This window comes from Moschus berezovskii, chromosome 14 (genome assembly GCF_049115385.1).
Source record: "Moschus berezovskii isolate FMDL1 chromosome 14, NW_MosBer_1.0, whole genome shotgun sequence".
NCBI lineage: Eukaryota > Metazoa > Chordata > Mammalia > Artiodactyla > Moschidae > Moschus > Moschus berezovskii.
This window is the reverse complement of record NC_142473.1, coordinates 21,140,337-21,284,515: the sequence shown is the minus strand read 5'-3', so window position 1 is coordinate 21,284,515 and position 144,179 is coordinate 21,140,337. Positions and strand designations below refer to the sequence as shown.

Here is a 144,179-nt window from a genome sequence, read left to right as displayed (position 1 = left end):
TTTTCATTATAGGGGACTGGAGTGCAAAAGTAGGAAGTCAAGAGATAACTGGAGTAATAGGCAGATTTGGCCAAGGAGTACAAAATGAAGCAGGGAAAAAGCTAATAGAGTTTTGCCAAAAGAACCCACTGGTCATAGCAAACACCCTCTTCCAACAACATGAGGAGAATCTACACATCGAGATCACCAGATGCTCAATACTGTAATCAGATTGATTATATTCTTTGCAGCCAAAGATGGAGAAGCTCTATACAGTCAGCAAAAACAAGGCCGGAAGCCAACTGAGGCTCAGATCATGACCCCTTACTGCAAAATTCAGACTTAAGTTGAAGACAGTAGGGAAAACCCCTAGACCATTCAGACATGACCTAAATCGAATCCTGTATGATTATACAGTAGAAATGACAAATAAATTCAAAGGATTAGATCCGATAGACAAAGTGCCTGGAGAACTATGGACAGAGGTTCGGAGGTTTGTGACATTGTACAGGAGGCAGTGATCAAAATCCATCCCCAAGAAAAACAAATGCAAAAAGGCAAAATGGTTGTCTGAGGAGGCCTTACAAATAGCTGAGAAAAGAAGAGAAGCTAAAGGCAAAGGAGAAAAGGAAAGAAAGCCTTCCTCAGTGATCAATGCAAAGAAATAGAGGAAAAGAATAGAATGGAAAAGACTAGAGATCTCTTTAAAAAGATTAGGGATACCAAGGGAATATTTCAAGGGAAAATGGGCTCAATAAAGGACAGAAATGGTATGGACCTAACAGAAGCAGAAGATATTAAGAAGAGGTGGCAACAATACACAGAAGAACTACACAAAAAAGATCTTCATGATCCAGATAATCGCGATGGTGTTTTCACTCACCTAGAGCCAGACATCCTGGAATGTGATGTCAACAGGGCCTTAGGAAGCATCACTATGAATAAAGCTGGTGGAGGTGATGGAATTCCAGTTGAGCTATTTAAAATCCTAAAAGATGATGCTGTGAAAGTGCTGCACTCAATATGCCAGCAAATTTGGAAAACTCAGCAGTGGCCCCAGGACTGGAAAATGTCAGTTTTCATTCCAATCCCAAAGAAAGGCAATGCCAAAGAATGCTCAAACTACCGCACAACTGCACTCATCTCACATGCTAGCAAAGTAATGCTCAAAATTCTCCAAGTCAGGCTTCATCAGTACGTGAACACTGAACTTCCAGATGTTTAAGCAGGATTTAGAAAAAGCAGAGGAACCAGATATCAAATTGCTGATCATTGAAAAAGCAAGAGAGTTCCAGAAAAACATCTGCTTTATTGACTATGCCAAAGTCTTTGAATTTGTGGATCACAATAAACTGTGGAAAATTCTTAAAGAGATGGGAATGCCACACCACCTTACTTGTATCCTGAGAAATCTGTATGCAGGTCAAGAAGCAACAGTTAGAACTGGACATGGAACAACAGACTGGTTTCACATCGGGAAAGGGTTAAGTTAAGGCTGTATATTGTCACCCTGCTTATTTAACTTATATGCAGAGTACATCATGTGAAATGCCAGGCTGGATGAAGCACAAGCTGGAATCAGGATTGCCAGGAGAAATATCAATGACCTCAGATATGCAGATGACACTACCCTTATGACAGAAAGCAAAGAAGAACTAAAGAGCCTGTTGATGAAAGTGAAAGAGGAGAGTTAAAAAGTTGGCTTAAAACTCAACATTCAGAAATCTAAGATCATGGCATCTGGTCCCATCAATTCATGGCAAATAGATGAGGAAATAGTGACAGACTTTATTTTGGGGACTCCAAAATCACTGTAGATGGTGACTGCAGTCATGAAATTAAAAGACGCTTGCTCCTTGAAAGAAAAGTTATGATCAACCTAGACAGCGTATTAAAAAGCAGAGACATTACTTTGCCAGGAAAGGTCCATCTAGTTAAATATATGATTTTTCCAGTAGTCATGTATGAATGTGAGAGTTGGACTATAAAGAAAGCTGAGTGCCAAAGAATTGATGCTTTTGAACTGTGGTGTTGGAGAAGACTCTTGAGAGTTCCTTGGACTGCAAAGAGATCAAATCAGTCCCTCCTAAAGGAAATCATTCTAAATATTCATTGGAAGGATTAATGCTGAAGCTGAAACTCCAATACTTGGCCATCTGATGTGAAGAGCTGACTCATTGAAAAAGACCCTGAAGTTTGGAAAGATAGTAGGCAGGAGGAGAAGGGGACAACGGAAGATGAGATGTTTGAATGGCATCACTGACTTGATGGACATGAGTTTGAGTAAGCTTCGGGTGTTGGTGATAGACTGGGAAGCCTGGCGTGCTGCAGTCCACGGGGTGTCAAGTAGTCAGACACGACTGAGTGACTCAACTGAACTGGCTTATGATAGAAAATACATACTTCGGTCACTTTTGGATTTTCCTTCACTTCCTATTTTTTTCCTATTTCTTTATATTTGCTTTTGCATTTGTTATACTATATGTGGCTCCTGAAATGCCACGGTTTATTTCAGCACCATGTATTTTGCATGGATGAGTATTAGATTAGGTTGTGAGTGATATAAAAAAGAAAAACAATAAAATAACATTGCCTTAAATATAGTAGAAATTTATTTATCTTTTTGTAAAAGAAATATGTAGTTGGATTCTCCAGAACTATTAGAGCAGTTTTACAAAGGTAAGGACTAAGACTCTGCCTCTACTGCTGTACTGCCGTCCTCTACGTTTGGCTTTCACCTTCAAAACGGCTGCTTAAGTACCAGCCATCAAATCTAAGCTGTAGCAAGCCATAAGAGGGAGGATTGAAATGGCATCCTCCAAGTGACTTTCAGTGAGTCCCAGGACTTTATTGAAAGCTATTAATAAAGAGAGTCTCTGTTTCAGTTAGATGTGGATTTTTGAAGCTAATTACTGCAGACTTCTTGCCATCAAGAGGAGAGATCCTGCCTGAGAGTAGAACCAATCTTGCGGAAACAGAGCCTCTTAAACTCAGAAAAGAAACAGCTCTTTTGTCAATCTGATCCGCAACATCAAGCTACATCTAAAGCAAGATGTACCATTGGGTTTTTAAATGATATGAGTGATTATAAATCTAGGGGCTTCCCTAGTGGCTCAGCTGTTAAAGAATCTGCCTGCAATGTAGGAGACCCCAGTTTGATTAATGGGTTGGGAAGAAGGGATAGGGAAGGGATGGGCTACCTGTTCCAGTATTCTTGGACTTCCCTGGTGGCTCAGACAGTAAAGAAACTGCCTGCAGTGCAAAGACCTGTGTTCAATCCCTGGGTTGGGAAGATTCCTCCGGAGAAAGGCATGGCAACCCACTCCAGTATTAGTGGGCTTCCCTTGTGGCTTAGGAAGTAAAGAATCTACCTGCAGTTTGGGAGGCCTGGGTTCACTCCGTGGATTGGGAATATCCCCTGGAGAAGGAAATGGCAACTCACTCCAGTATTCCTGCCTGGGAAATTCCAAAGACAGAGAAGCTTGGTGGGCTACAGTGCATGGGGTCGCAAAGAGTTGGAGTGACTAACACTATAAATTTAGGCCATGGTGATTCATGGGGTCACGGAGAGTCGGACACGACTGAGTGACTGAACTGAACTGAACTGAACTGAACCTAAGATGGATAAGGAAGAAAGTGAAGATTAGAAAACCTTGATAGATTGAAAGCTGTGGTGGTGGTGGTGGTGTCAATGGATAGATGCTCTTAATGAGATGAAGAGTGTGGCAGTGTGCTACTTGAGAAAAAGAGCTGGGTGCACAGCAAAGGGATTGAGATACTTGATTTATGAATTTGGAAGCAATACAGTTTCTTCTGTGATGACACCTAGGATGTAACTTTGGAAACTGGGTATCGCAGTTGATTGTGTAGATGAGAAATGTCAATGGAGATGAGAAGGTCAATGAACTGAAAGGCCATTGAGTTTAATTATTTTATATAAATATCTCTTAGAGTAGGATTATGACATCATGTCAGAGCTTAATTCAGCAAGAACAGATAATAAGAGGCTGAGATCTAGCTCTCTTCTGATTTGATCTTTCCTAAGGATAGACCTTAGTATAAACTAGAGGAGTAGAGCATTCAATCTTCCATTTATATTATTTGTCTCACTTTGAACAAGTATTGTGAATTCAGTGTTGTTCTCAATACCTTTAGAATGTGTGAAGTTAGAGTCATAAATATTAATAGTCAGCTGGGCTGGAAATAAGATTGATAACCTCCTTTGAAGGCAGAAAAACCTTAAAAGGCATGGAGGTAAACCAGGGGAATATTCTTGGAGCCTAGATTCTCCACAGGAAGCAGTTTTGAATTCACTCTAGCACATAGATGAAAGAGTCTTCAAGGCCACAAAGTTCAGTAATAAAGAATGACTTTAGGAAATTAACCTGAAAAAATTTTTAATCGGGTGAAACTAAATCTCTCTCTCAACCATTCAAAGTGAATATACATGGAGGCAATTCAATGAGCTAACTTGTATAAATTTACAATTGATAAGCAAGATAAACACTGATATCTGTCTTTTAAGGGTAAGAATATATATTTAGAACGGCTGACTTTTTAGAAACATTTCTTGTCTGAAAATAGAAAATAAAAGAGTTACAGCAGAAATAGCTAAAAGTGATTCACGTTTAAGGTGAAGGTTAACTTTTTGTTTTGTTTTATGGCTGGGGCCTGTAATCTACTCATCTAAGTGCAATATATCATTAAAATACAAATTAAAAAAAGAGAGGGACAAGAACATAGTTTGTCTACTCTATTGGAAATTGTTATCTATTTTATCAAAAGACCAGTTCTACTAATGAATGGATACCTTAAAAATGAATTAATTAGCTGTTAAGCACTGAAAAAAAAAAAATGCCCTACCTCACTTGTAATCAAAGAGATGCAAATTAAATCAATGATATGTAATTTTTACCTTCATATTAACAATTTTACTGAGAGTGACTAACTTGATGATCAATCACTCTGGTTTTTCCTTACCTCACTTTCCCCATCACTGGAAATTAAATGACCCAAAGGTCAAAAAATTTCAAAATCATTAAGGAGAGTGATTTTTGTTGGAATTTTTGAACTGTGAAAATAGAAATATATTTTGCTTTAATCCCAAACCTGAAACATTTAGAAAATTTTGCTTTACAGTGCTCAGAAATCAATATTATTGAGGGAGAAGAAGGAGAAAGAATTGGCTCTCTTCCAAGTCTAAGTTGGAAGTCTACCAAACAGTGTTCAGGACCTATTCACCTCATCAGAGCTAAATGCTTGGGGAAAATGATTTAGCTTTTGCTAAATTTTCTATCAAGCAGCATTTCATTTTAGGAATAGGCAACCTGAATGTAGCCTACATTCTTCAATAATACATTCATAGAATTACTGAAAAGGATTGCTCGTTTAGTTTTATTAAAAGCAGAGAACTGGTATATTATTTAAAAGTCACTATTATAATCCTCTCTAGAGTAAAATATATTGAACAGTATTTTCCTAACATCCTATAGATCTCAAAATGGAGAAGAAAGATTTCTCTTTTTCTAAACCATCCAGACCGATGCTAAAGCTGAAACTCAATACTTTGGCTACCGCATGAGACGAGTTGACTCACTGGAAAAGACTCTGATGCTGGGAGGGATTGGGGGCGGGAGGAGAAGGGGACGACAGAGAATGAGATGGCTGGATGGCATCACTGACACGATGGACATGAGTTTGAGTGAACTCCTGGAGTTGGTGATGGACAGGGAGGCCTGGCGTGCTGTGACTCATGGGGTCGCAAAGAGTCGGTCACGACTGAGTGACTGAACTGAAACCATCTTCTTCAGGTCCCTTTAAATGATGGTGTCTGTGGCTGATTCATGTCAAAGTATGGCAAAAACCACTACAATATTGTAAAGTAATTAGCCTCCAAATAAAATTAATTAATTTTAAAAAGTGATAGCCAGTAGTTCTTTCATCTTCTGTTCTTATGTGCTCATCCTTTCAGCCCCGTCCTCCAAGCCTTTCAGGGAGAGTCAGCAGGAAATACTGTTGCTATACCCATCCCTCACCACATCACCCCACAACATTTCCTCCTCTTCACAATGCCACTGTCATTAGCATTTCCCTCTCCTCTTCAAATATGCCTCTCACCATCCACACACAGTTTTCAGAGCTGAAAGAGACCTTAAGAATTATCTAGTCTATGGAGAAGGAAATGGCAACCCACTCCAGTACTCTTGCCTGGAAAGTTCCATGGATGGAGGAGACTGGTAGGCTACAGTCCATGGAGTTGCAAAGAGTTGGACACAACTGAGAGACTTCACTTTCTTTTGCTTTCAGTAGTATTTTATTTGTAATACTATGTGTTGCTTATTGGTCAAGTTTTGCCTATTAAAATGAAGAAAGCCTACTATAAAAAAAAAAAAAAGAATTACCTAGTCTAGTAAAAAACCAGGCTTCCCTATCCATTGCGAACTCCCAGAGTTTACTCAAACTCATGTCCATTGAGTCAGTGATGCCATCCAAACATCTCATCCTCTGTTGTCCCCTTCTCCTCCCACCTTCAATCTTTCCCAGCATCAGGGTCTTTTCCAATGAGTCAGTTCTTCACATCAGGTGGCCAAAGTATTGGAGTTTCAGCTTCAGCACCAGTCCTTCCAATGAATATTCAGAACTGATTTCCTTTAGGATGGACTGGTTGGATCTTCTTGCAGTCCAAGGGACACTCAACAGTCTTCTCCAACACCACAGTTCAAAAACATCAATTCTTCCATGCTCAGCTTTCTTTATAGTCCAACTCTCACATCCATACATGACTACTGCTAAAGCCATAGCCTTGACTAGACGGACCTTTGTTGGCAAAGTAATGTCTCTGCTTTTTAATATGCTGTCTAGGTTGGTCATAACTTTTCTTCCAAGGAGCAAGCATCTTTTAATTTCATGGCTGCAGTCACCATCTGCAGTGATTTTGGAGCTCCCCAAAATGAAGTCAGCCACTGTTTCTACTGTTGCCCCATCTATTTGCCATGAAGTGATGGGACCAGATGCCATGATCTTAGTTTTCTGAATGTTGAGTTCCAAGCCAGCTTTTTCACTCTCCTTTCATTTTCATCGAGAGGCTCTTTACTTCTTCACTTTCTGTCATAAGGGTGGTGTCATCTGCATAGCTGAAGTTATTGATATTTCTCCAGGCAATCTTGATTCCAGCTTGTGCTTCTTCCAGCCCAGCATTTCGCATGATGTACTCTGCATATAAGTTAATTAAGCAGGGTGACAATATACAGCCTTGACTTACTCCTTTCCCTATTTGGAACCAGTCTGCTGTTCCATGTCCAGTTCTAACTGTTGCTTCCTGATCTGCCTACAGATTTCTCAAGAGGCAGGTCAGGTGATCTGGTATTCCCATCTCTTTGAGAATTTTCCAGAGTTTGTTGTGCTCCACACAGTCAAAGCTTTTGGCATAGTCAATAAAGCAGAAGTAGATTTTTTCTAGAACTCTCTTGCTTTTTCTATGATCCAATGGATGTTGACAATTTGATCTCTGGTTCGTTTGCCTTTTATAAATCCTGCTTGAACATCTGGAAGTTCTTGGTTCATGAACTGTTGAAGCCTGGCTTGGAGAATTTTGAGAATGACTTTATTAGCATGTGAAATGAGTGCAATTGTGCGGTAGTTTGAGCATTTTTGGCATTGCCTTTCTTTGGGATTGAAGTGAAAATGTGTGTAGTCATGACAAGGGATTTACAAGTGATAGTTGTCTAGTAATATGGGATTTCTGAAGAGCCGACAAAATCTTCCAAAGTGACAGGAAGAAAAGAATTGGTTTAAGACTTTCTCTGAGATGAAAGAGCATGACACAACATCACCTTGACAGTAGGGTATGAGTTTTTCTGTTTCCCATTCCTCTTCCCTGTTCTCAGACCCTGGTTTGACAAGATAAGGGAGGAAAAGGAGATGGACTAGGTAGGGGAAAGGGCAGAAGCTACCTTTCTTTCTTTCCCAATTGCAGGCTCCTCACTGCAACAGGCTAGAGTTGGGGGTTGGGGAGAAACTGCAACTCTGAATCATTGGCCAGGAGATTTTTATTATTGAATTGAATGTGTGTTAAGTGAATTGAAGTAACTAAAACAACTCATTATCTAAGAATGGCCTGAAAAGTCCAAGCACCGGACTGAGTTTTACCTAGAGTTAGGGGGTGAAATTAGTGCCACACAGTGGATTTAAAGGGACCCAGGGAAGCACAAGGGCTTTCCCTGTGGTTTAGCTGGTAAAGAATCTGCCTGCAATGCGGGAGACCTGGGTTTGATTCCCTAGGTTGTTAAGATCCCCTGGAGAAGGGAAAGGCTACCCACTCCAGTATTCTGGCCTGTAGAATTCCATGGACTGTATAGTACATGGGCTCTCAAAGAGTCAGACACAACTGAGCGACTTTCACTTTTACTTTTCAGGGAAGCAAAAAAGAACCTGAACTTCTCAGTTCTTATATATTTTATACAAATCACACTGTGCTACAGCTTTTGCTACTCGTTTCACCAAAGATGTGCCTATGAGAGGCACTTCATTTTAGTTCACACAGGTGTTCATTTAAGTAACATGCCATTGACTGGATTCTTAGTATCCCATCTTCTAATTGTAACACATCCTCACTCTTTTCAAATAAATGGCAGCTCACATGACCCCAGAATCTTATCCTTGAACATTCCCTACAATATTTTTGGGTACAGGTAGACAACAGAAATCACTCCAGCTATTTTAAGCAGAAAATTATTGAATGTAGGGATTCAGTGGTGAAAAAAATCACCTAAAGGGATGGAGGAGCAGGCTTTAGGTGGGGCCTCCATGTGGTGACTCACAGAACAAGAATGGCTACTGGTGAATCAGAAAGCCAGGTTACATCTATGGTCTCCAGGAGCATACCGTCTTAGCTTTGACACAGGAATCCCGATGCTGCTACTGCAGCTGTTGGCTCCACAATCATGTCACTTGCTCTACCCATATCAGCAAAAACAGTTGCTAGGCATTATACACTCATTCTCCACTCAATTCTGAATTCAGCTCTTCTGTGCATTCTTCTGATGAACAAAGCTGAAGCCATAGCTTTAAGAGAATTGGGTAAATGTAGTTTTTAGCTTCCAACATCTATATTAGCAGAGAAACACATTAGGAAGTGGTTATAAAAGTTATTTATGAGCAAGTCCACTGTGTCAGTCACACCATATCTCTTTCTTTCTCAATAAACTTTTTTATTTGGTAGATCACGTTCTCCCAGCCTTCCAAAAAAGGAGGCAAAGCAAGAAAAAGTTTTGAGAACTTTCAAGTCTAAAAATGCTTTTATTTTACTCTCATATTTACTTAATAATTTCCCTGGATATCGTATTTTATGGCTGGAAATAATTTTCCATCAGGATTTTGGAAACATTTTTGCATCATCTCCTAGATTCCAGAGTCATGGTTGAGAAGTCTAAAGCCATTTTCATTCCTAAATGTTTGTCTTGAAACTACTTGCTTTTTTCCTGTCTGAATGCTTTTCAGATCCTTTTTTTAATATCTGGTTTCATAAAACTTTATAATGATGTGAATATTTTTCTCACTGTGGGCTCTGTCATTATGAATACTCACTTTTCAATGGTAGGATTTTTTGTAATTTTTTTCTTTGCGGATTTCATTTTTTCCATTTCTTTGCTTTCTTCCTGAAATGCATTAAGATTGGATGAGAGTTCTTTTAGATACTTTCTGAATTTCCTATTATTTATCTCCCACTTTATGTATGTGTGCCTGCTAAGTCGCTTCAGTTGTGTCCCTTGGCAACCCCATGGACTATAACCTGCAAGGCTCCTCTCTGTCCATGGGATTCTCCAGGCAAGAATACTAGAGTGGGTTGCCGTGCCCTCCTTCAAGGGATTTTCCCAGCCCAGGGATAAAACCTATATCGCTTCTGTCTCCTGCATTGGCAGGTGGGTTCTTCCCAGGTGCCACCTGGGAAGCCCCTCCCATTTTATATCTCTTTATATGTTGGTTTTACATCTTAGTACATTTCCTCTATTTTATATTTCAATGTTTCTATTGAATTAAAAAATTTTGCTATCATGCTTTTATTTCCAAGAGGTTTTTGCTGTTTTTTTTTCCTTTCATGGTATATTGTTCTTGTTCTATGAATATATTATTGTGTTATCTTTATGATGACATTATTATTGTTGACATCATTATTTTTAGTTTTCTTTTGGTCTCTGCTTAGTCTTTTTCCTTTGGTTTTGTTTTCTCTAGTGATTTATTTTGATCTCTGACTTTCCACATTGAGGTTGCAGCTTCCTCAATTCTGTTAATTCAGTCACCACTTTTTGAAATAGTTTTATCTTGCAAAATTTGGTTGGCAGCTTATCTGCTGTTGTCTTTTCTTCTGTCCTCTTTGTCCTTGTGGGTTTAAGACTTTTTGTTGCTGTTGCTAATGTCTACTATATCATTTGCTGATATTTTGAAGAGGAATAAGAATAGACATATATGTTCCGTATACTATCTTTTAAAATGACTTTAATTTGACAAGAGCTAAAAGCAGAGGAGAGAATAGCTTAACCCAAAAACCAAACACAAGTTTGTCTTCATGTTATTACCAGTTTCTACTTTCCTATTCCTTTCCTCTTGCCTCTAGAAGTTATAACTATCTGATATTCTTCTTATGTATTATTAACAAATTTATTTATTTAGTTTCATCCCCACCCCATCTTCCATGCTGTTTCCACTCAATAACCAGGAAGTGTCTGACAAAGAGTAAACACTCAGTCTTTAATTATTAAATACATTAATAAAAAGGTAGGTGACCTGTTTCCTAGACTTCTCCTTATTTAGAATTATACCTTTGGGGAAGATAAACTCTTGTCTAAGTTGATGGTTGATAAGAGGTGTTCAGATATTTTTGACTTGGGGTCTCCATAAGCCCTCTGTGAGCTAGCCACACCTTGCATGTTTATAGTTCGTATTCTTATTTTCACTTGTAATGTTCTCCCTATCTCCTTGTTTGCCTACCAAACTTTTTTTTTAAAAGTTACATATGTCACTTTCTTAGTAATAATATCATTCTCGATCCCTTTTTACTCTATTAGTGCTGTCTCTTGCCTTTCTGTATCAAGAATTTTCTTTCTGCTTCCATAATATACCTTCCATTCAAGTCTATATTGAGACTATATACATTTACCCTTCAGAGCCCAAACTCTGGAGTCAGCTAATCTGGGTTTGAGTATATCACTTGTTAACTGTGTGATACTGGGCAATTTACATACCTCTGTAGGCCTCAGTTTCTGACACATGGTAATCACTTAATAATAATAATAATACTAAGGGTTTCCCTGGTGGCTCAGTAGTAAAAAATCCTCCTGCCAATGCAGGAGACTTGAATTCTTTCCCTGGCCTGGGAAGGTCCCACAGGCCATGAAGCAACTAAGCCTGTGTGCTGCAAATATTGAGGCTGTGCTCTAGAGCCCAGGAACTGCAACTACTGAGCCCAGGCACCACATATATTGAAGCCCTCCTCTAGAGTCTTGATCCACAAGAGAAGCCCATGCACCACAACTCGAGAATAGACCCCACTTGCTGCAACTATAGGAAGACCCAAGCAGCAAGGAAGACCCAGCACAGCCAAAGATAAATAAATGAAATTATTAAAATAAAATAAAGTCAGAAAAAAAAATCATAAATTAGTACTGCTGTTGCAGAGAAGAAGTTAATACTGACCTGGTATGGGAAACTGTTTCTTTGACTTGCTTCTTGTTGTTTTTGTTATTACAATCATAAATAATGGCCTGACTCAGAGGACTCTGCCCCTCTGCCTGACTGTAAATTAAAGTACAATTATTCAGATCAGGCTTCCCTGATAGGTTGGTTGGTAAAGAATCTGCTGCAATGCAGGAAACCCCGGTTCGATTCCTGGGTTGGGAAGGTCCCCTGAAGAAGGGATAGTCTACCCACTCCAGTATTCTTGGGCTTCCCTTGTGGCTCAGCTGGCAAAGAATCCACCTGCAATTTGGGAGACCTGGGTTTGATCCCTAGGTTGAGAAGATCCCCTGGAGAAGGGAAAGGCTACCCACTCCAGTATTCTGACCTGGAGAATTCCATGGACTGTATAGTCCATGGGGTCGCAAAGAGCTGGACACAATTGAGCGACTTTCACTTTCACTTTATTCAGATCATAGAGAAATAATCTGATACTTCCCACCTGTGAACAGAAGATTAACACACTTCTTTCAAAGGCTAACCCTTCCCAAAGATATTTTGTGAGATAGAAGGCCCTTTCACTTTACTACCCCAGTCCCTTTCCTTCTCTATTCTGACTTTTGATTTCAGTTGCTCATTGCTTCATTCTCTCTAACTCTAGAAATGAATCTGATCCAGTCCCCAGCCAGATGGTTCAGTTCAGTCACTCAGTCATGTCTGAATCTTTGCAACCCCATGGACTGCAGCACACCAGGCCTCCATGTCCTTCACCAAATCCCAAAACTTGCTCGAACTCATGTCTATTGAGTCAGTAATGGCATCCAACCATCTCATCCTATGTCGTCCCCTTCTCCTCCTGCCGGCAATCTTTCCCAGCATCAGGCTCTTTTCCAATGAGTTTGTTCTTCACATCAGGTGGAGAAAATATTGGAGCTTCAGCTTCAGCATCAGTTCTTCCAATGAATATTCAGGATTGATTTCCTTTAGGATTGACTGTTAGATCTCCTTGCAGTCCCAGGAACTCCCAAGAGTCTTCTTCAACACCACAGTTCAAAAGCATCAATTCTTCCGTGTTCAGCTTTCTTTATGGTCCAACTCTCACATCCATATATGAGTACTGGAAAAACCATAGCTTTGACTAGAAGGACCTTTGTCAGCAAAGTAATGTCTCTGCTTTTTAATATGCTGTCCAGGTTGGTCACAGCTTTTCTTCCAAGGAGCAAATGTCTTTTAATTTCATGGCTGCTGTCATGATCTGCAGTGATTTTGGAGCCGAAGAAAATAGTCTCTCACTGTTTCTGTTGTTTCTCCATCTATTTGCCATGAAGTGAGAGGACCAGATGCCATGATCTTCATTTTTTGAATGTTGAGTTTTAAGCCAGACTTTTCACTCTCCTCTTTCACTTTGATCAAAAGACTCCTCAGTTCCTCTTTGCTTTCTATCATAAGGGAGGTGTCATCTGCATATCTGAGGTTATTGATATTTCTCCCAGCAATCTTGATTCCAGCTTGTGCTTCATCCAGCCCAGCATGTCGTGTGATGTATTCTGCATATATGTTAAATCAGCAGGGTGACAATATGCAGCCTTGGAATAGTCCTTTACCAATTTGAAACCAGTCCATTGTTCCATGTCTGGTTCTAACTGTTGCTTCTTGACTTGCATACAGATTTTTCAGGAGGCAGGTCAGGTGGTCTGGTATTCCCATCTTGAAGAATTTTTCCACAGTTTGTTGTGATCCACACAGTCAAAGGCTTTGGTGTAGTGAATAAAACAGAAGTAGATGTTTTTCTAGAACTCTCTTGCTTTTTCTATGATCCAATGGATGTTGGCAATTTGATCTCTGGTTTCTTTGCCTTTTCTAAATTCTGTTTGAACATCTGGAAGTTCTTGGTTCAGGTACAGTTGAAGCCTAGTTTGGAGAATTTTGAGCATTATTTTGCTAGCATGTGAGATGAGTGCAACTGTGTGGTGGTTTGAACATTCTTTGGCATTGCCTTTCTTTGAGATTGGAATGAAACTGATCTTTTCCTGTCCAGTGGCCACTGCTGAGTTTTCCAAATTTGCCAGCATTTTGAATGCAGCACTTTCACAGCATCATTTTTTTGGATTTGAAATAGCTCAACTGGAATTCCATCACCTTCACTAGCTTTGTTTGTAGTGATGCTTTCTAAGGCCTAATTGAATTCACATTCCAGGATGTCTGGTTCTAGGTGAATGATCACACCATCATAGTTATCTGAGTCATTAATATTTTTTGTATAGTTCTTCTGTGTATTCTTGCCACCTTTTTTTTTTTTTAATATCTTCTGCTTCTGTTAGGTCCACACCATTTCTGTCCTTTATTGTTCCCATCTTTACATGAAATGTTCCCTTGGTATCTTTAATTTTCTTGACAAGATCTCTAGTCTCTCCCATTCTATTGTTTCCCTCTATTTCTTTGCATTGATCACTGAGGAAGGGTTTCTTATCTCTCCTTGCTATTCTTTGGAACTCTGCATTCAGATGGGTATATCTTTCATTTTCTCCTTTGCCTTTAGCTTCTCTTCCTCTCTCAGCTATTTGTAAGGCCTCCTCAGACAACCATTTTGCCATTTCTTTTCCTTGGGGGTGGTTTTGATCACTGCCTCCTGTACAGTGCCATGAACCTCCATCCATAGTTCTTCAGGCAGTCTGTCTATCAGATCTAATCCCTTGAATCTATTTGTCACTTCCACTGTATAATCATAAGGAATTTGATTTATGTCATACCTGAATGGTCTAATGGTTTTCCTTACTTTCTTAAATTTAAGTCTGAATGTAGGCTTCCCTGGTAGCTCAGACGGTAAAGCATCTGCCTGTAATGCGGAAAACCTGGTTTCGATCCCTGGGTCAGGAAGATCCCCTGGAGAAGGAAATGGCAACCCACTCCAGTACTGTTGCCTGGAAAATTCGATGGATGGAAGAGCCTGGTTCGCTACAGTCCATGGGATTGCAAAGAGTTGGACACAACTGAGCAACTTCACCGGCACTGGTGGCAACAGGAGTTCATGATCTGAGCCACAGTCAGCTCCTGGTCTTGTTTTTGAGGACTGTTAGAGCTTCTCCATCTTCTGCTGCAAATAATATAATCAATCTGATTTCGGTATTGATCATCTGGTTATGTCCATGTTTAGGGTTCTCTCTTGTGTTGTTGGAAAAAGGTGTTTGCTATGACCAGTGTGTTCTCTTGGCAAAACTCTGCTAGCCTTTGCGATTCTTCGTTTTGTACTTCATGGCCAAACTTGCCTGTTATTCCAGGTATCTCTTGACTTCTTACTTTTGCATTCCAGTCCTCTATAATGAAAAGGACATCTTTTTGGGTTGTTAGTTCTAGAAGGTCTTGTAGATCATCATAGAGCCATTCAACTTCAGCTTCTTCAGAATTAGTGGTTGAGGCATAGAGTTGGATTACTGTGATATTGCATGGTTTGCCTTGGAAACAAACAGAGATCATTCCATCCTTTAGAAACTGCACCCAAGACCAATATATATGGATAGTACATCTGTCTGCCCCTGATTAATAAGGATAAGAGATAATTTATGGTAAGTATTAGTAAAATAGATATCCTAGAAACTATATGGAGTTCTTAAATTCTGATATGTTTGGGTAAAATGTTATCAGTCATAAATCTAGTTATTATCTCAAAATGTTGTCATAGCACTAACCAAGTTTCACAAAAACGCTTCCTCTTCAAGAAGCTTTATAGAAAGGACTTTTGGATAAACACAGTATAAGAATGCGCCACGGCAAGACAGAAAGAGCGCCAGAAGGGTGATCAAGAGGCTTTATTGGGCAATCGCTCTCGGGCAGAGCTCCCAGGCACGAGCAGGCGGGAGTCTGCAACTTGCGGGAAGGGAGGCGAAACTTTTATACCCCGGCGACTGAGGACGTGGCAGACCTTTGCCATATAGGGCAAGGATCGGAGCCTGAGGCGCTGGTTGGTCTCTATGGCCTCGTGTAGGTTTCTAATTGGCCGGCATCTTGGCGCCTCTGTGTCCATCAGTCTGCCTGGTAACGGGCAGTTGGTTGGTGGATGGCTGTCTCCCAGACTTTCCTCGGGACTTTCCGTCGGGGGTTTTTGCTGACGTTTCCGTCCGGCACTTTCAGCCTGCGGTTGGCGTGACCTTTCAACTAGTTTCTGAACTGGGTAAGGATTTTAATGGGAAACCTGATGAATTCACAAAGTTTAACAAAAGGACTGAATGAATTGGCAGATATGCTTATAAATTTTATGGTTTCTATTTGAAAAATTACTGATTTGAATCTGTGTTTTCCAGGTGTAAGAAAAAAACCTTGCCCTCAAACTAATTATGACAGTAATTTGGTAAAATTATATTTTATAAACAAATTGAAACATTTATCTTTTCTATCTGTGAACCCTCCAGAGATTGGAAACTTAGTTTCCAGTAACTTAATCAGATTAGTTAAGAAAGTTATCTCACTAGCAGGTACAGAAATCTCAAGGTATTTTGAGAAGGGAGGAATTCACTTAGATCTGTTAGGTAAAATCTGTGATAAGACTTTGACATGACTTTCCTAGCCCTCAGTCTGTGACTCTAAAAGTTTCAGCAAGGCAAAAAAGTCTGTGATCAATTCAGTTCAGTTCAGTTGCTCAGTCGTGTCTGACTCTTTGTGACCCCATGAATCTCAGCACGCCAGACCTCCCTGTCCATCACCAGCTCCTGGAGTTCACCCAAACTCATGTCCATCGAGTCGGTGATGCCATCCAGCCATCTCATCCTCTGTCATCCCCTTCTCCCTCTGCCCCCAATCCCTCCCAGCATCAGGATCTTTTCCAATGAGTCAACTCTTCGCATGAGGTGGCCAAAGTATTGGAGTTTCAGCTTCAGCATCAGTCCTTCCAATGAACACCCAGGACTGATCTCCTTTAGGATGGATTGGTTGGATCTCCTTGCAGTCCAAGAGACTCTCAAGAGTCTTATCCAACACCACAGTTCAAAAGCATCAATTCTTTGGTACTCAGCTTTCTTCACAGTCCAACTCTCACATTCCATACAAGACTACTGGAAAAACCATAGCCTTGACTAGATGGACCTTTGTTGGCAAAGTAATGTGTCTGCTTTTTAATATGCTATCTAGGTTGGTCATAACTTTTCTTCCAAGGAGTCTATGATCAATCATGGTTATATAAATCATCAGGCCAAGTTTATTGAGACCAGACCTGTAAAAATGATGGTAATCTTAGAGAGAAAAGGATGTTTGAATGAATGTTAAACCCCTAGTTTGTTAATGGAGGTCTGCATCTGCTAAGAATCTTTTCCTAGATAGTTCTTTGCTGTTAGGATATATTAATGTAGAATTTAATTGTATTATTAAAGGACAGTCTAGATTTGTTTCTGAAGGTTATCTCAGTAATTGATCTTTGGATGAAGATCAGATGCCTCACGCACAACCTGCAGCTAAGACTGGAAAAAGACATAATTTAAAAAACTGTCTCCAACCTGGGTGGGAGGACCTTTCCATCAGGTACTCGTAACTGACTAATGCACAGTGAAACTGAAGGGAAATTGACTCTTGAATTAACCCCCACTTCCAAAGGCCCCTAAGCTGGACTGGTCTATAAAGAGGGCTGCTGACCTCAAACCCACCTTAAAATGAGCCTCAAAGAGGAAGTTGCACTACACTATGATGAGACGACAACAACACCAGAAGTAGACAACTTGCTCAGATGCTGATCTGATTCGTACGATCATTTATGTTTTCTTGATTCCTTGGACCTGTGCCTATCAATCAAATGTTTTCTATCATGGACACGATTCTATGTTAGTTTAAAACTCAATCCAATTGTTGGGTTGTGGCCAGTTACCTGTGTCTAGTACTTCTGGGTTACCTTAGTGGATTTCTGTCCTCCTGGGCTCTGACTGGATACCCCCTAGGAAATTTATTTTAGATAAGAGTTCAGTCCTGGTCTGTCTATTCATGATATTACTAGATGGGATCCTGTCACCTGGCCAATTAATAATATGTGCTATTGCCTAGAAAATCCCATGGATGGAGGAGCCTGGTAGGCTGCAGTCCGTGGGGTCACTGGGGGTCGGACACGACTGAGCGACTTCACTTTCACTTTTCACTTTCACACATTGGAGAAGGAAATGGCAATCCACTCCAGTGTTCTTGCCTGGAGAATCCCAGGGATGGGGAAGCCTGGTGGGCTTCCGTCTATGGGGTCACACAGAGTCGGACACGACTGAAGTGACTTAGCAGTAGCAGCAGCAGCAGCAGCTCTGATGCTGGCCATAGATTAAGTTTTCTCTGCAGTTCAATTCAGTTGCTCAGTCATGTCTCACTTTTTACAACACCATGGACTGCAGCACACCAGGCTTCCCTGTCCATAATCAACTCTTGGAGTCTACTCAAACTCAAGTCCATTGAGTCGGTGATGCCATCCAACCATCTCATCCTCTGTTGTCTCCTTCTCCTCCTGCCTTCAATCTTGCCCAGCATCAGCGTCTTTCCAAATGAGTCAATTCTTCTCATCACGTGGCCAAAGTATTGAAGTTTCAGCTTCAGCATCAGTCCTTCCAATGAATATTCAGGACTGATTTCCTTTAGGACAGACTGGTTTGATCTCCTTGCAGAGTTTCCTCTTAGAGTCATTCAAACTCAATCAGCGTGACGAGCTAAGTCTCAATCAAGAAACTAACCTCTCATCTATTAAAAGGAAAACTCCCACAATTATGGGATGGACCTATGTGGTTAACATGAGGAGGCTATGTTCATTTAAGTTTAAAAACTCCTCTATGTTGGGAACAATTAAATCATACTAAAAATGATCAACCCGATAATATTATGAGACTAGGCTGGGTGCTTTATGAACTATGCCTATTATTACCCTTAGAGAGAATGGTTCGTATGGAACTCAGTGAATTTGTGGCACTAATTTATAGCCTTGACATCTATATTCATGTGCTGTGAATATCATTAGTGTGTGCACAGGGCAGCCCCACAAGAGGGCTCAGTGGCTAAGCTCTGAAGTTTGGGCAAACAGGCCCTGGGCAGGAGAACTCAGCAGTTAATTTTCCAGTGAGAGTGCCTCCACCCTACGCACTTTGCACCATAGCTTACGTTAGATCTGGAGCGGATAAATCCTGGGAGAAGTCTGCCACAGAGGCAGCCCAGATTTGGGGGCAACACAACCACCTCAATTTCTGCAGTCATAATGCCCTGACCCCCAACCATAGCCTTGTACTATATCTGAGATGAACACAAGAGGAAAAGAAATGCAAACTTGGGCTGCTTCTGAGTGGACTCATAGGTGTGTACATAGGAGGCAGATGTGTCCTCTGTGATAACATGGACTTCATATCCTTTGTGGCAGGTCTTGCACTGAAATGCAATGGAGGCTGATAGAATCTGTGCCTCAGGGGGCAAAAACTCCAAAAGCTGGGGGCAAACCTTGCCACAATAGGTTGCAATAACAACAGATCAGAGAGGAAGCCCTGCCTCATTCCTGCACAGGATTTAAAGCCTCTAATACAAACCATACACCCTATCAAGGAGATAACAACCAGCATACTCTGCACAGCATCCATATCAAAACCAGCACTCACACCAAAAATACTGGACACACCTTTGTTGCAAACTTGTATATAGCCTGATTTTCCCTCTGGCCTCCTTGGAGCAGTTTTCTCAGAGCCACTGAGATGCTGTTTCCTGGGCTCGGAGTCCTAAACATTCTCACCAAATAAAATAACTCTCTACTTTCAGGTTGTGACTATATTTTTTGGCTGACACCTGTCAATAGATTGACTATCACTTTAATGAACCAGAAAATAGATTAAAAAGCAATTAAAAAATTTTTTTAAGTGATTTTTAACTATAATTACTAGTAAAAAGATAAGCACAAAGTTTTAAAGTAGGATATCAAAATCATAAAATATAGGAGAAGGGAGTATAAAGATGTAAATCATTTAGACTATATATATATATATATTTTAAATTAATTTAGAGTATATTTTAACTTGAATGACTATCCGTTTAAAAAAGTAATACAGTTATGGGTCAACATACTGCAGCTCCATGGTAAGCACAAATTAAAAACATACAATAGATTCCAAAAAAAGCAAAAAGGAAGGAACTCAAGCATACTGCAAAGAAAATTATCAAAACACAAAAGGAAAAATAATAACAATAAGAGATGAGCAAAGGAGAAGTACAAAGACATTTAGAAAATAAAGATTTAAATGGCAATAAGTACATACCTATTAATAATTGCTTTAAAGGTCAATGGACTAAATTCTCCAAAAAAAGACTTAGAGTGACAGATTATATAATAAAACAAGAGTCTATGATATGCTGCTCTCAAGGAAAGTAGTAGTCCTGTTCAGGAAGTAGTCTTCTTCAGGCTTCAGAAGCAGGAGAGCAGGCCTTTCAGCTGCTTCTGATCTGCCTGAACACTGCCCAGACCATGTGCCTAAGTACAAAACACACCAATTGTTACTAGCAAATGAAGTGTCACTTTAGATGAAATTGTATAACTTTTTGAGCCCCTGGAGTTCTAGTTAGGCTCCTGAGGTCTAAGAAGTCTTATGACTCACAAGGTGAAACAAATAACATTCTTAAAGTTAAAAAAACAAAATAAGACAAAAACGGAGTTGCATTTTTGCATGAAATCTGATGATAATATCAGTTTGCAGCCTGGGCTTATAAGCAGGTGCTCCCAAAGCTGAGATTTGAAGTATAACTCATGGAATGGACACACTTCCCAGGACCCTTTCCCAACTGGGACTCCAGATTGCTGCCATTCAGGACTTTCTAGCACTGTTCAGTTCTGGATGTAGGTTGTTGGACCAATTTGGTAATGTATATACTGTTAACTTCTATTGTTTCTTTTAATGGCTGTATATTGAAATTAAGTCGAATAATCCCCTATTAAACATTGAAAGTTTTAATTTGTGTGTAATTAGTGGTTTCTTTTGTTAACAATTCCTTCAAAGCTAAAATGAAAGCAAAATTTTCAGCAAAACAGCTGCCTGTAAGAGATTCACATCAGTGTGAGAGCCAAACTGAAAGCGGGGGGATGGAAAAAGATATTTCATGCAAATAGAAATGACAAGAGAGTGGCTGTAGCAAATACTCACATCAGACAAAATAGACTTTAAAACAAAGGCCTTAAAAAAAAAGACAAAGAAGGGCATTATCTAATGATAAAGGGGTCAATACAAGAAGGGGATATTACACTCATTAACATATATGCATCCAATTTAGAAGTACATAACTATATAAAACAAATACTAACAGGCATAAAGGAAGAAATTGATCATAATACAATAATAGTAAATTTTAACACCTTACTTGACACCAATGGAGAGATCATCATAAGGCAACAGAGATCTAATGACCAGTTGGACTGAATTTGTATCTATGTGATACTATATCCAAAAAACCAGAATACAGACTCTTTTCAAGTATGCAAGGAACATTCTCTAGGGTGGAGCACATACTAGTTCAAAAAGCAAATTTAAAAGGATAGAAATTAGTTCAAGCATCTTTTTTTTCTGACTGTATTGGTATTAAGCTAGAAATTAAACACAGAAAGAAAAATGGGATAAGAACAAAACCATGGAGAGTAAACATCAGTGTTGAAATCAAAGAAGAAATCAGAAAATCCCTCAAGGAAATGGAAATGAAACCACAACCTTACAAAATCTACGGGAGACAGCTAAAGCAATTCTAAGAAGGAAGTTCATAGTGACAAGCCTTCCTGAAGACACAAGAAAAATCTCAAATAAACAAATAACTTACCACCTAAAAGAATTAGAAAAAGAATGAACAAAACCCAGTCAGCAGAAGGAGGGAGATAATAAAGATGAGAGAGAAAATAAATAACACAGAAATGAAAAAACAATAGAAAAGATCAATAAAAACAAGAACTGGTTATTGAAAAGATAAATAAAATCAACAAACCTCTAGCCAGGTTCACCAAGAATAAAAAAGAGAGGACCCCCTCCAAAGAAGAAACAACAAAAAAAGAAATGAAAGAGGAAAAAAAAACAACTGATGCCACAGTAATACGCAGAAGAATGAGACAATTCTATGAATAGTTAGTTATATGTCAACAGATAGGATTACCTAGAAAAAATGGAAAAAATTCACAAAACTTGCAGGCTGCCAAATTGAGTCAAGAAGAAATATTAATAGATAATTTGAACAGACTGATCACTAGCCGTGAAATAGAATCTGTAATTTATTAATAAAAACTCCCTGCAAACAAAAGTCCAAGACTTCACAGCTTCAATGTGGAACTGTATCAGATTGAAAAAGATAAACTTATATAAAAAGGTGAAGAGTAGAAACACTTCACACACCATTCAGTGAAACCACTATTGCCCTGATATCAAAACTGGACAAAAACACTACAAAAACCAAAAATTACAGGGTAATATCCTTGATTAATAGAGATGCAAAAATCCTCAACAAAATATTAGCAAATCAAATCCAACAATATGTAAAAAGCTCACATACCATGATCAATTTGGATTCATTTCAGAGACACAAGAATGGTTTGGTATAAGCAAATCTATCAATGTGCTATACCATATTAACAAAAGGCAAGATATAAACCACAAGGTTATTTCAAAGGTTGCAAAAAAAAATTGGACAAAATTCAACATCCATTCATGATAAAAACTCTCACTAAAGTGTGGATATGGAGGGAATATATCTCAATTCAATAAAAGCCATTTATGGCAAACCCATAGCCAACATAAAACTCAACAGTGAAAAGCTGTAAGCCTTCCTGCTAAATTTAGGAACAAGACAAGGATGCCCACTTAATCATCTCTATTCATCATAGTATTGAAAGTCTTAGCCAAAGCAGTTAGATAAGAAAAAGAAATAGGAGGTATACAAATTGCAAGGGAAGAGGTAAAAATGTCACTGTTTAAAGACGACATGGTACTTCATATCAGTTCAGTTCAGTTCAGTTCAGTCGCTCAGTCGTGTCCGACTCTCCGCGACCCCATGAATCACAGCACGCCAGGCCTCCCTGTCCATCACCAACTCCCGGAGTACACTCAAACTCATGCCCACAGAGTCGGTGATGCCATCCAGCCATCTCATTCTCCGTCGTCCCCTTCTCCTCCCGCCCCCAACCTTTCCCAGCATCAGAGTCTTTTCCAGTGAGTCAACTCGTCTCATGAGGTGGCCAAAGTATTGGAGTTTCAGCTTTAGCATCAGTCCCTCCAATGAACATCCAGGATTGATCTCCTTTAGAATGGACTGGTTGGATCTCCTTGCAGTATAAGGGACTCTCAAGAGTCTTCTCCAACACCACAGTTCAAAAGCATCGATTCTTCGGCGATCAGCTTTCTTCACAGTCCAACTCTCACATCCATACATGACCACGGGAAAAACCATTGCCTTGACTAGAGGGACCTTGGTCGGCAAAGTAATGTCTCTGCTTTTTAATATACTATCAAGGTACTTCATATAGAGAACCCTAAAGTCTCCACACAATAAGTATTAGAACTAATAAATATATTCAGCAAGATAGCAGTTACTTGATTAATATACCGAAGTCTCTGTTGCATTGTTTACACTGATAAAATATCATAAAGAAAAAGTAAAAAAAAAAATCCTGCTTAACATTATACCCAGAAAGCAAAACAAAATGAAAAAAAAAAAAACCTAGGAATAAACTTAACCAAAAAGGTGAAAGACCTACACAGTGAAAACTATAAAACATTGATAATGGTAATTGAAGATAATTCAAAGGAATGGGAAGATATCCCATGCACTTGGATTGGAAGAATTAATATTATTAAAATGGCCATACTGCCCAAAGCAATCTGCATATTTAATGCAATCCCTATCAAAATACCTCGGATATTTCTCACAGAGAGAGAACAAATAATCCTGAAATTTATATAGGGTCACAAAAGGACCAGAATTGTCAAAGCATCCCTGAGGAAAAAGAACAGAATTGGAGGCATAACAGGTCCAGACTTTAGACTATAATGCAAAGCTCCATGAATCAAAACAGCATGATACTACACACACACAAAATAGACATATAGATCAATGGAACAAAACATAGAGACAGAAATAAACCCATGCACTCATTGTCAATTAATCTATGACAAAGGAGGCAAAAATACACAATGGAAAAAAATCTCTTCCATAGTGTTGTTGAGAAAACTGGACAACTACATATAAATCAATGAAATCAAAACTTTCCTTTATTACATATACAAAAATAAGCCCCAAATAGTTTAAAGCCCTAAATATAAGATGTTACCCCATAAAACTTCTAGAAGAGAACATAGGCAAAACATTATCTAACATAATTCTAGCAATATTTTCTTAGATCAGCTCCCAAAGGAAAACAAATTAAAGCAAAAATAAATGGGACCTAATCATGCTCAAAATTCTCCAAGCCAGGCTTCAGCAATACGTGAACCATGAACTTCCAGATGTTCAAGCTGGTTTTAGAAAAGGCAGAGGAACCAGAGATCAAATTGCAAACATCCGCTGGATCATGGAAAAAGCATGAGAGTTCCAGAAAAATATCTATTTCTGCTTCATTGACTATTCCAAAGCCTTTGACTGTATGGATCACAATAAACTGTGGAAAATTCTGAAAGAGATGGGAATACCAGATCACCTGACCTGTCTCTTGAGAAACCTATATGCAGGTCAGGAAGCAACAGTTAGAACTAGACATGGAACAACAGACTGGTTCCACATCGGGAAAGGGTTAAGTCAAAGCTGTATATTGTCACCCTGCTTATTTAACTTATATGCAGAGTACATCATGAGGAACGCTGGGCTGGAAGAAGCACAGGCTGGAATCAAGATTTCTGGGAGAAATATCAATAACCTCAGATATGCAGATGACACCACCCTTATGGCAGAAAGTGAAGAGGAACTAAAAAAGCCTCTTGATGAAAGTGAAAGAGGAGAGTGAAAAAGTTGGCTTAAAGCTCAACATTCAGAAAACTAAGATCATGGCATCTGGTCCCATCACTTCATGGGAAATAGATGGGGAAACAGTGGAAACGGTGTCAGACTTTATTTTTCTGGGCTCCAAAATCACTGCAGATTGTGATTGCAGCCATGAAATTAAAAGATGCTTACTCCTTGGAAGGAAAGTTATGACCAACCTAGATAGCATATTAAAAAGTAGAGACATTACTTTGCCAACCAAGGTCTGTCTAGTCAAGGCTATGGTTTTTCCAGTGGTCATGTATGGATGTGAGAGTTGGACTGTGAAGAACACTGAGCACCAAAGAATTGATGCTTTTGAACTGTGGTGTTGGAGAAGACTCTTGAGAGTCCCTTGTACTGCAAGGAGATCCAACCAGTCCATCCTAAAGAAGATCAGTCCTGGGTGTTCATCGGACTGATGCTGAAGCTGAAACTCCAATACTTTGGCCACCTCATGTGAAGAGTTGACTCACTGGAAAAGACTCTGATGCTGGGAAGGATTGGGGGCAGGAGGAGAAGGGGACGACAGAGAATGAGATGGCTGGATGGCATCACTGACTCGATGGACATGAGTTTGAGTGAACTCTGGGAGTTGGTTTTGGACAGGGAGGCCTGGCGTGCTGTGATTCATGGGGTCACAAAGAGTCAGACGCGACTGAGCGACTGAACTGAACTGAATTGAACTGAATCATAAACTTTTTCATAGCAAAAGAAATCAACAAAAGAAACATAACCTACAGAATGGGAGGAAATATTTGCAAATTTTATGAATGACCAGAAATTAATATAAAAAATACAAACAGCTCATAATCAATACAAAAAAAGAAAAAGAAACAAAACAGCGACCAAACAACCCAATTTAAAAGTGAGCAAGAGGCCTAAGTAGAAAAATTTCCAAAGACATACAGATAGCCAACAGACACATGAAACGATGCTCAATGTCAGTAGTTATTAGAGAAATACAATCAAAATCACAACGAGATATCGCCTCACATGGGTTAGAATGCCTATCATCAATAAGTCCACAAAAATAAATGCTGGAGAAGATGTGGAGAAAAGAATATCTTCCCACACTGTTGAGGGAACATAAAGGGTGCAGGCACTATGGAAAACAATATGGAGGTTTTATACATAAAATAGATAAGCATCAGGGATTTATTGTGTAGCACAGGGAATGATATTCAATACCTTGTTATAACCTATAATTGAATATAATCTGAAAAACAACTGAATCACTTAGCTGTACACCTGAAACTAACAGAATGCAGTAAATACACTGCACTTCAATTTTTTTAGAAATGACTCACTTCTGTTCTGTTCAGTTGCTCAGCTTGTCTGACTCTTTGCAGCCCCATGGACTGCAGCACACCAGGCCTCCCTGCCCATCACCAACTCCCAACTTTGATCAAACTCATGTCCATCGAGTCAGTGATGCCATACAATCATCTCATCTTCTGTTGTCACCTTCTTCTCCCGCCTTCAATCTTGCCCATCATCAGGATCTTTTCCAGTGAGTCAGTTCTTTGCATCAGGTAGCCAAAGTACCAGAGCTTCAGTTTCAGCATCAGTCCTTCCAATGAATATTCAGGATTGATTTCCTTTAGACAGACTGGTTGGATCTCCTTTCAGTCCTAGGAACTCTCAAGAGTGTTTTCCAGCACCACAGTTTAAAAGCATCAATTCTTCGGTGCTCAGCTTTCTTTATGGTCCAGCTCTCACATCCATACATGACCACTGGAAAAACCATAGCTTTGACTAGATGGACCTTTGTTGGCAAAGTAATATCTCTGCTTTTTAATATGCTGTCTAGGTTGGTCATAGCTTTTCTTCCAAGGAGCAAGCATCTTTTAATTTCATGGCTGCAATCAGCATCTGCAGTGATTTTGGAGCCTAAGAAAATAAAGTTTCTCACTGTTTCCCCATCTATTTGCCATGAATTGATGGGACCAGGTGCCATGATCTTGGTTTTTTGAATGTAGAGTTTTAAGCCAGATTTTTTCACTCTCCTCTTTCACTTTCATCAAGAGACTCCTCAGTTCCTCTTTGCTTTCTGCTGTAAGGGTGGTGTCATCTGCATATCTGAGGTTATTGATATTTCTCCCAGAAATCTCGATTCTGGCTTGTGCTTCATCCAGCCCAGCGTTCCTCATGATGTACTCTGCATATAAGTTAAATAAGCACGGTGACAATATACAACCTTGATGTACTCCTTTCCCAATTTGGAACCAGTCCATGTTTGGTTCTAACTGTTGCTTCTTGACCTGCATTCAGATTTCTCAGGAGGCAGGGCAGGTGGTCTGGTATTCCCATCTCTTGAAGAATTTTCCACAATTTGGTGTGATTCACATAGTCAAAAGTTTAGCATAGTCAATGAAGAAGTAGTAGATGTTTTTCTGGAGCTCTCTTGCTTTTTCTATGATCCAACGTATGTTGGCAATTTGATCTCTGGTTCCTCTGCCTTTTCTAAATCCGGCTTGAACATCTGGAAGTTCTTGGTTCACATACTGTTGAAGCCTAGCTTGGAGAATTTTGAGCATTACTTTGCCAGCATGTGAGATGAGTGCAATTTTGCAGTAGTTTGAACATTCTTTTACTTTGTCTTTCTTTGGAACAGTAATGAAAATTGAAACTTTCAAGTCCTGTGATCACTGTTGAGTTTTCCAAATTTGCTGGCATATTGAGTGCAGCACTTTCATAGCATCATCTTTTAGGATTTGAAATAGCTCAGCTGGAATTCCATCATCTCCACTAGCTGTGTTCCTAGTGATGCTTCCCACTTGACTTCAGACTCCGGGAAGTCTGGTTCTAGGTGAGTGATCACACCATCGGGGTTATCTGGGTCATTATGATCTTTTTTGTATAGTTTTTCCTTGAAATCTTGCCACCTTTTCTTAATATCTTCTGCTTCTGTTAGGTCCATACCATTTCTGTCCTTTATTGTGCCCATCTTTACATGAAATATTCCCTTGGTATCTCTAATTTTGTTGAAGAGATCTCTAGTCTTTCCCATTCTATTCCTTTCCTCTGTTTCTTTGGTTTGATCACTTAGGAAGGCTTTCTTATCTCTCATTGCTATTCTTTGGAACTCTGCATTCAGATGGGTGTGTCTTTCCTTTTCTCCTTTGCCTTTAGCGTCTCTTCTTTTCTCAGCTATTTGTAAGGCCTCCTCGGACAACCATTTTGCCTTTCTTTTTCTTGGGGATGGTCTTGATCACTGCCTCCTGTACAATGTCATGAACCTCTGTCCATAATTCTTCAGGTAGTCTGTCTATCAGATCTAATCCTTTGAATCTATTTGTCACTTCCAGTGTATAATCGAAAGGGATTTGATTTAGGCCATACCTGAATGGTCTAGTGGTTTTCCCTACTTTCTCAAATTAAAGTTTGAATTTGGCAATAAGGAGTTCTTGATCTGAGCCACAGTCAGCTGTGGTCTTGTTTTTGAGGACTGTGTAGAGCTTCTCCATCTTTGACTGCAAAGAATATATAATCAATCTGATTTTGCTATTGACCATCTGGTGACTTCCATATAGAGTCTTCTCTTGTGTTGTTGGAAGAGGGGTTTGCTATGATCAGTTTACTCTTGGCAAAACTCTGTTAGCCTTTGTCCTGCTTCATTTTGTACTCGAAGGACAAATTTGCCTGTTACTCCAGGTATCTCTTGACCTCCTCTTTTTGCATTCCAGTTCCCTATGATGAAAAGGACACCTTTTTTTTGGTATAGTTCTAAAAGGTCTTGTAGGTCATCATAGAACCATTTAACTAGAAAGGTTAGAAATGACTAGTTTATCTTAAATACTTGTTCCAGTTTATGTGAGTCTTAAATGTTGATATCTGCTTTAGAATTTTACTTCTTCTTGATACTTGTCAATAAAAAATTTGCAGCTTATTACTATTATGGTATTTTTAATATTAAAAAATGCCTCAGAAAAGAACATTTCATAAAATCATAGACACTTAGAACTACAATCTTGTGTTTTTTATTGATTTCAATCATAATATGACACAAATATTCATAATGGTTTTTGTTATACAATATGTTGTATTTGCTGAAATTTAAAAGTATGTTTATTTACACTTATTTTTATAAACAGGGGAGAAAAGGTAGTGGGAAAGAGGCTCAGCATACTTGTCAGTTAAATCACAGAGGCCGCCTGGTAAGTTAGTCAATTTTTATTCTGAAAATCTTGGGCAGGTTACTTAATTTTTCTGAGCTTTGAGTTACTCACCTCAAAAAACAGTGCTAATAAGCTAATCAGTGTAAATAAGGAAAGCATTTGGAAATGCTTTTGGAATTTGTATAATTATAAAACTATATTTTCCAAATATATCTGCAACAATAGCTCCTATTCCATACACTCACTTTTATGTGACTTTGACACATCTCCTATAAAGAGGTGTGATAAGGTAAGACTTCCCTGATGGTCTAGTGGTTTAGACTCTGAAGTTCCAATACGGTGGGCACAGGTTTAATCCCTGGGTGAGGAATAAAGTCCCACATGCCATGCGATGTGGCCAGAAGATTAGAAAAAAAAAGCTGGGGATTTTCTTATTTGAGCTGCCTCAAAAAATTCCATATATTGAATGCCTTAAATGATAGACATTTATTTCTTAGAGTTCTGGAAGCTGCAAGTCCAAGACCTGGATGCCAGCATGGTTGGCTTCTGGTGAGAGCCCTCTTCTTGGTTGCAGACTGCTAACTGCAGCTGCTAACTTCTCACTGTGTCCTCACATAGAAGAAAAAAAGCAAGCTAGCTCTCTGGTTTTCAGTCTTACTACCTAATTACCTACCTCTCAAAGGCCTCACTTTCAAATATGATAACACTGAGAATTAAATTTCAACATATGAATTTTGGAGAAACACAAACCATTCAGGTTGTAACATGGTCTATATTCACTCCCCTTGTATCTAGAGGGGTTTGTAATTATGGTGAGGGTGATGCTATGTGACTTCCAAGTTTAGGTCTTGAAAGAAGATGCTGAGAAAGAAAATCAGCAGTTTTTAACATTTGGAAGCTGGCCTGGCACTTATTGCTAGGTCATATTTTTCTCTTATTGAACATAAACAATCTCAGAGTACCGCTCTAAGACAGGACTACTCCGAGCCCATGATAAAATGAGACAAAACAAGGCTACTTCATAATTTTATCGAAACAAACAAAAAAGGTCTCTCACTGTGACACCCCCAAAATACCAACTCTCTCCCTTTAGTCAAAATGAGTGACTGCTATTTCACTGTCAATTGTGGTTTTATCCTCTCCCTAGTCTAGTTTATTGAGATACCAATCAGAATTGCATCCAATCTCACAGCATTCAATCCAGGGCAAATCCATCCCTGCTTCCTCAGACCTCTCTCGAACCACTCATACATGCAGGCATGCTAAGCTGCTCAGTCATGTCCACCTCTTTGCAACCCTGTGGACTGTAGCCTGCCAGACTCCTCTGTCCATGAGATTTTCTAGGCAAGAATACTGGAGTGGATTGCCATGCCCTCTTCCAGGGGATCTTCCCTTCCCCAGAGTCTATTACATCGCCTGCATTGGCAGGTGGGTTCTTTCCCACTAGCGCCACCTGGGAAGCCCAAATCCTAACAGGTCCTTTCTAACATCCTCTTACCAAGCTATCTAATAATTCTCCCATTGGTTTGCTCTCTCTCACTTCAAGGAGTAGTAAATTCAACTTGCTTAATTACATGTATATTCATGGAGAAGGCAATGGCACCCCACTCCAGTACTTTTGCCTGGAAAATCCCATGGATGGAGGAGCCTTGTAGGCTGCAGTTCATGGGGTCGCTAAGAGTCGGACACGACTGAGCCACTTCACTTTCACTTTTTACTTTCACACATTGGAGAAGGAAATGGCAACCCACTCCAGTGCTCTTGCCTGGAGAATCCCAGGGACGGGGGAGCCTGGTGGGCTGCCGTCTATGGGGTCGCACAGAGTCGGTCACGACTGAAGTGACTTAGCAGCAGCGGCAGCATGGTAGTCTTTGGTTGGATCACATAAACAATACTTCGGCTTTTTATCTTTAGACACTTGTTCAGAGGGCAGTCCAGCTGCTGTGTAAACAGACCAATTACTCTAAAGTCATCAGGTTGTGAGGAAGCCCAAATTAGCTCACAATAAGAGACCACAGAGCTCGGATGGTAAAGAATCCACCTGCAATAAGGAAGACCTGGGTTCCATCCTTGGGTCACGAAGATCCCCTGGAGGATAGCATGGCAACCCACTCCAGTATTTTTGCCTGGAGAATCCCCACGGACAGAGGAGCTTGGTGGGCTACAGTCCATGGGGTTGCAAAGAAATCGGACATGACTGAGCAACTAAGCATAGCAGCAAGAGACCTCATGGAACTAAATGGAGAGAGATGCTTGTCAGCCCCTGGATGCTGTCACCATAACACTCCCACAGTCTCACCCCCTTGGCTTCCAGCTTCAGCTACCTTCTGACTGCAACTGCAAGAAAAATTTTGAGCCAGAACTGCCTGGCCCAGACCTTCTTAAATTTCTGATCCACAGAAACCACAAGATACAATAAAACGGTTGCTATTTGAAACCAGTAAGATTTGGGATGATTTGGTACATAACAACAGATAACTGAAATAGGATTGAAAATTACATTAAGTATCTGGCACACAGTAGGTGTTCAATAAGTGGTAGCTCTTTTTTGGTGCTTCTGAGAAGTAAGATCGAAAAGTGAAAGTGAAAGTTCCTCACTCAGTCGTGTCTGACTCTTTGCCACCCCACCAGGCTACTCTATCCATGGAATTCTCCAGGCAAAAATATTGGATTGGGTAGCCATTCCTTTCTCCAGGGGATCTCCCTGACCCAGGGATCAAACCCAGGTCTCCTGCATTGCAGCTAGAGTCTTTATTATCTGAGCCACTAGGGAAGCCCCAGAAGTAAGGTTATTATGTGAAAAATTTCCAACGCCTGAACACATTTTAAAAATATTTATTTTACGATTTGTATTGATTTGTTTGGTTGTGGCAGGTCTTAGTTGTGGCATGCAACCCTTTAGCTGTGGCATGTGGGATCTTGTTCCCTGACAGGAATGGAATCTGGGCCCCATGCATAGGGAGCGAGGAGTCTTAACACACAGGACCACCAGAGAAGTCTCCCTAAACAAAATATTTCAGTAAATCTCCTTTGACAAAAATCTGTGAATTAGTGTCCACAGATCCACTCAATGTATTTTAATCCTGATGTCAAAATAATGTAGACTGATTAATATTCCTCAGTAAGAGGTTGCGCTCGTTTTGGTGCAAAGCTGGGGCATGAGGAGAAGGGGACGACAGAGAATGAGATGGCTCGATGGCATCACCGACTCGATGGAGGTGAGTTTGGGTGAACTCCAGGAGTTGGTGATGGACAGGAAGGCCTGGCGTGCTGTGATTCATGGGGTTGCAAAGAGTCGGACACAACTGAGCGACTTAACTGAACTGAACTGACTAAGAGCAATACTACTAATGTTACCAAAAGGAGTGTGTGAGGGGTCCGGCTGCTCACTGCTCAAAAGGCCGGATTGGTGTAAAGGCAAGTTTGCTTTATTTCAGTTGCCGGCAACTGTGTGAGGAGGGTGGCAGACATCTGTTCAAAGGCCGACTTCCCCCCTGACAAGCCGTGGGTGACAGCATTTATAGACAGAGTGGGGTGCGGGGGGATGTCTAAGGCAGAAACAGCACAGTCATCTCTAACAGTCATCTTCAAATTGGCCATCAGTGGTCTGACTGGCATCATCTTGGTGGTTTTAGGTACAGTTAATCCTCAGTTCTGGAGGGCACTTGTTTGCACTTCTTTGCAGTCAGTTCTCAGAATTATGGCAGCTCATGTCCTGGGTAGAGTCTGGTCATCATGTCGTTAACTTTTCCACCTGGGGTTTTAGTATCTATAAGACAGTTCACAGGATATGGTTCAGAATATTACCTACAGACCTTGAGAAAGAGCTAAACGTCCTTGACTATGCTTAATGATTACATTATTATTATTTAGTCTCCTTAGACTGTTTTCCTTTGTCTCAGCATTTCTCAATTCTCTGATTAAACTTATTCTTTGATTAAAGTTTCCCACAGGCAAAAGGCAGGCAGAGGACATCGTCGGGGGGCAAGGACCATATGGTCCTGCTCCATTTCACTAGTGTTACTTTCTGAGGAAGATTTTATGTTTAGAAAATACGTATAACTTTATCTATAAATTTGGAATCTACATCAGTGGTTGACTATATTTCCTGGTCCCCATTTTCCTGTGGGGTTAAAATGTTGAGCCAAACATTACAGACCTTTGTTGGGAAAGTAATGTCTCTGCTTTTTAATATGCTGTCTAGGTTGGTCATAACTTTTCTTCCAAGGAGGAAGCATCTTTTAATTTCATGGCTACAGTCACCATCTGCAGTGATTTTGGAGCCCAAGTCTTTCACAAAACTATTCTCTTTTAGTTCTGAAGGTTAAGTCTGAAGTCAGTTTTTCAGTTTTACTGAATAGTTAAGGCTTAAATTAACAGAGTTACTTCCTTCTCATGGCTCTAAACTTCTGGTGGCTGCCTTTACTCCTTGGCTTGGAGATTCCTCAATCTTCAAAGTTATTACTCCAAACTGTGCTTGTGAAACAGAGAAGGGTCATGTGGGACTCCCAGGCATAGAGAACTTTCTGTCCCCCATTTCTTGTAAGAAAGACTGCAGCCATTTTGACCTTTCCTGAATTCCAAACGGTGGAATGGAACAGTTGCTAGTTAAGGGAGAAGCAGCCAAGAAAGCACCTGAGGCAAGATTAAAGGGACCAGAGCAGCTCATCAGGATTGCTAAGTCACTTCAGTCGTGTCCGACTCTGTGTGACCCCATAGACGGAAGCCCACCAGGCTCCCCCGTCCCTGGGATTCTCCAGGCAAGAACACTGGAGTGGGTTGCCATTTCCTTCTCCAATGTGTGAAAGTGAAAAGTGAAAGTAAAGTCGCTCAGTCGTGTCCGACCCTTAGCGACCCCACGGACTGCAGCCTACCAGGCTGCTCCATCCACGGGATTTTCTAGGCAAGAGTACTGGAGTGGCTTGCCATTGCCAACAACCTGAAATCCCTCACACACCAGTCTTGTCAGAGACCCTCACCTTTGACTCCCTGTTATAAAAAACCTCATCAAATTTCTTGGGGTTGAGACACACAGTTTTTTGAGACAGGAGCCCGATGTGTTTCCCTTTGCCTGGCAAAGCAATAAAGTTTTCCTTTTCTACTACAAAGAGTCCCTCAATGAAAGTGAAAGAGGAGAGTGAAAAAGGTGACTTAAAACTCAACATTCGAAAAACTAAGATCATGGCATATTGTCCCATTAATTCATGGCAAATAGATGGGGAAACAATGGAAACAGTGAGAGACTTGATTTTCTTGAGCTCCAAAATCACTGCAGATGGTGACTACAGATATGAAATTAAAAGACACGTGCTCCTTGGAAGAAAAGCTGTGACAAACCTGGACAGCATATTAAAAAGCATATACATTACTTTGCCAATAAAGGTCTGTCTAGTCAAAGCTATAGTTTTTCCAGTAGTCATGTATGGATGTGAAAGTTGGATCATAAAGAAGACTGAGCACTGAAGAATCGATGCTTTTGAACTGTGGTGTTGGAGAACACTTGTGAGAGTCTCTTAGACTGTAAGGAGATCAAACCAGCTAATCCTAAAGGAAATTAATCCTGAATATTCATTGGAAGGCCTGATGATGAAGCTGAACCTCCAATACTTTGGCCACCTGATGCAAAGAACTGATTTATTGGAAAAGATCCTGATGCTAGGAAAGATTGAAGGCAGGAGGAGAAGGGGATGACAGAGGATGAGATGGTTGGATGGTATCACTGACTCGATGGACATGAGTTTAAGCAGACGCTAGGAGTTGGTGATGGACAGGGAAGCCTGGCGTGCTGCAGTCCATAGGGTTGTAAAGAGTTGGACATGATTGAGTGACTGAACTGAACTTTCTACTACACCCAAAACTCTGTCTCTGGGATTTGATTTTGGACCAGTGTACAGAGAGGGGCTTCCCAGGTGGCTCAGTGGTAAAGAATCTGCCTGCTAATGCAGAAGATCTCCTGGAGAAGAAAATGGCAACCCACTCCAGTATTCTTGCCTGGGAAATCCCAGGGACAGAGAAACCTAGTAGACTACAGTCCAAGGGGTTGCAAAAAGTCGGATACAACTAAGCACGCAGATGCAGATACAGAGAGGAGAGCTTTTGGCAACACTTCCATTATCTTATCACTATCCTTCTTAAACAGTTAAAAAAAATCATTTCATTCAAATTTGGAGTTTATGTAGCTGCTAAACTTGGAGTTCCTCAAGCTACATTTCATTTTTTGAAATCTATTTTCTTTCTTAGAATCTTCTCATGGTCTGCACCCCACTTCGGCCACCTGAACCTTGCCTCAGGAAGGACGTGATCAGGGCAAAGTGGTCCCAACTCTTTTTCTCTTGCCTTTCTTATCTCCTTTTCAGAAGCACGAGTCTACAAGGCCCATCAACTTCCTCATGTCAATGAGTCAGGAACTTTATGACCCCAGTTCCTAGTCCCAAGGGCCTGCAGGATCATGAGAAGCCATGACCCAGGCCCAGGGCACCCTAGCTGAGTACCAGGAGTTGGCACTCTTCTATGACACCTCAGAGACAATTCTGAATGTTGAAAGGCAAAATGAACACACCTATAAGGAAGGAGACACACCTATTTCCTGCCATATCAGTAAGTAAACATCTTATGACCAGCATCCCTCCGATATGAGCTGGTAGGCCCAAAGGGCAGAGGAAGGAGACCACCTGTGATCTAGCAGCCATAAGACTGCAGCCACTCCCTACACTGACACCAAGGAAGCTCGGGATGTGAAGAAGCACAGGTTACTGTCCCCAAATAGCTGAGATACATATGAAATCAAATGAGCCCAGACTCTTGTATCTTCCCATACATAGAGAGAATCTTCCCTGTAGCTTGGATGGTAAAGAATCTGCCTGAAATGATGAAGACCCGGGTTCCATCCCTGGGTCAGAAAGATCCTCTGGAGAAGGGAATGACAATCCACTCCAGCATTATTGCCTAGAGAATCCCATGGACAAAGGAGCCTGGTGGGCCACAGTCCACAGGGTTGCAAAGAGTTGGACATGATTGAGTGACTAACACTACTACTACTTTTATACAAAGAGAAGCCCTAAATCTATTAACTTGGGATAATCTGGTTTTCTTTAAATAACAATTATCTTTTGATGTTCAGACTACCTCCCCTGTGCTCTAAAACTTCTGTATAATCTGGTTCCTTCCTGTGCCTGTCAGAGCAGTTCTCTCAGGGTCACTTAAGATGCCTTCTCCCAGGCTTGAAGTCCTAAAAGTTTCCACCTAATAAAACATAAGTCTCAGCTTTTAGGTTGTGACTATTTTTTAAGTCAACAACATGCTTCCAATATTCTTTTAAGGATAGGATGCAAGATTTTACCTGTGTTTTCAGTAGAAAGGAGACACAGGACTAAAACATCTTCAGTTCTTTTAGATGGTAAATATCTTTTATGTTAGTCAAAGGGAGGAAGACTAGGTCAGGGGAAGGGTTAGCTGGTCCTTTCAAGTTAGCAGAGGTCAAGCACTAGAGGCCGTAGTGATGCTGAGCAGGGCCCTGTGGGGCTCCCGGGCAAGGAGGCCTTTTGTTCCTTCATTTCTTGTATGCAAGACTGCAGCTTCCAAGACCTTCCCTGAGTTTCAAACAGCAGATTCATACAGTTGCTTATCAAGGAAGTAGCAGCCTTGAAACCAGTCGAGACAAGATTAAAGGGATCAGAGAGGCTCATCCTATATTAGAGGAGGGACCACCTGAGAGTCTGCACACAACTTAATTTTGTCAGTTGGTGGTGTTCAGTTGCTCAGTCTGACTATGATCCCATGGACTGCAGCATGCCAGCTACCCCGTCCTTCACGAACTCCCAGAGCTGGCTCAAGCTCAAGTCCATTGAGTCAGTGATACCATCCAACCATCTCATCCTCTGTCGTCCCCTTCTCCTCCTGCCTTCAATCTTTCTGAACATCAGGGTCTTTTATAATATCAGCTCTTTGCATCAGGTGGCAAAGTATTGGAGCTTTAGCTTCAGCATCAGTCCTTCCAATGAATATTCAGGACTGATTTCCTTTAGGATGGACTGGTTGGATCCCTTTGGAGTCCAAGGGACTCTCAAGAGTCTTCTCCAACACCACAGTTCAAAAGCATCAATTCTTCAGCGATCAGTCTTCTTTATGATTCAACTCTCACATCCATACATGACCACTGGAAAAGCCATAGCTTTCAGTAGACAGACCTTTGTTGCCAGAGTAATGTATGTGCTTTTTAATATGCTGTCCAGGTTGGTCATAGCTTTTCTTCCAAGGAGCGAGCATCTTTTAATTTCATGGCTGCAGTCACCATCTGCAGTGATTTTGGAGCCCAAGAAAATAAAGTCTGTCACTGTATACATTGGTTCCCCATCTTTTTGCCATGAAGTGATGGGAGTGGATGCCATGATCTCAGTTTTTTGAATAGAGTTTTAAGCCAGATTTTTCACTCTCCTCCTTCACCGTCATCAAGAAGCTCTTTAGTTCCTATTAACTTCCTGCCATAAGGGTGATGTCATCTGCATATCTGAGGTTATTGATATTTTTCCCAGAAATCTTGATTCCAGCTTGTGCTTCATCCAGCCTGGCATTTCACATGATGTACCCTGTATATAAGTTAATTAAGCAGGATGACAATATATAGCCTTGTTGTACTCCTTCCCCAATCTGGAACCAATACATTGTTCCATGTCTGGTTCTAACTGTTGCTTCTTGACCTGCATATAGGTTTCTCAGGAGGCTCATCAGGTGGTGTGGTATTCCCATCTCTTGAAGAATTTTCCACAACTTGTTGTGATCCATACAGTCAAAGGCTTTAGCGTAATCAATGGCGCAGAACTAGATGTGTTTCTGGAATTCTCTTGCTTTTCCTATGATCCAACAGGTGTTCGCAATTTGAGCTCTTGTTCCTCTGCCTTTTCTAAATCCAGTTTGAACATCTGGAAGTTCTCAGTTCAGGTACTGTTGAAGGCTTGCATGGAGAATTTTGAGCATTACTTTGCTAGCATGTGAAATGAGTACAGTTTTATGATAGTTTGAACATTCTTTCTTTGGAATTGAAATGAAAACTGACATTTTCCAGTCTTGTGGCCACTGTTGAGTTTTCCAAATTTGCTGGCATATTGAGTGCAGCACTTTCACAGCATCATCTTTTAGGATTTGAAATAGCTCAGGTGGAATTCCATCACTTCCTCTAGCTTTGTTTGTAGTGATGCTTCCTAAGGCCCACTTGATTTCACAATCCAGGATATATGGCTCTAGGTGAGCGATCACACCATCATGGTTATCTGGGTCATTAAGATCTCCTTTGTATAGCTCTTCTGTGTATTCTTACCATCTCTTCTTAATACTTTCTGCTTCTGTTAGGTCCACACAGTTTCTGGCCTTTATTGTACCTATCTTTGCAGGAAATTTCCCTTGTTATTTCTTATGTTCTTGAAGAGATCTCTAGTCTTTCCCATTCTATTTTCTTCCTCTATTTCTTTTCATTGATCACTTAAGAAGGCTTTCTTATCTCCCCTTGCTATTCTTTGGAACTCTGCAAACAGATGTGTACATCTTTCCTTTTCTCTTTTGCTTTTAGCTTCTCTTCTTTTCTCAGCTATTTGTAAGGCCTCCTCAGAAAACCATTTTGCCTTTTTTTTTCTTGGGGATGGTTTTGATCACCACCTATTGTACAATGTTACAAACCTCCATCCATAGTTCTTCAGTCACTCTATCTATCAGAGTGGTCAATACTGAAATCAGATTGATTATAGTCTTTGCAGCCAATGATGGAGAAGCTATATACAGTCAGCAAAAATAAGACCAGAAGCTGACTATGGCTCAGATCATGAACTCCTTATTGCCAAATTCAGAATGAAATTGAAGAAAGTAGGGAAAACCACTAGACCATTCAGGTATGACCTAAATCAAATCCCTTACGATTATACAAAGGAAGTGACAAATAGATTCAAGGGATTATTAGATCTGATAGACAGCATGCCTGAAGAACTATGGACTGAGGTTTGTGACACTGTACAAGAGGCAGTGATCAAGATAATCTCCAAGAAAAAGAAATGCAAAAAGGAAAAATGGTTGTCTGAGGAGGCCTTACAAATAGCTGAGAGAAGAAGAGAAGCTAAAGGCAAAGGAGAAAAGGAAAGATAGACCCATTTGAATGCAGAGTTTCAAAGAATAGCAAGGAGAGACAGAAAAGCCTTCCTCAATGATAGTGCAAAGAAATAGAGGAAAACAATAGAATGGGAAAGACTAGAGGTCTCGTCAAGAAAATTAGAGATACCAAGGGAACATTTCATGCAAAGATGGGCACAATAAAAGACAGAAATAATATGGACCTAACAGAAGCAGAAAATATTAAGAAGTGGCAAGAATACATAGAAGAACTATACAAAAAAGATCTTCATGACCCACATAATCATGATGGGGTTATCACTCACCTAGAGCCATGGGTCCTGGAATGCGAAGTCAAATGGGCCTTAGGAAGCACCACTATGAGCAAAGCTAGTGGAGGTGATGGAATTCCAGTTGAGCTATTTCAAATCCTAAAAGATGATGCTGTGAAAGTGCTGCACTCAGTATGCCAGCAAATTTGGAAAACTCAGCAGTGGCCACAGGACTGGAAAAGGTCAATTTTCATTCCAATCCCAAAGAAAGGCAATGCCAAAGAATGCTCAAACTATCACACAATTGCACTCATCTCACACGCTGGTAAAGTAGTGCTCAAAATTCTCCAAGTCAGGCTTCAATAGTACATGAACCACGAACTTCCAGATGTTCAAGCTGGATTTAGAAAAGGTAGAGGAACCAGAGATCAAATTGCCAACATCTGTTGGATCTTAGAAAAAGCAAGACAGTTCCAGACAAACATCTGCTTCTGCTTTATTGACTATGCCAAAGACTTTGATTCTGGATCAGAACAAACTGGAAAATTCTTCAAGAGATGGGAATACCAGACCACCTGACCTGCCCCCTGAGAAATCTGTATGCAGGTCAAGAGGCAACAGAACTGGAAATGGAACAATAGACCGGTTTCAAATCGGGAAAGGAGCACATCAAGACTGATTGTCACCCGGCTTATTGAAGAGTACGTAATGCAAAATGCTGGGCTAGATGAAGTACAAGGTGGAATCAAGATTGCTGGGAGAAATATCAATAACCTCAGATATGCGGATGATACCACCCTTATGGCAGAAAGCCAAGAAGAACTAAAGAACCTCTTGATGAAATTTAAAGAGGACACTGAGAGTTGGTTTAAAACTCAACATTCAGAAAACTAAGATCATGGCATCTGGTCCCATCACTTCATGGCAAATAGATGGGGAAACAATGGAAACAGTGAGAGACTTTATTTTCTTGAGCTCCAGCATCATTGTAGATGGTGACTGCAGCCATGAAATTAAAAGATGCTTGCTCCTTGGAAGAAAAACTATGACCAACCTGGACAGCATATTAAAAAGCAGAGGTATTACTTTGCAACAAAGTTCCATCTAGTCAAAGCTATGGTTTTTCCAGTAGTCATGGGATTTGAGAGTTGGACTATAAAGAAAGCTGAGCATTGAATAATTGGTCTTTTGAACCGTGGTTTTGGAGCTCTTGAGAGTCCCTTGGACTGCAAGGAGATCCAACCAGTCCATCCTAAAGGAAATCAGTCCTGGGTGTTCACTGGAAGGACTGATGCTGAAGCTGAAAATCCAATAATTTGGTCACCTGATATGAAGAACTGACTCATTGGAAAAGACACTGATGCTGGGAAAGATTGAAGGTGGGAGAGAAGGGGTCGAGAGGGGATGAGATGGTTGGAAGGCATCACCAACTCGATGGACCTGAGTTTGAGCAAGGTCCAGGAGTTGATGATGGACAGGGAGGCCTGGTGTGCTGCAGTCCATGGGTTCACAAAGAGCAGCACACAACTGAGCAACTGAACTGATTGTCTATCACATCTAATCCCTTGAATCTTTTTGTCACTTCCACTGTATAATGGTAAGGAATTTGATTTAGGTCATACCTGAATGGCCTAGTGGTTTTCCCTACTTTCTTCATTTTAAGTCTGAATTTTACAATAAAGCGTTCATGATCTGAGCCACAGTCAGCTCCTGGTCTTGTTTTTGATGACTGTATGGAGTTTCTCCATGTTCAGCTGCAAAGATATAATCAATCTGATTTCGGTATTGACCATCTGGTGATGAGCATATGTAAAGTTGTCTCCTGTTGTTGGTAGAGGGTGTTTGTTATGACCAGTTCTCTTGGCAAAACTTTGTTAACCTTTGCCCTTCTTCATTTTGTACTCCAGGGGTAAACTTGTACTCTACACACACCTTAATCTTGTCAGTAACCCCACCCTTTTAAAACTTTGCAGAAGAAAGCAAGAGTTTTACTGCTTTGAGCCTTACCACATCCCCCTGCCAGACTATATAACCTTTACCTATTCACCAGGGATGGGGGCATTGTTCTAGAAACGCTTGCCTTCTGGATTCCCCGTTTTCCTGGCAAAGAAAGCAAACCACTCTTTTCTTCTCTATGGTTCTGTCTCCCTATTTCTGTTTGTGATTGGTACATAGAGAGTCAGCCTTTTGGCGGCAGCAGCTAAATGACTGCTTCTTAGGTTAGTACACTGGCACAACCTCGATTCACCTCATTTGCTGATTTTAAATCAAGGACCAAAAGAACTTGCAATGCATATTGGGTGTCGCCCAGCAGTGAAGCGCCACTGCCAAGGCGGGAAAAAAAAAGCGCCCTTTATCCTGCTGCTCGTTGCTCTCGGAGGTGCCAGACTGTCATCTGCTGATGGATCGCCTGGCCCCAGGGCCTCGACAGTTAATGATTCGCCGCAGAGCGAGTCCGCCCCGCAGAGGTGAGAGAGGGACGCCGGAGAGAGCCAGAGCGCGGACCCAGGGGCCGAGCCGAGCCCCCGCCGGCCTCACAGGCGCCGCCTCCCGTCTTCCGGGACCCGGCACTTCTAGGGGTTCCGGGCGCCGGAGACCGCGGGGCTCCCATGGAGGCCGCCTCGCCGGCGGGACCTGGCGGCCGGCAGCCGCACGCGCCGGGCTCGGCCAGCCTGCTGCTCTGGATCAAGGGCAAACTCTTCACCTGGTGAGTGGAGGGCAGCGCTCCGCGGCCGGCTGGGCTGCGGGCGCCGCAGGGAGCACCCCGGCTCGGACTGGGCGGCCGCGTGCGTTGGGGAAGCTGGTTCAGGCGGCTCAACACGTGCCGCAGGGCTTTTACTCCTTAGGAAGCGCTTGGTGTCCCTCCCCGGGCTCCCTCTTAGAAATCGTTGGGATGTGTTTCAGAGGATTTGATGGGAAATTAACTGTTTGGGCATCGTTAGGTCCGTCCCCGGTGGCCTCCCAGCCTGCAGGGGACGGAGCCCCCAGTGATGCTGTGAAGGAGGGGTCCCCACCCTCGGGCTTGGTAGGTGGGTGAGCTCCTCTCCCTGGAGCCTGTGTCCACATTCCTCTGCTGCGGAGCCCAGTCCACTAACAGTTGAATTCATCCAAGTGAAAAATCGGGGTTGAGTTTTCTGGTGCCGCCTGGAGGTAGTCGAGAGCCAGCTCCTTCCTTGGGCTGAGATGAGAGGCGACGCCGCCACCTTTGGGTCCGGGGTCCAGAGAAGCTGCTTCTGTTGTCACCATGCTCTGTGGAAAATAGCAGTGTGTTTAAGGGATTGAGAGAGACTCTGGGTCTGGGAAAGCATTTGTGTGGTCAGTGGACGACTTGTATCCTGGAAATACAGATAACTCAGGATCTAAATAATGAAAGCCAGTATTCATGGAGCATTCACATGCTTAGGACTTTTTATGGATAATATTATTTAATCCTTACCACTTTATGAGATGGCACTGTTGTTATCCCTACTTTGCCGATAGAGAAACAAAGAAAGCTAAAGCAACTTCGCAAGGCCATGCAACGACCTGTAAGGAATGATGCCTGTCCACCCCAGTCTCAGCTGACCTTAAGTGCCCCTGGCCACTGGCTCATTATGACACAGGCATTTGGTTTTTTTCCCTCTCTTTTTCAGATTAACAAATCGAATGTTTCATAAAAGGTTGTGAAATCTATGACTTGAAAAGTCCTACCATTTTCAAAGCTAGATCAATAATGGTGTATATATTTTTGTCATGTAAATAAGAATAGTTTTAAATAGCTGTATATGTTTAAAGGGGAAAGGTGGCCAAAAATCACCTTGTATTATCCAGCAATATACAGTATGCCTGATCATTTAGCCAGAAGTTCTCAGCTGGGAGGCAGTGTCTAAGAGTACGTCTTTCTCTAAGAGTACAGACTCAAATTCTCTTTGTGCCACTTACCAGCTGACTGATTGTGGATGAGTCATTTAACTTCTCTGTGCCCCAGTTTTCTCACTTGTAGAATGGGGATAATAACAGTACCTATTTTGTTGTGACATTGTGGAGATTAAGTGACTGACTACACAAGAGTGGCAGACAGGTTGGTTCATGGTACTATTCATGGGTTAGTTTCATTTATCATCAGCCCCCGATTCTTGGGTAATAGGAAGGTGTGGTGTTGCTTTAGGAGATAACAGCAACCCTGAGACAAGACAGACGATACAGCAGATTAGTTTAGCAAGACATAAGAAAGATGAGCAATATTTTTTTCCCTAATGCTCTAATATTTTCAAAATCTGTTCTGTTTTATTAATACCAGGAATATCTCATAGCTTCCTAGACATGATTTCTTCTCTCTCTACACTTTTTTTTGGTGCCTCCCTTATTGATTTTTATTTTCTTCCCTGTGTGAAAGCTATTTGTATGCATCTTACATTCCTGATGGACAAAGTCCTAACAGCAGGAATTCAGATCTTTCCCCCACCCTCCACAATCCCACAAATGAATGAATGAATAAGGGATGACTACTGGAAAAGAGTCTGATGCTGGGAGGGATTGGGGGTGGGAGGAGACGGGGACGACAGAGAATGAGATGGCTGGATGGCATCACCAACTCGATGGACATGAGTTTGAGTGAACTCTGGGAGTTGGTGATGGACAAGGAGGCCTGGCGTGCTGTGATTCTTGGGGTCGCAAAGAGTCGGATACGACTGAGTGACTGAACTGAACTGAACTGAACTGAGAGTTCTTGAGACTTCCTTTCCACTCTACCATACTCCCTATAATTTTCCCTTTATTGATCTTTATTCTGAGGGTCTTGGGCTGGAGCTTTATTTCTTTTTGGCAGACCTCTTTTGTTCATTAAGATTTTCAATCCTACCTCTGGCAACTGTCCAAACATAAATTCTGATTTGCAGTTCCTCTTTGTCTAACCCAGCAATCAGGAAAATGCATTTTACCCAATATCTAGTAGTCCTTATATTTCATATTTTAAACTCTCAGTGTTAAAACTCATCTCTTCTGCTAAACTTCAAGAGGTGAAGTAGCTCATTACCTTAGGAGCTGGAGGGAGTTGGGTGGAGGAATGGCTCCCGGCTAGAAAGCCTGGACCTTTTTAACTTCTCAGCACTGCAGGAAGTTGTTACAGGGATGGGCATTAATGCAGTGTAGGGATGAGGTAAGGGTGGACTTTAAAAGCCTTCCACGTGGCCACTGGCCATTCTCTGCCCAAGGGTATATTCCTCTCCCTCCCCCATCCCCGCCTCCCCAGAACAGTTCTAGGAATAACCCAAAGGTTATTCCTGCTTATCTCTGGAAAGATTATTTCAGAAAGGTTATTCCTTTCTTCAGGTTTATTTGGAGGAATATGAGATGGCTACCAGTGCTTATTTCTCTTCTTGACAGTGCTTTCAGAAAGTATCTTGAGTCCACCTCCCCCTCCAATCCCTATTGTCACTACTTAAGTTTAGACCTTTATCATTACTTGCACTTTTGTCACAGCTTCCATTCATGCCTTCATCTACCCTAAATCATCTCATTACAGAGGAACCAGAGTAATGCCAGATAACACTGAAGGGTACCAATAACTGCCATCAAACGAGAATTTTACCCCCAATAAGGTATCCTTCAGGCTTCCCTGATAGCTCAGTTGGTAAAGAATCCATCAGCAATGCAGGAGACCCTGGTTCGATTCCTGAGTCGGGAAGATCCGCTGGAGAAGGGATAGGCTTCTAACATTCATCAGCCCTTATAAAAAGTTTTTTTAGTTCCTTTGATAGCAGGTTGGACTTCCCTGGTGGCTCAGACGGTAAAGCGTCTGCCTCCAATGCGGGAGACCCAGGTTCGATCCCTGGGTTGGGAAGATCCCCTGGAGAAGGAAATGGCAACCCACTCCAATACTCTTGCCTGGAAAATCCCATGGATGGAGGAGCCTGGTAGGCTACAGTCCATGGGATCGCCAAGAGTTGAACACAGTCTGAGCGACTTCACTTCTCTTTGATAGCAGGTAAGTAATTTGCCTGAGGGCAGATTGTTGTTGATGATCTCACAGAGGCAGCTGTGAGCAGGGGCCTCAGATCTTAATTCCCTGCCCAGGAATTGAACCTGGGTAGAATTAATGCTTTTGAACTGTGGTGTTGGAGAAGACTCTTGAGAGTCCTTTGGACTGCAAGGAGATCCAACCAGTCCATCCCAAAGAAGATCAGTCCTGGGTGTTCATTGGAAGGACTGATGCTAAAGCTGAAACTCCAATATTTTGGCCACCTGATGCGAAGAGTTGACTCACTGGAAAAGACTTTGATGCTGGGTGAGATTGGGGGCGGGAGGAGAAGGGGACGACAGAGAATGAGATGACTGGATGGCATCACCGACTCGATGGACATGAGTTTGAGTGAACTCCGGGAGTTGGTGATGGACAGGGAGGCCTGGCGTGCTGTGATTCATGGGGTCGCAAAGAGTCGGACACGACTGAGTGACTGAACTGACTGACTGACTGACTGAGCACAATGGTAAAGAATCCTGACATTATAGGAGATGCAAGAGACTTGGGTTTGATCCCTGGGTCAGGAAGATCCTCTGGAGAAGGGAAGGGCTACCCACTCCAGTATTCTTGCCTGGAGAATTTCATGGACAGAGAAGCCTGGTGGGCTACAGTCCATGGGGTTGCAAAGAGTCAGACATGTGTCCCACTTAGCAAACAGGAGGCTGGTTGTAAAGTGTCTGGCATGAAGCCCATCTTTTTCTTACTCTAAGAAATGTAAACAGGTGGCCAGTTGTAAATGCCTAATTGTGGCCCAACTGTCTCCTGCCTCAGGGAGAGGCAAAGCTGAGATAGTTTCATTTGATTCATGTTGTTGTTCGGTTGCCAAGTGGCGTTCGACTCTTCGCAGCCCCATGGACTTTAGAATCATTTGATTCTAAACTATTTTGCGGTACTATTTCAGAAATCTCACTGCACCATGTTGAGGGTGAAACCTTTTGGCTTCCTCCCATTACCTGCACTGCTGCTGCTGTGTCACTTCAGTTGTGTCCGACTCTGTGTGACCCCATAGACGGAAGCCCACCAGGCTCCCCTGTCCCTGGGATTCTCCAGGCAAGAACACTGGAGTGGGTTGCCATTTCCTTCTCCAATGTGTGAAAGTGAAAAGTGAAAGTGAAGTCACTCAGTCGTGTCCAAACCTTAGCGACCCCACGGACTGCAACCTACCAGGCTCCTCCATCCATGGGATTTTCTAGGCAAGAGTACTGGAGTGGCTTGCCATTGCCTTCTCCGCATTACCTGCACAGTGGTTGGTAATTTGGGGAAGCTCTTGGGGGGGCACTGAAGTTTCCTCTGGGTCCATTATGGGGGCAAGATGGGAAATAGAAGCTGATGGGCTCCTGGGCTGGCCTTTGGCTCCAGCTCGGTCTGTGACTGCCTGTTTTACAGTTGGGTTTTTGTGCAAGATATTTGAAGACAGGTTCTGCAGTTAAAGCAAGGCTGAGAGCCGCTGGTTACTGAATGGAGCTCAAGCTGTGGCTGTTGGTACTGCTTCTGGCCACTGTTCTCTCCTTTTCTTTCCTCCCTCTCTCCCTTCCTCCCTCCTTTGTCTTCTTCTTACCTGTACACAATTATATTTTTAGAGGTTTTTATTATGATAAAATATATATAATGTAAAGTTTACCATTTTAACCATTTTAAGTGTCTAATTCAGTGACATTACCTATATTCACAATGTTGTGCATCCATCACCACTCTCCATTTCCAGAACTTGTTAATTATTCCAAATGGAAACCCTGAACCTGTTATACCCTAACTCCACATCCCTTTCTCCCCACAGCCCTTGGTAACCACTATTCTACATTCTGTCTCTACATATTTGACTATTCTAGATCCCTTTTATAAATGGAATCATGTAATGTTTTTCTTTTTTTTTGAGAACTCACAGTTCTTGACATGAACTGTTAGGCTCTCTATCATTGGTCCACTTCCCTCTCCAGGCTCGTTTCCCAGGACGTCCATCTCTCATGTGTTGGCCCAGCTACACCGGCATGCCTCTGAGTGCCTTGCTGCCACACGGCATAGTCCATGTCTTTATACTCGGCCCTCCCTCCTTGAATGCTTTCCTATCTGACCTCATGACTGCTTAAAGACTCTTTGTGGACAGCACTAGGTTAGGCAGTCTTCTTCCTTGGTTCCTTGCTGTCTCTCTGTTGGGTGACCTTCCTCTATGCTCCTCTGTACCTGTTTCCTAACTCATTACATTAACATACTGTAACAAAAAAGCGGTTTTCACGGGCTACAGCTATGGAAGAAGCGAGTTGCCTCTCAAGGTAACTGCATGTGCACATTAGTTTTGGTAAGTTTATTAAAAAGTTATAAAGCTTCCTTATATTATTATTTACTGAGGAACATCAGAGAAAATGAAGCATTTCATGCAGGTGAATTTTACAGGTAACTTTTGACTCACTTTTTAAAAAATATTAAGACTTACTTTTAAACCCAGTCAAAGTGGCACTGTTTATGTAATGGATTACTCACTTTTGTTGCCATAATTTTGGGCAACAGTTCTTCACCATTTAACTGGTTTGTATCAAACAACTGTCTGGGTTAGGCCGACCCACTGAATTACTTAGTGAGTCCATTTGCAACTAATTCTGGAGATTTTACCAAGGAAAAAATGCATCATTTAGAAGTCTTCATGGTATATTTAAAATAAATGAGACTGCTTACCTTTTAATAAACAAAGTGCATTCAACATAATACCTTTTCTTAATGATTCAAGATTGTCATTATTATGATTATGATAATTAAAATTATTCTGCTGAGTAGTCATGATATGCTAAGAGGCCATTTGAGTTAATATTTTGTCTTATTTTTTTCGGGCTTCTTTCTCATAGTTGTCACAGATGATTTTTTTATGTATTATGGAGCATATCTAAAAGTCTACATTTTTCTAGGTTATGACTTCTAACCTATTAATGCTGTAGAAACTAGATAACCCATTTCTTAGAAATGCTCATAGTCGAAGTATAAATAGGCCCTGTATAAAGATTTAAATGGTTTTTATTTTAATAAATTATAAAAGCTTTAAGTCTACAGATTGTGGGACTTCTTTTTAGATGGTTACAGGGGTCTGTGTTAATTAAAGTCATCAGATAAGTAATATGAAAACTTGGTTATTTATGCCAATAATGCAGAAAAAGATTCCATTAACAACCACCTTTGAATCTCAGACTTCTTTCTAGTCGTTTCTTGGAAATCAGAGTATTTAAGGAACGTATTGACTCAGTTTCTTCAGTCCAGCAAATCCTACTGAGAGCTTGAGGCTAGTATTACTATGCTATATGATTTAGAGCTTCCCAGAGTAGTACTCCGCAAAAGAGTACTACAGAATGTCTTTTCTTTTTGAGTTTTTATTTTATGATGGAGTATAGCTGACTAATAATGTTGTGGTAGTTTCAAGTATACAGCAAAGCTACTCAGCCATATGTATACATGTATCTGTTGCAGGAAGGGGGATCCCTTCCAGGGTCCAAGAGAACTGTTGTCTAACACTCAGAAATGAACTGTCCAAGGAGACATACATGCTGACAAAACAAGAGTTTTACTGGGAAAGGGCGCCCGTGCAGACAGCAGGAAGGTAAGGGAACCCAGGAGAACTATTCTGCCAGGTGACTTGCAGTCTCAGGTTTTATGGTGATGGGATTAATTTCTGGGTTGTCTTTGGCCAACCATTCTGACTCAGAGTCCTTCCTGGTGGCACACACATTGGTCAACCAAGATGGAGGCTCATGAGAAGGATTCTGGGAGGTGGTCTGACACATGGTGTCTCCTTTTGACCTTTCCTGAACTGGTTGGTGGTGGCTTATTAGTTCCATGTTCCTTACTAGGACTTCCTGTTGTAAAACAACTCATGCAAATGGTTACTATGGTGCCTGGCCAGGGTAGGCGGTTTCAGTAAGTGTGCTTCCCCTAACATATCCATTAGGAGAATATTTCTTAAGCTTTTCACTGTGGTGTCAAGTCAGAGATAAAATAATGTTAAAAGCCAGTCTTTGTTGAGTCAAATTTACTTAGTATACCTAGAGCAACCTCACTATTCCAGGACATCATGTGGATTAACTCATGTAACCCTTACAATAATCCTCTGCAGTGTTACACTGGCATTGCCAGTCCCCTAGATACTTGGAAGCTGAGGCAGGGAGAGGTTAAATCTTATTCCCTAACGGGATTAGTCACACAGTAGTAAGGAGAGCAGCCAGGTTTCATCTCCTCCAAGTCAGTCTGATCCCAGTGCCTGGGCTGCTACCACTGTGGTGACGCTGCCTCCTCTGAGCTGGGCACCAAACAGAAAAATCAAACCCGGGACAGTTTTACCCCCTAGAGTTTTTGCTCTGGGCTGTTCGTATCCCTTTGGGGTGCCAGGCAGAATATAAAGTCACAGCATATAATTCTTTTCCTGGAGCATCATTTATTTTTTAGATTCCAGTTGCATGGAAGTGTATTAATCATAATCCCTGGCACATGTCATGCTTTTATAGTTGGCCCATGAATGACTAAATTAATTTTTTTTGCATACAATAAGTTACTATATACCTACTATCAGCCCTGAAACTGGAATTGTGATGGTAATTTTCATCTACCTCTTTCAAACTGTTGATTAAAAAATTAGTCACATCCTGAAAGTAGAGAATATTTCACTCGGTGGGAACGTTTAGGACTCCTAACCCCTGAAAAACTGCTCCGAGGAGGTGGGAGAGGGAGTCAGGCAATATACAAATTTGCAACAAAGGGGTCAGGCAGTCTGACCATCAGAGATTATTGTTAAGTAAGGAAAACCAGGTATCAAGGAATTTAGCACCTTTCTATGTATGGGAAGATGCAAGAGTCTGGGATTACTGAAGTCATTTCTTTCATATGCATTTCAGCTATGTGGGGCCAGCATCCTGCAATTTTACAAAAGTATTCTTTTCTCTCTTGAATTCCCTTACGGCTCACCAGCTCACACTGGAGGACTGTAATCGCTGATGACTGTAACATCCTTAAGTTCCTTGGGTAGAGAGTGGTGCCACTTGTTGGCCGTGCTCAGAAATTCACATTTGGAGGGCTGGAATTGCAGATAGCGATGACATTTCTTGCTAGCTTATATGGCAGGAAATATTTCATTTCACAGTATCCCTTCTTTCCCAACCGAAGATAATCACCACCCTAAATCCTTCTTTCACCATTTCCTTGCTCTCATTTTGGTATAGTTTTGTACCTGTATACATTTCTAAAACTTGTATTTTATTATCTTTTTTTAAAAAAATTGTTTAAGAAGGGTTTGTTTTGAATAATCTGTTGGGATTTACTTACACCCCCCATATCGCATTGCTAAGATTCATCCGTATTGTTGCCTGATGCTGCAAAACACTCCCAATATTCTTTCCTGTGAGTATACCACATTTTATGTTCTCATGCCGCTGAGGGGCATTTGGGCTTTTTTCTATGTGTTTTGGAATAGTAAACAGGACTTGTAGGAACATTCTTCTACTGTCTCCTATTGATCACGTGTAAGAGCTTCTTTAATACATACACATGCACACACATATACACCTATGGGAGGAGTTGCTGGATTAGAGGGTATGTGATTGTTCAACTTTATAAAATAAATGCCAAACTTTCCCCAAAGTGTTTGTATGAACTTATACTCCCACCAGCTGAATATGAGAAATCCTGTGAAACAAATATCCTAACATTTGATGTTATCATACTTTAAGATTGTTACAATCAAGTAATGTAAAAGACTGTCTTTAATTTGTGTATCCCTGATCGATAATAAAGCTGGGTCTCTGTGTATGTTTATTGGCTTCATTTGTTTCCACTTTTGAGAAATACTCATATTACCGGTGAAATACCCATCTTTTGCTATTACTTTTATATCAAATGGCATCTCTATGGGCTTCTTTTATGACTCAGCTGGTAAAGAATCCACCCGCAATGTGGGAGACCTGGGTTCGATCCCTGGGTTGGGAAGATCCCCTGGAGAAGGGAGAGGCTACCTACTCCAGTATTCTGGCCTGGAGAATTCCATGGCCTGTATAGTTCGTGGGGTCACAAAGACACAGCTGAGTGACTTTCACACACACATACACAATGCAATTTGCATAGATTTTAAAGATGCCACCTGAGAGCTTAAAAAATTGGGGCTTGTATCAGGTTCCCCACTAATGCTCATTTACTTCTTGCCTCATGCTGGCAGTTCCAGTTGAAAAGGCTGAGAGTGGTTGAAAGCTGGCAGGAGCAAATGAAGCAGACTAAGGAGGGGAGTGAGTTTTTCTGGTTTAAGGCCTGTGGAATGTTGAAAGACTGTCATGACTCACTCCTTTACACCTCCCTTCCGCTTCCAGACCCAGTCCTCAGGAACTTTCAGACTTAGATTCCTGTTTTCTTTTGGTGCCCGGTTGGTCTTTGAAGAGTGTATTAATTTGATTGTTAGCAGAGAAATCCAGCTGACCACTGTTGTAGGTAAAAAGGAAGATTTATGACTTTGCAGAATTCAAGGAGGATTTAAGTGCCAAACCACAGAGAGCAGAGAAGCAGATGGAGCCAGGAACCCAAACCACAGTGGGATTCTCTGCCTGTCTCTTTATTTGTGCTTTGCTGTCGCTGTTTTCATTCTTCTAACTGCAGACCAGTTGATTTTCTTCATTTGAGGATTACATCTTACCATTAAAAACACACAAAACAGACAAAACAACAAAATCCTTGTTTTGAAAGCCATGTTTTTCTTTTGATAATCCACAAGGGATGTAGATTTAGATTTTCCGATGGTTAAAAAAAACAGTTCTTCAAAACTTCCTATTCAACCTCAGGCTCAATGGGTAGGCAGTATTAGGAATTTAAAATTTTATGGGTAATGGCTTCTTGTTTGCCCATCAAGAACAGGGTTAGTGTGTTTTCTTCCATGCCTTTGCCAGACTGGGCTGGGTAAGAGATATGGTTGTACATCTGTCACAGGATTTTAAATTCTAGCCATCTAGATTCTTGAAACTGCAGTGCACTAATTCAGTTCAGTTCAGTTCAGTCACTCAGTTGTGTCCGACTCTTTGCAACCCCATGAATCACAGCACGCCAGGCCTCCCTGTCCATCACCAACTCCCGGAGTTCACTCAAACTCATGTCCATCGAGTCGGTGATGCCATCCAGCCATCTCATTCTCTGTCGTCCCCTTCTCCTCCCGCCCCCAATCCCTCCCAGCATCAGAGTCTTTTCCAGTGAGTCAACTCGTCGCATGAGGTGGCCAAAGTATTGGAGTTTCAGCTCCACTGGAAAAACCATAGCCTTGACTAGACGGACCATGGTTGGCAAAGTAATGTCTCTGCTTTTTAATATGCTGTCTAGGTTGGTCATAACTTTCCTTCCAAGGAGTAAGCGTCTTTTAATTTCATGGCTGCAATCATCATCCGCAGTGATTTTGGAGCCCCCAGAAATAAAGTCTGACACTGTTTCCACTATTTCCCCATCTATTTGCCGTGAAGTGATGGGACCAGATGCCATGATCTTAGATTTCTGAATGTTGAACTTCAAGCCAACTTTTTCACTCTCCTCTTTCACTTTCCTTAAGAGGCTTTTGAGTTCCTCTTCACTTTCTGCCATAAGGGTGGTGTCATCTGCATATCTGAGGTTATTGATATTTCTCCCAGCTATCTTGATTCCAGCTTGTGCTTCTTCCAGCCCAGCGTTCCTCATAATGTACCCTGCATATAAGTTAAATAAGCAGGGTGACAATATACAGCCTTGACGTACTCCTTTTCCTATTTGGAACCAGTCCAGTTCTAACTGTTCCATGTCCAGTTCTAAATGTTGCTAATTAGTACACTAATTACCCAGTACTAATCCCATCCTTCTGAATTTACCGTTCCCCCATCCCTGTCCCCAACTTGTCAGCCCTTCTGGGGCTCCTGTTCCTGACCTTGGAGGGTGTTTCACATTGGTTGTCCCTTTTGAAATTCTCACACAGGAGTCTGGGGAGAGGGAGAATCCAAGAGGTAGAGGTCACATCCTCTACATACTGCCCACAGTTTACTGCTTCTCCAGCGCCCTCTTGTTCGCTTTCCTAGTGGCTCAGCAGGTAAGGAATCCGCCTGCAGTGCAGGAGACCCGGCTTTGATCCCTGGGTGGGGAAGATCCCCGGCAGAAGGGAATGGCAACCCACTGCAGTGTTCTTGCTTGGAGAATCCCATAGACTGAGGAGCCTGGCAGACTGCAGTCCATGGGGTCGCAATGAGTTGCACACAACTGAGCGACTAACACTTTCACTTTAACCTCCCCCTTGTAGGCCGTAGGACTCAAAGTTTCTCTGACCTGTGTCCAAAGAGAATAGGTGAGTTGAATATGTGTTTCAGACTTTCTCTTTTCAGCCAACCAAAATTGGAGGGCACAGACAGGATACCATAAATAGATTTTATGTCTTAATTTCTTTAGAACACCCCTTATTAAAATAATTAATTGTGGAACATATAATCAAATGGATGTGTTAATGCTCATTGTTAGAGATTCAAGGTAATTTGTATCAGTTGATCTCTTTGCATGGTATCATAATCCTCAATATTGTATACATTATTTTTGTTATTATCAGAGAGGTAATATGTAGGATGGGAAAATACAAATTCGGAACGGCTGAAACTCAGTTTCTTACTGATTCAGTTGTACTTGTAATCCCTTTCTCACAAAAGCTTTTATGAGATTTAAATGAAACAACATATGTAAGCACTTAGTATGACACCTGACACACAGTTATTTTTATTGTCTCCTCAATCTTGTTAGGATAATAAGAAAGGTATTTTGAGTCCCTAATAAATGCTGTCCTTGGTTTCAGTTACACACGGTCAACTGAGGCCTGAAAACATTAAATGGAAAATTCCAGTTCATAAGTTCTAGACCGCGTGCTGCCCTGAGTAGGTGTTAAAATCCTGTGCTGTCTGCCGCTTCCACCTGGGATTTGATTCATCCCTTTGTTCTGCTGTCCTGCCCATTAGTCACTTGTGGCATCTTGATTATCAGATCGACTATTTTTGTGTTCATGTCACCATTATATTACTTAAAAATGGCCCACAAATGCAAGAGTAGTGATGCTGGCAGTTTGGATACACCACAGGGAAGCCATAAGGTGTTTTCTTTAATTAAAATGGTGAAAGTTCTCTGTTTAATGAGGGAAAAAACTTGTCTGCTGAAGTTGCTAAGATGTATGGTAAGAACGAATGAAGAAGGAAAAAGAAATGTGTGCTAGTTTTGCTGTTGCACCTCATACTGCAAAAGTTACAGCCACAAGGATTTCCCTGGTGGTTCAGTGATTAAGAATCCGCCTTGCAATGCGGGGAACGTGTGTTTGATCCCTGATTGGGGAACTAAGATCCCACATGCTGCAGAGCAACTAAGCCCATGTGCCACAATTACTGAGCCAGAACCTGTTTGCCACGATTGGAGAGCTCACTTGTAGCAACTGCTGAGCCCACAACTAGAGTCCCTGTGCTGCAATGAAGATCCTGCATGCTGCAACTAAGATGCACCTAAATAGGGCAAAATAAAATAAAAGTTACGGCCACAGTGTACAATAAATGCTTAGTTAAAATTAAGATGGAAAACACATTAAATCTGTACTGTAAAATATTCTGAGAGAGCTCACATTCACATAACTTTTATTACAATATATTGTTATAATTGCTCTATTCTGTTGTTAGTTACTGTTGTTAATCTCTTCCTTCATGTATAAATTAAGTTTATCATGAGTATATGTGTATAGGAAAAAACATAGCATGTATAGGGTTCAGTACTATATACATTTTCAGTCTTCCCCTGGGATTCTTGGAATGTATCCTCCATAGATAAAGGGGAAAGGGCTACTGTACTTCCAGTATAACAATTATTATGTCACGTTGCTTGGGCTGCTCCCTAGGTTCTACTGTTTACTAGCTGTATAATATTGGGCAAGTTGCTTAATGTCTTGTGCTTCAGTTTATCTATAAATAGCAAAAAAATATTCAGTTCGGTTCAGTTCGGTTCGCTTGAGTCGCTCAGTCGTGTCCGACTCTCCGCGACCTCATGAATCACAGCACGCCAGGCCTCCCTGTCCATCACTAACTCCCGGAGTTCACTCAAACTCATGTCCATAGAGTCGGTGATGTCATCAGCCATCTCATTCTCTGTCGTCCCCTTCTCCTCCCGCCCCCAACCTTTCCCAGCATCAGAGTCTTTTCCAGTGAGTCAACTCCTCGCATGAGGTGGCCAAAGTATTGGAGTTTCAGTTTTAGCATCAGTCCTTCCAATGAACACCCAGGATCCATCTCCTTTAGAATGGACTGGTTGGATCTCCTTGCAGTCCAATATTACCTACCTTATAGGATTGTTGGGAGGATTATATGAATTAGAATTATGAAATTGTTAGAACAGTGCTTGGTAAAAAATGTGCACTCAACAAGTGTCAGATATTATTGTTACTGTAACCAGTAATAATAGTAACAGTAACAGTAGTAATGGTAACAATAGTAGCAACAACAATAATAGTAACTACTGGATATCATATGAATGTAAGGGGAAGGCACAAAAATCCCCATGACACACTTCCTGCGTTTATAATCTAGTAAAACAAATGAAACAGGAATATAAAACCCTACAAACATAATGTAGAAAATGGGAAGAAGAGTTACAATGCAGATGTTGTAGGAATTGAGGGATAATTATTCTAGAACTGTGCACCCTTCTTACCATCTTTCTTCCCACAATTATTTCATTTTCTTAGCATAGCAGAATGGAAAGAACATAGGCTTTAGAATCTTATTTGAATTTTAATCTAGTGTTATTGCAAGGCTTCCCTGGTGGCTCATATGGTAAAGAATCTGCCTGTAATGCAGGAGACCCGAGCTTTATTCCTGGGTCGGGAAGTTCGTCCGGAGAAGGAAATGGCAACCCACTCTGGTATTCTTGCTTGGAGAATTCCACGGACAGGGGAGCCTGGTGGGCTACAGTCCATGGGGTTGCAAAGAGTTGGACATGACTGAGCGACTTTCACTTTCTTAGTGTTACTATTTATTTGTCATAACTTGGTTAAAGGACTTTGAACTTTGGCAAAAGAATACCTACATTTAAGGTTTGTATGAAAATCTGTTAAGTTAATATATGTAAAAGCTCAGTACAGTGATTGGCATTTGTCTTCCTTTTATTGTATAGAGGGTGAGTATTAATATATTTCCCCTGTATTCTCTTGACTATCATGAATAGGACATGATATGTAAGAGGAAATCTCTGGATTTCCAATTGTACTTTTGTTCATTTACATAAAACTAGTTCAGTAGTTTCTGGTTTGATGGCATGGCTTCATTTTCTTCCCAGCAAATGATGAAAGTGTTTTAATCCAGGATGGCTCCTGATCAATTTTGTTTGCAGTTGCTTAATATGCTTTTTACTTGATGTGATTATCTTGTTACTAAGGCCATTCACTGAATTGGATGTAAAGAGTTAAATAACATTATGATTCAAATATTAAGTGTCATATGCAACTAACTTGACTTGGTGCCCTAGTTTTCTATTGCTGTTATAACAGATTATTACAAATTAAGTGACTGAAAATAACAGATTTATTATCTTACAGTTCCTTAGGGCAGAAATCTGACTCAGGTCTCACTGGGCTAAAAAGCAAGACATCAGCTGGGTTGCGTTCTTCTCTGGAGGCTCTAGGGAGAGTGGATAGCCTTGCCTTTTCACTTTCTGGAGGATGCCTGCATTCCTTGGTTTTGGCCCCTTCCCCCATCTTCAAAACCAGCAACTTTGCTTCACTTGGATTCTTTTTATGTAGTCATACCACCCTCAACCACAGATGGAAAAGGGTCTTCCTTTTAAGGACTCATCTCAAGGTACTTAGCCATAATGACATCTGCAAAGTCCCTTTTGCCCAAAGGAAAAAACTGTATTTTCCTAACTCAATATTTCTGACAACAAATGTTGGGGTGGTGGTTGTGGTTTTCTCACATCAACAAATTTTCCAGCTCTTCAGACACAAATTGGGTGTACTACAATTTAGTTATGATAGTATTTGGAATTAGTCCAGACTCCAAAGGCACTTTTCAGGTGGCTCAGTGGTAAAGAATGCTCCTGCCAAGCAAGAACATGGGTTCAATCCCTCGTTTGGACGATCCCTGGAGAGGGAAATGGCAGCCCACTTCAGTATTCTTGCTTGGGAAATCCCATGGACAGAGGAGCCTGGCAGGTACAGTCCATGGGGTTGGTTGCAAAAGAGTTGGACATGACATAGCGTCTAAACAGCAGCAGCCCTCAAGCTTGCCCTGTTTTGTGGAAAGTTTTATTTTCATTTTAGGCTTACAGGACTTATTAATAGAAGAAACCACTCGTAGTTACACACAAATGAACACTTTCAGTATTTAATACAGGATTATTATTTAACTTAATTTCAATACATTGTTGTTCATAAGTTGTGTATGACTCTTTTGACACCCCATTTAGTGCAGCACGCCAGGCTCCCCTGTTTCACTGTATCCCGGAGTTTGCTCAAATTTCTTCCCAGCAAATGATGAAAGTGTTTTAATCCAGGATGGCTGCTGATCAACTTGGTCTGGAATCCAGTATCCATTAAGTTGGTGATGCTATCTAACTATTTTATCCTCTGCCACCCACTTCTCCTTGTGCCTTCAATCTTTCCCAGCATAAGGAACTTTTCTAATGAGTGAGTTCCTCACATCAGGTGGCCAAAGTATTGGAGCCTCAGCTTCAGCATCAGTCCTTCCAATGAATATTCAGGACTGAATTCCTTTAGGATTGACTGGTTGGATCTCTTTGCTGTTCAAGGGACTCTCAAGAGTCTTCTTCAGCACCACAGTTCAAAAGCATCAATTCTTTGGCTCTCAGCCTTCATTATGGTCCAACTCTCCCATCTGTACACGAATACTGAAAAATCCATAGCTTTGACTAGATGGACCTTTGTTGACAAAGTGATGTCTCTACTTTTTAACACGCTGGCTAGATTTGTCATAGCTTTCCTTTCAACGAGCAAGTGTCTTGTAATTTCATGCCTGCAGACACCGTCTGTGATTTTTGGAGCCCAAGAAAATAAAATCTGCCACTGCTTCCACTTTTTCCTATAAAGTGATGGGACCAGATGCCATGATCTTAGTTTTTTGAATGTTGACTTTTAAGCCAGCTTTTTTACTCTTTCACCCTTATCAAGAGGCTCATTAGTTTCTCTCCGCTTTCTGCCACAAGGGTGGTGTCCTCTGAATATCTGAGGTTGTTGATATTTCTCCCAGCATTCTTGATTCCAACTTGTGATTCATCCAGCCTGACATTTCCCATGATAGACTCTGCATATAACTTAAATAAGCAAGTTGACAATGTGCAGGCTTGTTGTATTCCTTTCTCAATTTTGAACCAGTTTGTTGTTCTATGTCCAGTTCTAACTGTTGCTTCTTGATCCGCATACAAGTTTCTCAGGGGATAGGTAAAGTGGTTATCTTTAGGAATTTTCCAGAGTTTACTGTGATCCATACAGTTAAAGGCTTTAGGATAGTCAATGAAGCAGAAATAGATGTTTTTTCTGGAATTCCCTTGCTTTCTCTGTGTTCCAATGAATGCTGGTGATTTGGTCTCTGATTCTTCTGCCTTTTCTAAATCCAGCTTATACAATTGCAAGTCCCCAGTTCATGTACTGCTGAAGTCTATCTTGAAGGATTTTGAGCGTAACCTTACTAGCATGTTGTAATGAGCACAATAGTATGATAGTCTGAGCATTCTTTGTCATTGCCCTTCTTTGGGATTGGAATGAAAACTGACCTTTTCCAGTCCTGTGGTCACTGCTGAGTTTTCCAAATTTGCTGGTGTATTGAGCACAGCAATTTAACAGCATCGTCTTTTAGGATTTTAAATACCTCAGCTGGAATTCTATCACCTCCACTAGCTTTGTAGTAATGCTTCCTGAGGCCCACTTGACTTCACACTCCAGAATGTCTGGCTCTAGGTGAGTGACCACACCACTGTGGTTATCTGGGTCATTAAGACTTTTTTTTGTATAGTTCTTCTGTGTATTCTTGTCACCTCTTCTTAATCCCTTCTGCTTCTGTTAGGTCCATACCATTTCTGTCCTTTATTTTGCCCATCCTTACATGAAATATTCTGTTTATAGCTCCAATTTTCTTGAAGAGATCTCTAGTATTTCCCATTGTATTGTTTTCCTTTATTTCTTTGCATTGTTCATTTAAGAAGGCCTTCTTATCTCTCCTTCATATTCTCTGGAACTCTGCATTCAGCTGGGGATATCTTTCCCTTTTTCCCTTGCCTCTTAAATTTCAATATTTAATAAAGGGTTATTTAACTTAATTTCAATATGCAGTCATTAAAAGGAAAGAGAAATAGAAACAATAGAGAAGCTTAACAGCATATATATCACCAAATTGTGCTGACCAACATCCAGACTTAAATGGCACGCTGGGAAGTCCCTCATTAACAGCAATCTGGGGTCCCAACTGGGGGAAGGATCCTGGGTGATTCATCTGTTCCATGTGTGAGACTTCATATCACAGTTTCAGGGGCTACCACTTATAATCCCAGGCTGTAAACCGAAATCATCGTCAGTTTGCATGCAAAAATGCAACTTTGGTTTTACATTAATCTTTCCTTTTTTAAAAAAAGTTTATTTATTTTTGTCTGTGCTGGGTCTTTGTTGCTGCGCACAGACTGTCTGGCTTCGCTTAGGCTCTAGAAGGCACAGGCTTCAGTAGTTGTGGCACACAGGCTTAGTTGCCCAATGGCATGTGGGATCTTTCTAGAGCAGGTATCAAAGCCATGTCTCCTGCATTGGCAGGCAGATTCTTAACCAGTACAGCACCAGGGAAGTCCCATTATTTTAATTTTTTTACAATGCTGTTTGTTTGTTTGTATTTCATTAGACCCTAGGGAGTTGGCCAGATCTCCAGGGGCTCAAGAATTCCAAGACCCAGTCTTGGAATTGGTCTTATCTAAAGTGCCTGCTGGGCTTCCCTGGTGGCTCAGAGGTTAAAGCGTCTGCCCCCAATGCGGGAGACCCGGGTTCGATCCCTGGGTCGGGAAGATCCCCTGGAGAAGGAAATGGTAACCCACTCCAGTATTCTTTCCTGGAGAATCCCATGGACGGAGAAGCCTTGTAGGCTACAGTCCACGGGGTCGCAAAGAGTCGGACACGACTGAGCGACTGAACGGAACGGAACGGAAAGTGCCTGCTGACTTGCTTTGCTTGCAGGCAGGCACGGAATTCCAGCAGTGTCCAGCCAGGTCCGAAGCCAATCAGAGGACTACTCTCCTGCTTCTGAAGCCTGAACAAAACTTCCTTTTCCTCCATTTTAATTTTGCTAACATGCCCTCACCTCCCAGCCTTCCATTTCAGACACCAGTCACGAGTCCCAGGTTGTCACCTTGTATTTCTGCTGATCAACCAGAGGTTAATGAATATTTTCATTGGAGACCCCATGGACTGTAGCCCATCAGGTTCCTCAGTCCATTGAATTCTCCAAGCAAGAATACTGGAGTGGATAGCTATTCTCTTCCTCAGGGGATCTTCCCAACCCAGGGATTGAATCCAGGTCTCCCTCATTTGCTACAGATTCTTTACGGCCTTAACCACAAGGGAATCCCCCATGTCGTAGCAGAATGATTAATTCATTGTTCATTAGTGATTAACTCAACCTCTAGCACCTCTCCCCTTCCTTGGGAATGGAGCTGAAATTTCCAGCCGTCTAATTACTGGCTGGTTCCCCTGGCAACCAGTCCTTTACCCTTAGGGGCTTTCTTAAAGTCATATTATTAACATAAACTCTGGCGTGGTTTAAAGGGCCTGTTATGAATAACAAAAAGATTCTTTCTTCTTTATTACTCTGGAGCTATTTCAGGATCTGGAGACCAACAAACAAAAAAAAGGTGGTCCTTTCACTTTCTCTCTTTCCAAAATCACTGTAGATGGTGACTGTAGCCATGAAATTAAAATTTGACGCTTGCACCTTGGAAGAAAATCTATGACAAACCTAGACAGTATATTAAAAAGCAGAGACATTACTTTACTGACAATAGTCAAAGCTATGGTTTTTCCAGTAGTTATGTGTGGGTGTGAGAGTTGGACTATAGAGAAGGCTGAGTGTCAAAGAACTGATGCTTTTGAACTATGGTGTTGGAGAAGACTCTTGAGAGACCCTTGGACTGCAGGGAGATCCAACCAGTCCATCCTAAAGGAAATCAATCCTGAGTATTTATTGTAGGGACTGAAAATGAAGCAGAAGCTCCAATACTTTGGCCACCTGATGCAAGAAGCTGACTCATTGGAAAAGACCCTGATGCTGGGAAAGATCAAAGGCAGAAGGGGACGACAGAGGATGAGATGGTTGGATGGCATCACCAACTCAATGGACATGAGTTTGAGCAGGCTCCGGGAGATGGTGAAGGTCAGGGAGGCCTGGTGTGCTGCAGTCCATAGGGTCACAAAGAATCGGAAATGACTGAGTGACTAAACAACTCTCTTTTTTAAAAAATAAGTTAATCAATTTATTAACTTAATTAATTAATTAACATCCAGCATGCTGCAACTAAGACCTGCCTCAGGTCTTAGTTGCAGCATGCTGGATCTTTGATTGTTATCGTGGCATGTGAAATCTTGCTTTAGTTGAGGGTATGTGGGATCTAGTTCCCTGACCTGGGATGGAACCCAGGCCTCATACGTTGGGAATGCAGAGTCTTTGCTACTGGACCTCTGGGGAAGTACCCCTTCAGTCTTATCATTTAGGAAATTATGAGGGCTTTAGGATTTGGCCAGGAACAAAGACTAAAATATGTATTTCTTATATCATAATATTGTACCATGTAAGGTGAACTATTCATAGGTTCCAGGGTGCTAGGGCATGGAGATGTTTTGGGAGACATTATTCTGTCTAGTACATTTGGTGATAGAGTCTAAAATGGGTTCCAGTTTAAAAAAAAGATAACTTTAGAGCACAGAGACCATCTGGATGCTGGTATAAATGTAAGGAATAATTCATATAATATCAAGAAAACATTTCTCAACGCATCTAACCCTCACCTTTTGCACATGGTCCATGTTTGAAATAATCAACCAATAATTGGTTCTCTTTTTAGGTTGTTCCACAGGTTTGAAAGAGATTTGGTAGCTGCTAATTTCTTTGTGCTGTCTATTCCCTTGGAATGTTAGTGGGAATTGTCACTATCATTTATGAATTTCAACATTAACCAGTCCTTCAGTACAGATTTTCAGTCATTTACATTGTCAGCTTCTTTCTCCATTCCCTAGAGAGTATTTTCAAATATCAGTAGTACCTATGGCCACCTTCTGACCTGTTAGGCATCACAGCAGACCCTCATTTTACAAAAATTGGTAAGGCTTTTTGTTAGCTGGTGGCTGACTTCTTGCTAAAGTTAAAGAAACTTACACCTCTGCAGCATCTCACTCTTGATTGTTACCTTCTTTTGAAGTTGTCTCCTTAGCGTCTAATTGACAGTTTCAGTTCTACCCTTATTGGTTCTTCTTCATTTCCTTTTATACGTTTTCTTCTTGACATTCTTATCACTGTGTTTTCTCTCTGAGAGATTTCATTCACTTCCATGGCTTTAGTTGTGAGCTATATACCAGTGAACCCTACTTTTGCAGCCCAGGTAGTTATTTCCAACAACCTATTGAATACTTCCAGCTTGGAGTTCTGGGGCATTTCAGAGGTGACATTTGTCAAATATAATGGAACTTATTATACTCTTGCCTCTCCTGAAACAAAAGGCTTAAAAGTTGTCTTCTCCTGTACTATCTTCTATTACCTCTTTCTTAGTGTGTCAGTCTTATTTCAAGTTTTTCTCTGTGGGTTCTAAAGTCCTTTCCCTATTTCACCACTAGAATTAACTAAAAAAGAAAATTGACTGTATGTCTTAAAAAAAAAAAATCCCTCAAGATCTTACGTTGGCTTTTGTGTACATTGAAAATCCAGATTCCACAGCATGGCACTTTTTTTTGATGATTTTGTTTCTTTAGTTTTAGCTCGTGAGATCTTTGATCTTCATTACTACATGTGGGATCTTTTTTTTAGTTCCCTGCATGCAAAGTCTTAGTTGCAGCATGTTGGATCTAATTCTGTGACCAGGGATCAAATTCCAACCCCCTCCTTTGAGGTCACAGAGTCTTAGCCACTGGACCACCAGGGAAATCACAGCATGGTGTTTTTTTGGTAATGGAGTTCGGTGGCTCAGATGGTAAAGAATCTGCCTGCAATGTGGGAGACCCAGGTTCCATCCCTGGTTTGGGAAGATCCCCTGGAGAAGAAAATGGCAGCCCATTCCAGTATTCTTGCCTGGATAATTCCATGGACATTGGAGCCTGGTGGGCTGCAGTCCATGGGGTTGCGAAGAGTTGGACAGGGCTGAGCAACTAACACTTCCACTTTGGGATAAAATTAAATGATGATCTTTTCCCAGTTTCAAAGAGATGGATTTTTTTTTTTTAAGATTAAGATTTTTTCTAGATATTTTAAGAATTTTATTAGTTTCTATTGCTTTTATCATTATCTGTCATAGAGTGGGATTTGAATTAATTTGAACTTTTATATTTAGTATTTAATTTTTTTTTTTTTAAGATTTATTTATTTTTGGCTGTGCTGGGTCTTTGTTGCTGCGCATGCTTTTTTCTCCAGCTGCGGCGAGCGGGGACTACTCTTCATTGCGGTGCACAGGCTGCTCTTTACCGCGGCTTCTCTTGTGGAGCACGGTCTCTAGGGCACACAGGCTTCAGTAGTTGCAGAACGACTCGATGGTTGTGGCTCAAGGGCTCTAGAGCGAGGGCCCAATAGTTGTGGCGCATGGGCTTGGTTACTCATGCGGGATCTTCCCGGACCAGGATCGGATCAGGGTCTTTTATTACCTCTGCCCTCCTTTACGGAGAAGGCAATGGCAACCCACTCCAGTATTCTTGCCTGGAGAATCCCATGGATGGAGGAGCCTGGTAGGCTACAGTCCATGGGAATGCTGAGTCGGACACGACTTCACTTGCACTTTTCACTTTCATGTATTGGAGAAGGAAATGGCACCCCACTCCAGTATTCTTGCCTGGAGAATCCCAGGGATGGGGGAGCCTGGTTGGCTGCCATCTATGGGGTCGCACAGAGTCGGACACGACTGATGCGAGGCAGCAGCAGCAGCAGCGATTTCTTTGGAAGAGCTTCATCTCTAGGCTCCAGGCATGCTGGAGAATTCATAATACCGTTGTCAGCTGGGACTTATAAGAAGATAAGGCAAAGGGTCCCTGGAGAAAGAACCAGGCATGGTTTTCTTGACATCAGAGCAAGGCCTAAGCTATTTTATGATCTAAGCCTGACCACAATCCTTGATCAGGTCTCAGTATTTAATGATCTTAAGGACAAAAGAACAAATAAGAACAAAAGAACAAATTTTCTTAGGCAAGAAAATTAACAATAGCTAAGGAATAAATCAGTTATAAAGACTCCCAGCTATGTCTCAGTGGTAAAGATAGCCAGTATTGGTCTGTTTTGTGGAACTGACCCCTCCTCCGACCACATGCTCAACCACCAGATCTACTGGAATCTAAGGAATGACGATGTTGACCTTTTCTGACCCTGGAGATTTCAGTCAACTAAAGCTTGGACTTTGTCAACCTTAGTCCCAATTCTATACTGAATTCTTCTCTGCTCAAGTCCCTTTATGAATATATGTGAACCCTTAGCTTCAAGCTTCTTCAGCTTTGTTGTTGGCAAGACACTGTTGTTCTTACTCGCTGCAAGTAGTAATCCTTCCTTCTGCTCTCGGGCTTTTGGCTGTGTCTTTTGGCTTAATACCCACTAAGAAGTGATCCCGGTTTTCAGATAACAGGAGTTCCTATTCCCTGACTTTGTCAAGGTGCTCAGGTTAAGAGAAAGGGAATAGGAGCTATCTGAAAACTGGGATCACTTCTTAGTGGGTGTTAAGCCAAAAGACACAGCCAAAAGCCCTAGAGTGGGAGAAGGAAGGATTAGGAAATAGCAATCCACTCCAGTATTCTTGCCTAGAGAATTCCATGGACAGAGGAGCCTGGCAGGCTACAGTCCGTAGGGTCACAAAGAATCAGATACGACTGAGTGACTATCACTCACTCACTCAATTGTTTCTTTACTGTTTTTCTTCACTGTTGTATTGTGAATTTCATGAAGGCAGGTTCTCTATTATTTTTCTATAATCCGAGAGTCTGATATGGTATCAGGAACTAAAAAAAAATTGCCGAATTGAAAAGGGTACTAATAAGAAGATGGTAATAAAGGTCACCGTGGGTTGTAGCAGTCGCCTGCCAGGTTGGACTGTTTTCACTAAGCAGTCTCTAGGTAGGAGTAGTATACTACTGCAAAGGCTAGCTCGCTCCTGAAAAAAAGACCCAGGTATAAGCTTGATTAGATCATCGCTGAAGAATTGATGCTTTTGAACTGTGGTGTTGGAGAAGACTTGAGAGTCCCTTGGACTGCAAGGAGGTCAAACCAGTCCATCCTAAAGGAAATCAGTCCTGAATGTTCATTGAAAGGACTGATGTTGAAGCTGAAACTCCAATACTTTGGCCACCTGATGTGAAGAATTGACTCATTGGGAAAGGCCCTGATGCTGGGAAAGATAGAAGGCATGAGGAGAAGGGGACGACAGAGGATGAGATGGTTGAATGGCACCACCGACTCGATGGACATGAGTTTGAGTAAGCTCCGGGAGATGGTGAAGGACAGGGAAACCTGGCATGCTGCAGTCCATGGGGTCGCAAAGAGTTGGTCATGACTGAGCAACTGAACTGAACTGAGATAGATCAGCTCCCTCGAACAAGCTGCAGCCTTCTATTATAGGTGCAGTTACTGAAAAATACCTCAAGTGGCTATTTTCTCCATCCACGCTTCTCTATTTGTGTGAGGATGTGTGTGTGTGTGTATCTTTCTGTTTTTGCTTAACTCCAATTTTCTACAGAACTTAATGTTGGTATCCTTCTCATATTGGCTGTGGGATGATATTGCAATGATTAGAGTTGCCAGGTATTGCCCAAAATTGCATACTTCAGTACAGGGCACAGTATTTAGTAAATTGCTTGGTGTGTGTTAAGATATATTTGCAAATAAAATTCTGAGAAATATGTAAACTAATTATAATTCTATAATAACTAATTTAATTCTATGCAAACTGAGTCTACAGTTATTATGGAATATTTTATCTAATATAAAATATATGGGAAAATAGAATATTGAAGTCATAGTCAATGATTAGATGAGAAATCTGGCATTTATATAAAGAGATGGCATTAGTATTATCCAAGTTGTATTTTTGCCACCTTATCCATTTTTGTCAAATATTTGGTTAGAGAAAAAAAAGAAGAGATGAATCCTCTACTTTAAGTTATTTTAACAGAAATATAGTGGGCTATATTTTAATATTTTAACAGGGAACATAGTGGGCTAGCAGAAGCACTCTATTTAGTGCTAGGGCCTTGTATTTTGTACTTTTCTGCTGTACTAATTCTGTACTAATTCTGCTAGTTTTGAACCAACATGAGTTAGGTGACCCATTTCATCGCTCTCAGCCTCAGGTTCTTCATCTGTAACTCCATAGCACTGTCAAATGGATCAAAAATCAAAGAAGGTAGAGAGAAGTTTTTGTATCTTGCAAGGCACTATAAAAAACATAAAGTAAGGTATTTTGATGGGGTTCTTTAGCGTGAATGTAATAAAATAATACTTGATGGTGACAGATGAGTCCATCTTAGCACAAGGATTCAAAATGAAGAGTCAAAGAAGTCTTCTAACGTTAGTCTGCATGGTCTCCTCTGGTCCCTTCAGACTCTACAGGTTTTTAAAGAAAGAACATAGATTTTAAAAAATAGATTTCTCATTGTTAGAAAACTTGCTATGTACAAATTTGATAAAGAAGAAAACAACCAAAGTCCTATGATCCCACCCAAATGCTCTGTTAATTTTAAGGTTCAGTCAGGTAATTTGATCCACCTACCGATCTGATCATTGATTTCTTACCCCTTTCACTAGTATCCTTTGGCTCTAGGCCCTTTCATGTTTCTGCAGAGTCAGAATGGAATGGAGTTTCAGGAACTAGAAGAGAGTTGTTAAGGCTCAGAGGTTGACGTTAATTTTGGTTGAATACATCTTGAGTTACAACTAAAGAGACTGGATGCAACTCTGGTCCTTGCTGGACCTACACCCATCCTAAGTTTGCTCTTCTCCAAACCTCATTGTATTGTCATAGAGTACCACAAAATTGGTTAGCTTTCCCCCTCCCCTTCTAGTGTAAGAAGTTCACTATGACATATGGTGATGGTAAGTAGAGAATAATATTTTGCTAATTTCGAAGTGCCTTATTCTATTATTCTGTTTAATAGTAATAAATAGAAGAAAATATGATAGGTGCTGTGATTTATGAGGCAACTTTTGGACACACTTGCTTCATTATTTCATTAAATGATAGACTGTGGTTATGGCAAAATTTTATGAACATCCTTCTAGCATTGTAGATAAGAAAGCTGATAGCTGAATTTCTGAATCCCTGTTCCTTGGGGGAATTTTCCACTTCTGTATATGTGGAACATCATGGTCAGTTCATTTGCGGGTGATTGGGCTCTAGATAAAGTGGGGCTCTTGCTGTTGAAACTTACATTTATACTTGAAAATAAATGTATTAATTTATAATGGGGCCTTCCCTAGTGGCTGAGATGGTAAAGAATCCACCTGCAATGCAGGAGACGCAGGTTTGATCCCTGGATTGGGAAAGTCCCCTGGAGAAGGGAACTACACACTCACCAGAATAATTGCCTGGAGATTCTCAAAGATGGAGGAGCCTGGTGGGTCTCAAAGAGTTGGACAGGACTGAGTGACTAAGCACAACAATTTATAACAAGAATTGTCAGTGTTAAATTTGACAGCTGATTACAGTGAAATCATCTCAACTGAAAAATCTACTTAGGAATTACAAGATCTGATGTTGTTTGGTGAATCTAGGACAAAGACAAAAGAAAGTCTCCCCTTACTTCATGATGTCTTTTCTTCTACTCTTAATATCTGGCTTTCAAGCAGTTAGGATTGATGGTCAATGGACCCTTGCTCCTATATAGGACTAGAGAAATTATAATAATTTGGCAAGAGCCTACAACCTACAGTTCAGTTCAGTTCAGTGTCTCAGTCATATCCGACTCTTTGCGACCCCGTGGACTGCAGCACTCCAGGCTTCCCTGTCCATCACCAACTCCTGGAGCTTGCTCAGACTCATGTCTGTCTTGTTGGTGATGCCATCCAACCATCTTGTCCTTTGTCGTCCCCTTCTACCTTCTGTCTTGCCCAGCATCAGGGTCTTTTCCAATGAGTTAGCTCTTCGCATCAGTTGGCCAAAGTATTGGAGTTTCAGCTTCAGCATCAGTCCTTCCAGTGAACACCCAGGATTGATCTCCTTTAGAATGGACTGGTTGGATCTCCTTTCAGTCCAAGGGACTCTCAAGCGTCTTCTCTAACACCACAGTTCAAAAGCATCAGTTCTTCGGCACTCAGCTTTCTTCACAGTTCAACTCTCACATCCATACATGACTATTGCTAAAGCCATGGCTTTGACTAGATAGACCTTTGTTGGCAAAGTAATGTCTCTGCTTTTTAATATGTTGTCTAGGTTTGTAATAGCTTTTCTTCTAAGGAGCAAGTGACTTTTACTTTCAAGGCTGCAGTCACCATCTGCAGTGATTTTGGAGCTCGAGAAAATAAAGTCTTTAACTGTTTCCATTGTTTCCCCATCTATTTGCCATGAAGTGATGGGACCAGATGCCAACATCTTAGTTTTTTGAATGTTGAGTTTTAAGCCAGCTTTTTCACTCTCCTCTTTTACTTTCATGAAGAGGCTCTTTAGTTCTTCTTCACTTTCTGCCATAAGGGTGGTGTCATCTGCGTATCTGAGGTTATTGATATTTCTCCTGGCAATCTTGATACGGCTTGTGCTTCATCCAGCCCAGCATTTCAAGTGATGTACTCTGCATAAAAGTAAAATAAACAGGGTGACAATATACAACCTTGATGTACTCCTTTCCCAATTTGGAACCAGTCCGTTGTTACATGTCCAGTTCTAACTGTTGCTTCTTGATCTGCATACAGATTTCTCAGAAGGCAGGTCAGGTGGTATATTATGCCCATCTCTTAAATAATTTTCCACAATTTCTAGCGATCCAAACAGTCAAAGGCCTTAGTGTAGTCAATAAAGCCGAAGTAGATGTTTTTCTGGAATTCTCTTGCTTTTTCTATGATCCAGTGGATGTTGGCAGTTTGATCTCTGGGTTCCTCTGCTTTTTCTAAATCCAGCTTGAACATCTGGATGTTCTCAATTCAGGTACTGTTGAAGTCTAGCTTGGAGTTGAGTATTACTTGGCTAGCGTGTGAGATGAGTGCAAATGTGCAGTAGTTTAAACATTCTTTGGCATTCCCTTTTTTAGGGATTGGAATGAAAACTGACCTTTTCCAGTCCTGTGACCACTGCTGAGTTTTCCAGATTTGCTGGCATATTTAGTGCAGCACTTCAACAGCATCATCTTTTAGGATTTAAAATACCTCAGCTGGATTTCTATCACCTCCACTAGCTTTGTTTGTAGTGCTGCTTCCTAAGGCCCACTTGACTTTGTACTATAACCTATCTGGGGAGCCAATTACATAGTAAATAGAAAACTATATAAGACATTTTATTAGATCAACAATCTAGGTTTTCCTCCATTATGAACCTGTTTTCATTACTTCTCTCCCCAGAATTTTAAATTTTGAAACTTGTCTAAATTGTATTTGTTAAATAATAATTAATTTTTTTTTCTCTCTCTTTTAACTAATCAGACACTCAAGCTTCTTATTAGTAAGAGAAAATGAGTGTTCCCACATTAAGTTGGTATAATTATAACTGAAAGTAAGTAAATGTGATATTTGGGTTTGTCTGAATAGTCTTATCATGGGTAAGTGTGAGGCTTCTGTTAGGCTTAAAAAAATTATAGGAACATTTAAATAAAAGTAGCTCCTGCAGCTCAATTCCATAAAAATAAATGACCCAATCAAAAAATGGGCCAAAGAACTAAACAGACATTTCTCCAAAGAAGACATAAAGATGGCTAACAAACACATGAAAAAATGCTCAACATCCCTCATAATCAGAGAAATGCAAATCAAAACCACAATGAGATACCATTTCATACCAGTCAGAATGGCTGCTATCCAAAAGTCTACAAGCAATAAATGCTGGAGAGGGTGTGGAGAAAAGGGAACCCTCTTACACTGTTGGTGGGAATGCAAACTAGTAGAGCCACTATGGAGAACAGTGTGGAGATTCCTCAAAAAACTGGAAATACAACTGCCATATGATCCAGTAATCGCACTCCTGGGCATACACACCAAGGAAACCAGAATTGAAAGAGACACATGTACTCCAATGTTCATTGCAACACTGTTTATAATAGCCAGGACATGGAAGCAACCTAGATGTCCATCTGCAGACGAATGGATAAGTAAGCTTTGGTACATATACACAATGGAGTATTACTCAGCCATTAAAAGGAATGCATTTGAATCAGTTCTAATGAGGTGGATGAAACTGGAGCCTATTATACAGAGTGAAGTAAGCCAGAAAGAAAAACACCAATACAATATACTAAGGCATATATATGGAATTTAGAAAGATGCAAATGATAACCCTGTATACAAGACAGCAAAAGAGACACAGATGTATAGAAGAGTCTTTGGGACTCTGTGGGAGAGGGTGAGGGTGGGATGATTTGAGAGAATGGCTTTGAAACATGTATGTTGTCATATGTGAAACGAATCGCCAGTTCAGGGTTGATGCATGTTACAGGATGCTTGGGGCTGGTGTGCAGGGATGACCCAGAGGGCGGATAAAGGGAGGAGGGAGGTGGGAGGGGGGTTCAGGAGGGGGAACTCATGTACACCCGGGGTGGATTCATGTCAATGCATGGCAAAACCAACAAATATAATATTGTAAAATTAGCCTCCAATAAAAAAAAAGAGAAAAATAAAAAATAAAATTAAAAAAGCATTTTTTCCCTGTAAAAAAAAAACAAAATCAAACAAACAAAAAATAAAAGTAGAGACTATTCCCTGATGTGATATACAGATCAACAAATAAATCAGCTCATTTCTTTCATACTTCTCCACTTCACCCCTCCTGGATTATCCTAAAGTAAATCTCAAGCATCATATAATTTCATGCCTAAGGAGTTAAGAAACATAGTCATAGTACTATTATTCCACCTAAAAATTAGCAATAATTCCTTACTATCATATAGCTAGTCTATGTTCAAGTTTCCCCAATTTTAACTTAATTTTTAAAATAGTTTGTTTATATAAAGATGCACAAAAGTACCATGCATTTTTAAAGATTGTTATATCTCCATCTCTTTCTTCTATATGCTTTCTCTTCCTCTTGGCTCTTTGCTATTGTCTTTTTCTTTTTTTGGCTCTTTTATTCTTTCAGTTTGTTTATTATTTTTGTTCTGAAAATTCATTCTTTATTTTGATATAAAAAATAAGCCCTTCAACTTGTAAAGAGTGTCACTTGTTTTTCATATTGTTTATTTTTGTAGAGCAAACTTATAGAATGAGACTATCTGCTGCCAGCTCCAAGAATGTCACATATACTTTAGAATAAAAGTCATTATTACTTAGACTCAGACAATTTTCATACTTTTATTAAATCACAGCTAGAAAAGCTAGTAGTTGGGATGTCAGATAATTATGCTAGAATTTGGTAGTGGTGGTGAAACCAGGTATCTGAACCCAACTAAATTATAAAAACGTGACCTTTTTTTTTTGCCAGTTCTTCCATTTCTGGAGTTCAAGAGCTGTGTTTGATACCCCTGTAGGCTAACAATAAGCTTGAGTTATAATTTGTAGATTTCTTTTGATTATAGTTGCCAAAGAAATCTTTAAATTCTTGAGGGTTTGACTTCTTTGGAAACAAGTAAGTTAGGAGGCAGACTGCTGATCTGGATTTGCTTAAATGGAAAACGTTTACACTAGGAGTCCAGCTGATAGGCTGTTGAAATCCAGGCCTGTACTGGTCAGCGAGTTCCGTCAGCTGAACGGGACACCATCTCCAGATCTTTAAGTGACATGTTTGAAATTCTCACGGTAAAGTTGTGGCCTTAACTCCATTCTCTCTGGTTATCTTCTTTGATTTTTAATGCCTAGCATTCTTCAGCAGCTGTAGCAGCCACAGCTTGGTAAAATTTTGCCACAAAGCTTGGCTTACTGACCTCCAGCTGCCTGACAAATTCATTGTGCTGTTGCTCAGTCCAACCTCAGAACCGTTTATCCCGAAGATGCAGCTGGCACTCAAAGATACAAGGTAGTGGGTTTGCTCCAGACACACTGAGCCGCTCCAGACTTTCAAGCAGTGGCTGTGATTTTCCTAGTACTGTCTTAGCTACCAGGTCCTGTTGGAAAGGTTCACACTGAAAACCCAATCAGCTGGCAAACCAGGGAAAGACACACTTCATTTCCTGGGAAGTGATGTAAGACACGGGGGAGGGGAAAAGTTAGAAATGTCTGAGACAGAGGATAAGGGAGAAGGGAAAGGGAGCGGCATTGAAGAGGAAGATGATTCCAAGGACACCCTCCCCTTTCCTCTCACGGGGTACCTGGAGACCATCACAAGAGTGATGTCTTAGTTGGACTCCAACTATTGCACTTCTGTTTTCTGAAAACTTATAAGAAAGGCCAGTCAGGCAACCCAGGCACGTCTGGTCTCTTGCAGTTTATTTTTAAAGAAACAGTTCATATGTGCTAGAGAGTTTTCCATGCTCTGGGTTTTGCTGACTGTATCTTTCTGGTGGGTTTACAGTATTTCCTTCTAAGAATGATGTTTTTAAATGCAAAAAATAAAATACGTAGGATTATAGAGGAAACCCATTCTGTTTAGGTATTAAATTATTAAAAACATAATATGATGTTAATATATGTGCTCTCTTTAAAGAAAATATGTTAGATTAAAGATCTCACAGTGGGTCTTTAACTACCATCATTTTGGAGTAGTAATGATGTTTTGAAATTCCAGCCAACAGTTGTCATATGATATGAAAATATCTGTAAAATCTTTGGCAGCAAAGTTATAGGCACTGCTAATAGTAATACCTCTATAATTTGTTACTTATGTTTGCAATTGAAGGGAATTTAAACTACAGTTTAATGTTACTGAAGATCAGGATGTATTTTTTACCCATCCAAGTTCATGTATTTCCCAGAATATTTTCATGGGCCTGATCCATGGACCCCTATTAAAAACTTTGTGGTTCTACAGTTTTGGCAAGACAATTTTGTAGATATTGTGTACTGTCTTCAGGAAGTGCATAATGTTTGCATGTCTTTTTTTTTTCTGTTATGTTAGGAGCTATGAAGTTTTATTGCCTAGATTTATTATTTTATTAGGAGTTGTAAAATGATATTCTCTTTCTGTCGTTTCATGTTTATTTATTATATACGTATTTCTACAAAGATGAACTTCTATCATCAGCTCATTACCCTGAGGTGTAATTTGTATAGGAAGGGCAGGATAAATGTTTGCTTCTTTCCCTCTACTTACCAGTTTTCAAAATAATGGATTGGTTCCCTGCGTGAGTGTGTGCTAAGTCACTTCAGTTGTGTCCAGCTCTTTGTGACCCTGTGGACTAGCCTGTCAGGCTCCTCCGTCCACGGGATTCTCCAGGCAAGAATACCGGAGTGGGTTGCAATGCCCTTCTTCAGGAGATCTTCCTGAACCAGGGACTGAACCTGAGTTTCCTGCATTGCAGGTGGATTCTTTAGCCACTGAGCCACCTGGGCAGCCCAGATTGGTTCCCTAGCATCCACCAAAGATGGCCAATTGTAGGCAGATAGGTTGGGGGTTTCCCAGAGAAAGAGAACCAGGAATGATTTTCCTTTTTTTCCTTAATAACAATAATTTTATCTACTTATTTAGTTTTGGCTGTGCTGTGTCTTCGTTGCTGCACACTCGGGCTCTCCCTAGTCGCAGGGAGTGGGGCCTCCTGTTGGTTGCGGTGCGCAGGCTTCTCACTGCAGTGCCATGTCTCCTTGCAGAGCACAGGCTCCAGGTGTGTAGGCTTCAGTAGTTGCCGCTCACGGGCCCAGTAGGTGTGGTGCACGGGCTCAGTTGCCCTGTGGCATGTGGAATTTTCCCAAACCAGGGATCTAACCTGTGTCCCTGCATTGGCAGGCAGATTCTTTACCACTGCACCACCAGGAAAGCCCTACTTCACTGATTCAAACGTACTAGAGCTATTTCAATCCAGGGTCGTTGTTCTTATTGATGCCTAGACGGTCTTTTTTGTCATGACTTCACCAAAGTTTCTTGCCATATGGTGTGACTGGGGTTCCAGGCTTTTTCCTGCACCAGAAATCAATACATTAATATACTTTCTTACTTGTTTTACTCCACAGTATGCATACAGTTTCAAAATAATATCTATACTACCTCTCAAGGTGTTTAAGGCATTTTGCAGTTCTTATTGTTCCTATGGTGTATTCTATTAAGAATGTACTATCAAATTAGTGTGTTTTTTTTTTAAGTGTGTTTATTTCTAATTGAAGGATGATTGCTTTCCAGTGTTTTGTTGGTTTCTGTCATACATCAACATGAATCAGCTGTAGGGATACATTGGTCCCCTCCCTCTTGAAATTTCCTCCCACCTCGCACCCCAACTCACCATGCTAGGTTGTCACAAATTAGTATGTTTTAAAGTCATTTGAAATAATTCCTGTTTGGTTTTGCCACCAACTTAAGACATCCTTTTAAATTCATTTAACATTTTGTTTTTAATTTTATATGTAGCTTATTTTAAAATTAAAATGTTGTTTTATAGTTATGTAAAATGGTTCCTAAGACAAATCTATAAACCAAGGCATATTCAGACATAATATAGCTCTTACTTTTTCTCTCTTCTGACTTAGAGGTAACTTTAAAAGCAGTTACCTGTTTTCACTTAAAAATATTAACAAATATAGGTAAATGTTTGCATTCCATACCCATTTTCCTCCATGCTTATTTTTTAGTATATCTTGGCCGTCATTTTATAGAGTGTATAGAGATATTTGCTTTGCTTTTTATAGCTACATAGTACTCTTTTGTATTTATTAAGCTAGTTCCCTGAGGTAGGAAGGCAGTGGGGCATAACCTTTAAAAGAATGACAGCCATTGAGGACAGGACATAAACTGGTTAGAACCAACTAGGTCTAAGATGGCAGATGATTGACTTCCACTCTACCTTAAGACCCTGTATACACTCATTGTAATAGATCAGCTAAATGACATGGCAGTTCTGAGATTGGAGTGGGCAGTGGCCCAATTCCTGGAAATCCCCGTCCCTTCCCCCAAATAGTTGAGATAATCTTCCCACTCATTAGCCCATGAGATTACCCACCCCTATAAAAACCAACAACCCTGTACCCTGGTGCTTCTCATCTTCTGAGGTGGCCCATACTCTCTCTGTAGGGTGTTTTGACCTGAGTAAACCTTCTTTCACTTTACTGTGGTTAGCGTCGAATTCTTTCCTGTGCGAAGCCAAGAACCCATGCTTGGCAGCCATTCCAGACACTCACCTGAGACCTAGGATGTGACCATCCTCTCAGGCCCACTTTCTTTCCTGCAACACTATTGTGAGATATATAGGATTTTCTCTTTAGACTTTATAAATAATGCTGCAGTGAATAGCCTGTAGATACACCTTTTGTATTTTTCCCAGATTATCTTTGGGGAATTTTCCTAGAAATAAAATTGCTAGAAATTGTACCTCTCCACACCATAAATAATGTATCATTTTTGCATTCTTGCCAGAAAGTGTCCGAAGTGCTGTTAAGCTTTTTGAAGTGTCAAAAACAGCTCCTAAATAGCCTGTGAATTGCTGCCACTAGTTCCATGGATTCAGAGTTGAGAGATCTCAGAATTGGAAGCACTATGTAGAGCCTTGGACTGGAACAACAGACTGGTTCAAACTGGGAAAGGAGTACATCAAGACTGTATATTGTCACCCTGCTTATTTAACTTATATGTGAGAGAGTCAATTCCTAGCAGGTTGATAAGAAGTCCGGTGGTCCCCAAGGAGAGAGGGGTCTGGGGTCTCAAGGAGGAGATAAGGGTTTGGAATTCTCAAGGAGGAGGAAAGGACAAACTTTTTTTCCTCTACATTCCTTAGGATTATATAACAATAATGTATCCTGCTTGAGGATAGTTTCTGGAAAAAACTTTCTGGCTAATCGTGTAATCTTAAAATGTAAATTATGGGAGTGGGTCTAGTAAGGTCTTTACAACCTCCAGACATTCTTTTAATTCATTGTAATAAGTAATTAAAAAGTATATAACTCCATTGCTAACACTAACGAGGGGACACTCTTTCTGCCCCCTTCTGATGTCTATGTCAGAAGCCTTCTCTGTCACTTTTATACTTTAATAAAACTTTTTTACACAAAAGCTCTGAGTGATCAAGCCTCCTCTCTGGCCCGAGAATGAATTCTTCACCTCTGGAGGCCAAGAATCCTGGTGTCTTTTGTGGTTCAGCAACGAGCTTTCATATACAGAATACATCATGCAGAATGCCAGGCTGGATGAATCACAAGCTGGAATCAAGATTGCTGGAAGAAGTAGCAGTAACCTCAGATACGCAGATGATACCACCCTTACGGCAGAAAGTGAAGAGGAATTAAAGAGCTTCTTGATGAAGGTGAAAAAGGAGAATGAAAAAGCTGACTTAAAACTCTACATTCAATTGGAAATAAAAGCAAAAATAAACAAATGGGACCTAATTAAAATCAAAAGCTTCTGCACAGCAAAGGAAACTATAAGCAAGGTGAAAAGACAGCCTTCAGAATGGGAGAAAATAATAGCAAATGAAGCAACTGATAAAGGATTAATCTCCAAAATATACAAGCAGCTCCTGCAGCTCAATTCCAGAAAAATAAATGACCCAATCAGAAAATGGGCCAAAGAACTAAACAGACATTTCTCCAAAGAAGACATAAAGATGGCTAGCAAACACATGAAAAAATGCTCAACATCCCTCATAATCAGAGAGATGCAAATCAAAACCACAATGAGATACCATTTCATACCAGTCAGAATGGCTGCTATCCAAAAGTCTACATGCAATAAATGCTGGAGAGGGTGTGGAGAGAAAGGAACCCTCTTACACTGTTGGTGGGAATGCAAACTAGTACAGCCACTATGGAGAACAGTGTGGAGATTCCTCAAAAAACTGGACATAGAACTGCCATATGATCCAGCAATCGCACTCCTGGGCATACACACCGAGGAAACCAGAATTGAAAGAGACACATGTACTCCAGTGTTCATTGCAGCACTGTTTATAATAGCCAGGACATGGAAGCAACCTCGATGTCCATCTGCAGACGAATGGATAAGAAAGCTTTGGTACATATACACAATGGAGTATTACTCAGCCATTAAAAGGAATGCATTTGAATCAGTTCTAATGAGGTGGATGAAACTGGAGCCTATTATACAGAGTGAAGTAAGCCAGAAAGAAAAACACCAATACAATATACTAAGGCATATATATGGAATTTAGAAAGATGCAAATGATAACCCTGTATATGAGACAGCAAAAGAGACACAGATGTATAGAAGAGTCTTTGGGACTCTGTGGGAGAGGGTGAGGGTGGGATGGTTTGGGAGAATGGCATTGAAACATGTATATTATCATATGTGAAATGAATCGCCAGTTCAGGGTCGATGCATGTTACAGGATGCTCGGGGCTGGTGTGCGGGGATGACCCAGAGGGAGGATAAGGGGAGCAGGGAGGTAGGAGGGGGGTTTGGGAGGGGGAACTCACGTGCACCCGGGGTGGATTCGTGTCAATGTATGGCAAAACCAACCAATATAATATTGTAAAATAATTAGTCTCCAATAAAAATAAAAATTAAAAAAAAGAGCAAATGGGAACAGAATGAAAAAAAAATCTGCTTAAAAAAAACCAAAAAACCTCTACATTCAAAAAACTAAGGTCTTGGCATCTGGTTCCATCACTTCATGGCAAATAGATGGGGAAACAATGGATACAATGAAAGACTTTATTTTCTTGGGCTTCACAGTCACTGCAGATGGTGACTGTAGCCATGAAATTAAAAGACTCTTGCTCCTTGGAAGAAAAGCTCTGACTAACCTAGACAGTGTATTAAAAAGCAGAGACATTACTTTGCCAACAAAGGTCCGTATAGTCAAAGCTATGGTTTTCCCAGTAGTCATGTATGGATGTTGTAGCCACCCGTTCCGGGAAACAAACTCACTCAGAAGGACAATGCAGATAGTGAAGGGCAGTTTATTACACCAGTGGGCCCAAGGCAGAGTCTCCTCTTAGCCAAGGACCCCAACCAGTTTTTGTGAAAACCTTATATACCCTAAGTGTACGTGCCCAAACCCACCTCCCCAAATTCCCTGAAACTAGTCTGAACAAAGGAAGAGAAAGATACAATCAGAGTTAACCCGTGATTCATATGCCTTAAGCCTAGGTAGTTAACAGTGGACAATTATCAATAGGCCTTTGGTCATACCCCAATAAGCATAAGAGAATTTATGATTCTATTTGGTTACACAGATAATTAGGGTGTTCTTTTAGGCAATGGAGCATCTAGGTATGAGCCCTGGGGTTCTTCCATCCGGGGGACCTGGTTTTCCAGTTGGTATGTCGTTTTCGTAAATACTGGGCTTATAGCTCAAAGTCCACAGTCCAGCCCAAGATGGAGTCCTGCTTTCAAGATGGAGCCTGTTCTGTCTGTTTCCTCCTTCATGGATGTGAGAGTTAGGCCATGAAGAAGGCTGAGCACCAAAGAATTGATGCTTTCGAACTGTGGTGTCGGAGAAGACGCCTGCGAATCCCTTGGACTTCAAGGAAATCAAACCAGTCAATTTTAAAGGAAATCAATCCTGAATATTCATTGGCAGGGCTGATGCTGAAGCTGAAGCTCCAATTCTTTGGCCACCTGATGTGAAGAGCTGACTCATTGGAAAAGATCCTGATGCTGGAAAAGATAGAAAGCAGGAGGAGAAGGGGATGATGAAGGATGAGACAGTTGGATGGCTGGCTTCACCAACTCAATGGACATGAATTCGAGCAAGCTCCAGGATTTGGTGATGGACAGGGAAGCCTGGAGTGCTGCAGTCTGTGGGGTCACAAAGAGTCGGACACAAATGAGCAACTGAACAACTGTAGAGGCTTACAACTCAAAGTGTGGTCCGGGGACAAGCATCATAGGCATCCACTGAGAGTGTTTGAGTTGCAGAATCTCAGACTTCTCTCCAAATCTACTAAATCAGAGCATGTAATTTAACAAGATTCTCAGGTGATTCATACCAGGCTTCCCTGGTGGCTCAGACAGTAAAGAGTCTGCCTGCAATGCGGAAGACCGGGGTTTGATCCCTGTGTTGGGAACATCCCCTGGAGAAGGGAATGGCCACCCACTCCAGTATTCTTGCCTGGAGAATCCCCATGGATAGAAGAGCTTGGCAGGCTACAGTCCACGGGATCGCAAAGAGTCGGACACAACTAAGCGACTAACACTTCACGATTTGACAAGCTCTGGTCTAGAGTTGTGCTTTTTAGTATTTATATCCACCAGCTGCATGGGGCTATTTAAATTAAAATGAATTTCAATGAAATAAAGTAAAAATTCAGTTCCTCATTCACCCTACTAGCCACATTTCAAGTGCTTAATAGCCACTTTTGAACATTTACATTATTAGTAGCTTCTGTTGCACAGTTCTGGTCTGTGGCTACATTTCAGTGTGGTAGCCTCTAGCCACGCATGGCTATTTTAATTTAAATCACAATTACATAACATTAAAATTTTTGTTCACAGTAGCCACATTTCAAGTGTTTAACTGCTACATGTGGCTGAAGGCTACTATGTTGGGTGTTGGTTATACAGAACATTTCTATCATCGCAAAAAGTTCTGTTATCCAGCTCTGGTCAAGAGGTTTCCAGAAGTCTGGGTGAGCCAGAAGAAAGAAGGAAAGAAGATTCCTTGAGTGTCTAAGGTTGTAGATACTTTTATATAGGTTACATCAATTAATCCTTAAACCCATATAGGTGGTATTATACCCATTAAAAAGAAAAAATAAAGTTTTGAGAAACTAATTTATTCAACTTCATAATTCTGAGGGAAAGTCTAAAGTTTTTTCCATTATGTTCAGAGGAGTACTCCTTTCCTGAAAGCTCTATCTGGAGTGCGATCTCTACCAGCTTTTACAAAACCAAACCAAACCAAACATAACAAAACCCACTGTTTCTCACTTGCTTGCACCCATTTTTCTATTGTTTCATGTTTCAGATTTAAATCCAGACCCCAGTTTTATCTAACTGAGCTCATATTCCTTTTCCTGTAACATTCCTTGAGTTCACTTCAAAGGGTTTCTTATCTACAGCCTTTGTCTACCTTGCTTTTTTAACATTATGGCATCTCAACAGTTAATTGCTCATTTTTTCATTAATTTAGTAAACATTACTGAGCATCTCCTGTGAGTGAGACATAATCCAGTAGGGGAAAAAGAAAATTACCTTTCCTTATTTGTCTTCCATTTAGGGTAATTATACACACACACACACACACACACACACACACTACCCTTTCTATTTGAAATTTGACTTGCTTGGCCACTTTGAATATGCCTTTATTACATCAGAATGTTGGTTCCTCAAAACTGCTAGCTACTTATGCTTATTATAATTAGATGGCTAAATTTCTGAATCATAGAAATGTAGATATGGGAAGAATATAACAGGTCATCTAGGCTGCTACCATGTAAAGAAAATCTATCATTTATTTTTTAGCTTCCTTCCAGTCTAATTTAAAATACTAATGTACACTGGATAATCTGTGTGCTAAATGTGAGGATGTATTCTTTTTAGATTTGTAATAGGATCTTTTATAGAAGTGCTCAAGTTATTATTCTATCCCAGGTATTTACAGATGGCAGGTATGATAGATTTAAAAATCTCCCCAAGAAGATGGCTCCATAGAAGTATTTAAGCTTTAATTTTAAATCCTGCCTTCATTGGAAGAACTGACGCTAAAGCTGAAACTCTAATACTTTGGCCACCTCGTGCGACGAGTTGACTCACTGGAAAAGACTCTGATGCTGGGAAGGATTGGGGGTGGGAGGAGAAGGGGACTACAGAGAATGAGATGGCTGGATGGCATCACCGACTCGATGGACATGAGTTTGAGTGAAGTCCGGGAGTTGGTGATGGACAGGGAGGCCTGGCGTGCTGTGATTCATGGGGTCACAAAGGGTCGGACACGACTGAGCGACTGAACTGAACTGAACTAGCTGATAATGTGCAACCTAGCAGCATGGATCTGAGACATAACATTGTGTTTCTATAATGTTCCTGTCCTCCGGGAGCTTAGAGTCTCGGAAGAAGAACCACAGCAGCCTGGTGGGTGCTAGGATAGAGGCATGTGGTATTTTTTTCAAGGCACACAGCAAGAGCATTTTTAGAGAAGAAGGCCTGGGACCATTTGTATATAACACATATTGGGGATCTTCCCTGGTGGCTCAGAAAGTAAAAAATCTGCCTGTAATGCAGAAAACATGGGTTTGATCCCTGGGTCTGGAAGATCCCCCAGAGAAAGGAATGGCTACCCACTCCAGTATTCTCACCTGGAGAATTCCAAGGACAGAGGAGCCTGGTGGCCTGTAGTCCATGCGGTTGCAAAGAGTCAGACGTCACTGAGCAACTAACACACACACAAGCAAATAGTGGCACATATTAGGCACCCAAGAAACTTTAGTAAGTTCTTGACCAAAGAGTTTCCTGACTGAATAAATGAATAAGAGAAATTACAGTTTCATTGGAAAACATATGCATAAGTATGAGTTTTAGGATGGATGGGATATTAAAGATCATACTTCAGCTTTTCTAGAAGGAAGAAGGGAGGAAATAAAATGGCTTGCAATCTTTTCTTCCCTATTCCTTAAATTCTTAAATTTGTACAATATATCCAATGAGTAATGTGGTCACAATGAGTACTGTGGTTAGTTTCATTTCTACCTGTTTCCCCACCCCTACCCCTGATGACCATGACTTATTTGTTCTGCTTCTTGCTGTGTGGCCCAGCTCTCACAGCATGAAGCTGCCTTGGGAAACACATCTTGGAGCTGGATCATATCCTGTCATTGAATTTCACTTCAGTGGAGGTTCCGTTTGAAAAACAGTGACAGGATATGTCCCATGGTTAGATGCACGTTGCTTCTGGCAACTTCCCTTAAAGAGGACAGGCTTTATTATGGTATAGAGAGAGTCCTTGTGTTTAACTCAGAATTCATATGAACTCAGGATTTGTGAAATTCAAATGCTCACATATGAAGCCATAAGTAACAGAAGTTGTTTTGTGGCCTTTGGTATCTCTCTGTACATGTCTGAGTCGTTTCCTCTTCTTTCTCCCTTGTGCAGCCTCCAACCTCCGTCAGCTCCTCTTTCTGTCTCTCTTTCTCGCTTTTGTTCTTGCTCTCTTCCTCTTCCATTATAGATGAGGTCATTATGATTTGGAGCCAAGAGAAGTGCATTGCTGTAACTTTAATCTCCATACTCAATTTATGACTCTCTCTCTCTTTTTTTTTTTAGAAGATAGGTATACTTTATAGTGGGAGGATAACTTTCTTAAGTGTGCTATTTTAGAATGTAAATGTAAATGGATCTCACCTGGTTGACTTAGACAGTAAAGAATCTGCCTGCAGTGCAGGAGACCTGAATATGATTCCTGGGTCCAGAAGATCCCCTTGAGAAGGGAATGGCAACCCACTACAGTATTCTTGCTTGAGAAATTGCATGGACAGAGGAGCCTGCCTACAGTCCATGGAGTTGAATAAGAATCGGACACAACTGAGTGACTAACACTTGAATGTCCTCCTTATTGCAAACGTCAGACTTAAACTGAGGAAAGTAGAGAAAATCACTAGGTCATTCAGGTACGACCTAAATCAAATCCCTTACGATTATACAGTGGTAATGGCAAAAAGGTTCAAGGGATTAGATCTTATACACAGAGTGCCTGAAGAACTATGAACAGAAGTTTGTAACACTGTACAGGAGGCAGTGATCAAGACCATCCCCAAGAAAAAGAAATGCAAAAAGGCAAAATGGTTGTCTGAGGAGGCCTTACAAATAGCTGAAACAGAAGAGAAAGGCAAAGGATAAAAGGAAAGATATACCCATTTGAATGCAGAGTTCCAAAGAATAGCAAGGAGAGATAAGAAAGCCTTCTTAAGTGAAAAATTCTAAGAAATAGAGGAAAACAATAGAATGGGAAAGACTAGAGGTCTCCTCAAGAAAATTAGACATGCCAAGGGAACATTTCATGGAAAAATAGACACAATAAAGGACAATAAAGAAACAGTATAAACCTAACAGAAGCAGAAAATATTGAGAAGAGGTGGCAAGAATACACAGAAGAACTGTACAAAAAAGATTTTAATGACCCGGATAACCATGATGGTGTGATCCCTCACCTAGAGCCAGACATCCTGGAGTGTGAAATCAAATGGGCCGTAGGAAGCATTACTATGAACAAAGCTAGTGGAAGTGATGGAATTTCAGTTGAGCTATTTCAAATCCTAAAAGATGATGCTGTGAAAGTGCTGCACTCAATATGCCAACAAATTTGGAAAACTCAGCAGAAACCATAGGACTGGAAAAGGTCAATTTTCATTCCAATCCCAATGAAAGGCAATGCCAAAGAACGTTCACACTACCTCACAATTGCACTCATCTCACATGCTAGCAAGGTCATGCTCAAAATCCTCCAAACTAGACTTCAACAGTCCGTGAACTGAGAACTTCCACTTATTCATGCTGGATTTAGAAAAGGCAGAGGAACCAGAGATTAAATTGCCAACATCTCTTGGATCATAGAAAAAGCAAGGGATTTCCAGAAAAACATGTGCTTCATTGACTGCACTAAAGCCTTTGACTTTGTGGATCACAACAAACTGTGGAAAATTCTTCAAGAGATGGGAATACCAGACCATATTATCAGCCTCCTGAGAAACCTGTATGCAGGTCAAGAAGCAACAGTTAGAACTGACATGGAACAAGGGACTCGTTCAAAAGTGGGAAAGGAGTGCATCAAGGCTGTATATTGTTGCCCTGTTTTATTTAACTTCTATGAAGGGTACATCATGTGAAATGCCAGCCTGGATGAATCACAAGCTGGAATCAAGATTGCCAGGAGAAATAGCAATAACCTCAGATATGCAGATGACGCTACCCTAATGGCAGTAGGTGAGGAAGAACTAAAGAGCTTCTTGATGAAAGTGAAAGAGGAGAGTGAAAAAGCTGGCTTACAACTCAGCATTCAAAAAGCTAAGATCATGGCATCTGGTCCCATCACTTCATGGCAAATGGATGGGGAAGCAATGGAAACAGTGACAGACTTTATTTTCTTGGGCTCCAAAACCCTTGCAGGTGGTGACGGCAGCCATGAAATTAAGACACTTCCTCCTTGGAAGAAAAGCTGTGACAAACCTAGACAGCATATTAAAAAAACAGAGACATTACTTTGTCAACAAAGGTCTGTCTAGCCAAAGCTACGGTTTTTTCAGTAGTCACATGTGGATGTGAGAGGTGGATCATGAGGAAGGCTGAGCACCAAAGAACTGATGCTTTTGAACTGTGGTGTTGGAGAAGACTCTTGAGAGTCCCTTGGACTGCAAGGAGATCAAAGCAGTCAATCCTAAAGGAAATCAACCCTGAATAATTCATTGGAAGGATTGATGCTGAAGCTGAAGCTCCAATACTTTGGTCACCTGATGTGAAGAGCCAACTCACTGGAAAAGTGCCTGATGCTGGGAACGATAGAAGGCAGGAGAAGGGGGCCACAGTGGATGAGATGATTGGATGGCATCACTGACTCAATGGACGTGAGTTTGAGCAAGCTCTGAGAGACTGTGAAGGACAGGGAAGCCTAGCGTGTTGCAGTCCGTGGGGTTGCAAAGAGTCGACACGACTGAGTGAACAACAGGAATGTAAATTTGGGCTTTATTAGAGGAATTGTGTCGATTTGTGAACAGGGCTTAGTTCCACATTTCTTATTCTCACGTTTCAAATTTATAGTTGCTTTTGAGCCCACTATGGTGGGCAAAAAATGTTCTGAATTTAATAAAATTATCAGCTCCTTTATTAACTTTTTGGTGCCCTGTACCTTGGACATCCAATGTCCTCCTGACATATGGGGAAGCAGTAGCAGAGAAATCGGTTTATCTGGTAGCAGAGTAGTCGGGCTAGACCCTTTCTTTCCTGACCGCAAAGTGACATGCACGGATCCTTTGAAGAAGGTGGCTTCTAATATAAGGTCTGTTATAAAATCATGGTGATGTGAAGGAGGGTGGGAAAAGGGGTGTGGGGATAGGTGAGTGAGGACACAGAGGCACAGGAGTAAGAAGATGGCAGCTGTGAGAGACGACCGCACTTCCTATCCTAAGACTGTTCTCCAGTGGGCACAGCAGATGTTTAATGGTCAGAGAACTTGCATACAATTGGCTCCTATATTTTCTTAGGCAATACACTCAGCTCTCTGGCCAGTTTCCTCGTTGAAAAAAAAATGGAGATTAACAACGAAGTCCAGTGATTCTGAAACTTTGTTCCATGGAAGAGAGAAAGAGAAGTTTAAAGAAAGGAAGAGTTCATTAAACAATGAAATACAAGAAAATTGGAACCATTTCCTTGCCAGGTACCCTTCCTCATATATTCCAGAGGGAAATGTGTGGCTGGGAACAATGACACCAACTGAATGCACTTTTTCACTCTTTGGCTTTGGCCTGTACACTTGTAGATTCCCAGTTCATCATACGGGACCAAGTGATGAATTTCTTTTGCTTAGAATCAGTCAGTTCAGTTCAGTTCAGTCGCTCAGTCGTGTCCGACTCTTTGCGACCCCATGAATCACAGCATGCCAGGCCTTCCTGTCCATCATCAACTCCCGGAGTTCACTCAAACTCATGTCCATCGAGTCGGTGATGCCATCCAGCCATCTCATTCTCTGTCGTCCCCTTCTCCTCCTGCCCCCAATCCCTCCCAGCATCAGAGTCTTTTCCAGTGAGTCAACTCGTCGCATGAGGTGGCCAAAGTATTGGAGTTTCAGCTTTAGCATCAGTCCTTCCAATGAACACCCAGGCTTGATCCTTTAGAATGGACAACATTATTTCCAGAATCAATGCAAACTTGTCTTCTTTGGAAAGAAATGAGAACAAGAGAAAGAGGTAGCAACCGCAGATCCAGTTTGCTTCATCAGCCTGTGATGAGCAGAGCATCCCTAGAAAGAAGACTACTCTGTGGGAGCAAATCCTGAACCTTTTGCTCACCTGGGTGAAAAATTCCTACAGTAGCCTAGTAAAATGTCTTTGGATCTGAACAGTTCTTGATACCATTTCTGCCTCTTGAAGGGTGAAATTTGCCTCATTTTCTTCCATTTGAAAGTAACAGAGTAGGCTACATGGAGTAATATAACCCTTTGAAGAGAATTTTAGCAAAATAAGTAAAGCTAAAGACATGCTCTAAAACCAATTATTCTATTAAATATATCTCTAAAGCAAATGATTCCTTTAAACTTCATGACACAAGTAGAAACTTATTATATTTATAGGATACTCTGAGTTCATTGCTTTCAGAAGATGTCTAGGTGGTACCCATCAGGCCATCCTGAGTGCTGAGGAGATTATATACTACACATTGGTAACTCATTTGCACAAATTTTATAAAACCTAGAAAAACTCTTAGATATGAATGTTGGGAAACATACATGTGAATATTTGTAGAGGCATTGTTTATAAAAGCAAAAAAAATTGGAATACAACCTATAATCAATAAAAGAATGGGTACCTGAAGTGTGATACAATCACACAATGGAGTACCATACAGTAGTGCAAAGGAATAAACTAGAACTAATGTATCATTATCATGATACAATGTTGATCAAGACAGCAAGTTGCAGAAGTATACATACAGTGTGATGCTGTTTATATAAAAATTTAAAGCAGTCAAAACAATTGTTTATATTGCACAGGGATACTTACATAAATATGAAAATATATGGAAATGCATGAAATGTAAAATTCCAAGTTCTAGAAAGTAACTTTACCAGTATTTTACATCTTAAGCTGCCTGGTAGATACACAAGTACATGTTAATTACGCTTTGTACTTTGTTCTATTTTAATATTCTGTAAGAAATTTCAAAACTTAAAAATTAAACTGTGATGGGACTGCCCTGTTGATCCAGCGGTTAAGATGCCACGCTCCCACGCTCCCAGTGCTGGGGGCCAGGTTTGATCCCTGGTCAGGGAATTAGATTCCACATGCCACAGCTGAGAGTTTGCCTGGCAAGACTAAAAGATCCAGGATGCTGCACCTAAGACCCAATGCAGCCAAATGAATAAATAAATGTTGAAAAAAAAATTCTACATGTTCTGATCAATATGCAGAATGATGACTCCTCTATAGTATGGAGATTGGGTTTGTGGAGAGTAAAGAAGAAAGAACAGTTAGGAGAAATTTGCTGCAGTTCAAACTGTAGAGCATTTTTTCCTTGAAATGCCACTTACTCTTGCTTCCAGTATTTTTTGCTTGTTCTCTCCCTGTATTTTTCTGGTCATGCCTTTTCATCTGCATCTCTAATTCCTCTTCCCCCTCTGCCTACTAAATGTTGCTGTTTCCCTGGGTGTTTCTTTTTTACCCTCTTTTCATTTTTTGGGTATATGTTTTAGTGATCTCATTTATATCCCAACTTCAATTACCACTTTTATGATCATGACTCCCAAATTTATTTCTCCAATCTAATCTTTTCCCAACTCCAAACTGTCTACTGGACATTTCTTCTTGACTATCTCATAATTTAAACAAAATCCAGCATGTCCAAAATGGAGTTATTCTCTTTTCTAAATGTGCCTTTTCCTTTTGCCTTTGGGATCTTGATTAACCACATTGTTATCTACCCACATGTCTGATTCAGAAAACTGCATGTTATATTAGAAGACCTGTCTCTGAAAAATTTCCTCTTTAATTGGCTTCCATGGCAGGAATTAAGAGTAAGATTTTGGTGCTATGTGTTAGGACATATAGGGAGGGACCCAGGCATGCCCAATTTCTGCCTTGCTAATCACTTTTCCCCCTTCTATTTAGAAGATTTCAATTCACTTGCCACCAGCAGATAAGATACCAGCTTTAGAACTTACTTTAGATCTTTTCTTGATCTCACTTTTATTGACTTTTCCATCATCTGCTGCTGGTACTTTTCTCTCCTATACTCTGAGCTACAGTTGTACTAACTTACTTGAAATCCTTGAATGTGCCATATTGTTTTAGAGCCCTGTGCCTTGGTACTTGCTATTCTTTCTGCTTGAACTATCTTTCCTTACTGTGCCTGTCTAGTGAATTCATGAAGTTTTGGTAACTAGCCTATTTGTGTGCTTGTCTGTCTGTGCCCTAGTTACTAGTTTATATGCCTGCTTATCCCCAGTAGTCTCTGAGCCTCTGAGGCACAGAAAGTGCCTATCCAGTTTTTGTATTCTCATGGCCTGGCACATGGTAGATGCTCTATAATTAAGGTTGTCTCACCCAGCAAGCTTCCCCTTTTTCTTTTTGCCTGTTTTGGGATTGTTTGAGGTTAATTGCAAATTACTGAAGCAAATATTTCAAAAAGAAACCAACCCAAACTATAAACTCTTAGAACAGATATTCTGTGTCTTCTGTAGTATTGGTATTTTCTATTTTGCTAAGAGCAACTCTGGAAGAAAGTATTTATGTAGTTCAGTTCAGTTCAGTTCAGTCGCTCAGTCATGTCCGACTCTTTGCGACCCCATGAATCACAGCACGCCAGGCCTCCCTGTCCATCACCAACTCCCGGAGTTCACTCAAACTCACGTCCATCGAGTCGGTGATGCCATCCAGCCATCTCATCCTCTGTCGTCCCCTTCTCCTCCTGTCCCCAATCCCTCCCAGCATCAGAGTCTTTTCCAGTGAGTCAATTCTTCGCATGAGGTGGCCAAAGTATTGGAGCAACATTTAAATAAAAGTTCCAGTATTCTCAGTCCTGGTCCCTGAAACTTCCAGGAACTATATGTCTTCATCATCTCTTTTAATTTTTTTTTAAGTTTTCACCATATTGCCTTCTGTCCATCTCCCAAACTTGTTTAAGTTTCCTTGGTCGAAAGACAAGATAATAATTAAAAAAACAAGCTAGCAGAAAACTTGTCCTCAACACTGCTGCTTATTCTTCAAACTCTTGCCCCATTCCTATTCTCCTTTTCATCATTAAAAAAAAAAATAAAGCTATTTATGTTTGGTGCATTGTTGTTCCACCGATCAGTCATGTCTGACTCTTTATAACCCCATGGATTGTAGCATGCCAGGCTTCCCTATCCTTCACTATCTCCCAGTATTTGCTCAAACTCATGTCCATTGAGTTGATGATGACATTCAACCATCTCATCCTCTGTTGGGCCTTCAACTGCTACTCTCAATCTTTCCCAGCATCAAGGCCTTTTCCAGTGAGTCAGCTCTTTGCATCAGGTGGCCAAAGTGTCAGCAGCAGTCTTTCCAATGAATATTCAGGGTTAATTTCTTTAGGATTGACTGGTTTGTTTTCCTTGTTGTCCAAGGGACTCTCAAGAGTCTTCTCCAGCACAGCAGTTTGAAAGCATCAGTTCTTCTGCACTGAGACTTCTTTATGGTCTGACTCTCACATCTGTTAATGGCTACTGGAAACCCGATAGCTTTGACTATACAAACATTTGTTGGCAAAGTAATGTCTCTGCTTTTTAATGCTCTGTCTAGGTTGGTCATAGCTTTTCTTTCAAGGAGCAAGTGTCTTTTAATTTCATGGCTGCAGTCACTCTCTGCAGTGATTTTTGGAACCCAAGAAAATAAAGTCTGTCACTGTTTCCATTGTTTTCCCCATCATTTTGCCATGAAGTGATGGGACCAGATGCCTTGATCTTTGTTTTTTGAATGTTGAGTTTTAAGCCAGATTTTTTACTCTCCTCTTTCACTTTCATCAAGAGGCTCTTTAGTTCTTTGCTTTCTGCCATTAGGGTAGTGTCATCTGCATATCTGAGGTTATTGATATTTCTCCCGGCAATCTTAATTCCAGTTTGTGATTCATCCATGCTGGCATTTCACATGATGTACTCTGTATATCAGTTAAATAAGCAGGGTGACAATACACAGTCTTGATGTACTCCTTTCCCAATATTGAACCAGTTCATTGTTTCATGTCTGGTTTTAATTGTTGCTTCTTGACCTTCATACAGGTTTCTCTGGCAGCTGGTAATATGGTCTGGTATTCCCATCTCTTGAAGAATTTTCCACAATTTGTTGTGATCCACACAGTCAAAGGCTTTAATGTAGTCAATGAAGCAGAAGTAGATGTTTATCTGGAATTCCCTTGCTTTTTCTGTGATCCAACAGACGTTAGCAATTTAATCTCTGGTTCCTCTGCCTTTTCTAAATCCAGCTTAAACATATGGAAGTTCTCGGTTCACATACTGTTGAAGCCTAGCTTGTAGGATTTTGAGCATGATCTTGCTAGCATGTGAAATGACTGCAATTGTGCAGTAGTTTGAGTGTTCTTTGGCATTGCCCTTCTTTGGGATTGAAATGAAAACTCACATTTTCCATTCCTGTGGCTACTGCTGAGTTTTCCAAATTTGCTGGCATATTGAGTGCAGCACTTTCACAGCATCATCTTTTAGGATTTGAAATACTTCAGCTGGAATCCCATCCCCTCCATTAACTTTGTAGTAATGCTTCCTAAGGACCACTTGATTTCACACTTCAGGATGTCTGGCTCTAGGTGAGTGATCACACCATAATGATTATCTGAGTCGTGAAGATCTTTTTTGTACAGTTCTTCTGTGTATTCTTGCCACCTCTTCTTAATAACTTCTGCTTCTGTTAGGTCCATACCATTTCTGTCCTTTATTGAGCCCATCTTTGCATGAAATCTTCCCTTGGTATCTCTGATTTTCTTGAAGAGATCTCTCGTCTTTTCCATTCTATTGTTTTCCTCTATTTTCTTTGCATTGATCACTGAGGAAGACTTTCTTATCTCTCCTTGCTATTCTTTGGAACTCTGCATTCAGATGGGTATATCTTTCCTTTTCTCCTTTGCCTTTCACTTTTCTTCTTTTCTCAGCTATTGATAAGCCCTCCTCAGACAACAATTTTTCCTTTTTTGCATTTCTTTTTCTTGGGGATGATTTTGATCACTGGCTCCTGTACAATGTTACGAACCTCTGTCTGTAGTTTTTCAGAGATTCTATTAGATGTAATCCCTTAAATCTATTTGTCACTTCCACTGTTTAATCATAAGGGATTTGATTTAGGTCATGCCTGATTGGCCTAGTGATTTTTCCCTACTTTCAAGTCTAAATTTTATTGAAATCAGTATGGTGTTCATGATCTGAACCACAATCAGTTCCCAGTCTTGTTTTCGCTAAATGTATAGAGCTTTTCCATCTTTGGCTACAATGAATATAATTCATCTGATTTCAGTATCGACCATCTGGTGATGCCCATGTGTAGAGTCATCTCTTGTGTTGTTGGAAGAGAGTGTTTGTTATGACCAGTGCATTCTTCTGGCAAGAAATTTTGGTGCATTAATTTATTTATATTCTATTCACTCAGCCCACTGAAATCTGACTTTAGTTGCTACCACTAACAGAAAACTTTCTAAGCTATCTAGGAGCTTCCTGCTTGCCGTTTCAACTGTGTCTGTTTAGCCATGATGACCCTTTTTCTGTCTCTGCAGTTGTTGGCACTGTTGTATTGTTGATATCATCTTTCTTAAAATGTTTTTCTACTCCTAGTTTCTGTATCATGCACTTTCATAAGTTGTTGTCTTTCTTCGACTATTACACTTTATAGGACAAGTGGGAGAGTGTCTTATATTTGAGGTAGCCATATGTTTGGGCATATCTTGTAATTTCTTTATCTATTTACATTCACTTGACAAATATTTATTGAGTGACAGCAAAGTGTTAGCACTGGATATGTAGTGGAGATCAAAACAGATATAGATACAGTCTTTCTGAAGTTCATTGTTTCAACTTTGTATTTTTTATCTGTTGCTACTGTATAACAAATTGCCTCAAATTTAGTGGCTTAAAACAATACACTTGTTATCTGATAGTTTTGATGGATCAGGCATCTGGGCATGGCTTAGCTCTGCTCTCTGCTTCAGATTTCTCATAAGGCTGCTAAGTCATGGTGTTGGCCAGGGATGGAGTCTCATCTGAAGCCATGACTGGGGAGAAAATGCTTCCAAGCTTGTGTTGATGTTGGTGAGATTTATTTCCTTGGAAACTGGTGGATTCAGGGTCTCAGTTCCTTACTGGTTGTTGACCAGAGGCCACCATTTGTCCCTTGTCATGTGGGCCTCTTTATATAGCAGCTCGTTGGATTAGAACCAGTAAGGAAGAGAATCAGTAGAGTTGGCTAGCAAGATGGAAGTTATAACCTCATCTCATATATTCATGGAAGTGGTAGCCTGGGTTTTGGTTTTTTTTTTTAAATTGAAGTATAGTTGATGTACAATAGTATATAAATTACAGGTATACCATATAATGATTCATGATTTTTAAAGGTTATACTCCATTTGTAGTAACTATAAAATATTGGGTGTATTCTCTGTGTTGTACAGTCTGGTATCCCATTATTTTATTTGAATTCTAATGGTTAGAGTCAAATTAAAGATCCAGCTCATGTTCAAATGGAAGAGGTTACACAGAACAGAGCTATCCAGAAACAGAGATTCACTGGTGGCCGTCTTAGAGTCTGCCTGTCACAAACATCTTAATGTTTTTTTCTTAGACATTCCAGCCACCTCAACTTCTGTTGCTGTCACACTGAACTCATACTCTCCCTTTCCTAAACCTACATCTCATCCTATAATCCCTGACTTGGTCAGCAACCTCATATCTATCCAGTCATCTAGTCTAGAAACCTAGAGATCATTTTTAGTACCTCCTCCCTGATAGCTAGCTCAGTTGGTAAATAATTCACCTGCAATGCAGGAGACCCTGATTTGATTCCTGGGTTGAGAAGATCCACTGGAGAAGGGATAGTCTACCCACTCCAGTGTTCTTGGGCTTCACTCGTGTCTCAGCTGGTAAAGAATCTGCCTGCAATGCGGGAGACCTGGGTTCGATCCCTGGGTTGGGACGATCCCCTGGAGAGGGAAAGGCTACCCACTCCAGTATTCTGGCCTGGAGAATCCCATGGACTGTATAGTACATGGGGGTTGCAAAGAGTTGGACATGACTGAGCAACCTTCATTTCACTCACCTGAGATATAATGGATCACTAGGCTCTGTGAGTCTTCCACATCATTCTCTACTTAACATTCACATTGCTGTAGCTTTAGCTCAGCCATGGATCTTTATACTGACTTTCTAACCTTTGGTCCTCCTTTTGGTCACCAGAGTCACCATCCAGTGACTTCTCCAGGCTTCTTGCCCGCAGCTCTTTGCAGTTGTTCCCTAGACATAGACCACTTGCTTCCAGAATCCACCATTGCATGTTTGTGCCTCTACATTTGGGCCTATGGTTAGTTCTTGAATTCCCTTCTCCCTACTTCTTCCTCTAGAAACCTCTTATATACATCCAGATCTAACAGGAAAATCATTTATTCCATAAAACTTTTATTAGTTTTCCCTCTGCCTGCTAACTCCCTCATTCAGAATTAACCTGTGTGCTCTCTCAGCCCTTTTTCACTTGTACCACTGTTATAAGATTGCTTTCTGTAACAAAAAAAAGTGGTTTGCTTTCTGCAGTTTTTAGTTGGTTGCTAATTTACTTCTCTTTTAAAATGAAGAAGTGTAGGCTCTAGATCTCATTCTATTCTGGATCCAAAGTACCCGTCTCTGAAGTGGTGATTCACAGTCTTGGCTGCTTTTGGTTTTACTTGGGGAGCTCTGAACATCACTGATGCCTGGACCCACCCCTCCAGGTGACAATATAATTGGTCTGGGATGCAACCTGGGGTATTAACATTTTTAAAAGCTCTGTGATTCTAACATGTAGGTAACACTGAAAGTCTCTGCTTCTAGTTGAAGAAACCAAGTCTCTGGGAGAATGAAAGGGTAAGAAAATGTTAAACATTTAAACAGCAGAAAAACTTTAAAACTAGAGTTAAAGTGAGTTTTAAAAAATCACACACACACAATTCAAATAATACATGACATAGCTAAGTAATCACTTCAGTTCAGTCGCTCAGTCGTGTCTGACTCTTTGCGACACCATGAACCACAGCACGCCAGGCCTCCCTGTCCATCACCAACTCCCAGAGTTTGCCCAAACTCATGTCTATTCAGTCGGTGATGCCATCCAACTATCTCATTCTCTGTCGTCCCCTTCTCCTCCTGTCCTTGATCTTTCCTAGCATCAGGGTCTTTTCCAGTGAGTCAGCTCTTTGCATCATGTGGCCAAAGTATTGGAGCTTCAGCTTCAGCATCAGTCCTTCCAATGACTATTAATAAAGTCAATCTCCTTTAGGATTGACTGGTTGGATCTCCTTGCAGTACAAGGGACTCTCAAGAGTCTTCTCCAACACCACAGTTCAAAAGCATCAATTCCTTGGCACTCAGCCTTCTTTATAGTCCAACTCTCACAACCATACATGACTACTGGAGAAACCATAGCCTTGACTAGATGGACCTTTGTTGGCAAAGTATTGTCTTTGCATTTTTATATGCCGTCTAGGTTGGTCATAACTTTCCTTCCAAGAAGCAAGCATCTTTTAATTTCATGGCTGCAGTTACCATCTGCAGTGATTTTGGAGCCCCAAAATATAAAGTCTGTCACTGTTTCCACTGTTTGCCCATTTATTTGCTGTGAAGTGATGAGACCGATGCCATGACCTTAGTTTTCTGAATGTTGAGTTTTAAGCCAACTTTTTCACTCTCCTCTTTCACTTTCATCAAGAGGCTCTTTAGTTCTTCTTCACTTTCTTCCATAAGGGTAGTGTCATCTGCATATCTGAGGTTATTGATCTTTTTCCCTGTAATCTTGATTCCGGCTTGTGCTTCTTCCAGCCCAGCGTTGCTCATGATGTGCTCTGCATATAAGTTAAATAAGCAGGGTGACAGTATACAGCCTTTGATGTACTCCTTTTCATATTTGGAACCAGTCTGTTGTTCCATGTCCAGTTCTAACTGTTGCTTCCTGACCTGCATAAAGGTTTCTCAAGAGGCAGGTCATGTGGTCTGGTATTCCCATCTCTTTCAGAATTTTCCACAGTTTATTGTGATCCACACAGTCAAAGGCTTTGGCATAGTCAATAAGGCAGAAATAGATGTTTTTCTGGAACTCTTGCTTTTTCAATGATCCAGCAGATGTTGGCGTTTGATCTCTGGTGCCTCTGCCTTTCCTAAAACCAGCTTGAACATCTGGAAGTGCATGATTCACATATTGCTGAAGTGTGGCTTGGGGGATTTTGAGCATTACTTACTAGCATGTGAGATGAGTTCAGTTGTGCAGTAGTTTGAGCATTCTTTGACATTGCTTTTCTTAAGGATTGGAATGAAAACTGACCTTTTCCAGTCCTGTGGCCACTGCTACTAAGTAACCAAGATGATCTCTAAATAGATCATCAGTGAACTGAGGGAATATGTATTTTTGTGGGAGAAGTTAGAGATATAAAAGAGAATAAAATTGTAGTTGCTTAAAATCCAACACTTTAATTTTTGCGCTTATGAAGTAAGTGATAAAATGAAATAGTCACCTGGAATTATTAGCATTTTCCTTTTTGTTTAGCCCTGAAGTGTGTGTGTGCATGTGTGAAATACATAAATTACTTACCAGTTACTCTTATTTTCTCCCTTATTTTCCAGGAATATTTTGAAAACAATTGCCTTAGGTCAGATGTTATCCTTGTGTATATGTGGGACAGCCATCACCAGCCAGTATTTGGCAGAAAGATATAAAGTGAATACCCCCATGCTTCAGAGCTTTATCAATTATTGCTTGCTGTTTCTAATTTATACAGTGATGCTGGCATTTCAATCAGGTATGTCAAATTACCTTTTTAACAAATTATCTTCATAAAAATTTTTGGCTCTGTACAAAATAAAACATGAGCCCAAACCAAAATCAAGAACAGGAAACTACTGCTGTTTTTATAAGTCACTAGAGAGTTATGACACCTCTGAATTCTATGAAGTTAGTGACTAGAGATTTATGTATAGCTCTCTGAAATTGTTGATTAAAATGAGTAGCATCAAACTGTAAGATAGGATTTGTCAAAAGGAAAATAGAGTGTAAATGCCATTATAAGTTACACTTTTTTTACCCCTTGTGGTTGATAAATTTAAGAGACAATATTAAAAACACTTAAAAATCAAGAACCTCACTTTGCAAAATATATGTTTCCAGCTAAGTGGAGAATGCTAAATAGAGTACCACTGCATGTAAATGTTGTGAGAGAAACAAAGCAAAGAATTAACATCTTACCAGAAGGTTGATTTCAAGAGTGTAAAGACAATGGGTAACCCAGACTGGGAGGGTGCAGTACTACTATTTTCATCACATTTAAAGCATATGATAAAATTAGCAGTGTGGTGGTTGCTCACCTCTGATTAAGATCCTCTTTTAATATGAACATTAATACATCAATGGTATTCCTATATGTCAGGATAAATAACTTACTTTTGAAAGAAAGTGGAAGCCAATTATGAGAAAGGGAAAATATCCTAAGGGGAAAACACCAAATTTGGCAAGAGCTGTAGGAGTTGGTGGGCTTCCATCTATGGGGTCACACAGAGTCGGACACGACTGAAGTGACTTCGCAGCAGTAGGAGCTGTAAATAGAACTGGTATGTCATGGTTAATAGCCCCAGAATTTGCTCCTCTCTGTAAGAACTGACCTTTAGGAAGTCAATATGATTTGTAAATGTATCAGTGAAGTCCCTCTCAGTTCAGTTCAGTTCAGTTCAGTCGCTCAGTCGTGTCCGACTCTCCGCGACCCCATGAATCACAGCACGCCAGGCCTCCCTGTCCATCACCAACTCCCAGATGGTTATTATTGTGTTTAGTTGCTAAGTTGTGTCTGAGTTTGCGATCCCATGGACTTTAGCCCACCAGGCTCCTGTCCATGGGATTTCTCAGGCAAGAATACTGGAGTGGTTTGCCATTTCCTTCTCCAGGGGTTCTTCCTGACCCAGAGATTGAACCCCCATCTCCTGCATTTTAGCAGATTCTTTACCACTAAAAAAATGATACGTAAATAAATCAGTGAAATCCCCAAGGGATGGTTATTATTAATAGATGCCTTCCATGCTTTCTCATGTTAGGAAGACTGTGTTTTCAGGATATTCCTGCTAGTTGGGATTTAATGATAATTATTGTGGATAGTGACTGCAGCCATGAAATTAAAAGACACTTGCTCTTTGGAAGAAAAGCTATGACCAACCTAGATAGCATATTAAAAAGCAGAGACATTACTTGGCTGACAAAGGTTCGTATAGTCAAAGCTATGGCTTTTCCAGTGGTCATGTATGGATGTGAGAGTTGGACCATAAAGAAAGCTGAGCACTGAAGAATTGATGCTGTTGAACTGTGGTGTTGGAGAAGACTCTTGAGAGTCCCTTGGACTGCAAGGAGATCCAACCAGTCCATTCTAAAGAAGATCAGTTCTTAATATTCATTGGAAGGACTGATGCTGAAGCTGAAGCTCCAGTACTTTGGCCACATGATGCAAAGTGCCAACTCACTGGAAAAGACCCTGATGCTGGGAAAGATTGAGGGTAGGAGGAGAAGCGGGGAACAGAGGATCAGATGGTTGGATGGCATCATCGACTCAATGGACATGAGTTTGAGCAAACTCTGGGAGATAGTGAAGGACAGGGAAGCCTCATGTGCTTCTGTCCATGGGGTTGTGAAGAGTTAGACACGATTGAGTGACTGAACAATAACAGAATTTGAATATGATTCTCTCTACCTTTATTTCTTTGCAGGTTATCTTACTCATAAAGCCTTCTTTATACCTGCCAACTCTATATCTCCTTGCGATGCTAGATTCTCCAAAGAATTGATTCACAGTTAACTTGAATAAATAAAATTTAGGGGATAAAAGGTGTTTCTTCAATGATGCCACTAAGTCGTTTTTCCATACTTACCACTGGCTTAGTTTTCTGTTGAAAGCAGATCTTTTCCAAAAGAATGACCACAAACAGAGTTTTGGTCTGTTTGATAAATTTATAAGAAAACATTTCATTTCCTAGGATGATCTGGATGTTATACTTCTGTTGCAGTAGGAAAGAAAAAGGAATTCAATGAATTTAACAACTCTTACTTCCTTTATCTTTGGTGTTTTCATTGAGCACTTGGTCTATGGTGACGCCTCAGCTTGGGCCTCATATTAGAAAAAAATTTGACTGACTCTGATGAGCTGTTGCAGGAGTTTGAGTAATGGACATTAGAAGGGACCATGTTCAATGTACATAGTGGTAAAGTATGTGCCTGTAATGCAGGAGACCTGGGTTCGGTCCCTGGGTTGGGAATATTTCCTGGAGGAGAGCATGGCAATCCACTCCAGTATTCTTGCCTGGAGAATCCCCATGGACAGAGAAGCCTGGTGGACTACAGTCTATAGGGTCACAAAGAGTCAGACACAACGGAGTGACCAAGTACAGCCTAGCACAAACACTAGCTTTGAGTCTTTATCTCTAAATTAACATGCATGGAATAATTTTCAAGTAACATGTCCTAATCTAGATTTCTTTCAACCAGGTAGTGATAATATTTTATGCATCTTGAAAAAGAAATGGTGGAAGTACATCCTGCTTGGACTAGCAGATGTAGAAGCGAATTACCTGATTGTCAGAGCATACCAGTATACAACTCTAACCAGTGTCCAGGTAAGAAGGAGTCCTCTGGCCAGTTTGGATTTTATAGCTTTAAGAGAGGAATCTGAACTCATATGTGCTTACCTAATTTGCTTAAGAACCTGTTCACCCAGAAAAAAACTAAAAACAGTGGATGCTATCAGTTTTCCAGTGGAACATGTGTGCTAATGAGAAAGGCTTCCTGGAATTAGTGAAAACATATACAAGTTAATCTGTTCCCAAACTGCTAATGCTATAAATGAATAGAACAGTTGCTACCAAATAAACATAAATATTTAGTTGGAAGTCGATGCTGTGATGTTGGCAAGAGTTCTGTTTTGTGTGTTGCTTAAATGGTATATAAAGTGAATATACTATTGTGTCCCAGAAAAGTTGGAGTCTTACCAGTAAAGTAGATACCTAAGACAACTAATAGGTTGTTGTCTTTTTGTTGTCTGTTGTCTGATAGGGCATTAGCCATTTTGGGTAAAGGTGGTAGCCAAAAGTAAAACTTATATATATTCCTTTTCTAGGTTTATTCTCATTAGATTGAAAGAAAAATGTTCCTTCGTAGCAGTACTTTTCAACTTGGTGGAGTTGAGGATGACTGATCAAGTTGTCTTAACATTAGGGAGTTCCCTGATGGCCTTAGTGGTTAGGATTCTGGGCTTTCACTGCTGTGGCCGAGTTTGATCCCTGGTCGGGGAACCAAGATCCAGCAAGCTATGTGACACACCCTAAAAAAAGAAGAGTTGCCTTAACGTTAGCAGACTATGGGATGTATCATAACACTGACTCCTTATTGCTAACAATAAAATGTGTAGTAAATGGAGATGAAAGTAAAATAGATTCCCATGTCAGGTTTAGACTTCACAGTTTACTGAATTTATGACTTAAAAAAAAAGTTGGTTGTGGCATGTGGTATCTACTTTCTTTATCAGGGATGAATCCTGAGTTCCCTGCATTGGAATCACAGTCTTAGCCACTGGACCACCAGGGAGGTCCCTGAATTTGTGACTTTTGATGCATCTTTTTTTTTTGGCTGTGCTTTATAACTTGCAGAATCTTAGTTCCCCAACCAAGGAGAGATTGGAACTGTGCCCTAGGCAGTGAAAGCACAGAGTCTCTACCACTGGACCACCAGAGAATTCCTGTTGCTTTTCTTTTTCCTATAAAACAGAGATGATCTTATCTCCAAATTTAAGGAACATGGAAAAATTGAAAATTTAAAGAGAAAGATTAATGATTAATGAAAACTCAGTATTTTTCTGATATGAATATGCATTAAATGCTATTATTACCAGAATGCCATTTAATACTGTGCTAAGCATTGTCCTCTGGGCTTCCCAGGTGGCTCAGTGGTAAAAAGAATCTGCCTGTCAAGCAGAAGACGCGGGTTTCATGCCTGGGTCGGGAAGATCCCCTGTAGAAGGAAATGACAACCCACTTCAGTATTCTCGCCTGGAAAATCCCATGGACAGAGGAGCCTGGTGGGAAAGATAGGAAATCTTTTATAAGACAGACATCATAAGAGGCACATGAAAAACTCAGAATTTCATAGAAACCAGGAGTTACCTAGAAGATGTATTCATCACAAATAGTATTAAGTGTACTTTTAGCAGTGAATAATAAAAGACTGATGCTGGGAAGAATTGGGGGCGGGAGGAGAAGGGGACGACAGAGAATGAGATGGCTGGATGGCATTACCGACATGATGGACATGAGTTTGAGTGAACTCCGGGAGTTGGTGATGGACAGGGAGGCCTGGCGTGCTGTGATTCATGGGGTCGCAAGGAGCTGGACACGACTGAGCGACTGAACTGAACTGAACTGAAGTATATAGAAAATGTACTCTATATAAAAGAGCTGACTCATTGGAAAGGGCCCTGATGCTGGGAAAGATTGAGTGCAGGAGGAGAAGGGGGTGACAGAGGATGAGATGGTTGGATGGCATCACCAACTCAATGAACATGAGTTTGAGCAAACTCTGGGAAATAGTGAAGAAAAGGAAAGCCTGGCACGCTGCATTCCATGGAGTCGCAGAGTCAGACACAACCTAGTGACTAAAAGACAACAAATACAGAAAATGGATTTTTTCTAGTCACATCTACCTTCATGATCTCACACACAATTTAACTGCTTGATTACAATTTCCAGAAATTTTGATCTGTGACAGATGATGATTAGACATTTTGAATTGGTACAGGTCTAAACAGAGCTAAGCAAAATACTTATACTGAGGTTTTGTGACTAAAGTTCATGCCTTAAACTAATCTCAAACAATTTCTTTCATCCTAGCCTCTTAGAAAAACCTAAGCATTTGGTTGTCAAAAATTAAGTACTCATGGTCCTAGGAAGCTATATTATAACAAGTGCATCTAACAACTAAACCTCCTACCAGCAGTGAAGAGTGCCTGTCATTGGAATTCTTCAATCAGATTATCTGCTTGAGTAAACCTCTAGTCTGGTTAATCTGAAAGGGCGGAAGTTTGCTTGTTTGTTTCTTTATGGACACACAACATGCAGAATCTTAGTTTACCAACCAGGTATGGAACCAGTGCCCCCTGAAGTGGAAGCACAGAGTCCTAACCACTGGACCACCAGGGAATTCCCCCTGAGAGGGTGGAGGTTTAAATTGGATGGTCTTTGAACCTCTTTCTTAAGGAGTCCTTCAAGCATTCTGTAATTGTAAATACTAATGTAGTGGTTCATGATGTGTCCATTGACATTGCTGGCCTAGGTTTCTACTCATGTTACTTCTCATTTCACTTGCCACATCTACACATTCCCTACCCACAGCCAGCTTGTCTCATGTTACTCTATTATTTCTAGAATGCATCCTTTTCAAAGCCCCTTCTCAAAGGCCTAATTCAATTTCATTTTCTTCTCTATAGAGTATACTCCATTGTATCACTAACAAAGCTGATTCATGTTTATATCCATCCTTCCCCCTCATTCCAGGTTCTTACTTCCTATGTCTATATAATAATTTTTTTAAAGCAAAGATGAATATTTTTAATGATAAAAGGAGCAATTCACAAAGAAGATAGACATAAACCATTAGATACCTTATCAACAAAGAAACAAAGATACATAAAGGAAAAATCAGAAGAAATATAAAGGAAAAGAAAAAAATATATAATCATAGTGAGACATATTAACATCTATCTGAGAATATTTTATCAAGTGCAGAAAAAAAATAAGAATAGGAGCATCTTGAATGATGTCATTAATAATTTAAATATAATATATTTATAATTAATTTATATTAATCATATCCTACACAAATATATTTAAAATTTTGTATCTCATATGTTGTTATTAGATGTCCATAGGACATTTAGAAAACCTGGCAAAAAGATAAACATTACTTAATTTCAAAAAGTAGAATTTTTTGTGTGTAATTCAGTTATACATGCATGTTATTTTTGAAATTATTTTCCATTATAGGTTATTACAAGATATTAACTATAGTTCCCCGTGCCACACAGTAAACCTTTGTTGCTTGTTGCATATCTATTTTTTTAAATCAGAAATCTAGCCAATAATTTTTAAAGATTAAATTAAATAGATGGCTCTTAAAACTGAAAGCATCAAGCAGAAGCCATCTGTCACCAGGAATACATTTTGAAAACATTCCGTTTAGATAAATAACTGACTGTGATAGATACCAGATTAGAAGTCATGGAACTTTAGAGTGGCCAGGTACCTTTAGATCATTTGGTCTGACTTCTTGATTTCAGATTTTGACTCAAGAGTTGACTAGCTGGAGATCACACAGCTGGTCAGTGGCAGGGCTGGAGCCTGAGGCCTTGGGAGTGCTTACCAAGATGTAGGTGCCTCCCTTATATGGCCAGTCATTGTCCACCAAAAATGGTTAAAAATAGAGCAGGTTTAAGTTTGATTTTAAGACACAGTTTGAGGATAGGGAGTCTTCTGTGATAGTTTTTAGAGTGATTTTTGTCTACTTTTCTTGTTTAAGGACTATAGTTTCGATTTTATTACTTCACTATGGCTAGATTCTTTTGGTGTCTTCCAGGACAAGCTGTTATCATTGGCATCGTTTAATGGTTTGTTTTTCAGGCAGGCTCAATAAAGCACTTAAGAGATTAGAGTTCTATAGATGGAATAAATAACAGAAGGCAAAGTGCCCATTCCTATACTTGACATTGCAATGAAAGGCAGTCAGTAAACAACTGTGGACAGGATCAAACAAGCTGCTGAGATTTAGGGGCCTGCCTTGTCCAAGACTAAATAGATACAGAGCGCATCAGGGACAAGGTTAAAAAAAGAACAGGATGAGCAATCAAATAGCAACATCAGGAACATTATTAGTAAAAGGAATGTATTTTATCCCTGAATGCACTCTACATATGTGTGCCTTTGAGAATCAAATGAATGAAATCTCTTTTTCCTTTATCTTGCACCGTTTTTGGATTTACTATAATTTTGGCACTCTTAATCCCCCTGCCTTTCAGACTGGCAATATCAGGGGTGTAGCAAGTATTTTCTGGACCCAGGATCAACAGGTGGTGGAGGAGTATATGATGAAGATGAGAGAGAGTATTTGCTGTGAGCAAGTATCTGTCTTGTATGGTGGGGTTGGACACTCTGTCAGGGAGATGGTGTCTGTTTGCTTTCTCATAATAACCTGTTCTTTTTGTAGTTCTTAAGCCCAACTGCAATTAAACATTGGTTATGTGATTTTTCTCTGTCTAGTGTTCTAAATACTCCACTTTGTGCCTCTTTTGTTGTCTAACATTCCACCTCCTCCCTTAGTGTCTCCCACATATCACGTACTTAAATATTTATTGACTGAATGGGTACATGTCTACTGGACTTAAGGATAAACACAAGTGAGAGTGTAGAAGTAAATTGCATAGGCTGTTGGGCAGAATTCCTGGGTTCATCAACTGACTCCCAAACTTTTAAGTGTAATTTTGGGCAACTCATTTAACCTCTCTGTGCCTTTGGTTTCCTCATGGGTAAAATGGAGGTTGAAGTTCCAGTTTCATAGAGTTCTTCTGAGGATTAAATGAGTTCATCCAGATAAAGTATTTAGTACAGGGCTGGCAATAATAAATGCTTAATAAACACCGATTTCTGTTATTACTTGGTCATCTTTTCACTAATGAGAGATTTTTTAAGGTATTTATTTCTCCTTTCATGCAGCTTTTGGATTGCTTTGGGATTCCTGTGTTGATGGCTCTTTCGTGGTTTATTCTTTATGCAAGATACAGAGTGATCCACTTCATTGCGGTGGCTGTCTGTCTGTTGGGTGTAGGAACTATGGTTGGTGCAGACATATTAGCAGGGAGGGAAGACAATACAGGTGAGACTGTGTTACTTGTTTCTGGTTTAGTCACAGAAGACATTTTGCTTATGTCTTCACTTTTATTTTGCAAAGATAAAGTAAAAGGCAGAGAACATGTCCTGATTACCTATCTTAAAATTTTTATTTTAGATTTGCTTGCTTCTGGTACTCTGACTACTTAAACAAAGCAGTCGATGTTCCTACCTGCCCAGAGGCCTTGCTTTTTGTCACACTAGTTTGTTTTGTGTCCCGAGAGAGAACTTTCTTTATATATTTGCAATAATCTTCTTTTGGCCCATATATTTAGATTAGTTGCTGGAAACCCTACTGTACATTTTGTTTCCATCAAAAAGGACACTTTGTGTTCACTAAATGACCTCCATTTCAGTTACTCTGTAGATGAGAACATTTTGATATTCTTTATGTCAAGGTTGAGAGAGTTCATAGTATAAAATCTAAATAAGGTCTCTATGAATTTCCCCAATCTGCAAGCAACTTCAGTGTCTCCTTTGATTGAGAAAATTACCTTGCTTCCCTGTAGTTTTCAGTGAATTCCCTTTAATAAATTACATTAATTTCCCATGTCATAGAATCATTTTCTGGGCCTTTACATTATGGTATACACCACCATCTTCCAATCTGTTAGTCTCCTGAAGATCCAAAATAAGAAAAATGAAAGCAGAATTGTGCCAGAAAGTAAGAAGAGTAAGAGTCTTTAAACTTTTAAAAGTCAGGGTTTCTTCTTCTGTAAAATCTTAATTAGATGATTATGAGCCAGATAAACTTCTGGAAGCAAGCTGGAGAGTTTTCCCTAGTGACAATGTATTCCTTTTTATGGCTTATCTCTCTATAGGTAATAATGTACTGATTGGTGACATCTTGGTCCTTCTTGGAGCTTCCCTCTATGCTGTTTCTAATGTGTGTGAAGAATACATCGTGAAGAAGCTGAGCAGACAGGAGTTTTTAGGAATGGTGGGCTTGTTTGGAACAATTATCAGTGGCATACAGCTGTAAGATTCTAAACATATCCTTAAAAACAAAATTAGCAAATATGTCATAGACAGTTTCCAGCTACTAACATTCATTGTTTATTTGGCCTAAATTCATATTTGAAATCAGTAACTTGCTAAATATCTCTTAGAAGATTGTTGAAATGTCAATAATTATGCCTCATTTTTTTTTTTACACATGTTTGATGCTTAAGATTCCTGCTTATAATCTCATTAGACTTTATATTTTCAGTGAAGACTTTCTTTTTCAGTTATTCCTGGAAAATATTAACTTCCTATTCATAATATCATGTTTCCCTCCTGTATCTGACTACCACTAAACAGTGCTTCAAAGGGTGTCAAATGTGTTTATGGACTCCTTTGAGTTTTATTCTTTGTCATTTAATTAAAGATAGTTTTTTTAAAAAAATATTTTATGAAAACCTAAAGTCAACATAATTCATCACCTTAAAAGCTGAAGCACTAAAGTGAAGTACTTAAAACTTGAAGTAACTTACTTGTTTATAAAACAGTGAACATTTATATAAAGATCTCTTGTTTTAATCACAGATTGATTGTGGAATATAAGGATATTGCCAGCATTCACTGGGACTGGAAAATTGGTATGTATATATATAATAATTATTTTTAGTCTTTCCCCTGACACACACCAAGAAATAAATATTTTAATAATACTGTTTAGGCATTTTTATATAAAATCACAGAGTAATTTAGTACACAGAAAACTATAGTGGTTTATGCCAAGTTTTCTCTGAGAACTTGTAAATGAACCCCCATAAAAGTTAATCCTTAATCTTTATCTCCAAGAATAACCTTTCTTTACTAGGAATTCTGAATAAGACTGAACTTTGGTCACACTAGCTTTCAATTAAATGTGTATTTCGTGTCCTCAGACTTCTTGTAAAGATTGCCTGCTTGATATAATCAGTGAAGTATTAACTTAAATAATCTAATGGTGTGCAGTCACTACCACCTTGCCTTGCTTCTCTCATCTGGTAGTCTTCAGCATCTGCACAGATAAACAATGGAAGAAAGCAGTAGTGGGACAGTCAGGAAAGATTTGAACCTTATGGATGTAGTGCATGACTGTCATTGAAGTGAAATTCATTTACCATGCTTGGATGATTTCATCCAAGTAAATAACTTAGATTTCCTGTGTGTGTACTGTGTGTGTGTTGAGTGAGGTTGGAGAAGTGGTTGTGAAGCAGATACTAAGTAGTCAGCACCCACATGACTAGCTCTCTTATGGGATGAACAAAAGATAGGACCCTAACAACTGTCTTTGATACCCTAAGAATACTTTATTCTGAATTCAACCACACAAATCGTGTCCAACCATGATGCCTTTAATCATTGGCACCTCTCTGGGCAGGTGTGGATAGCATGGAGTGAAAAGAGCTCTTAAGTTACACCATAAGCAAGATTCTATGGCCTTGATCATCTAACACTCTGTTGGGTATTTTAAGCTTTTCATCTACATCACATGAGAACTTTGTATGTCTCATGTGTCATGCTTACTGTTAATGAGGGACTCTGTGGACAGTATGTTAAAGGATCAGGGAATTTTATGTCAGGCAAGCTTTATCCTTTATCTTTTGATTTCTTCCTTTAACATTCGATATTCCATTTTTCCCCCTACAGCCCTGCTATTTGTAGCATTTGCCCTCTGTATGTTTTGCCTGTATAGCTTCATGCCACTGGTGATAAAAGTCACCAGTGCTACTTCTGTCAACCTGGGCATCCTGACAGCTGACCTCTACAGCCTTTTCTTTGGACTCTTTCTGTTTGGCTATAAGGTGAGCAAATAGATCTTGTTCAAATAAGAACACTTGTCTGGTGTAAAAGAATTAGTGGGTTTCTTTAAAATTTTAGATCCCAAAATAAAACCTTCTCATCTCCTTAGCAAGAATTTCTTATTGCCTTAGAAATCTATCTTTCCATAGTATAAAGCTTGTTAACCTGCCTGCTATGACAATCATTTGAACAAATAGAATGTCAGCTGTTGCTTGATAATGTTACTTTTAGCTGGGTATAGCAACTGTATTTCTCTATCCTTATAAAGTTTTAGATCTGGGTGGAAATTACAGTGTTGATTGACACTATTTCCAGGAATTGACCATGAGCTCAGAATGCCTAGTTCAGTGTGTTTCCAGAAATTTCTGCTTAAGAAGCATAAACCATTTTTGCTTTTCAAGATTATGTCATAGGAACTAGCTATTATCTTTGCAAAAAACCTGCTGGTTGTGGTATTCACAAACTAAGCCTGAAGAAGTATTTATAGCTCTTTGGTGGCATCATTAGAAAGTGACAGATGTCAGAGTGAATCAGAACAGTGATCTTGATAGGCCTAAGTTATTTCCTGTGATGACAATCACAAGGGGCACAAAGCAAGCCTTTCAAGTGTGTTAGCTGTTCCTTGTGGCTGTTATTGCATTTCACATGGCCACCACTAGAGGACCAGGGAAACTAACACTTCTTAAGAGGAACAAGACTTTTTTTCTTACAAACATTTCAAACCTCCAAACACTCGTAGAAGCCCACAGCTGGAGGTGACCAGCAATCTATGTAATACTCATTTCAAAACCTATTTCGTTTCTCCTTCTATCCTTGGGAATGTGTCTCACTTTTTCTTCTCTTTCATTTTATTTCTCTTTTCCTTCTCCATCGCATTCTGTTTTCTTATTGTTTCATGCCATTGTTATATGTTGTGTCTAAATCTGGGTCTTTCCTTTTAGTCTCTCCACTAAGTAAGTGGGGCTAGTTGTGAGGTGGGATGTAGCTGGTTTATTGCAGAGAAAGGCAAGAGTCCATTTCCTAGAGATCTAAGATTTTTTACCCAGTTGACTGATGGGCTGGGTAATATTGGCAGAGATCACACATTCACCAGGACACATACTTGGGGCAGTTTTGGTCCTTAGTATCTCCTTGGACAACTTTCAGATAAAAAGATTATGAGAAGGTAACTCTCCAAGCTCAGTGGACAGAAGGCAGCAGCAAAGATGTGTATGTGAGAGAGCACCATCCATAGCCTATCCTCTCCTCCTAGTTTTCAGGACTCTACATCCTGTCCTTCACCGTCATCATGGTAGGGTTCATCCTGTACTGCTCCACCCCGACGCGCACGGCAGAGCCAGCTGAAAGCAGTGTACCACCAGTCACCAGCATTGGAATTGACAACCTGGGACTGAAGCTTGAGGAAAACCTGCAGGAGACCCACTCTGCAGTCTTATAGCTGGAGAAGAAGGCATACACGTCCCCCTGAGGTTTCCTGGGAAGCTGGGAGCTGTCACCTGGATAAAGCAGAGCCTGCTGCTTTGGGACACTTAGAAACTTATCAGAGTGAACACTCCATAGCATTGGGTTTGATCCAGTTGGATTTTAAAAGTAACATTAAAATCATGTATCAAAAGTGGAAATGCCAAAATAGAGCAGAAGCTGAGGCTAGGATTGTGTTTCTGTATGTTTCGGGCCCGATACCTGTTACTGTCAGGGAGACAAGGTATGGGGCACACCCTGGGCTGTTAGAAGCACAAGTGGGAAAGCAGAATTGGGCAGATACTTGGGTGTGAGCCAGACTCAGGCTGTCCAGGCTGGGCTAGGTAGTCAGGAGGAGGGGCAGCCTAGGGTGGTTGGGAGTAGGTTTTCTCACTTGGAGTCATCTGAGTTTTGTTTTGCTGAGCCAATTATTGTCCACAAGACTTGTGGCCTTTTAGGAAAGGGAAAATGGGTGGGGCAGCACTTGAGAAATCCTGAGATACAACTGTGAGTACCATAGAAGCCGTCAAGTGGAGTACAGTAAACCTAGGAACCTCTCTCAATTGTTACTATGCTACTTCTTAGCAAATAATGTGCCATGCGATCTTTATGATACCTCTTCAATACAGAGTGTTAATATGCAGCGTCATTATGATATCAACTGCCAGAATACCACTTTGTAAAAACTCTGTGAACTTTTTGGGGTGAAAAATATAAAAATGAAACTGAGGGTAAATTCGTACTATTAAAAGATTTTGATCTCATGGAAATATATTTACTGTATGGTTTCTTTGATTACCTAATTCCCCTTGTGGATTTTAAATGACAATATATTCAAGATTTCCTCATACAAAACTTTTTAGAATCATGTCTTCTTAAGGTGGGGCAGCCTTATCTATGTGGGGCTATGTCAAAATGGAGGGGAAATCAGAGCGAGCTCCCAAGTTATTTGCTGGGATAAACATCTAAAACTTTTGAATTACCTTCATGAATTTTTTAAGGAGACTTTTTTTAAGTGAAATAATCTTTCATTTCCTGCAGCCAGTTAAAACTGATGTTTGGTTTTCACTCTTTATCATTAACAATTGTCAGTGAGTGGAAAAAGGTTATGTTAAAATGTTTGACTCTTTGGAGAAGACTTCCAGTTTGATGAGTACACTGATTATTTCTTAAAATACCTTGATTAACAACAAACTTGTATCTACAGGGATAGTGATGAAGTGGCCCCGATGGCTCAAGCGGTAAAGAATCCACCTGCTACACAGGAGACACAAGAGACTTGGGTTCCCTCCCGGTTGGGAAGATCCCCTGGAGTAGGAAATGGCATCCCACTCCAGTATTCTTACCTGGAAAACCCCATGGATGGAGAAGTGTGGCAGGCTACAGTCCATAGGGTCGCAAAGAGTCAGACACAACTGAGCAGGTAAACAGACAGAGACAGACAGACGGAGAATCTCAGGTGACAGTATCCCACTGGTTACTCAGTATCCAGTATTCTGAGTCTGAGCTCAAATGAATCTGAGCTACTCTGAAGCCTTTTTTAGGCTGTCTAGGCTGGGTCTCCCCCTCCTTTATGTTCCCAGGGGCCCTTGCTTATTCACATCTTCCTTATAACACTTACTGAATTGAGGTGCTTGTCATTCACTTGTCCCTTTTCACCACAGGTTGAGCTCCTCCATGTCAACAGCTTTTTATCATCTTTCTAGTCCTTTGGTCATCTCACTTCTTCTTGAGTGAAGTGAGATTAATGAACTTTGTCTTTGGTCCCAGTTCAGAACATTTAAGGAGAGTCTGATCTAAAGTAAGGTCTTTTATGCAGATACATGTCTGTTATTCAAGTGCTAAGTTGCGTCCAATTCTTTGTGTGACCCCATGGACTGCAGCACACCAGGCTTCCCGGTCCTTCCATATCTCCCGAAGTTTGCTCAAACTCATGTCCACTGAGTCGGTGATACCACCCAACCATCTCATTCGAGGTTCACATCATCTTCTCCTGCCCTCAATCTTTCCCATCTTTTCCAAAGAGTCAGCTCTTCACATCAGGTGGCCAAAGTATTGGAGCTTTAGCTTCAGCATCAGCCTTTCCAATGAGTATTCAGAGTTGATTTCCTTTAAGATTGACTGGTTTTATCTCCTTGCAGTCCAAGGGATGAGAGTCTTTTCCAGCACCATAATTCAACAGCATCAATTCTTCGATCCTCAGCCTTCTTTATGGTCCAACTCTCATACCTGTACACAACTAGTGGAAAAACCATAGCTTTGACTAGACAGACCTTTGTCAGCAAAATGGTATCTCTGTTTTTTAATGCGCTGTCTACATTGGTCATAGCTTTTCTTCCAAGGAGCAAGTGTCTTTTAATTTCATGGCTGCAGTCACCATCCATAGTGATTTTTGAGCCCAAGAAAATTAAATCTGCCACTGTTTTCACTTTTTCCCCATCTATTTACCATGAAGTGATGGGTCTGGATGCCATGATCTTAGTTTTTTGAATATTGAGTTTTAAGCTAGGTTTTTCACTCTCCTCTTTCACCCTTATCAAGAGGCTCTTGATGTCTGTAAGGAGTAAATTGTCTTACCCTGCTCTTTTTTTACCTATTGCCCTTAATCCTGGTGTTCCTCCTTGCTTGCTCCCTTTGGAAAGGGGCAGAGGAGTTCCAGTCTAGGCATCTCAAATTAAAATTCAGAATTCAGGATTCCAAAGAAGCAATGCTATGAATGACATTCAGAAACTAAATAATAATGCTGCAAGGCTGTGCATATAATCAGGGGCTTCTCCAGTGGCTCAGCGGTAAAGAATCGCCTGCAGTACAGGAGCCTCAGGAGACACGGATTAGATTCCTGGGTTGGGAAGATCCCCTGGAGGAGGGCATGGCAACCCACTCCAGTATTCTTGCCTGGATAATTCCATGGACAGAGGAGCCTGATGGTCTACAGTCCATGGGGTCGCAAAGAGTCAGACATGACCGAAGCGATTTCACACACACACAAGGCTGTGCAACCTGGTTTAATAAGTTGTGAAGACTGTCAGTTTAACTAGCCTACATAACGCCACTTTCATGGAAGATTTGTTTTCAAATATCTGGCTTACACACAAGCTTTTAAAACATAACACATTCTTAAGCTTCAGTTCAGTTCAGTTCAGTCGCTCAGTCGTGTCCGACTCTTTGCGACCCCATGAATCACAGCACGCCAGACCTCCCTGTGTAGAACTTCCTATAAATTCTTTCTCACTCTATTAAAACAATATTGATTTTTCTATATTTTTTGTAGATATTCATGTCATTAAAAAAATCCTGCTGAATAGTATAATAGAGTTTCTAGATCTTTCTCTAGTGTTGTACAGAGGTAATAAATTGTGCAATTGGACTGTGGTAACACTGTCAGAGGAGAGTGCTTTGCTGGTACCATTTTCATTATTTGCCTTTTGAATTTAGATTCTCTTTTGTGCTGTGCTCAGTCACTTAAGTAATGTCTGACTCTTTGCAACCCAATGGACTGTAGCCCGCCAGTCTCCTCTGTCTATGGGATTCTCCAGGGAAGAATACTGGAGTGGGTTGCCATGACCTCGAGGGGATCTTCCTGATCCAGGTTTCAAACCAGAGTCTCCTGCTCTCCTGCAGGCAGATTCTTTACCCACTTAGCCACCTGGGAAGCCCTTTTTGTGGATGAGCACTTAACATTTCTTACCTTTCTGATACGTGTTTCAGAGTATTAGAATGTATTATCATTTTTTTTAGAATGTTGCATACAGTTTATTTTTATTTTTTTTCTTTTTATTGGAGGCTAATTATTTTACAATATTATATTGGTTGGTTTTGCCATACATTGACATGAATCCGCCCTGGGTGTACATGAGTTCCCCGTCCCAAACCCCCCTCCCACCTCCCTCCTCCCCTTATCCTCCCTCTGGGTCATCCCCGCATACCAGGGCCGAGCCTCCTGTAACATGCATTCCTGAACTGGCGATTTGTTTCACATATGATAATATACATGTTTCAATGCCATTCTCCCAAACCATTCCACCCTCACCCTCTCCCACAGAGTCCCAAAGACTGATTTTATACATCTGTGTCTCTTTTGCTGTCTCGTATACAGGGTTATCATTTGCATTTTTCTAAATTCCATATGATCCAGCAATCACACTCCTGGGCATACACACAGAGGAAACAAGAATTGAAAGAGACACATGTACTCCAATGTTCATTGCAGCACTGTTTATAATAGCCAGGACATGGAAGCAACCTAGATGTCCATCTGCAGACGAATGGATAAGAAAGCTTTGGTACATATACACGATGGAGTATTACTCAGCCATTAAAAAGAATGCATTTGAACCAGTTCTAATGAGGTGGATGAAACTAGACCGTATCATACAGAGTGAAGGAAGCCAGAAAGAAAAACACCAATACAATATACTAACGCATATATATGGAATGTAATATCAGTATTTCCAACAGGTGGCGCTTTAACAATTAGAAAAAAGACCTGTGACATTCAACAATCTTTTGTAGCACCACCATCCTCCTCCTCCTCCTGAGTCACTTCAGTCGTGTCCGACTCTGTGTGACCCCTTAGACGGAAGCCCACCAGGCTCCCCCGTCCCTGGGATTCTCCAGGCAAGAACACTGGAATGGGTTGCCATTTCCTTCTCCAATGTGTGAAAGTGAAAAGTGAAAGTGAAGTCGCTCAGTCGTGTCCGACCCTTAGCATCATGTTCTGTTAAATCAAAGTGTTTTAAAAGAGAGGATCTTGATGACTGTCCTCAGCAAGGATTGCCTTTGATTAACAGTTGAAGAATGCACATCTCAGAAAAGTTGAAATATCCTCTATGGTTCACATAGTTTGGTGGCTAAAGTGAAAACAGAATCTAAGCTTCCTTTCAGTTTCACTGAAATTCCTACTACTTGAAACAGTGAATTCTGAGGGGGCTCTGTATGGTTCCTGTGGAACTGCTGAGCCAGTGAATGTGAATGCCCCTCAAATGGGAGGAACCAGGAAGATTTTCCTCTAAAAACTAGCTTGATGGTGCTGTTTTCTATGTGGCTCTGGAGCCTGCCCTTTTAAGACTCTGTCAACATGCATTTCTGTGAGGTCTTCTGTATGCCTAGTCACGATTCTTTTTTCTCTCATTATTATGGTGATGTACCATTTTCATCCTCATTTAATCACTTAGTATCTGGACACATCTTCAGCCCTCAAAAGAGGCCAATAAATCAGAGAAATTCAGCAGATAGCCACTTAGCTTATTAAAAGGCAAGAGATTTATGAGGAAATTGGGTAATGCTAAACATTCAGTTCTTCAATAGCATTTTTATAAAGAGTGTTTTGAAAAATCTCGCAATATATAGGTAATATATCAGAGGAAGAAAGCCTCTTTAGCACAATTTTACCTGTAGAATTTTTTGTCCCAAAGTTTCTTCATGCACTTTATTCTTGGTTTAAATATTGCCCTCTTTTAGCAATTTTAAAGTGCAGACACTTTAGAAAAGAAAATTGGGAAGAGAAATGATACCGGTAAAAAACATAGGCCATTTGAATAATTATTCATTCCGACTACCATAACAAGCATGCGGATTATACCCCTATAGTCATCATTCAATCAGCTATTCTTCACAACTTGCCCAGTGAGGAGGAGGCTGGACTCTATACACCAAGTGAGATGTAGAGGGTTTGCAGTGCTAGTAACAGGATTCTGGAGTCCCACTTTCCATGACCTCAGAAGTTGCTTTCTTTCTGTTGTTGATGGTGCTTTTCCATTTTCGCCTGAGTGTTTCACATTTTTTCATATTCATATTCTGACTTTGGCCTTGTGAACCTTAGCCCCACCTTGGTCTTGATAAAAGCCTGCTGGTTCAGTGCATCTGCCTGCAGTACAGAAGATCAGACCAGTGCATCTGACTGCAAAGAATTTGCCTGCAGTGCAGGAGACCCAGGTTTGAACCCTGGGTCAGGAAAATACCCTGAAGTAGGGCATGGCAAACCACTCCCGTATTGTTGCCTGGAGAATTCCATGGACAGAGGAGCCTGGCAGGCTACAGTCCATAGGGTTGCAAAGAGACCTGACTGAACAACTAACACTTTCATTTTCACGCACAATTCACAGTCCAGTGCACACACCTTTACATGAAGGCTGTCACCACTATCATCACCATCACCAACTCCTACTACGTATTCCCCTGCCTCACTGTCTCCCCATCCTACCCTCATCTTACTAATGTTTTTCCAGAAATTGCAGTTGTTGATAAGATTGATTGCAGCAGTTAAGGAAATATACCCTTACCCCGGACACATATCTAGAGCCATTCCTGTAAAAGTTCATTTTCTTTGGCCAGTTGTTGAATCAAGTGTACGGACATACCTCATTTAACTGTGTTTGGCTTTGTTGTGTTTTGCTGCTATCACTAATTTTACAAATTAAAGTTTTGTGGAAACCCTGCATTGAGGAAGTCTATCAGCACCATTTTCTCCAACATTTGCTCACTTCATGACTGTCACATTTTGGTAATTCTCGCAATATTTCACACTTTTTCATTATTATATATTTGTCATGGTGATCTGTGATCATTCATCTTTGATATTACTATTATAATTTTTCAGGAGCCACAAACTGTGCCCATATAAGACAGTAAACTTAATTGGATAAATGTTGTGAGTGTTTTGACTCTTTCACCAACCAGCCATTTCCTTGTCCCCTTCCCTCAGCCTCACTATTCCCTGAGACACAATATTGAAATTTGTTCTGTTAATAACTCTGCAGTGGCCTCTAAGTGTTCAAGTGAAAGGAAGAGTCACATGTCTCTCACTTTAAATCAAAAGCTAGACATGATTAAGCTTAGTGAGGAAAGCATGTTGAAAGCAGGAAAAAAACTAAGCTTCTTGTGCCATTTAGCTAAGTTGTGAATGCGAAGGAAAAGTTCTTAAAGGAAATTATAAGTATTACACCAGTGAACACATGAGTGATTAAAAAAAAAAGTGAAAGCATATTTGCTGATACGCAGAAAATTTTGGTGGTCTGGATAGAAGATCAAACTACTCACAACATTCCCTTAAACCTAAGCCCAGTCCAGGGCAAGGTCCTACTCTTTTAGATTCTATGAAGGCTGAGACAGGTCAGAAAGCTGCTGAAGAAAAGTGTGAAGTTGGCAGAGGTTGTTCCTGAGGTTTAAGGTAAGAAGTCATCCCCATAACATGAAAGTTCAAGATGAATCAGTAAGTGCTGATATATATAGGAGATGCACAGTTATCCAAAGGATCTAGCTAAGATAATTAATACTGTGGTTCCTCCAAACAGATTTTCAGTGCAGATGAAAGAGCCTTCTACTGGAAGAAGATGCCTGCTAGGACTTTCCTAGCTAAAGAGAAGAAGTCATTGCCTGGCTTCAAATCTTCAAAGGACAGGCTGATTCTTTTTTTAGGGGTCTTTTTAAAGCAAGATCTACTGTGAGTAAAATGCTATCAAACAGCATTGCAAGCTGTAGAGAAACTGTTTATGAAAGTAAGAGTCAGTTAATGCAGCAAACCTTATTGTTGCCTTATATTAAGAAACTGTCACAGCTACCCCAACTTTTAGCCAATGCCACCCTGATCATTTGGCAGCCATCAGCGCTAAATAGGCAAGACTCTCCACCTGCAAAAGGATTAAGACTTGTTGAAGGCTTGGATGAAGGTTAGGACTTTTTAGCAGTATTTTACAATTCAGCTATATACATTGCTTTTTTAAACATAATACTATTGCACACTTAATTAGTGATTACACATTTAATAGAATACACATAAATTTTATATGCAGTAGGAAGCCAAAAAAGAAATCATGTGACTTTAAAAAATATTTTTAATTTGAAGATAATTATTTTACAATATTGTGATTGTTTCTGCCATACATCAACATAAATCAGCCATAGGTTTATATATATACTCCTCCTTTTGAACTGCCCTCCTACCTTCCTTCCCATTCCACCACTCTAAGTTGTCACAGAGTACAGAGTACCAGCTTTAGGTTCCCTGCATCATACAGCAAGTTCCCACTGGCTATCTATTTTACATATGGTAATGTATATGTTTCAATGTTACTTTTTCAAGTCATCCCACCCTTTTTCCCTCCCGTGCTGTGACTGTAAGTCTGTTCATGTTTATGTCTGCTTTGCTGCCCTGCAAATAGGATCATCTGTACTATCTTTCTAGATTGCTTATATATGCACTAAATTATGATATTTGTCGTTCCTTTTCTGACTTACTTCACTCTGTATAATAAGCTCTAGATTCATCCACCTCATTAGAACTGATTCAAATGTGTTCCTTTTTATTGCTGAGTAATATTCTATTGTGTATATGTACAATTTCTTTATCCATTCATCTGTTGATGGACATCTAGGTTGCTTCCTTGTCCTAGCAATTGTAAATAGTGCTGCAATGAACATTGGGGTACAAGTGTCTTTTTCAATTATGGTTTCCTGAAAGTATATACCTAGTAGTGGGATTGTTGGGTCATATGATAGTTTTATTCCTAGTTTTTTAAGGAATAGCCATACTGTTGTCCATAGTGGCTATTTCAATTTTCATTCTCACCAACAGTTCAAGAGGGTTCCCTTTTCTCCTTACCTTCTCCAACATTTATTGTTTGTAGACTTTGATGATGGCCATTCTGACTGGTGTGCTGACTTGCTTTATTGTGATATTTGCTCTATTACAGTGGACGGGAATGAAACTCATAAGATCTCACTATATATAGTGACTTTACTTGGACACAACTGGTGTGCAACGTTTATTTAGTTTCCCATCAATTTAGAGCATTCAATAGGAGGGGCAAGGCCAGGGCTTGACCTCTGATCTGATAACTAAAGTGTGAGACATGTCAGTTCAGGGGGATTTGGCTTAGTTGGGAATCAAATTTGGCCGATGAGCACAGTGTACTCTCTTGAGAACTCTTAGAAACATGGTTCAAGTCCACATCTCCTTCTGGAGACCAGTGAAGGAAGACATTATGTGCCCAGTTGCTCAGTCATGTCTGATTCTGTGACTGCATGGACTGTAGCCTGCAAGGCTCCTCACAAGAGGACTATCAGTTCAATCAGTTCAGTTGCTCAGTCATGTCCGACTCTTTGCGACCCCATGGACTGCAGCATACCAGGCTTCCCTGTCCATCACCAGCTCCCAGAGCTTGCTTAAACTCATGTCCATAGAGTCAGTGACGCCATCCAACCAGCTCAACCTCTATTGTCCCCTTTTCCTCCTGCCTTCAATCTTTCCCAGCATAAGGGTCTTTTCCAATGAGTGAGTTCTTGCCTAAAGTATTGGAGCTTCAGCTTCAGCGTCAGTCCTTCCAATGAATATTCAGGACTGATTTCCTTTAGGATTGACTGGTTTGATCTCCTTGCAGTCCAAGGGACTCTCAAGAGTCTTCTCCAACACCACAGTTCAAAAGCATCAATTCTTCAGTGCTCAGCTTTCTTTATAGTCCAACTCTCACATCCATACATGACTACTGGAAAACTCATAGCTTTGACTAGACAGCCCTTTGTTGGCAAAGTAATGTCTCTGCTTTTTAATATATTGTCTAGGTTGGTCATAGCTTTTCCTCCAAGGAGCAAGCATCTTTTAAGTTCATGGCTGCAGTCACCATCTGCAGTGATTTTGGAGGCCAAGAAAATAAAATCTGTCACTGTTTCCACTATTTCCCCATCTATTTGCCATGAAGTGATGGGACCGGATGCCATGATCTTAGTTTTTGAATGTTGAGTGTTAAGCCAGCTTTTTCACTCTCCTCTTTCACTTTCATCAAGAAGCTCTTTAGTTCCTTTCTGCTTTCTGCCATAAGGGTGGTATCATCTGCATATCTGAGGTTAGTTGTTCAAGCTGGATTTAGAAAAGGCAGAGGACAAATTGCCAACATCCACTGGATCATAGAAAAAGCAAGATAATTCTAGAAAAACACCTACTTCTGCTAGAAAAACACCTACTTCTGCTAGAAAAACACCTACTATGTGGATCACAACAAACTGAAAAATTCTTAAAGAGATGAGAATACAAGACCAGCTAACCTGCCTCCTGAGAAATCTGTATGCAGGTCAAGAAGCAACAGTTAGAACCGGACATGGAACAATGGACTAGTTCCAAATTGGGAAAGGACTCTGTCAAGGCTGTATATTGTTACCCTGTATATTTAGCTTATATGCATGTGAATTGCTAGGCTGGATAAAGCACAAGCTGGAATCAAGATTTCCAGGAGAAATATCAGTAACCTCAGTAGGACTCTGCTGCTGCTGCTGCTGCTAAGTCACTTCAGTCATGTCTGACTCTGTGCAACCCCATAGACGGCAGCCCACCAGGCTCCCCCGCCCCTGGGATTTTCCAGGCAAGAGTACTGGAGTGGGTTGTCATTGCCTTCTCCACAGTAGAACTCTAGGCTAGGCCTAAAGAAACTGTCTGGGAGATCTATTCATCAAAAGTGGGGAACTCTCAAATTTTCTGGACTTCAGTGACTACAGGCTAATCCTTTAGAAGAAAGCTGGTTAGATAACGGGAGGACATTCATACAGATCCCCCAGACAGGGATGCAGGGGTCAGGGAGAAGAATCTGGGGAAGATGAGAGTCCTAGGCCTCTAGTAGTAGGATGAGCTCAAGAAAGGTAACTCAATTTGGCTCCCAAATGGGCCTGTGCTCTTAGAATATTCTTTAACCTTCTAATATGGACATTTCTCCAGCTGACTATTCCACCACTAAGCTCAATAAGTTTAACTGAAGCACATCATAGTTTCTATCCCTTTCACGTCATCATCTGCATTAATTTTTAATGTAGCAGGTGGAGAAAACCTTTTAGAAGGTTAAAGGACATTCTAAGACCTATTTGGGGACCAAGTTCTAACAGTTAAAAGCAATACCTTTTAGTTTGCTTATCCTTTACATTTTCTTCCCTTGTTACTAATTTTGCTCTTTCAACATGCTGGATACTCCAGCTGGGAATGAATCATGTGTTTTGAACTTAGAAGAGAAGGGAGAAGGGAGAGAGTCCTGTGGACTCCATCTGCTAGGAAGGAGGAGACAGACTTCAGGTGAAGCTTGGACAATGAAGTAAGTGTGAAGCACACAAGTGGAAAAAGGACTTGAAACTGATTATAATTAAATAATTATTATTTAGATATGTGGAGAATTGTGAGCTTTAAGCATTGATACTCAAGAACAAGATTTGACAGTACTTGATTTGTTAGCATTCAAACCTGCCAGAGAGCGTTTTTGCCCTTGGGAATTTGAAGATAATTTCTGAGCTTCCCGTTTTGGCTGCTTCCCAGAGACAGGCTTGCTACCCATGGAACTATTGGTAGTGTTAGCCAGAATAGTTAATGTCCTGTTACGTTAAGTCCTGAGAGAGATGGAATTCTTCATCTACATTAAAAAAAAAAAACATAAACCAAAAAACAAACAACCAGAACACCCCTGGGTGAATTGGAGTTCACAAATAGCTTGGCAAACCTAACCAGAGATCTCTTCCAGAGGAAACCAGCAGCCTTGGGACTGCAAAGCAGCTGGCATAGTGATTGTGAGCAAAGCAAGATACAGTCCTGGCTCTTCCTATTGCTGAGTGAGTCTCTGGCAAGTGATTTCATTTATATGTCTGGGGTGAGAGAATGCCCATCAAATGCTGAGTACATGAGGCACTGCCCCTCTGGCAATGTTTGGGGTCCACTGTCCCCTGAGAGACATCAATGATGAAAGTGAAAGAGGAGAGTGAGAAAGCTGGCTTAAAACTCAACATTCAGAAAACTAAGATCATGGCATCTGGACCCATCACTTCATGGCAAATATATGGGGAAACAATGGAAACAGTGACAAGACTATATTTTGGGGGGCTCCAAAATCCTTGCAGATGGTGACTGCAGTCATGAAATTAAAATTCACTTACTCCTTAGAAGAAAAGCTGTGACCAACCTAGACAGCATATTAAAAAGCAGAGGCATTAGTTTGCCGACAGAGGCCTGTCTAGTCAAAGCTATGGCTTTACCAGTAGTCATGTATGGATGTGAACGTAGAACCATAAAGGAAGCTGAGCACCAAAGAATTGATGCTTTTGAACTGTGGCGTTGAAGAAGACTCTTGAGAGTCCCTTGGACAGCAAGGAGATCCAACCAGTCAATCCTAAAGGAAATCAGTCCTGAATATTCATTGGAAGGACCATTGCTGAAGCTGAAACTCCAATACTTTGGCCACCTGATGTGGAGAATTGACACATTGGAAGAGACCCTGATGCTGGGAAAGATAGAAGGCAGGAGGAGAAGGGGACGACAGAGGATGGATGAGCTGTTTGGATGGTATCATCAACTGGATGGATATGAGTTTGAGCAAGCTCCGGGAGTTGGTGATGGACAGGGAGGCCTGGTTTGCTGCAGTCCATGGGGTCGCAGAGTCAGACATGACTGAGAAACTGAACTGAACTGTCACCTGAGGGTGCTGGCTCTGCCTACCTGGTCTTGCAATCACACTCTTGTCACATACTTTGGCTGTTTCAAGTTTCATAATCTCACTGCCTTCTTTTTCATCTTGAGACATCCACCTGTTACTGCTGTTGACAGTGAAGAAGGAAGATCCAAAGATAAAGGAAGTGCAAAGTGACTTGTCATTATTAATGTCACAGATATATATTGCTCTGTAAAATGGGGGCTCAGTTATACCACAATTATTTTATTAATGAATTACTATAGAACTCATAATCCTGTTAGCAAGATGTTCTCTTCTTAGGGGCTCTCCCCATTTCCTGAATTACCTGAAAACCCAAGGGAACTTTAGCAATCCCAAATGGTTGAAGGATACTTTCATCCAACTTTTGTACCAGAAAGACTGAGTTGTCTCTGATTCATCAGCCTCTGTTGCTTTTTCTCCCCAACATATGGTGTAACAGAGAAGAAGTGGTCCTACAAAGTCTGACAGAAGATGACATTCTTTTCTGACTGAGGCCTTAACTGATCCAGATGTGCACAAACTTGATGGAGAATGAATGAGCCAAGCCTGCTAAAGCTAACTAGGCATGTTTTGTCCTTATACTGAGCATTTGTGGGGTTTTTTTTAATTGGAGGAAAATTGCTTTACAACACTGTGTTGGTTTCTGCTGTACAACATGAATCAGTCATAAATATATATATATTTATTATATATGTGTATATTATGTATGTATATGTATGTATATATATATCCACTCCCTCTCAAACCTCCTTTCCTTCTGCCCATCCACCCCTCTAGGTTGTCACAGGGCACCAGAATGGGTTCCCTGTGTTATATAGCAGCTTCCTACTCAGTTCAGTTCAGTTGCTCAGTTCTGTCTGACTCTTTGTGACCCCATGGACTGCAGCATGCCAGGTTTCCCTATCTATCACCAACTTCCAGAGCTTGCTCAAACTCATGTCCATCGAGTCGGTGATGCCATCCAACCAACTTATCTTCTGTCATCCCCTTCTCCTCCTGCCATCAATTTGTCCCAGCATCAGAGTCTTTTCCAGTGAGTTAGTTCTTCACAAAAAGTGGCCAGAGTATTGGAGCTTCATCTTTAGCATCAGTCCTTCCAATGAATATTCAGGACTGATTTCCTTTAGGGGTGACTGGTTTGATCTCCTTGCAGTGCAAGGGACTCTCAAGAATCTTCTCTAACACCACAGTTCAAAAGCATCAATTCTGTAGCATTCAGCTTTCTTTATGGTCCAACTCTTACCTGAATACATGACTACTGGAAAAACCATAGCTTTGACTAGATGGCCCTTTGTTGGCAAAGTTTGTCTCTGCTTTTTAATATGTTGTCTAGGTTGGTCATAGTTTTTCTTCCAAGGAGCAAGCATCTTTTAATTTCATGGCTGCAGTCACCATCTACAGTGATTTTGGAGCCCAAGAAAATAAAATCTGTCACTGTTTCCATTGTTTCCCCACCCATTTGACATGAAGTGATGGGACTGTGAGCCATGATTTTTGTTTTTGGAATGTTGAGTTTTAAGCCAGATTTTTCACTCTCCTCTTTCCCTTTCACCAATAGGCTCTTTAGTGTTCCTCTTCACTTTCTGCCATAAGGGTGGTGTCATATGTATATCTGAGGTTATTGATATTTTTCCCAGCAATCTTGATTCCAGTTTGAGCTTCATCTAGCTCAACATTTCTCATGAAGTACTCTGCATATAATTTAAATAAGGAGGGTGACAACATACAGACTAGATGTACTCCTTTCCCAATTTGGAACTAGTCCATTGTTCCAAGTCAAGTTCTAACTGTTGCTTCTTAACCTGCATACAAATTTCATAGGAGGCAGGTTAGGTAGTGTGTTATTTCTATCTCTTTGAAAACTTTTCACAGTTTGTTCTGATACACACAGTCAAAGATGTTGGCGTAATCAGTAAAGCAGAAGTTGATGTTTTCTGGAACTCTCTTGCTCTTTCTATGATCCAGTGGATGTTGGCAATTTGATCTCTGGTTCCTCTGCCTTTTCTAAATCCAGCTTGAACATCTGGAAGTTCTTGGTTAAGTACTGTTGAAGCCTAGTTTGAAGAATTTTGAGCATTACTTTCCTAGTGTGTGAGATGAGTGCAATTGTGTCTTAGTTTGAACATTCTTTGGCATTGTTTTTGTTTGGGATTGGAATAAAAACTGACCTTTTCCAGTCCTGTGGCCACTGCTGAGTTTTCCAAATTTGCTGGCATATTGAGTGCAGCACTTTAATAGCATCATCTCTTAGGATTTGAAATAGCTTACCTGGAATTCCATCACCTCCACTAGCTTTGTTCATAGCGATAGTTTGTAAGGCCCACTTGACTTTGCATTCCAAGATGTCTGGCTTTAGGTGAGTGATCACATGATTGTGGTTATCTGGGTCATTAAGATTTTTTTATATAGTTCTTATGTGTATTCTTGCCACCTCTTCTTAATATCTTCTGCTTCTGTTAGGTCCATACCATTTCTGTCCATTATTGTGCCCGTCTTTGCATGAAATGTTCCCTTGGTATCTCTAATTTTCTTGAAGAGATCTCTAGTCCTTCCCCTTCTATTGTTTTCCTCTATTTCTTTGCACTGATCACTTAGGAAGGCTTTCTTATCCCTCCTTGCTATTCTTTGGAACTCTCTGCATTTAGATGAGTATATCTTTCCTTTTCTCCTTTGTCTTTCATTTCTCTTTTTTCCTCAACTATTAGTAAGGCCTCCTCAGACAACCATTTTGCCTTTTTGTATTTCTATTTCTTGGGGATGGTTTGATCACTGCCTCCTGTACAATATCACAAACCTCCATCCATAGTTTTCAGGCACTCTATCAAATCTAATTCCCTGAATCTCTTTGTCACTTCCACTGTATAATTGTAAGGGATTTGATTTAGGTCATACCTGAATGGCCTAGTGGTTTTCCCTGCTTTCTTCAATGTAAGTCTGAATTTTACAGTATGAAGTTCATGATCTGAGTCACAGTCAGCTCCCAATCTTACTTTTGCTGACTGTACAGGACTTCTCCATCTTCGGCTGCAAAGAATATAATCAATCTGATTTTGGTACTGACCCTCTGGTGATATCCATGTGTAGAGTCATCTCTTGTGTTGTTGGAAGAGGGTGTTTGCTATGACCAGTGCGTTCTCTTGGTAAAACTCTGTTAGCCTTTGCTCTGCTTCATTTTGTACTCCAAGAGCAAACTTGCCTATTACTCCAGGTATCTCTTGACTTCCTCCTTTTCATTCCAGTCACCTATGATGAAAAGGATATCTTTTTTTGGTGTTGGTTCTAGAAGGTCTTGTAGGTCATCGTAGAACCACTCAACTTCATCTTCTTCAGCATTATTGTTTGGGACATAGATTTGATTACTGTGATATGGAATGATTTGCCTTGGAAATGAACAGAGATCATTCTGTCATTTTTGAGATTGCACCTATGTACTGCAGTTTGAACTCTTTTGTTTACTATGAGAGTTATTCCATTTCTTCTATGGGATTCCTGCCCACAATAGTAGATATAATGGTCACCTAGGTTAAATTTGCCCATTTTGGTCCATTTTAGTTCACTGATTCCTACAGTGTTGATGTTCACTCTTGCCATCTCCTGCTTGACCACTTCCAATTTACCTTGATTCATGGACCTAACATTCCAGGTTCCTATGCAGTATTGTTCTCTACAGCATCAGACTTTACTTCTGTCACCAGTCTCATCCACAACTGGGTGTTGTTTTCTCTTTGGCCCATCTCTTCATTCTTTCTGGAGTTATTTCTTCACTCTTCTCCAGTAGCATATTGGTCACCTACAGACCTGGGGAGTTCATCTTTCAATGTTATATCTTGTCTTATCATACTGTTTGTGGGTTTCTCAAGGCAAGAATACTGAAGTTGTTTGCCATTCCCTTCTCCAATGGACCACATTTTGTCAGAACTCTCCACCATGTCCCGTCCATCTTGGGTGGCCGTACATGACATGCCTCATGATTTCATTGAGTTAGACAAGGCTGTTGAGAGGGTAACAGGCAGGAAGGAAGGCTAAAGGCCCCAAAGGGATGAAATAGGCTGCAAGTGTCAGACATTTTTTATCTTTCTTAAGAGGCAGGAGGAAACAAACTACAAGTGTCAGATTTTTTTCTCTTCTCTATACGAATTTAAAAGGAGGTTTCTTTTGAAATTCTGTGTTGCCATGATGACACCTGGTTCCCCCTGAACTTAACTTTTTTCAAACCTTGAGCTAAGCAACGTGTTTTTCTTATGGAAATGTTTTTCTTAAGCTGTTAATGAACTATGTATTTACCCTAGACTCTGTCTTTCTTCAAGTCAGTTCCACCTAAGACTCAGAAGGACTTGACAAACCAGTATGTTTTACTCATGCAAATGTTCTCTTAAGCTATGTTAATGAGACTATGTCTGCTTGGAAACCTGCCTTTCTTCAAGATTCATGTCAATCATTTTATGGCGGGGGGGTGGGGTGGGGGGGTGGCAACTCACCTTGTGCCATTGTTATCTCAAAACGCATGTTGTGGGTGAGGGGCCTGGTACCAGTCTATGAGTTTTGAGACATTTCCTTTCTCTAATTAGCAGACTGCTAGTAGCTATATAACATCCGGCTAAAGACTAGCAGGGGGTCACTCTCTCTGCCCCCTTCTGATGTCTATGTCAGAAGTTCTTTCTCTTTTATACTTTAATAAAACTTTGTTACACAAAAGCTCTGAGTGATCAAGCCTTGTCACTGGATTGAATTTCTCTCCTTCGGAGGCCAGGAATCCTGGTGTCTTTCACGGCTCAGCAACAACCTTTCACTGTGATCCTCGTGATCAGTTTGGTTAGTTTTCTGTGATTGTGATTTTTCATTATGTTTGATTGTGGTTTTCATTCTGTTCCTTGTGTTATATAGCAGCTTCCCACTAGCTATCTATTTTACATATTATAATGTATATATGTCAATGCTACTTTCTCAGTTTCTCCTACTTGTACTCCCACCGTGTCTATAAGTTTGTTCTTACATCTGCATCTCCATTCCTTTCCTGCAAATAGATCCATCGGTAGTATTTTCTAGATTCCATATATATGCATTAATATACAATATGTGTTTTTCTCTTTCTGACTTACTTCACTCTGTAGAATAAACTCTAACTTTATCCATCTCATTACAAAAGACACAAATTCTTCCTTTTTATGGATAATATTCCATTGTACATATGTGCCACATCTTCTTTATCCATACATCTGTCAATGGACGTCTAAGTTGCCTCCAGGTCTATTATATATAGTGCTAATGAAGGAGGAAACAGACAGAACAGGCTCCATCTTGAAAGCAGGACTCCATCTTGGGCTGGACTGTGGACTTTGAGCTATATGCCCAGTATCTATGAAAACGACATACCAACTGGAAAAACAGGTCCCCCAGGTGGAAGAACCCCAGGGCTCATAGCTAGACTCTCCATTGCCTAAAAGAATACCCTAATTATCTGTGTAACCAAATAGAATCATAAATTCTATTATACTTCTTGGGGTGTGACCACAGGCCTATTGATAATTGTCCACTCTTAACTACCTAGGCTTAAGTCGTATGAATCACGTGTTAACTTTGATTGTATCTTTGTCTTCCTTTGTTCAGACTAGTTTCAGGGAATTTGGGGAGGTGGGTTTGGGCACGTACACTTAAAGTATATAAGGTTTTCACAAAAACTGGTTGGGGTCCTTGGCTAAGAGGAGACTCTGCCTTGGGCCCGCTGGTGTAATAAACTGCCCTTCACTATCTACATTGTCCTTCTGAGTGAGTTTTTTCCCCAGAATGCGTGGCTACAACACTACAGTGAACACTGGGGTACATGATGGTTTTGAATTGTGGTTTTTCTCATGGTATATGTCCAGTAGTGGAATTCCTGGGTCATATGATAGTTTTATTCCTAGTTTTTAAGGAATCTCCATTCTGTTCTCCATAGTGGCTGTATCAGTTTGCATTCCCCAAGAGTGCAGGAGGGTTCCATTTTCTCCACATCCTCTCTGACACTTATTGTTGGTATGTTTTCTGATGAGAGCCATTTTGATTGGTGTAAGGTAATACCTCATTGTAATTTTAATTTGTATTTCTCTAACAATGAGCAGTGTTGAGCACCTTTTCATGTGTTTATTGGTCGTGCTGGGTCCTTGTTGGTACATGAGGGTTTTCTCTAGTTGTGGCAAGTGGTCTACTGTGTAGTTGTGGTTTCTGCCCCCTTTTTGATTGGGTTGTTTTCCTTATACTGAGCTCTGTGAGCTGGTTATATATTTTGTAGAATAATCCTTTGTCAGTTGCTTCATTTGCAATTATTTTCTCCCATTCTCAGGGTTGTCTTTTCATCTTGTTTATAGTTTCCTTGTTTGTGAAAAACTTTTAGGTTTCATTAGGTCCCTTTTGTTTATTTTGTTTTTATTTTCATTGCTCTAGGAGGTGGATTAAAGAGGCTCTTGATGTGATTTATGTCAAAGTGTGTATTGCCTATGTTTAACTCTTAAGAACTTTGTAGTTTCTGGCCTTACGTTTAAGTCTTTCATCCACTTTATTTTCATGTATGGTTAACAAGTGTTCTAACTTCTTAAGAGTTCATTCTTTTACATAGCTGTCTGCATTTTCCTAGCACCATTTATTGAAGAGGCTGTCTTTTCTCCATTGTATATTCTTGCCTCCTTTGTCAAGGGTAAGGTGCCCATAAGGTGTGTGAGTTCATCTTGGGCTTTCTATCTTGTTCCATTGGTCTATATTTCCAATTTTGTATCAGCACCATACTATCTTGATGACTGTAGCTTTGTAGTATAGTCTCAAGTCAGGAAGGTTAATTCCTCTAGTTTTGTTTTTCTTTCTCGAGATTGCTTTGGCTCTTTGGGCTCCTTTGTGTTTCCATAAAAATTGTAAAAATTTTTGTTCTAGTTCTGTGAAAAATGCCATAGGTAACTTGATATAGATTGCATTGAATCTTTAGATTACATCTTTGGGTATTATAGTCATTTTCACAATATCAGTTCTTCCAGTCCAAGAACTTGGCATATTTCTGCATCTGTTTGTGTCATCTTTGATTTCTTTCAGCTGTGTTTTATAGTTTTCTGCTTACAGGTCTTTTGTCTCTTTAGGTAGATTTATTCCTAGATATTTTATTGTTTTTTTGTTACAGTGGTGAATGGGAGTATTTCCTTAATCTTTCTTTCTGATGTTTTGTTGTTAGTGTATAGGAATGCAAGGGATTTCTGTGTATTAATTTTGTATCCTGTGACCTTATTAACTATTTCAAATACTAAAGAATGATGCTGTTAAAGTGTTGCACACAATATTTCAACAAATTTGGAAAAGTCAGCAGTGGCCACAGGACCGGAAAAGGTCCATTTTCACTCCAATTTCAAAGAAGGGCAATGCCAAAGAATGTTCAAACTACAGTACAATTGTGCTTATTTCATACATTAGTAATGTTATGCTCAAAATCCTTCAAGCTAGGTTTCAGCAGTATGTGAACTGAGAAATTCCAGATGTACAAGGTGTATTTAGAAAAGGCAGAGGAACCAGAGATCAGATTGCCAACATTTGTTGGATCATATAGAAAATAAAGGAATTCTACTTCTTTGACTATGTGAAAGCCTTTTGACTGTGGATCACAACAAACTGTGGAATATTCTTAATCTGATGGGAATTCCAGATCAACTTACCTGCTTCCTGAGAAACTTATTTGTGGGTCAAGAAGCAACAGTTAGAACTGAACATGGAACATTGAACTGGTTCAAAATTGGGAAAGGAGTACATTAAGGTTGATATTGTCACCCTGCTTATTTAACTTATTTACAGAGTACATCATGTGAAATGCAAGGATGGATGAATCACAAGCTGGAATCAAGATTGTGGGGGAGAAATATCAACAACCTCAGATATGCAGATGATACCACCCTAATGGCAGAAAGTGAAGAGGAACTAAAGAACCTCTTGTTGGGGTTAAAGAGGAGAGTGCAAAAGCTGGCCTAAAACTCAACATTCAAAAAAGTAAGGTCATGGCATCTTGTCCCATCACTTCATGGTAAATAAAAGTGGGAAAAGTGGAAGCAGTTACAGATTTTATTTTCTTAGTCTCCAAAATCACTGTGGACTGTGACTGCAGCTAAGAAATTAAAAGAGCTTTCTCATCAGAAGGAAAGCTATGACAAAACTAGACATCTTAGTAAAAGCAGAGATGCTACTCTGTTGACAAATATTCATATATTCAAAACTATGATTTTTCCAGTAGGCAAATACAGATGTGAGAGTTTGACCATAAAGAAGGATGAGCACCAAAAATTGATGTTTTCAAATTGTGATGTTGGAGAAGACTCTTGAGAGTCTCTGGACTGCACTGAGTCAAACCAATTAATCCTAAAGGAAATTTACCCTGAATATTATTTGGAAGCACTGATGCTGAAGCTGAAGCTCTAATACTTTGGCCACCTGTTGCGAAGAGCTTACTCATTGGAAAAGACTGATGCTGGGGAAAATTGAAGGCAAAAGGCAAAGTGGGCAGCAGATGATGAGAATGTTTGATATCACCACCTACTCAATGTACATGAATTTGAGAAAACTCTGGGAGACAGGGAAGCCTGGCCTGCCATAACCCATGGGGTCGCAAAGAGTCAGATGTAAATTGGCAACTGAACAACAACAACAATAATTTTCTGGTGGCATTTTTAGGGTTTTCTACATAGTCATCTGCCAACAATGTGAGATTTACTTCTATTTTCTAATCTAGATTCCTTTTATTTCTTTTTCTTTTCTGATTTATGTGGCTAGCACTTCCAAAACTACATTGAATAATAGTGGCAAGAGTGGGCACTCTGTCTTGTTCCTGATTCTGGTAGAATTGCTTTCAGTTTTTCCCTGTTGAGAATAATGTTTGTTGTGGGTTTTTCAAATATAGCCTAAATTATGTTGAGGTAGGTTTCTTCTATGTCTACTTTCCGGACAGTTTTTTTTTTTTTAATCATAAATGGGCATTGAATTTTGTCAAAAGCTTTCTCTGCATCTACCGAGATCATCATATGGTTTTTATTTTTCCATTTGTTAATAAGGTGTATCACATTGATTTATTTGTGTACATTAAAGAATCCTTGCATCCCTGAGATAAATCCTACTTGATCATGGTGTATGATCCTTTAAATGTGTTATTGGATTCTGTTTGCTAGAATTTTTCTGAGGAATTTTGCATCTTTGTTCAGCAATGATATTGGCCTGTAATTTCCTTTTTGTGTTATCTTTGTCTGGTTTTGGTATCAGGGTGATTATGGCCTTGTAGAATGAGTTTGGGTATGTTCCTCCATCTGCAATTTTCTGGAGGAATTTGAGCAGGATAGGTGTTAACACTTTGTTAAACGTTTGATAGACTTCACCTGTGAAGCCATCTGGTTCTGGGCTTTTGTTTGTTGAAAGATTTTGATCACAGCTTTGATTTGAGTGCTTCTGATTGGTCTGTTCATATTTTCTATCTCTTCTTGCTTCACTCATGTTAAGTTCTAAGAATTTGTCCATTTCTTCCAGATTGTCCATTTTATTTGCAAGAATCCCAGGGATGCGGGAGCCTGGTGGGCTGCCATCTGTGGGGTCGCACAGGGTCGGACACGACTGAAGCAACTTAGCAGAGCAGCAGCAGCTCGTAGTAGTCTCTTATGATCCTCTGTGTTTCTGCTTTGTCAGTTGTAACTTCTTTTTCATTTCTAATTTAATTGATTGAAACTTCTTCTTTTTCTTGATGAGTCTGGCTAATGGTTTGTCAACTTTATTTATCTTCTCAAAGAACCAGCTTTTAGTTTTATTGATCTTTGCTGTTGTTTCATTCATTTCTTTTTGCTCAGATATTTATGATTTCTTTCCTTCTACTAACTTAGGGATTTTTTGTTTTTCTTTTTCTAGTTGCTTTAAGTGTAAGGTTAGGTTGTTTATTTGATATTTTACTCATTTCTTGAGGTAAGCTTGAATTGCTACAAATTTCCCTCTTAGCACTGCATCCCATAGGTTTGGAGCTGTGTTTTCACTGCTAGTTTTGTTTCTAGGTATTTTTTTAAATTTCAACTTGATTTCTTCAGTGACCTCTTGGTTATTTAGGAGCACATTGTTTATTCTCCATGTGTTTGTGTTTTTTATGGTGATTTTTAATAATTTATATCTAATATTATCATCAGAAAAATTGCTGGATACAATTTCAATGTTATTAAATTTAGCGAGACTTGATTTATGACCCTAGATATGGTCTGTTCTGGAGAGTTCCATGTGCACTTGAAAAAAAAAGTGTATTCTACTGTTTTTAGATGGAATGTCCTATAGCTATCAGTTAGGTCCATCTGGTCCAATGTGTCATTTAAGGTTTGTGTTTTCTTATTAATTTTCTCTTTGGATGATCTGTCCATTGTTGTGAGTCCAGTGTTGAAGTCCCCCACTTCTATTGTGTTATTGTTGATTTCCCTGTCTGCATTTGCTTGTGTATAGAAGTGCTCCTATATTGGGTTCATATATATTTATAATTGTTATTTCTTCTTCTTGGATTGATCCCTTTATCATTATGTACTATCATTCTTTGTCTCTTGTAAAGGTCTTTATATTAAAGTCTTTTTATCTGATGTAAGTATTGCTACTTCTGCTTTTTTTTGATTTCCATTTGCATGGAATATCTTTTCTTTATCCCCTCACTTTCAGTCAATATGTTTTCCTAGGTCTGAAACGGGTCTCCTATAGACAGCATATATAGGGGTTTTGTTTTTGTATCCATTCAGCCAGTCTGTGTCTTTAGCTTAGAGCAATTAGTCTACTTGCATTTAATGTAATTATTGATATGCTTGGTTCTATTATCATTTACTTTATTGTTTTGGGTTTGTTTGTAGGTGATTTCTTTCTCTTATGTTTCCTGTCTAGAGCAGTTCCTTTAACACTTGTTGTAAAGGTGGTTTGGCGATGCTGTATTCTCTTAACTTTTTTGTTTGTCTGATTTCTTCTTCAAATCTGAGTGAGTTCCTTGCTGGTAGAGCAATCTTGATTGTAGGTTTTGTCCTTTTGTCATTTTAAGTATATCCTGCCATTCGCTTCTGGCCTTCAGAGCGTCTGCTAAAGATCAGCTATTAACTTTATGGGGATTCCCTTTTATATTATTTGTTGCTTTTCCCTTGCTGCTTTTAATACTTTTTGCTTGTGTCTAATTTTTGTTAGCTTGATTAATATTTTCTTGACATATTTCTCTTTGTGTTTATCTTGTATGGGATTCTATGGGCTTCCTGGTCTTGACAGGTTATTTCCTTTGCCATATATGGAAGTTTTGGATAATAATCTCCTCAAACATCTTCTTATATACTTTCTTTTTCTCTTCTTCTCTGACTCCTATGATTTGAATGTTGGTGCACTTAATGTCTCATAGGTCTCTGAGACTGACCTCATTACTTTTTATTCTTTTTCTTTATTGTGTTCTGCTTCAGTTATTTCCACCATTTTATCTATCAGCTCACTTATTTGTCCTTCTGCCTCAGTTATTCTACTATTAGTTCCCTCTAGTGTATTTTTTTTTTTTTTATTTTGGTTATTGTGTTGTTCATTGCTGATTGTCTGTTCTTTGTTTCTTCTAGTTCCTTGTTAAACATTTCTTGTATCTTCTCAAACCAGGAATCTATTCTATTTATCTGTGCCTCCATTTTATTTCTGAGACTTTGGATCATGTTTGCTATCATTTCTCTGAATTGTTTTCAGGTAGACTGCCTATTTGCTCTTCATTTGTTTGGTCTTATGGTTTTTTTTTTTAAACCATTCTCCTTTATCTGCTGCATGTTTCTCTGTCTTTTCATTTTGTTTAACTTACTCTGTTTGTTGTCTCTGTTCCACAGGCTACAAGGCCATAGTTCCTCTTACTTGTGGAGTCTGCTCACAGTAGGTGAGATTGGACCTATGCCTTGTGAAGATTTCCTTGTGCAGCGATGGTGCCTCTGTTCAGGAGGGTGGAACTGGATCTTGTGTCTCTGAAAGGCAATGCTGCACCTAGTTGTGTGTTTTGGGGGTGACTGTGAGCTTGGTATGGCTTTGGCCAGCCTGTCTCCTAATGAATGGGATTGTGGGCCTGTTTTACTACTTGTTTGGTGTGTTGTGTGTGGCACTGGAGTTTTCTGGCCTTTAAGTGGGATTGGTCTTAGTGCCAGGCTGTACAGGATCCTAGAAAGATGTGGGAAGTGACCTGCTCCTGCCTACAGCTTGGCGGCCCACCACTGGGGTTGGAGACTGCAGCTGCAGTGTGTCCCACATCTGGTTACACGGAGTTAGAAGGTCTCTGGGACAGTGATCTCTCGCCTTTCTGGAAGGCCCAGGCTTTTCCCTGGACTCCTTCAGTTGTGTTGTACTAGCCCCCTCAGACTGTCGTCACAGCCATTAACTCCAGTCCTCTCCCTGGAGTCTGACCCTCAAATCCTGTGCCTCACTTAGCACCTAGTTCCCACTCGCTGAGGTGGGCATGCAGAAAAACACCTCAGGCTGGGAAGTGCTGGTCGGTGCTGATCTCTGCTGAATTCTCTCCTTTTTGCCTTCTGTGCACTTGTTGCTACACTCCCTTCTGAAGTTCTGAAGCTCCCCATATCCCTGCCCTTGAGGAAGTTTCCGAGTGTGCAGAAACTTTTCTTCCTTTACAGCTCCCCTCCTCAGGGTGCAGATCTATCCTGATTCCTCTGTGTTTTTTTTTTTTTTTTCTAATTTTTTTTGCCTTACTATGTTATGTGAAGGTTAGCTTGCCTTTTTGAAGTTTGAGGTTTTCTGCCAGCATTCAGTAGGTATTCTGTAGGAGTTGTTCCACATGCAGATGTATTTTTGGGGAGAAAGATGATCTCCACATCTTACTTCTTCACCATCTTAAAAGTCCCCCCATAGCTTTTGAATTTACACACAATTATCTCTTAAGGGGACTTCCTTGGTTGCTCAGACAGTTAAGAACACAGCTGCCAATGCAGGAGACCTGGGTTCAATCCCTGGGTCAGGAAGATTCCCTGGAGAAGGGAATGGCAAGCCACTCCAGTATTCTTGCCTGGAGAATCCCATGGGCAGAGGAGTCTGGTGGGTTACAGTCCATGGGGTTGCAAAGAGTTGGACATGACTGAGCAACTAACACTTTCACCTCTTAAGGTGTTAGCTAGGCTCAGGCACTTTAAAGTTCAGGGGGAAAGGTCTATTGCCCAGAACTACTGACTTCCTTTCTTGTCTAGGGGTCCCAATTTTTAGAGGGCAAGTTGTGTTTTCTTAGGCTGCTGCTGCTGCTAAGTCACTTCAGTTGTGTCTGACTCTGTGCGACCCCATAGATGGCAGCCAACTAGGCTCCCCTGTCCCTGGGATTCTCCAGGCAGGAACACTGGAGTGGGTTGCCATTTCCTTCTCCAATGTGTGAAAGTGAAAAGTGAAGTGAAGTCACTCAGTCGTGTCCGACCCTTAGCGACCTCACAGACTGCAGCCTACCAGGCTCCTCCATCCATGGGATTTTTCAGGCAAGAGTACTGGAGTGGGGTGCCATTGCCTTCTCCAGTTTTCTTAGGCAAGTAAAAAAAAAAAAAAAAAAAAACTCTTTAAGTCTCATATTTCTCCTCTGTGAAGTGGGGATAATAACATCTATCACAAAAAAAGGTTTAGGGGAGCATAAACGAGAATGCACAAAGATGTGCTTAACATAATGCCTGGATACATTAATATGATCCCCTTATGTAGCACTTACTGAGTGCAATCACTGTTCTAGGCACTTTACATATATTAATTTCTCTAATCCTTCAACAAACCCACATGTTAGGTACTATTATCATCCTCCTGTAGCAGAGGAGAAGCCATCTGCAAGTCACAGTTCTAATTATTTCACAAGCCATCTGTAAATCACAGTTCTGATTATTTCACAAGATAACAGGTACAGATAAATAGGGATCAGCACCAACAACTTTTAACCCTTAGAACATTTTCCCATCCAGATGATCAAGTCCTTCTAAGGAATGGAACACTTAGTACTTTGACTGCCATGAAGATAACTCATCTTTTAAGGACGATTCCTCAAGAGATTTCAATGCATTCACACCAAATTCTGAAGCAATTACTATTTTCAATGAATCTAAGCTTTTCTATTCCTTCTCAAAGGGAAGCTGTTCTAAATGAAGTTAGGGCAGTTTTCTGGTACTTTTCTGGCTGAAAAGGAGAAAGAATAACCCCCCATAAATTTGTTATCTGGAAGGCCACTCCATTATGTTAAATTTAAGATAATTTACATTTGAGAATAAGCTATTAAGTTTGAAAACTCTATTTTTCTTCAGAACTGTAATACCCACCAGGAATACTTTCTCTGGTGTGATTAGTAACTAATTTTTCTCATAGCAATAAGGTTTTTTGTCAACAGTATTATTTCAATTTCTAGGTCAATGGAATAATTAGCTTGTGATTTTCTCACAGCAATATAGTTTATTTCCAACAATGCAACTGTACACTTTATCTTATTATCTTCCTATTTCATATTTAGTTTTGTACCCTCAGTCTCTTGGTATAGCCAGCTCCTGCCTCCCAGTCACTCTCCAGGCTTCGTTAAAGACTTTGGCACTCATCTGACATCTTCTCACTCAACTTGGATATCTGTGCCCACGAGGATGAATTACCTACATTTGAATCTCACAATTTGTCTACTTATGCCAGCAACTGTTAAAGGTAAATTAGGGAGTTTCTAACAGTTACTCCTATATCTATATTTTGTTATCACACAGAAATTCTCTATTTTTATGTCTCAAATTTCCATATTCTGTATTCAGAACACAATTTACATCTTCTAATTCTGCACACTTGTTTTTTAAGTTTTCCAGAACTCTTATTCTTTAATTACTTAAAATTTGCCCTTTGAATACTCTTTATCCTCCTTATCCTCCCTAGAGTCTATTATTGATTGCTTGGATTTCTTTCACTCTCATCCACACTTTTCATTTCCTTGTACCCATATCCTGCCCAGCAAAACTCTAATGCTGGATCAACAGTATGATAAAGCACCTTTCCTGTCTGCCCAAATTGAGAGATACTGATTTGTCCCAACCTGACATTCCTAGCCCATAATCTGAGCAGTCCTCAAATATCTGCTTAACATCATGTCTAGCCTAATATAGGAAGAATATGTTGGAGAATTTAAATGTTGAAAGCCTGGGTTATCTTCTATCCAAGTCAAGGGAGATGCATAATACTGGGTAAAATTACTAGCAGGTTTGTAGTGGAAGCCTTCCCAACACATCAACTATATCTTGTGGTTCTTTGGTTTCTCTCGGTAATTTTTCTGGTTCATTTCTCACTTTTCTTTTCAACAGTTCCAATACCAACTTTTTCAAGGAGAAAATAAATGTATTGATTTTGAAATTCCTTGCCTCAGCAGAGTTCAACTCAGAAGTCCAGTTTTCTCCTCTAGGTCACTAGATCTTAGTCAAGATACTGAGCAGAGTCCCTAGGGACCTCTGGAGACCACACTAGAGCCATATATTATGTCTGTTGTTCAACTAATGGGCATCAAATACTGCTTATCCTGCATTTCTACTACAAATTGTCCTGATGGAATATCCTTTGCAATGTGGCACTTTATGAACACCTTTTCTTTAGTCAAGTCGTCATTGGTATTCATAATTTACTCCAAATGCCATGATTATAGCAATTGACCCTCAGTTTGTTTTTTGCTTTTGGAGGAGTCCAAAGCCATCCAAACCCATTTCCAATGATCTCCAGGTCATTGTTCAATGACAGACAAATAGAAAATATCACCAGGTATAGGAAGTATTCTTATATTGCTATACCTCCTAGCAACGAGGCAAATGATTCACCTATCAAATGTGTAGCATTTATAAGCAACTGCGCTCCTCCATTCAGAAAATCCTATGTTTCTGTTACTTCTCTACCTTCTAGCAGGCTAAGGACCAGTTCAAGTTTTCTTGTAAGTATTAGACCTCAGGTACAACTGAGGCATTGTACTAGGTCTCCTCCCTTACTTACATACTGCCCTACTATGCCGAAAGGTGGGATACTACTACCTGGGGCCCTCAGAGATAGTAGAGATTGTGAGTTCAATGGCCTTCCATTAATGTTTATTGCAGCTTTAATCATAATAGCAAAACATTGAAAACAACTGATCCAGTAAGAGAAAGAATTTATAAATTTTGGTATGTTTGCAAATGTACTCTTTTGTTGTTGTTCAGTCGCTCATTCATGTGCGACACTTTTCAACCCCATGAACCGCAGCACGCCAGGCTTCCCTGTCCTTCCCTATCTCCTGGAGTTTGCTCAAACTCATGTCCATTGAGTCGGTGATGCCATCAACTGCCTCATTCTCTGTTGCCCTCTTCTCCTCTTGCCCTCTATCTTGCCCAGCATCAGGGTCTTTTCCAGTGAGTTGATTTTTCACATCAGGTGACCAAAGTATTGGAGCTTCAACATTAGCATCAGTCCTCCCAGTGAATCTTCAGGGTTTATTTCCTTTAGGATTGGCTGGTTTGATCTACCCAGCACCATAGTTCAAAAGCATCAATTCTTCAGTGCTCAACTTTCTTTATGGTCCAATTCTCACAACCACACATGACTACTGGAAAAACCATAACTTTGACTAGATGGACCTTTGTTGGCAAAGTGATGTCTCTGCTTTTTAATACCCTCTCTATGTTTGTCATAACTTTTCTTCCATGGAGCAAGCATCTTTTAATATCATGGCTGCAGTCACCATCCGTAGTGACTTTAGAATCCAAGAAAATGAAATCTGACATTGTTTCCACTTTTTCCCCATCTATCTGCCATAAAGTGATGGGACCAGGTGCCATAATCTTCATTTTTTGAATGTAGTCCATTTCTTTTCATTGCAAATGTACTACTACTCAGCAATGCAAAGGAAAGCACTTTTGATAAATATAATAACACGAATACAAAAGTGTTATATGAATGGAAGAAGCCAGTAACAAAAGAGTATGTATTATGTAATTCCATCTGTATGAAGTTCAAAAGCTAATTAATGGAATAGAAAGCAGAATGGTGGCTGCCTCAAGGCAGCACAAGAGTTATTGGAAGGACCACGAAGGAACTTTCTAGGATAATGGAAATATTCTACATCTTGCAAGAGAGTATTGGTTATTTCAGTGTCCAATAGACTTTTTAGGACCATCGATTTCTTTTATTCAAATCTACCTCATCTTGCATTGCTTGTATTCTATATGACCCACCTAGGTTCTACTTTCTACCTTCTAGCTGTCACCTTTCTTGGTACTTTTCAGAATGGAAAACTATAGTGGGTTGTGAAGGAAGTGCTGCATAACACATGGACAGCTCACTGTGAGCCCTGGTATGGTGGTAAACAACATACAGTCCAGAAGTGTGATTATGAGATAGGACCTTCCAACCTTAGAGTTCTCCTAGAAGGTTAGAAGTCTCCTAAGCAAATAAGGAAATTTGGGTCTGCTCTTTTTGAGAGGAGAACTTGACACTTCAAATAACAACCTCTCTCAAGGACGCATTATTGATTTAATGAAAACAAACTAATATAGGCATACATTTTTTTAAATTATAATTTTAAATAATTAAAAATCCATGTATGGATGTGAGAGTTGGACTGTGAAGAAAGCTGATCGCCGAAGAATTGATGCTTTTGAACTGTGGTGCTGGAGAAGACTCTTGAGAGTCCCTTGGACTGCAAGGAGATCCAACCAGTCCATTCTAAAGGAGATCAATCCTGGGTGTTCATTGGAAGGACTGATGCTAAAGCTGAAATTCCAATACTTTGGCCACCTCATGCGACGAGTTGACTCACTGGAAAAGAGTCTGATGCTAGGAGGGATTGGGGGTAGGAGGAGAAGGGGACGACAGAGGATGAGATGGCTGGATGGCATCACCAACTCGATGGACATGAGTTTAAGTGAACTCTGGGAGTTGGTGATGGACAGGGAGGCCTGGCATACTGTGGTTCATGGGGTCAACTGAGCGACTGAACTGAACTGAACTGAAAGACCAGTATGTGGATATATGGCCTCCCAAAGATGTCTAAGTCCTGATCCTTGGAGCCTGAGAATATGTGACCTTACATAGTAAAGGAAACTTTGTATGTGATTGAGTTAAGTATCTTGAGATGGTGAGAATATTTTGGGTTATTGGGTCGGTCCAGGTAATCACAGGGTCCTTATATGTGAAAGGAGGCAGGAGAGGCAGAGAAGGAGATGTGACAATGAAAGCAGAATCAGATTGGTGCACTATGAAAAAGACTTGACTAGCCCTCGCTGACTTTTAAGATAGCAGGGATGCCATGAAACAAGGAAGGTGGGTAGCCTCTAGAAAGTGGAAAAGACCAAGAAAACTAGAGACTCCACAAAGGTACACAGCCCTGCCCACACCTTAATTTTAATTCAGTGAGGACCATTTCAGCTTTATCATCTCCAGAACCATATAATACTAAACTTGTCTTGTTTTAAGTCAGTAAGTTTGTGGCAGTTTGTTACACAGCAATAGAAAACTAGTTAGTATATTAGCAGACACTTTTCATCCAGGGGTCAAGTGGAATAGGTGTACAAGAGGGCTGAGTGCCAGGATTCTATTCTTATCAACCAGCTGAGTAAGCATGGACAATTATTCTGTTCCGGTCTCTAAGCTCTGATCCTCTTCTGTAAAATAGGGATGGTGGCAGCTCACCTTTAAATTGTTTATTTGAAATATGTGTTGATCACTACCCTGAGTGGAGAGAGGCATCAGATTAAGGGAAATGTCTGGGCTTTGGAGTTAGTTAGACCTGTGTTCGTATCCTAGGTCTTTTATTTACTGGCTTAAATGCTGGGCAAGTTATTTAACCTCTTTGAGCCTTTTCTTCAGTTGCAAAATGAGAAGGATAATCATGCCTATTATCTCAGGGAACTGTTAAACTGGTCAACACAGTTTAAGTTCTTAGAACAAGTCCTGGCATATAGCAAGTGCTCAGCACTTTGTCATGTTTCATTATCTCTGAGACCTTAGGTAGAGTTAGCATACAAAGATGGGCTTTTGTTTACTTACAATGTGATTGTACTCTAAGAAATATATACTTCATAGATTCCCACGAAGATTAGACAATGGTGCCTGACATTTAGTAAGCATTAAAAACAAAACAAAACCTGGTGCCTGACACTTAGTAAGCATTAAAAAAAAAAAAAAAAAAAAACACACACACCAAAGAAACCCCCTTCTTTTGAATAATGTGGGGGAATTCCTTAGAAATTTGGAAGGGAATTGTGCAGTGGTTCAGTATTCATGTTTTGGAGAAACACTTAGATTTGAATCTCATATATCCTTTGTAATTTTGGGTAAGTTACTTAATTTCTCTGAGCCTCAGCATTCTTGCCTCAGTAGTTTCACCTTCAAGATTAAGATTTAGAATGCAAAGGGCTCACTATGGTGCCTAACACATAGTAAATACTTATTAAAAGGTAGAAGGACATTATCTGATTTTAAGGTGTACTTTAAGATCAAAAACATGCCTTGTATGTAGTTGATGCTCAATAAATTTCTGCTGAATTTATTTAACTCTAGAAAATAATATTTTTTGGGTGGATTTTCATCCTGGGGGCTTATTTGGTCTTTTTTCTTTTTTTAAAGAAGAATATTCATTTTATTTATTTGGCTAAGTCAGGACTTAGTTGCGGCATGCGGGCTCTTTGGTGCAACACGTGGGCTCCAGAGAGTGTGGCCTTAGTAGCCCTGTGGCATGTGGGATCTTAGTTTGCTGACAAGGGATCAAACCTGAGTCCTTGCATTGGAAGGTGGATTCTTAATCACTGGACTGTCATGGAAGTCCCCTCATTTGGACTTTTAAAATAAGTTTTCTTTTTGTTAACACAAATGATTCATTACTGCTATGAAAATGGATAAAGTAAAGATAAGAATAAGGGAATCACAAAACATTGCCCCACATCCTACCAACCAGAGATATCATCAATAATTTGAAGAATATTTTTCTAGATTTTTATGTATATGGATGTATGATTAAAGTTTGCACACACGCGCACATGCATGTAGAGTTGTTCAGTTGTGTCTGACTCTCTGTGACCCATTGGGTTGTATCCCACCAGGCTTCTCAGTCTATGGGATTCTCCAGGCAAGAATACTGGAGAGAGTGATCATGCCCTCCTCCAGGGGATCTTCCAGGGATTGAACCCAAGTTTCCTGTGTTTCCTGCATTGCAGGTAGATTCTTTACCACTGATCCACCTGGGAAGCCCATGGAACTACATAGTACATAGTTATATAGTACATTTTAAATTTTCCTTTTTTTTTCATTCAACAAGATGTCATAGATCTTTCTAAGGTAGAGAATATTGATCTTCCTAAGAGGTGAAGCTGACTGTGACTCAGATCATGAACACCTTATTGCCAAATTCAGGCTTAAATTGGAGAAAGTGGAGAAAACCACTAGACCATTCAGGTATGGCCTAAATCAAATCCCTTATGACTATACAGTGGATGTGAGAAATAGATTTAAGGGACTAGATCTGATAGACAGAGTGCCTGATGAACTCTGGACGGAGGTTCGTGACAGTACAGGAGACAGGGACCAAGACCATCCCCATGGAAAAGAAATGCAAAAAAGCAAAATGGCTGTCTGAGGAGGCATTACAAATAGCTGTGAATAGAAGGGAAGCGAAAAGCAAAGGGGAAAAGGAAAGATATACTCATTTGAATGCAGAGTTCCAAAGAATATCAAGGAGAGATAAGAAAGCCTTCCTTAGCGATCAATGCAAAGAAATAGAGGAAAACAATAGAATGGGAAAGACTAGAGATCTTTTCAAGAAAATTAGAGTTACCAAGGGAACATTTTATGCAAAGATGGGCTCAGTAAAGGACAGAAATGGTATGGACCTAACAGAAGCAGAAGATGTTAAGACAAGGTGGCAAGAATACACAGAAGAACTGTACAAAAAAGATCTTCACGACCCAGATAATCACGATGGTGTGATCACTCACCTAGAGCCAGACATCTTGGAATGTGAAGTCAAGTGGGCCTTAGGAAGCATCACTACGAAGAAAGCTAGTGGAAGTGATGGAATTCCAGTGGAGCTATTTCAAATCCTGAAAGATGATGCTGTGAAAGTGCTGCACTCAATATGCCAGCAAATTTGGAAAACTCATCAGTGGCCACAGGACTGGAAAAGGTCAGTTTTCATTCCAATCCCAAAGAAAGGCAATGCCAAAGAATGCTCAAACTACCGCACAATTGCACTCATCTCACACGCTAGTAAAGTCATGCTTAGAATTCTCCAAGCCAGGCTTCAGCAATACGTGAACCATGAACTTCCAGATGTTCAAACTAGTTTTAGAAAAGGCAGAGGAACCAGAGATCAAATTGCCAATATCTGCTGGATCATCAAAAAAGCACAAGAGTTCCAGAAAAACATCTATTTCTGCTTCATTGACTATGCCAAAGCCTTTGACTGTGTGGATCACAATAAACTGTGGAAAATTCTTCAAGAGATGGGAAAACCAGACCACCTGACCTGCCTCCTGAGAAATCTGTATGCAGGTCAGGAAGCAACAATTAGAACTGGACATGGAACAACAGACTGGTTCCAAATAGGAAAAGGAGTATGTCAAGGCTGTATATTGTCACCCTACTCATTTAACTTATATGCAGAATGCATCATGCAAAATGCTGGGCTGGATGAAGCTCAAGCTGGAATCAAGATTGCCAGGAGAAATATCAATAACCTCAGATATGCAGATGACACCACCGTTATGGCAGAAGCAAAGCAGAACTAAAGAGCCAACGATAAACGTGAAAGAGTAATGAAAAAGCTGGCTTAAAGCTCAACATTCACAAAACTAAGATCATGGCTTCCAGTCTCATCCCTTCAGGGTAAATAGATTGGGAAACAATGGAGAAACAGTGACTGACTTTATTTCCTTTGGCTCCAAAATCACTGCAGATGGTGACCTCAGCCATGAAATTAAAAGATGCTTGTTCGCTGGATGAAAAGGTATGATAAACCTAGATAGGTTATTAAAAAGGAGAGACATCATTTTTCTGACAAAGGTCCATATAGTCAAAGCTGTGATTTCTCCAGTAGTCATGTATGGATATGAGAATTGAACTATAAAGAAGGCTGAGCACCAAAGAATTAATGCTTTCAAACTGTGGGGTTGGAGAAGACTCTTGAGAGACCCTTGGACAGCAAGGAGATCAAACCAGTCAATCTTAAAAGAAATCAACCCTGAATATTCATTGAAGGACTGCTGCTGAAGCTAAAGCTTCAATATTTTAGCCACCTGATGTGAAGAGCCAACTCATTGGAGGAGACATTGATGCTGGGAAAGACTGAGGGCAGGAGAAGAGGACAACAGAAGATGAGATAGTTGGATGGCATCATCGACTCAATGGACATGAGCTTGATCAAACTCTGGGAGATAGTGAAGGACAGGGAAGCCTGGCATGCTGCAGTCCATGAGATCAGGAATAGTTGGACATAACTGAGAAACTGAACAAGAGTTGAACAGTGCTTGAATGGATAACCTGGGACTTGGTAAATCAGAGAACTGAACGCTAGATGGCGATGTTGAAATGAAAATTTTGGAAAATAAATACTGGAGGTACACAGAAACAAGAGACCTATGGGACTTTGTTCAATTGAATCCAGTTACTGACATCCTGATAATGAATAACTGGTAAGAGGATATTTATCTGATTAAGACTGTATTACTTTGGAGGCTCCACATTCCCCTGAGTTACTCTGCAGACATCAAGCTTCTAAGATTCTTAAAGATTTATAAGACTGCATTTAGATTTCTTTTAGCATCCATTGGTCAAACTGAAAATCTGCCTTCTGTAGAAAGAATAGTCTACTTGCCATTTCTTTCTCACTCTCTCCCCACCCCTATACCAGATGCAAGAGATGGATTGACAGTCTTGCCTCCTTCCCAACCCCCAAAACAAGCTTAGTTCTTGCTCCACGGCAGTTAGGCAAAAACGAACACTCTCCAGCCCAGGGTACTCTGGGTGATGCTTCAGTTTGAGATTCCAACTACCAGAAACCTTGATAAGACTCTCCTGGGAATTTTTATTCCCTATAGCAGCTTTGTCCGCGAAGAGATAAAAGATCAACCCACACCTTTAGATTCCCAGCCTTCCTTGGGTTTCTTTTGCTTATATTTTGTTAAATATGAGTAATAACAACACCTGGCTCCAATTTGGGTT

The 144,179-nt window shown here is 40.4% G+C and overlaps 1 protein-coding gene and 1 pseudogene across 3 annotated transcripts; one reads left to right on the top strand and one right to left on the bottom strand.

Annotated features, from left to right (window-relative positions):
• Nucleotides 1-41,374: 41,374 nt before the first annotated feature.
• Nucleotides 41,375-109,522, top strand: SLC35F2 (solute carrier family 35 member F2). 3 transcript variants are annotated; one of them, XM_055422956.2, is made up of 10 exons: nt 41,680-41,807; nt 53,044-53,154; nt 53,362-53,406; nt 95,986-96,161; nt 98,882-99,009; nt 104,149-104,308; nt 105,144-105,300; nt 105,850-105,902; nt 106,942-107,096; nt 108,347-109,509. In XM_055422956.2, exons 4-10 carry the CDS (start codon nt 96,017-96,019, stop codon nt 108,530-108,532), a joined length of 984 nt encoding a protein of 327 aa, XP_055278931.1. In that variant the 5' UTR covers nt 41,680-41,807; nt 53,044-53,154; nt 53,362-53,406; nt 95,986-96,016; the 3' UTR covers nt 108,533-109,509. The 3 variants fall into 3 exon arrangements, with proteins under 3 accessions (XP_088699036.1, XP_055278930.1, XP_055278931.1); XM_088842910.1 differs by lacking the exons at nt 41,680-41,807; nt 53,044-53,154; nt 53,362-53,406 and adding an exon at nt 41,375-41,568 and having other exon boundaries at nt 108,347-109,522; XM_055422955.2 differs by lacking the exons at nt 53,044-53,154; nt 53,362-53,406 and having other exon boundaries at nt 41,613-41,807; nt 108,347-109,512.
• Nucleotides 72,283-72,746, bottom strand: LOC148775546 (uncharacterized protein C14orf119 homolog; annotated as a pseudogene).
• Nucleotides 109,523-144,179: the final 34,657 nt, after the last annotated feature.

Coding starts and splice junctions, on each gene's coding strand:
- SLC35F2 (XM_088842910.1), top strand. CDS start 41,390: ATGCATATTGGGTGTCGCCCAGCAGTGAAGCGCCACTGCCAAGGCGGG. Junction 96,162..98,881: donor GATGCTGGCATTTCAATCAG/GTATGTCAAATT, acceptor TCTTTCAACCAG/GTAGTGATAATATTTTATGC. Junction 107,097..108,346: donor TCTTTCTGTTTGGCTATAAG/GTGAGCAAATAG, acceptor CTCTCCTCCTAG/TTTTCAGGACTCTACATCCT.